Source organism: Rhipicephalus sanguineus, chromosome 10 (assembly GCF_013339695.2).
Source record: "Rhipicephalus sanguineus isolate Rsan-2018 chromosome 10, BIME_Rsan_1.4, whole genome shotgun sequence".
Lineage (NCBI taxonomy): Eukaryota > Metazoa > Arthropoda > Arachnida > Ixodida > Ixodidae > Rhipicephalus > Rhipicephalus sanguineus.
Genome location: NC_051185.1, coordinates 19721796 through 19859787, shown reverse-complemented (window position 1 = coordinate 19859787; position 137992 = coordinate 19721796). Strand labels below are relative to the sequence as shown.

The 137992-nt window shown below is 46.8% G+C and overlaps 5 protein-coding genes across 6 annotated transcripts in view; 4 read left to right on the top strand and 1 right to left on the bottom strand.

Moving 5' to 3' along the window:
- Window positions 1-16703: 16703 nt before the first annotated feature.
- Window positions 16704-38595, bottom strand: LOC119407197 (uncharacterized). Its single transcript, XM_037674072.2, has 8 exons — window positions 38499-38595; window positions 32559-34360; window positions 31897-32027; window positions 30904-30947; window positions 28761-29176; window positions 26720-26991; window positions 23205-23245; window positions 16704-18568 (listed from the first exon to the last, which is right to left on the bottom strand). The coding sequence occupies exons 2-8, from the start codon at window positions 34307-34309 to the stop codon at window positions 17066-17068; spliced, it is 4158 nt and encodes a 1385-aa protein (XP_037530000.1). The 5' UTR covers window positions 34310-34360; window positions 38499-38595; the 3' UTR covers window positions 16704-17065.
- A 1349-nt stretch (window positions 38596-39944) lies between these two features.
- LOC119407196 (uncharacterized) lies at window positions 39945-46723 on the top strand. Its single transcript, XM_037674071.2, has 3 exons — window positions 39945-40141; window positions 40914-41160; window positions 43265-46723. The coding sequence occupies exons 1-3, from the start codon at window positions 40032-40034 to the stop codon at window positions 43550-43552; spliced, it is 645 nt and encodes a 214-aa protein (XP_037529999.1). The 5' UTR covers window positions 39945-40031; the 3' UTR covers window positions 43553-46723.
- A 1878-nt stretch (window positions 46724-48601) lies between these two features.
- LOC119407195 (transmembrane protein 121B) lies at window positions 48602-63949 on the top strand. 2 transcript variants are annotated; one of them, XM_037674069.2, is made up of 6 exons: window positions 48602-49006; window positions 52769-53044; window positions 56184-56337; window positions 57502-57771; window positions 59926-60221; window positions 60384-63949. In XM_037674069.2, exons 1-6 carry the CDS (start codon window positions 49004-49006, stop codon window positions 60456-60458), a joined length of 1074 nt encoding a protein of 357 aa, XP_037529997.1. In that variant the 5' UTR covers window positions 48602-49003; the 3' UTR covers window positions 60459-63949. The 2 variants fall into 2 exon arrangements, with proteins under 2 accessions (XP_037529997.1, XP_037529996.1); XM_037674068.2 differs by having other exon boundaries at window positions 48603-49006; window positions 59926-63949.
- A 1998-nt stretch (window positions 63950-65947) lies between these two features.
- On the top strand, window positions 65948-86862 carry LOC119407194 (TATA box-binding protein-like 1). The gene is made up of 5 exons (XM_037674067.2): window positions 65948-66638; window positions 71692-71774; window positions 75014-75181; window positions 83128-83222; window positions 85161-86862. Exons 1-5 carry the CDS (start codon window positions 66294-66296, stop codon window positions 85430-85432), a joined length of 963 nt encoding a protein of 320 aa, XP_037529995.1. The 5' UTR covers window positions 65948-66293; the 3' UTR covers window positions 85433-86862.
- An 8432-nt stretch (window positions 86863-95294) lies between these two features.
- Window positions 95295-137992, top strand: part of LOC119407193 (glutamate receptor-interacting protein 2-like) — a 169118-nt gene continuing 126420 nt past the window's right edge. The window contains 1 exon segment of the mRNA XM_037674065.2: window positions 95295-95932. Coding sequence (XP_037529993.1) covers window positions 95884-95932 — 49 coding nt within the window. The 5' untranslated portion in view covers window positions 95295-95883.

Here is a 137992-nt window from a genome sequence, read left to right as displayed (position 1 = left end):
CTCCGAGGTCGAGCAATGCTTAAATATAGCTTGCTGAATCATAGGAATACAAACGTAATGTTTATTAGACTGCTATAAAATCGGAGCCAACACTGGAACTACAGACGTCAATCTGATATGACGCCTGTATCGTAGGAGTACACATCGTAGGAGTATCATGTAGTGTTTATTGCTTTCTGGTAAAATTAGATAGCCAGCACCACAACCACAAGTGACGTTGCACCGATATTACGACTGCGTAGGCTGTTTTTCCAAACCAATTTATAGACCTGGCGTGGCTCAGTGGTAGAAAACCTGATTGCCACGCAGAATGCTTGGGTTCAATTCCTACTGGGATCCTAATTTTCATTATTTCCATTCGTTGAGTCAACGCTGCCGATGTGTGTTTTACACAACTCTCTAGCATTTAAGTTACCAATGTCTGTTCTCGCCGTTCCTGGGTAGACAAACTGTCAATCACCTGTGGCACAACCCGTACACCGCGGCCCGTGGTAAACGGGTATGTGCCACACGTGTCTAGTGGAAAGGGTTTGACGACGTACGCAACAGGATTTTAACGTTACTTATGTCATGACCCGGCAGTCATATTCGCCAAATCCTCTTACCCTCTCATGCAAATTTTGGTCTGCACCAAGTTAAGGAGGTGATCATGAGAGCACCCAGACGTAGGCGGCTAGATAGATACGTAGATAGAAACGCTCAAAGTGCGAGAGGTTCACTAAGAAATGCTTCGCATTTAATATGAATGTACAGAATGATCATGTAGGCCTGGTTGAAAAATGGATGCACTACAATTAATATATGTGCTCATGATCAACTCTGCTACAAAATCAACTGAGGGCTCATTAAAGCTGTGAAGCTCAAGTTCCAGTATTAGAAGCTGAAACGATACTAACACCGCTTTTTTTTTTAAGGACACATAAGTGTCAATTAGAAGACCGGACCAATCCGTCTTTCAGCCAATTCATCAATCAATCTGCCCCACTATTAGCACATGTCAAAGCTTTTTAATTCATTATTTTATTTTTATTTATGTGCAGCTCGTACGTACTAATTACACAAATTCCATAGCAGCTGTGCTTCTAGGTCTGACCACGGTGTAAGATATATACCGTGGATCTGACTGAACATTGGACGGCGTTCGGCCGAGGAGCCACAACTGGGCAATCCTAGAACGCGCGCTGGTTAGCAGGGTTAATCGCCATGATTTCGAACGTGTTCCAATTACTCCCATCAATATATAACGCTTTTAATACCGAGGCCAAACTAATTAAATGACAAATTATTGCATAAGACGACTTCGAGCGCTCTCCGAAACCCCTTCAAGGATCGGTTAATAGCGAATAATGAAAGTACATCGGCGTCTCGTTTTGGGGTCACATACATTTAAACCTACGTCAAAGAGCATTATATCAGGCCGAGCACCAGCAATCGCGAATGTAACAGTCACGCAAAACGTCTAGATGTTTGGGTAAAATCCAAAGTTTCGCATTGATGAGCGATACGTTCGTTCCTTGCCCGTATTAAAACAAGATAGAGCGCGTATCTGACCGCCGATAGGGCAACAAACGCGACCGCCCGAGTCTTGCGATATCGAGGAAGAGAGATTACCGGGACATGACTGCTTCTAAGCGCTGCTCACGACGGTTTTTCGAACACCGAGTTGACCGAGTCACGGAACGCATGGCACACGGCTCGAACCAAGCTCGAACCACGGCACGTGCACACGTGCATGCGTGCGCGCGAAACCAAACGCTTACCAAACGCGGGAGCGCAGCGCCGATGCTGATTGGTCGATTCTTTTGCGAGAGGCATTGCTGAGTTTCGGTTTCGAAAGCTAAGCGTCTGAGCTGCTGAGCCTTTCTGGTGGCGTGGATTTTTCCGGAATCTTCAGACGCAACCCGAAGTGGGGTTGGATCGTAGGCGTGTTAAGGTCGATATCTGCCCCTACGTACGAAGCATTCGGACAACGGACAGCTCGGTGAGCAATGTCGAGGACTTGACACTCTTTTGATGAGTGTGCCTGCGAGTCTGCTGTAAATGTTTGGAAACAAAAAAGGCTTTCGCCCTTTACGCTCTATCTATCTTCTTTCGCTCAAATCACGCAGACAGATCACATCTTACGGTGCTGATCATTGCCAAGCCGCGGTGGGAGGGCGAGAGGGAGGGATAGAATCCAGCCCCCCACAATTCTTTTTCTAATTTTGCATGTGTATGTATCTATACGCACACACATATATATACAAACGCACGCATATGAATAACGTACATAACGTACGTTATGTACAAACCAAGATTACACGTACGTGCGGCGTGGGACGCAATAACTTGTATGCGATAGAGAACGAGTAGAGAGAGAAAATGAGAAAGAGAGAACAAAAGGGAAGAGAAAAAAGACAGAATGACAGAGAAAGATAAAAAAGAAACACACAATAAAGAAATAGAAAAAATAGACAGGAAGAGAGAAAAACAAAGAGAGAAAGAAAGATAGAAATAGAGAGGAAGCGACAAGAGAGAGAAATTTGGGAAAGAGAAAAAGGTAAAAAGAGCGAGAAAGAGAAAGGAGTAGATAAAGAAAAAAATAGAAAGAAACACACAAGAATTAAGAGATATATACACAAGAACAGGGAGAAAAAAAAAGAAAGAGAAAAATAAAGGGAAGCAAGGAAGCTCAGCTGTTCCAGGCGTGGCACCACTAGTGCCGTACGCCTTAATTTTTTGCCTGTGAGCTGCCTTAATTTTTTTATGTAAATGAAAATTTTATTTCGTTCGCAGGAAGAGTTGCAGCCGATGCACTGAACTATGACGCTAGTAGATATCAATTCGATTCAGAAACTTTGCAAGCCAGCGATCCAAGTGTTACATTAAACGATCTACACGTGCCATAAAATTCAGTTTTTCTGCAAAACCTCCGCAAGAAAAAAAAAGGCTATGCATCTGCTACAAATGATCGAGCCTTGAACGGCAAACAGCAGCTATAGAAAACTAAGCTTTCATATAAGCACAGCTAGCAAACCATGGCTACATTTAAGAAGGAGCAAACAAGGAACTATTTAAATAACGCTTACTTTGTCCCAGGTGAATATATTGATGTAATTAATTGGAGCTGTGGATTAATCTCGATTTCTAAGTCAATCACATATGTACACGCGTTCGGGTGTCCCTTTCTTCCCATGAAATATATGCATTCAATTAAATGAAGTCCAAAATGAAAACATTTTTTCGCCCTAAAAGATGTAGGGGCCGGAGTAAAAATTAATGGAAAGCGTTTAATCAGCTTTGAGGAAGACTGCCTTGCGCGTACGTTTTTACAGCACCAACAATCAACGAAATTTATAATAAAATTCACATTTCAAATATTTCGAATGAGTTACCTTTAACGTAAGTGGCGAACTGTGCAAAGTAAAAACGCCATTCAACATTTTGAACACGTTTCGATTGTAATACGTACATGAAAAGGTAACATATCGTGTTTATAGTTTTAACTGAGCCGGTTACAATTATAGCGCCAGATGTGTCCTCGAATACTCCCTGAATATCTTCCAAGGATAATGTGTGAGAATTAAGCAGTCTGGAACGCGTTTCACAGATCTATACAGCGTGCAAGAATCGAACGATAGACTACGCGTCACAGCTTCACAGTTTTAATTCAGTGAACGCGGTAATTATCAGCCGATCATATAATTAAGCGATTGTAGATAACAAAGACCACCCGTCATACTTCCAAGTCCATGGATAAAATCGAGTTCGGGGATATCGCTGTGAGCATCGTTACGTGAAAGGATTTTGAGCTTACCGATACATGAATCCGCGTCGCTGCCGAACAAAGCACACTGATCGGTGTTCCAGACTTAATCACGGCACAATATGGGACGCGTGGTACTTGCTCGAACGATAGCGCGTGCAGTTGATCGTACGCGCGTAAGTCAAAACTACGGAGCCTTAAAAAAAAGAAAAAGAAAAGACAGTTACGACGACGCTGATTGGTTCTTTGCGCGGAGTGGTTTCGTTTTCGTTTTCACGTGAGTTTCTTCTTGAATGATCCGACCAGCCGCGGTGGTCTGGACTGCTGAACGAAAGGTCGCGGGATCGAATCCCGGCAGCGGCGGCCGCATTTCGATGGAGGCGAAATGCTAGAAGCCCGGGTACAACTGTTGTTATAATAACACACGCAGCTGGAACATACATAAAGAATGATTGAACTCCACCCCCCCCCCCCCTGCCGAAAAAAAATTTCTTAGTTGAGCCCCTGCCGTTGACATTAACTTAAGTACTTCAGTGGCTGATTTGTTTACAATGGCGTAATGCATGCACACAGCCATATAGGTGCTTGAGGGTACATCAGCATGCTATGCCCCTAATTCGTGCAATCCAATCGATTTTCTGATTTATCAGGCAGAACCACAATACTTTAGCCATATGTAATCTTGGTTTGTCAACTTTGTCAATGAAAGTGCTTTATACATGCACCATGCAAGCACATTATTTTAGCTTCGAGCTGGAATCAACCGGGCGGGGCAATTGCCAGCATACCTTGCAAGGCTAGATCCTCCTGGAACTAACAACACCCTACTTCTCATCCATACCATTTTCATAATCATAATCGTACACCGCCTTGTCTTGTGTGCCAGGACATATGACCCACATCCTACAGGTCAAAAGTTCACCATGAACAGAGTCCTTTTGATATGAGGTCATAGGACATGAGCCACAATCTACAGGTCAAAAAAGTACACCCTATTGGATGACCAACTTCCAGGGCATGCCATAGAAGGTAACTCAGGTTCTTCAATGCAGGCACAGGAATGATTTAAAAAAAAAAAATGAACCAGGTCTTTTACCCAAAAGCATGACTTCTTCTTAGCAACCTGTCAGCGCAAAGTGCATGTTTCATATGGTCTCGTTGCAACTCTGACCACTGCAATTATCTACAGCAATTGCACTTCCCTCGCCCACAGTAGGGCAGCAAACAAGGGGCAAACTAATGTTCGTTGGACAAGGAACAATTTGCTAAGCATCTTCGCTGCTAAAACCCAACGACACACTCAGAGTGCGAACTATCAACAGTTTATTGACGAGAGTAAAGCCCACACCATCACAAGTCTAAATGGCCGCGGTGTATTAGCATTTAGCACAGCTTCCATCATTTTATCTGAGGAACCGGCATATCTGAGTGACACGGCACGTGCACGGTGATGTTTTCTTGTAATTATTTTGCACCACTGTCACATGAAATGTTGCTGGTAAATGACGTGTAGGGTGATGTTTTTGTGATTTGAATTTGCACTGCTGTCATGCGCATTTTGTAAAATTGCACTTCTGCAATGCGCAATGTTGTGAAAATGTATAAAAGGGTCCCTTCACTTCCGTCAATAAACTGCTGATAGTTTGCGCTCTGTGTGTGTCATCGTGTTCTTTTCTTCGCCCCATTCTATGCGCAACATTACTCATCTCGAAGGAATAACTTGAGACCGATTTCACTTTTGAGCTCGATGTAACGTGGACACAAATCTGAGGGCAAAATTGAGCGATAAAAAAATAGCCTGTTAGAATCGTGCAAATAAGGTAAGTAGGCAGAAACTTTATTCTGAGCAGGCTTCATTGTTTCACCCTTCTTGGGCAGCTGTGAACTTGACAGCAATCTCCCAGGCCCATTCAGTCAGACTGTGATGGTCACCCAGGCTAGCTGTGGCTTGATAAACCAAGGCTCCCAACCAGTGTCCAGGATAGGTTAGGCTATTAGCAGACAATATTTTCCTTCATAACATGATATGGAAGGTCACTGCAGGCTAATGCGTTAAAACCGAAGGGTAAGAAAGGCATATCTGGAGATCAAAAACTAGGAGGACGCTTGAGGTTTGCTTTCAAGAGTAGAATGTGACATTCGCTAGCTAAACTTCGCTTCTAGGTAGGCGCACCTCAACCGTGCCATAAGGAAAGTAACATGTGTACATGTAACTTTGGCCGTTTTAAACTTTCTTAGAATGTCTAGTGCAGGTAATGTTGCCCAGTGCTCACCACATCATAATTCATCATTCATCGCCAGGGCCCGGGAGGCGATCGCGGTCAGAGGATTCCTGGACTGAGGGACCCTCCCACCTAGGGTGACCCCGAGAATATGAGCTCGGGAACACTGTTTCGGCAAATTAAATGTTTGTTTCATCATTATCATTCTGCGAATCAGAAAAGTACCCACTGTGTCTTTGTAATACTCGCATTTATGCAGCTCCACGCTTTGATGATGCTGTTGCTGATAATGATTATGCCGGAGCGCTTTGTAATGGGTTAGCCTTTAAATCACCCACTCGTTGCAGCACAACTCTCACGTTTTCATGCCTGGTGCACTTCTATGCTTCAGCCATGCAATATTACATGCGTCAAGACTTCTCGCAATGCAAGACATTCGTATAGTTTTTTTGCTAAGTAGTTATAAGCACTGGCATGGCTCTGGGGTAGAACATCTGCTTGCCATGCAGACAGCCAGAGTTTAAATGCCACTCGAACCAAATTTTAGATCACGGACAATGCCAATTTTTCGATCACAACAAACACCACAGACATCAGAATTTCTGCAAAACAAGATCTTTAATGCTATCGTATCAAAGATATTGCTCTCATGACCAATTCAGTCTCATTGCAGCCCTCGAGTATCGATATTCTAGCTTGTCAAATAACTGTACAAAACTGCTGCATAACTGAATAAAGAACAGCGTATTGTCCATCAGACATAGTGGAACTAAACAGAGGTAGGGAAGTAAGAGAGACATAAAAACAATTAATACACTGGTACCAACAGCTTTTATTTTCTGGAAGCTCAATTCCTCAAAAGCACACTGAGCAATTCTTAACATTGTCTTTCAATGAAACTTTAGACATGGCAGTCTTGTGGTATGCGACTTGATTCTCGCACTAACACTGCATCGACACCGTGATCATTTAGTCCATTCAGCACACGATCAGCCACTTGAATGTCAAAGAAATGCATGCAAGTGGAAGGAACAACAGTTAAAATTCGAGGACAGTCACTACATACACAGCGCAAGAGTCTTTTCTGATAACACACGATCGCCACTTCAATTCGGGTCTGCAAGTTGAGCAACTGAGCAAAATTGTGCTTCACGTCTAAATCTGTTGTGAAAAATAAGTTGCAACTTTTCATCATTCTTAGGGAAACGAGGCTTTGCACTAACTACGGTGTGTAAAGCTAAACATTAAATGAAAAGCTTCAAGAAAACAAGACAGAAAACCATTATTTAAAATTGAATGCAATGCACCTGAGCATTGCAAATGTAAGTACAAAAAAATTTTCCAAAAGAACAAGATTGATCATTTGAGTTTCGGTTTCGAAAGCTTTAGTGTTCAGGTGAACACTAAAGAAACTTCACTGCGAATGCAAAACACCCAGGAAATGAATTAGCATTTTCTCCAACCGAAACCACTGTCCCGAAACAATGTGACCGTATTTTGCACTGTATCAATATTGTATGGAAAGAGAAAAGTGAGTCAGAACGTCGCAGGCGTGCTTTGCAGGTCCTTGATGAAAGCGTTTCCTGACCAACGGCCACCGAGCTCTTGACTAAACTCGTCGTCGCTCAGGCACGGCACACCCCTGAAGCTTCAGGCCAAACACCATAAGACTTGTCAGCAACACACCTCGGCCTTCCACCAATGGTGCTCAAACATGACATCACAGCTTACAAAGAAAACACTGCCTTATTTGCATTTCAACTATTACAACAAAATAGACAGAAATAAAGTAGTGCTTATACATCCTTGGTATCACCACACACAAATGACAAACATTATACATGATAAAAAGAGTGAAATGGACTTTCAGCCGGCACGATAAGGTGGGGAGGTTGCTCACTGTTTCACATAAGCGTGGCCACCTACATTTCCTGCATGTCCACTAGGGCCTTGGCACTGCCGCGAACACTTAGTTCATGATGTTCTTGGTTGAACTGTAGACAAGTATACAATACTTTAAAAAAAGTGTACTGACAAATTTGGTGCCTGATGTCAATGAAGGGGATGCCTAATCTTTACTCAACACTCGTTTCAGAGGATTTTTTTTTACACTTTTTGAACACCACAAGCAGCAGTTCTTTTTGCAGTTCTTCATTTCCTTCAATGTCTTGGAAAGGGTATATGCCATTGGTATCGGCACCATGTGGTATCCACCTCTTGAGGTAGAGGTTTAAAACATATATCAACTGCTCGTTGCTTGCGACGGCGTTATGGTGTCATTGGACGTTACAAATGCCACTAGGCATTTGTAACATCCAAGTGCGTAACCTGGTCAGCACTTTCCCGATACTTGACTATCAAATATTTACTCAACCCGATTTCTGTAGCCCTTGACGATCTCACAAGTCTGAGCAACAGAAAAAGAGGCATATGGGTCACCGACTTCCCATACTCTAAAGGCCCTGGGCAGAATGCATTGCATTTTTCATCTGCCTGGATAAGCATGGTCGAAACAATCCTGAACTGTTCGTCCGTTCAGCCAATCAGAAGCAGGCAGGTCCAGTGTGTATGAGAGCTGGGAAAGTGGTGCTGCATGAGTGCAACACCTGCACTTTATTAGGATAGTGTCACAGTTCTCGACTAGTTCAGTGGCAAATGATCTGTTACCACTCTCGTAAGAGGCTCATTCTCTTGTCCCTTCAGCAGCTGCAAATGAACGCACGAATCTTGGCCTGGCCGATAAGGGGTACAGACAAGTTGTCACAGTCCTTTTGCAAATATGCACAGAGGTTCTCCTTCCCACTTTTGAGCCACAGTGAATCAGGCGAAGGATTCCGTTTAGTACAGTGACAACGTCTCTCTGTTGCTGCTCCTCAATTCTAGCAGAGGCCATTTGAGGCACATATTTTGCAAGTACACCTGCAAGGTAATATATTCAGAAACAGCTGCTGCACTGCTTCTGTATCAATTTCAGTGTCACAGATGCAGTTGATTAGATCTTTAAAGGAGGAACTCTCCAGAACTGTGCCATTTGCTCCTAGCCAATCCTGCAACCGTTCACGAAAATGTGCGAGTCTGGCTAGCAGACAACCCACTGTACAGAGGAACGGTGATGGTCCTTTGCCCTAAATGAGCTCCTCCATTTTAAGTCAAAACCAAAGATCATCAAAAACTTCAACACCTTGCTGGTGACATAGTGAGGTTCTTATCTGACACTACTAAAGCCTTGGAAATGATATGCGAGGCCAGTTCTATATAGTCAGCACGCATAACTGAGCCCTCGATTGGCTGCGAAGCAGTGCTACCGATATCGGCAGTTTCATCTGAAGTCGTGACTGTATCTGCCATTCTTCCACTTAAAACTTAGGTAGATAGCTATGGTTTGCTGTGGGGGATGTCAATGATGGGGATGCCTACTGTTTACCCCACTCTTGTTTCAAAGGGGTTTTCTTACACCTTTTGAAAACCAGAAGCAGCAGTTCACTCGGTAAATTTTCATTTTCTTCAAGTTCTTGGAAGGTGTATAGGCCATTCGTCTCGGCACCATAAGGTATCCACCTATTGAGATACAGGTTCAAGACATAGCAACTGCTTGTGGCTTGCAATGGTGTTACGGTGTCCTTGCAGTTTACAAAGCCCACAAGGTAATACTGCAAGACTTGGTCTCCACTCTCCTGATATTTGACGATCAGATATTCATTCAATCTGATTTTCGTAGCCCTCGACGATCTCAAAAGTTTCAGGAAGAGAAAAAGAGGCGTGTGGGTCACCGACTTCGCATACTCGAAAGGGCCTGGACAGAACGCGTTGCCATGAGCGGCTGGGAGAAGGGGGAGAGGGCTGGTGTAGCTTGGGTGGGGGCAAGTGCTGGTGTGGCTTGAGGGGGGCAAGTGCCCCTTTTGCACCCCCCTGCCGACGCCCATGCGCGTTGCACTCGTCATCTGCGTGGAGGTCATTGATGACTGCAACTTCAAGATAAGCATGGCCAAAACAGTCCTGAACTGTTCGTCCAGTGAATCAGAAACAGGTCCAGTATGTAGCCGAGCCGGGAAAATGCTGCTGCATGAGTGCAGCACCTGCACTTTATTACCACAGTCTCACAGCTTTCGACTACTTCAGTGGCAAAGGATTTGCGTAAGTGGACCATTCTCTTGAGCCTTCCGCAGATGCGAATGAACGCATGAATCGTGGCTTGGCTGATAGGGGGTACAGACACATCACGGTCCTTTTACACATATGCACAGAAGTGCTCCTTCCCACTTTAGTGCTACGGTGAATCAGGTGAAGGATTTCCCTTAGCACAGTTGTAACGTCTCTGAGTTGCTGTTCCTCAATTCTGGCAGAGACAAATTCAGGTAGATATCTTGCAAGTACACCTGCAAGGTTATCAAGATACAGTTGCTGCGCTGCTTCTGTGTCAATTTCAGCTTCAGATGCACTTGACTAGATTTTTAAAGGGGGACATCTTCAGACTTCTGCTGTTTTCTTCTAGCCAATCCTGCAGGTGTTCACGAAAATGTGTGAGTCTGGCTAGGAGGCAACCCACCGTACAGAGAAATGCTGACCGATCGCGATAGCTGCGAAAGGACGCCCTGCAGCCTGCCGAGATGCACTCGATCCCTCTTCGGCTTTCACGGCGTTGGCGAGATGGGCCAATATGCGGCTCAGCGCAGCAAGGTCATCCTGCTCGAACACCGACGTAGCCGTTGGCAGAAGGCTTGTGTGAGCACTGCGAGAACATTTTTTTGACACTCACCAGTGGTGCCACTCACAAAGTGAGGCACGCAGCAATTTTTGAAGCAGCAAGATGTTAACTTTGGAGCAGTTTGGAGCACCTAAACATGCATTTCGGAGCACTTTGAAACAACTACGTACATGCACGCCACTAAATACTTTTAAGAGATTTTGAACACTTAAATTGACAAGCATCATTCCAAATAGTACCAGCATGCTCTAAAGCAATACTGCTGTACCTCTCAATACAAAAAGCGGTAACTAAATTTGTATCCTCTCAGTTGAAATGAGAACAAACCTGTCCACAGAGCCTACACTTCTATTTGAAATTGAGGAAGCTGCTAAGACCTTGGCTTCCACATGATCGGATCATGTAACCTCGGAGGTTCATAAAGACATCCAAACGTTTCAATTAGCAGTATCTCTTTCAAAGCTGTCATTTCCTTCGGCCCCACTTGCCCCAGTGAAGATGTAGCGTTATGATAATGGCAGAATTTGCCTAGTACACCCTTCCTTTATTAGATAGCGGAGTGCAAAATTTTTTCTTAATGCGCAACAAACTACGCAATCATTACGTGATGAATTCGAAATTCTTTGCCAAACAGAAGTGCAGCTTCTTGGCATAAAGCATGTTTACCAGGGTTCTTGAGTGACTACATAAACTGCAGTTTATGATAACAAAATACAGGCGGATCTAAAGTTTTATCCTCCGCAAAGCATATCGCCACAACCCGTCAATCCTAGACGCGCGCTGGTTAGCACTGTTAAAAATCGCACGCCGCCATGATTTGGAACGCGTTCCAATTAACGGCAAATAGCCAAGACATAACGGTTATAATTACCAGGGCAAATTAATTGATTAAGCGACGAATTGTACAATGACTACTAATGCCTTCCGATCTACTCCTACAGGGATTGATTAAAAGAGCACGAAAAACGCGTTTAACAAAAAACATCGAATGCACATCATGCAAGACATCGGCGTCTCGTTTTGTGACCACAAAACCACAAAAAAATCATTAAAATCATCCGCATATGTTTAAACCCGCGTCAAAGAGTCATTGCCCAAGCTGAGCACAGCACTCGCGGATGGTACAATCACACAAAGCATATCGACATCATCTTTCGGTAAAATCCGAAGTTTCGCGCTGATGAGCGGGACAAAAGGAGCGCCGCGATTCAGGTTAAAAAACGCGACTGCCCGACAGGGGCGTAGCCAAGGGGGGGGGGGGGGGGGGGGGGGCTTGGGGGGGTTCAGCACGATCATACATGTATGGTTGAACCGAACCCTCCCCCCCCCCCCCCCCCCGAAAAAAATTTCTGGCTACGCCCCTGCTGCCCGAGTCTCGCGATATCAAGGAAGAGGGCTTACCGGGACATGACTGCATAGCGGTGATTTTCCGAACACCAGTCATACAACGCATGGCACACGGATCGAACCACGGCACGTGCAAGCGTGCGCGTGAAACGCGGGAGCGGAGCGACAATGCTGATTGGTCGATTCTTTTGCGAGCGGCGTTGCTCAGTTTCGGTTTCGAAATCTAAGCGGCTGAGCCTTTGCGTTGGAGTGGCATGTTCCTGAATTTTCAGACTCGGCTAGAAGAGGGGTTAAGTCGATATCTGCCGCTACGTACGAAATATTCAGGCAACGGACAGCTGAGTGTGCAATGCCGAGAACTTGACGCTCTTATATGTGTGCGCACGCGTCTGCTCTTAGGAAAAAAGGTTTTCGCCCTTTCCGGTGATCTGTTCTTGCTCAAATTACGCAAGACAGATCACATCTTACGGTGCTAATCATTGGCAAGCTGGGAAAATGGGGGGGGGGGGGGGGGGAGACCTTTCCCCCTACGAAAATTTTCAATTTTGCATGTGTATATATATATATATAAACGCACACATACAACTGAAAAAAATTTCTCGCTACGCCCCTGGCACTGCTGATCGTTCATGTGACGCTTGACGCTATTAGCGGAGCTGTTGAACGGCCTTATATGGCACCTCGCGTCGCCTAGCACCTATAGCACGCGTGCAGCTGCGCCTAGCGCGTGCAACACAATAACTCGGCCGGCGCGCGATCTCTTCGTCCTCTTCTTCATCTGCTTCGTTGCCCGAACACGCGTGCACACGGCGCGCGCTCTCCCGCTGCGCCGACTTGACCGTCGTGGGATGCAATAATTCAGATGCGAAGGAGAACGAGTACAGAGAGAGTGAGAGATACAAAGAAAGGAAGAGAAATAGAAAGGTAAGATATAAAAGATAGAAAGGCAGAGAGCGAAAGAGATCAGTAACAGACACAACAATTAGATAGAAAACGCAGCAAGACAGAAAGAGAAACAAAGGAAGAGAGAGAAAGGGAAGATTAAAAAGAAAGAGCGAGAAAGAGAAAGGAATAGATAGGAGAGAAAGAAATAAACAGAAAGCAGACAAAAAAATGGCGAAGTATGCGCCGCGCAGCGCAAGGCTTGAAACAGCGAAACTGGACTCTTAAAGTCTAATCTGGTTGCTTCTAGGTTGTTGCTAGGCTTTGGCTAGGTTAATCACGACACGTATGTCTATAAACTCCAGAACCGAGCGTTCGCACCTCTCACAGATCTACGCGGGCATGTCGTCGTTGGCGTAGGGCTTCCCTCCGGGCCAGCGCTGTCCGGGCTCTTCTCGCGATTGCCATTGCCTTTCCCATTCCGTGGCAACTTCGCACTAGCCGTGCCAGCCTTAATTAGGGAGCCTACATGAGCGGCCGTTAAAAACGGCCACACAAGTAACGGTCAGCTTAAAAAGAGCTTCGCGGTTAAAAGAGATATACAAAAACAGAGAGGAATAAAGAAAGAGAAAAATAGAGAAAAATAGAAGGCTGCCCAGCTCAGCTGCTCTTTCACGCTTGGTAGTGCGGAGCTGCCTAATTATTTTATTTTTTTTATGTAAATGAAAATTTTATTTCGTTCGCAGGAAGGGTTGCCGCTGATGCGCTGAACTATGACGTTAGTATATATCAATTTGAATCGGAAACTTTGCAAGCCAGTCAGCCAAGTGTTACATTAAACGATCTGCACAATAAAATGCAGTTTTCCTGCAAATCCTGAGCAAGGAAAAAAAAAAAGCTGCTACGAATGATCGAGTTTCGGTCCACATTTCAAGTTTTTACCATGGCTACATTTAAAAAGGAGCAAACAAAAATTATTTAAAGAACGCTTACTTAATTGCCCCAGGTGAATATACTGATGTAATTAAAGCCGTGAATTTAATTCGATTTTCAGTCAATTACATGTACACGCGTTCGGGTGTTCCTTTCCTTTTTCCCATGAATTACGCATTCAATTAAATTAAGTGAAATATGAAAACATTAAATTTTTTCACCCGGAGTACAAATTAATGGAAAGCGTTTAATCGGCTTTGAGGAATTAGACTGCTTTTGCGTGCATTTTTACAGCACCAACAATTAACGAAATAAAGTTCATATTTCAAATATCCTTGAATGATTTTTCTTTATTAACTGCGTCACCCTGTGCTAAGAACATAAGTGCATGGCGAGCTGTGGAAAGTATAAACGCCATTCAACATTTTTTGTGAACACGTCCCGATTCTAATGCATGCAAAGGACATATTATCGTGCTTATACTTTTAAGAGGCGGCTACGGTTAGCGCCACATGCGTCCTCGAATACTGCCTGAACATATTTCCAAGAATACGTGAGACGCGATTTCAAACGCGTTTCACATATATATGACAAAGTAGCGCGTGCAAGAATCGAACGAAAGACTACGCGGCGTCTGAAATTAATTAAGACACCGCCAAACCACTAGTTAGCGAGTAGCGGACATGGTACACGATCGTGGACAGCTCCTCCGATTAACATCACGGCTACACAATTTTAATTCGGTGAACGCGATTATCAGGCATCTCGCGTCGTAGATAAGCTCCATGGATAAAATCGAGTTCGGTGATATCGCTGTGAGCATCGTTACGCGAAAGGATTTTGAGCTTACCGATACAGGACTCCTTGTCGCTACCGAACAAAGCACAGGTCGATGTTCCAAACCTATCACGGCGCAGAATGGGACGCGTAACCATAGCGCGTGCAGCGTCTGCAGCGCGTGCAGGCGCGTGAATCAAAACCACGAACCCTAAGAGACAAAAGGAACGCAGTTACGACGGCGCTGATTGGGTCCTTGCGGCGAGTGGCTTCGGTTTCGTTTTCACGTGGGTTTCTTCTCGAATGTTACCTGGTTCTTTCTTCTCGAAAGAGAGAACCAGGTCTTTTACCCAAACGCACGACTTGCCTCTGCCTCTTAGCAAAACAGGGCACAGGACTAATTCTAAAAAAAAAAGAGAGAATCAGGTCTTTTGCCCAAACGCTTGACTTCCCTCTGCCTCTTAGCAAAATGAGGGCACAGGACTAATTCTAAAAAAAAAAAAAATAGAGAACCAGGTCTTTTACCCAAGCGCATTACTCTCCTCTGCCTCTTAGCAACCTATCAGTGCAGAGGTCATGTTCCATGGTCTCGTTGCAACTCTGTCCACCACAATTATCTACAGCAATTGCACTTCCCCGATAACCAAGGACAGAGTTATTTAAGTGGAAGATTACGCTGCTCCCAGAACAAGAAAATGGGAGTCATTGCTCAAGATCCATTCTCGAGCAATAAAAGGTCAAGAGGACTGCATGAACACGTTTCGAGATCACCGCTGTGTGCTTGTATAACCTATTATTCTTTTCACCTCGTCCACTGTAGGGCAGCAGACAAGGGGCAAACTAATGACCCCCCCCCCCCAGACACACACACACTGCCTTTCTTTTTAATGTAATGAGGTGATGATAACTGCAATCAGCAGGAAACTCCAGAGAAACAATTTTATTGAAGAATTCATAGACATAAACATCGGCTGAAGAAGCACATAAAGAAACACTAATAAAGGTACCTGCTCCTGCTGTCTTAGAAAGATGTTCAGGTTTGTACCATCGTTTTTCACAAGAAAATTGGACAATAAGAAAGGCTTTGGTCAAAACAAATAAAATTAAAAGGCTGTGCTTTCACACATCTCAAAATTCTTAGCATTGATAGTGACACATCAATATAGTCTCCAACTTGTAGGAACAAAACAAGTGCTGTAAAGAAACTGAGCGCTACAACGAAAAGACTGTTAGCTGACTGTCCAAGTAGAGTGCCATACTTCTACTCGGCCCTCTCTAGATCTGCTTGATAAACACCACTGACACGAAAATACTTAATTAAACTAAAGCAGCATCACTGGATTGCATAGTTGAGCTTTGGCTTTAGATTCATTTCTGCACCAAGAGACTAACGTAGTCCAGTTGGTTACTGGCACTCTGGAACACATATTTAGTGGCACCCAATCGAATGGGACACAGCAAGAACGGGTTCCATGCTCATTTCCAACGTTAGTAGCCTGTGCTTCTTGCCGTGTCCTATACTATCACGCGACGCAAAAACTACATTCGATAATGTCATTTCTGCATGGTCGACTGGGCAAGAAAAAAAAAAGAACCTTCCCCGCATTGTGTTTTGGGCCCACAAGCGAGCTCGCGAGCGAGACAGACTTCAACAAAACGAACTGGTGGTCTAGTTGGTCCTGCATTTATAGAGGTTTAGTGCAAAGAGACGACGCAGGACAACAGAAGACAAGGACACAATGTAAGGTGCAACAACAGGTGCTGCGTCCCCATATTTCCTGCTGTCCTGCATAGTTTCTTTGTGCTTTAACATCAAGAACACTTGAGATCATTTTTGGAAAGAAATGGAACAGCGGGACCTTATAGTGTGTTCTTGTGATTTCCACGAAACCTACATGAACTGTTCGTTGCTAACAAACATTAACTGAAGAATATAAGTCCAGGATCATCGTTTCATGTCAATGGGTGTCGCTGTGGCTGCCTATGGCAAAGGCTATGGGTAAAATTTTGGGCGTTACACAGCATTAGGAGAAAAGCGGCATTTCATGCCTGCTTGATGTTACTAATCACAAAACAGCACACAATCTAAATGAATCACAGCATTTATATGAAGAAAAAAAACGCAAAAATAAACGATACATAAATATGACACAGCTAGCAACAGCAAAGGCTTTTTTTCTGACTGCACAGTGTCGGGAGTCTTTTCATTATATCAATGCACTTCTATATGCTAGTCGGTCTGACAATTTTATCCACTGGACGTCGTGGCATATGCGAGCTTGTCATTAGCAGCACGCGAGAGCTGCACTTGTTCAGTTTTTAAGAAGATTCACTTCAACGTGTCGTTGTTGGTCTGCATATGCACGAATCCTAATGGCTGCAGCAACGCACTTTACGCGTGCATTTATCCAAGTGACTGATGCATAGGGAATCGTTGCTTAGAGCACGCACTTATCACAGATCCGATGCCTTCGAATCACATCCGTCTAGTCGTGCTTCAGACTTCTGCGTTGAATCGGCACCCTGAAATTCCGTCGTATCGGGCAGTACCGACGGTGAGGCGCTGTCATTCTCTATTGGTGCGGGGAAGCTAGATGCTGGCTGAACATCCGAGTTGCTGGCAGCCAATGGAATTGCTTCACCTGTAGGCGGCGGAATGACGACACTTGCAGCTGAACCGTCGGTCTTTTTCGACATGTCTGATGCTCCTTCGGCAGTCTGCTGAGGACTAGTAACATCTACGACGGCTTCACGCAGCATTTCGAATGTGCCCGGTACATCAGTCTCGGCTGTTGGCTGTAAGGCTTCCACGAGGGCTTTGTGCGCCATTTCTGAAGAGTCTGGCAGCTCATTTTTGGCAGTTTCCTGCAGAACCACGCCGCCTACTGGGCCTGGCGCTTCAACCGATATATCATTTTCGGTTGCCTGCGAAACAACCATGTCAGTGTGAAGGTTGTCACCCTCACCGTCAGTCACTCCCTGAAGCACAATACTATCTGCGGAGTCATTTAGCCTCTTTGATGAAGTTTCCTCAATCTCGTTCACCGGCTTTGAAACGTCAACAGCAGCTTCCTCCGGATTGTCTTCGGTCTGCAACCTGTCTAAACTGCCACTCTGAGGCAGTGAACTGTGGCATTCAGCAGCACTCGAAATGCCCTCGGCTGCTGCTTCTGACAGGTGCGGCCGCTCGCTTGTTGCACACGGCTTATCTGACGCTGCTAAAGCCTTGGAAATTATATGTGCGGCCAGTTCTTCTATATAGTTAGCACGCATGACTAAGCCCTCGATTGGGTGCGAAGCAGTGCTACCGATATCAGCAGTTTCATCTGAACTCGCGACTGCATCTGCAATTCTTCCGCTTAGAACTTGAGCAGATAGCTGTAGTTTGCTTTGGGGATCTTGTTCGCACGAAGTGCCGGAAGCAGTGTTAATAGTGTGCATAACTTTATCTTGCGCCAACGGCTTGAAAGGAACAGAGTCGCTAGGCTGAGCTTCAGACAGCTTGACATCGGAAGTCTTGACTGTATCTGGTCCACTCTGGCTACGAACTCGCGCTAGTCTCTGTGATCCGCCATTGTCGTCCGGTTCACACGAAGCACTAACGACAGTTTTATAGGTGGGCAACGCTTTTTGCAACTCCGGTGGCTGTGTGGCAACAGCGTCTTCAGGCGCAGTGGCTGAGAAATTCGGCTGGCGGGGAACTGACTCTGCCCTAGACGGCAGCGAGTCGGTCGCGTCCAATTCCCGTGTCGGAGTGCTACACGGGCTGAAGAATGGAGGAGTGCTCTCTCCCGCGGAGTCCGTGCGCGGACGGTCCGCGTTCGTCTGAGACTCGGCGTCGCGAACCAGGATCCTCGAACGCTGCATAGACGCCTCCACGTACTTCCGTACTTCGTCCAAGAACTCGGCCTTGAGCTCTAGAACCACCATCCTTGCGAGCCGAAGCAAGGTCTCCTCCTAAAACGGGAGGCAAATTTACCAATATTAGGTAAATGACACTAGAAAATGACACTAACACCAGTATCCAGAAATGCAGCTAACTTGGTCAAGTCCAGCTTAACTAATGCCCTGCGTGAATATGACCACGGCACTCGCGCTTCCTTGGTGTCGCCCGCACCATGAATTCAAGTCGTGCTTCTACATTGAGGCTTGTCAAAGGCAATGGTGTAGTTAGTTCAGTCTGCCCAAGCAATCATTAAAAATCTATTCAAATTTGGTGGAATAAGGCTTGCTGATGGAAGACGATTTGAAGAGAGAATTTTCCGTTCCCGACTTCTCAGCCTGAACCACAACATCAGCACATTAGCATGACACCACAGATTTCAAGCTATTTCGGCATGTTCTCAGTGTTATCACTAAAGGGTTGACGAGTCCGACTGCTCTAACCTGGAACAATATCTTTTTATACAAATCGGCGATCATTTATGCTTTCGAGCAGGCAAAGTCTGCGCCTCATGGCACTTCTTACTCAGTCTTTTCCAGACTTATCAATGTGCTTTGCAGCAAGACTACCCTGCCATGGCGGCTTAGCAGACACAGCGTTACACTGCTAAGCACGATGGTGTGGGTATAATTCCTGTCCACGGCGACCTCATTTCATAAGGGGAGTGAAATGCAAAATGTGCCCATGTACTCAGATTTAGGTGCACCTGAAGGAACCCCAGGTGGTCAAGACTGAAATGCCCAGGTGGTTGGATCAGAGTCTCAACCGCCTTGGTTGAAACCCCAGGTGGTCAAGGCTGATCCGCAGTTTCCACGCATGATAGCCCACACACATCAGTTACGCCAAATTATTCGGCAAGAGTGATACGCTCATATTTCAATGTAACAGTGCACAGCAGAACGAGCAGACTGATAGGAGAAGAAATGACGCATGCAACAGAATACAACCGAAGCAACATTACAATGAAATATGAACCGATACCAACTCACCCAAGTTGCCGTCTTACTGCAGTAATATGCCTTGTACTGTAAAACCTCGTTAATTCGAACTCTGTTATTTCGAAATCCCACTTAATTCGAAGGATTTCTGCGGTCCCATATTTTGCAACGTAAATATGAGTGGATAATCTGAAGTGGCGGTCAGCACTAGCCCGGTTAATTCGAGAATTTTGGGTGCCATGTGCCAATTCCCGATCCCAATTTTGCAGCAAATGTGTGGAAACGACAGCCCTTAGGAGCCACAAGGCGATGCAATGTAGCGATACCAATGAGTGACAGCTCAAGCACCCCAGTCTCGCTGCTGCCAGCAGGAAAAACAAAGCGGTCTCGTGGCAAACTGAAATGTTTGCCTGCAGAAAAGAAGACGTGCCTCACTGCAACACAGCAGTGACACGTGGGCAGCATGTTGCATGCTTCTCGCAATGGCAGTGCGTCATGATTTACCTGTACTTTCTCGGAAAATAAAGAAATTAATAAAGGAAGGTCTGACGGAATTCGCGATGTATGTGAACCTTCGACTGGTGGTTGCTCCGGCAATTTGTGCAATTGCACTGCAGGCGGAGTCCTTGCCTGCAATGCCTACTTCGAAAACTCAATTAGAAAATTTCAACGATAATGTTTTCCAGCCTGAACACATCGCGAAGTCCGTCATACTGGCCTCTTTCTGGTAAATAAATTCTTTATTTTACCAGAAAGAATGGGCGAATGGCACGCTGACGCAGCGAGAAGCAGGTGACATGCTGCTCGCATGTCACCACTGTGTTGCAGTGAAGCACATCTTTTCCACAGGCGCATATTTCAGCTCACCACTAGACTGAGTTTTTTTGCACTTGCAGCAGCGAAGCCTGCCGTTTCCCTGTGTTTGCGACAAAATTGGGACCGGGCATTGCCGGATAACATAACCCTTGGAGCCGCAAACCAGCAGGCACAGCAAACGACCACCTCCGATTACTTTTGGTAATTCAAAGTTCCTTGCAGCCCACTTTTTGTATGTTTCGTTAATTCGAAAACCTGCTTAATTCGAAGATTTTTCACAGTCCCGGTGACTTTGAATTAACGAGGTTTTACTGCACTTGAGAAGTGAGAGTTGTCCGTATAGCCAAACATTTATTTCTAGCATCCTTTTATTGCGCTACTTCACACTCAACTTTTATCACTTGTGTTTAGCCGTTCCAGCAAGGAACAGCTAACCACAACTGTGAACGCTGTTGTCTGAAGTTTGTCTTGACTGTGTTAACCCCTTAAGTGCTTTATTTTTTTGAAAATTTCCCAACCAAAAGTGCCTATTTTTTTTATTGCTGATTTCGAATCTGATTGTACTAAAACGCAGCTTGTCGATGTTGAAAAAATATTTGTACCACATACTTAGTCAAATCAAAACACGGAATAACGCAAGGCGGCCTGTTGCAGCTCCTGCACCAAAATCGAGTTTCCTTTTTCATTTTTTTTTTTTCCGTTTTCTCCTCGCTTCCGAGAGCAAACGAAGCACATTTGAAGAAACTGCTGAATATATTCCATAAGGTCATCTGGCAATGACAAGTTGAAAGTCTTGCCTGGAATGGCCAAGAATGGAAGGCGAGGAGGTTTCACAGGAAGATTGTCCGCATCAAGCAGGATCCACTGGCGAGCACTCGCAATGTTCGCTTCCGAGCTGTTTTCATCATCACCGGAGGAGATGCTCAATTCACCGCCTTCGCTGTCTTCACTTCGGACACAAGATAAACATCTGTATCCGAATGACCATCACTCGAAGAAGATGACGAAAATGAAAAGCCTCTTTTTCGTGTTGACGAGCCAGTTATGCATGGGTGACCGCCACCGCAAGCCATCTTTTCATACAAAAACCCGCGCTCTTTCCGCAGGAGAAAAATAAATTGCCAAGTAAATGCTGCCATCTGGTGGATTACACGCAATCTAAGCTGTAGAAGAGCGCCTCTTGTCCTGAACGCTAGAGGGGAGTACCTATTCCGCTAGGACGAGCTCTGCTCGTCCAAAGCAGTTTGGGGACAGTTTGGGCAGGACGAGCTCTGCTCGTCCAAAGCAGTTAAGGGGTTAAAGGGACACTAAAGGCAAATAACAATTTATGTCAAAGTGAAAGCCCAATGTATGACAACTTCTAAAACGGCAATATTATCAACAGCAGTGCCCTACTTACCGAGAAATTAAGCTAAATGTATCACATGATGAGCGCCACGAGTGGGACATTTTCGAAGTCATCCCGATGACGTAGGGAAGTCGGCCTACAATAAATCACTAGTAATCAAACTAGCAGCAGTAAAAAAAGAACATTCCGAGCATCAAAAGACGTAATAAAATGCTGTTTGTTCGTTTCCGCTTGATTCATGGAAAACAAAACCTCCGTGGCGTTGCCATGGGGAACGGCGCGCGTGGTTCAAAGGTTCCGTTTTCGCCGAACTGTGCCTCGCCCGTCTCAGTGGTAGTTTCGGGATCGCGTACTGCCGTGCGTGTTTTGCGCGCCCGTGAAAGTCGCTCTGACAGAAAGTTCGACAAAATGCCGCATGCGTGTGATACTGCCGGATGCCCGAATGGTGCACAACGCCAGTGCTGCAGCAAGGAAACCGGTGTGTCTTTTCACTGGGTGCCGCGGAATGAACCCTTACGCTCGAAGTGGCTTAGTGTCATGCCATTGCGCCAGTGTGCTAAACAGTCAAAACCTCTGCGTGTGTGCTCGCTGCACTTTCGTAGTGAGGATTACGAGACCAACCGCAACTTGGTGACGGCTTTGAATGTGCCCATCCGAGCAAGTCTTTGCCGCAGCGCCCCCGTTGTTGCTACTGTGGGTCCCGCTACTTCCGCTCGGCTGCTACTAGTGTCGGCGGCCGCGCAGTAAAAGCGGGCAACGTTGGGCACGGCAGCAGTGACGTATTAAAGTCGTATTTTCAGGCGGGAGATTTGAAGCGCGCTAACGCGATGCGGACCACTAAAAACGTGATTTTATTTCAAAATAAGCACTTCCTTGGCACCAAAGCAGCGCTACGAGGTTTCTGGACCGCTATTTCAACAATCAACGTCGACTTAATATTTGCCTTTAGTGTCCCTTTAAAGCCATCTCTGGCATAAACACAAAATGCTCCGAGTGACCGCAGAAACTGTACGGTCAAGTTACAATAGTACCGTTTTCCTGATCTGCACCCCGTGTTTGCCAAAGCTGAACTGTTGGCTTTGTATGACGGGGCTTTCCCTCTGTGAATGGTGTCATGAAGACAGCCACGCCTGCATTTTTTTCACATCCTATTACAAGCAAACTATGCTTGTACATAGTGCTTGCAAAAGTTGCTACGCGGATGTTAGCTTGCAAAGATGCCTTGCAGGGAAGCATGCCACCAAATTGTTCCACAAAACAGCCCATCGTCATCAGCAGCCTGTCTTACGTTCATTGCAGGACGAAGACCTTCTGCAATGATCCCCAACCCACCCTGCCCTGCGCAAGCTGATTCCATATTATACCTGAATTTCTTAATTTCGCCCCCCCCCCCCCTCCCCTTCCACCTTCGCCATCCCCGCCTGGCAAATGACACTAATGGGGAAGTGTGCTCAATGTGACAATAACATTCCCCGCCAGACACAGGTATAACTTTCTGACCAAAAAGCAGTGTTATATAAACGAAGTCGCCGTGAAGGCAATACTCACGCTAGGCGCAGGCGGAATGCAATCCGCAGTGTTGTCCGGTCCTGCAGTAGAAAGACAATACACGAACCTTGGCATACATTGTCCTAAGGAAGAGTACACAATTATTTCACTTCATCCACCACTAATCTAAGTACTGCTACGCAAAGACCAAATGTGGTAAAGTAGAACCCCGCTGTTACGTTCCTCACTGCTGCGTTTTCCCGGCTGTTACGTCGTTTTCCGCCGGTCCCGGCATAGCTCCCATAGGATACGATGTATTGGGAACCCCGCTGTTACGTCGTAACTGTCGGACCGTTCCCGTATGATACGTCGCGAAGTGCGCCCGGAGCCGACCGAGTGACTACCAAAGAGGGCGGCCATGGTGCATTTTCACGCAGCTTGGCCTCGTTTGACCGTAATATTAGCCGCATGAGAGGCGCAAGCAACAGAATCTTTCAATTGATGCAAACAAAAGCATGGCCTTCGAGATTCAAATTGCAAAGATGGCGTCTATGACGTAACTGCTCGCGAAAGCAAGGCCTTCGAGATTGGCATTTACTATTGACAAAAGCATAGCCTCTGAGATTTGCATTGCACAAACATGGCGTGTATGACGTAATTGCTTGCGAAAGCAAGGCCTTCGAGATTGGCATTCACTTCTGCCATCGCATTGGCGTAGACTCATCATCATCGTTATTTGTCGGAGAACGGGAGGAGTTCGAGCTGGTTGGAGCTCGCATGGTCGTGCGTGCGGTTCGCGGTCGGACTCGCCGCGCCGGTCGTGATTGCATGTGCTTAGTTCTTTCATGCCTACAGCTATTGGTGTTAAAAAAATCACATACGTTGATTACATTTCTGTGGATAAGGCCGTCCTAAGCTCCGCGTTTCTATCCATCGACGAGATCGCGGCTGAGCGCGCCAATTTTCGTGCTGCTCGTAAGAATTGAAATAAAATTCCGTACCACTAAATATTTTGCCGTTTTTCCTGTTTTTCGGCTCTTACGTTTCCCGTCTCTTACGTTTATTTCCTACGGTCCCTTCAAAAACGTATCAGTGGGGTTCTACTGTATATAACCTGATGCATGGTACACCGCAGAAAACAAAGCCCTGACAGTCAATGGATGCAGCAACAACACTAGGTAAGGCTACCAGCTACTTCAAAATGAATTATCGCACTCGGCATTACACAAATGGCAATAAGCTGTTAGTGGTAACTGATAAGTAACAACAGAAAGTCATTCTTATAAAAGTATTAGTAATAATCAATGCTGCTCATTTTCCCGTGCCCATTTTTAAAGGGACCGACAACCAATTTTTATGGTTCCCATTTTCTTTAGCGCAACGGAAAGCTTACCGGTGAGGGTGTCTAATCACGGAACGGTAACGTGGAAAACGCTGTGAAACATTCGTAATAAGAATTTTTCAATCTGCGGCGAATATGAAGTCGTAAACACAAGTGACAACCCATGCTGCAAACAGTGAGAGCGAGAGCGGTTTGTGTTCGAGCGTGGCGGTTTGCCGCGCATGCGCCACGGCTCAACATGTTCCACTGGTTATTGCGAAGGCAGCGCCGCTTCTCACTGTGCAACTCCTTTTACCTCGTAAGCAGCACAAGATAGAGCGGGGATAGATAATAATACACATACTCTAATTTTCAGAACTAATTATGGCACACATGACAGCATCAGACTACGTACAGCAATAAGTGATCGACTCCATACCAGCTTCAAGGCTCTTCCGCTAGGCTGCACCACGTACCGGTTTTTGTTACTTTTAAACACGATTTAAACATATAAATCCTACTCACAAGGTGAAAAGGATACTGGAATCTGTCACTATATTTTAGTGTCGTATCATTTTTGCCAGGATCTAATCACACGTTGTGACCAGTTGTCGGTCCCTTTAAAGAATACATAGGCAGGGGTGTGTAAAACTTTGAACATGATTAGAATAGTCCTTGCCATTTGATTTCGTTAGCAAATTCAGTAAACATTTGAAATTGTCAAAAACTAGTATCAGTCAGAAAACTCAAGATCAGTAACACCACATCAGAGTCTTGAAAAAGAGACCAATCCAAGTGGTGACTGTTTCACCAGAGTCATTAGTTCCTGACTAAGGAGATGTGGAAAATAACTTTCGACAAATGATTTGTAGTCATTCAGATGAGTCCGTTTCATACTAAGAAAGCCTACATGCTAATCAGTCAACATTACTTAATCGAAGCATTATTATTATTTATGCTGTATTTGCAAACCTTTCTTCATCCCCTTGTTAAAACTGGGGCTTAAGCATTGCTACCAGCACAACTAATTATACTGACTATAGCAATAGTTTTTTCTACATGTGCACATTACTTCGCTACCTCTGTACTTTAACATAGGGTTTGCACTAAATTTTTCCTGTTGCTACTTTTTTTTTATTTTTTTTACTTCCTCAGACAGTTCTTTGCTATAAAGGGACTGACAACCAATTTTTAGGGCACCCATTTTCTTTAGGACAACTGAAAGCTAACTGGTCAGAGTGTCTAGCCACGGAATGGTAACGTGGAAAACGCCGTCAAGGATTTTTAACCAGAATTTTTCCAACTGCGGCGAATATGAAGTCTTACACACACTTGACAACACATGCTGCAAACAGTGAGCGCGAGAGTGGTTCGTGTTTGAGCGCGGCGGTTTACTGCGCATGCGTGCACTCCGCGCGCATGTCCCGCGGCTGGACATGGGCCACTGGCAGCCGCGAAGGCAGTGCCACTTCTCACCGTGCAACTCCTTTTACCTCGTAGGCAATGCAGAACAGAGCGAGAATAGATAATAATATACATAGTACTCTCACTTCGAGGACCAATTATGGCGCGCACGACAGCATCAGACTATGTGACTACGTACAGCAAAGTGACCGACTTCATAATCCAGCTTCAAGGCTCTTCCGCTAGGCTGTGCGACATACTGGTTTTTGCTACTTTTAAGCACAATTTAAAAATTTAAATCCTACTCACAACGCGAGAAGGATTTTGGAATGTGTCACTATATTTCATGGTCTTTTCATTTCTACCAGGATCTAATCACACATTCTGCCCAGTTGTCAGCCCCTTTAACTGCTAACCTAGGGTCCCACTGCAACCCTCAACACTGTAACCGTTGTCTGCATATTCCTCACAATGTGCCGATTTTTCATTGAGAGAACAATAAACTGAAAATGAACACTTAGATGTAAAGAGCTTGCAGGCCTCACACGAGGCACACCTTCGTAACTACTCAACGAGTCTTCGAACTGCGTATGGAATGCTGCGTATAATAATGCAACCACTAGCAGCTGGTTATGAATGAAGAACCAAGACTGCTTCATTTTCAAAACTTTTGCTCTGCGAAGCGGGGTTGCTTGTCTTCTTCAAGGTTGCTGCCTTGAAGAAGACAAGACCACTTGTCGAAACATTGGCTTCAGCGACATCCTCTGTTCCAAAGATTTTTCATCGCTTCAAGAGTACATACAGTATTTTGGAGAGTGCTACCGAGGTAAAAAAACTGTGCCCCACGAACCCTCGCACGATTCGTTCGAGCCTGGTCTCGTGGAGTTTGCTTGAGGTTCCTCCGCGAGCTGCTCGACGTGTTGCTCTGACAAAGGAACGGCAGTGGTTTGGGTTGGACTGGCCACGTCGATTCCTCGTTGCATAGCAGAGTTCATCGCGGCGGGGCGTGGTTCTGCGGGTGCAATTTGGGGTGCCGCGGAGGTACCAACGTGGTTCATGGACGTGGAAGAACCGATGTGGTTCACTGACACACTCTCCGGCAGAATGCTTTGCTGCTGGCTCCTGGGTGAACGAGAGGAAGGACAAAAATACATTAGCACGAATCGAAATGAAGCCACAAACAAGGAAAAAAGAAAAACAATGTCATTTCAGATTTCTGAGCACCGTTAAGTTAGCACATGCATTCTGCCTCAATTACTCGTACTTTCGTTGCTATCACAACTTGTGGGGGGTTCCAGTACAGATCGAACAGAGAGAAATCCAACAAAGGCATGAATATAGCAAATGGACAACCAACAACACTATATCTTTAACGGAAGAAATAAGGTGCAAAAGAGATGAACACAAGAAGTGACATGGACGAAGGCGTTTGTTCATGTCACTTCTTGTGTTCGTCTCGTTTGCACCTTATTCCTTCTGTTAAACATGCACCAACTAGCCCAACAAAAAGTTCTACTTGGACAGTATATCTGTAAAGTTGCTTTAGGCAACCAAAAAATTTAGTCTTCATGCAGCTCAAGAAACATACATCGCTTTGCAATCCTCAGGGACAAACACAGAGAAGCGGCAAATTCGGAATCGGGCTACTGCATTTATTCAGTCGTAGGTGGACTTCCTTCTTAGCGGAGCTGTTTTAAGTAGATCCTGCGCCGTCTGTATGTCTGTCCGATGTCACGCAGGTCACGTGACCAGTGGGAGGGGGGGGGGGTGAACGAAGAAATTAAACAAAATGATCACGATGTTCGAGATGATGCTAAATGACAAATGAAACTCTGCTACCTTAGTCTACCCTCACATACACTCACACATTTACAGCTTCGCTGTACGACAGTTTTCACAGCATGGAACTAAATGTTTTTTAAAGGGACACTAAAGGTAAACATTAAGTCGACAGTTGATTGCTGAAATAGCGGTCCAGAAACCTCGTAGTGCCACTTTTATGCCAAGGAAGTGCTTATTTTGAAATAAAATCACGTTTTAGTGGCCCGCATCGCGTTAGCGCACTTCAAATCATCCCGCCTGAAAGCGGTCTTTCTGACATCACTGTTGCCGTGCCCAAAGTTGCCCACCTTTACTGCGCGGCGGCGTGCACCATTCGGGCATCGGGCAACACCACATGCATGCAGCATTTTGTCGAACTTTCTGTGAGAGCGACTTTCACGAGCGTGCAAAACACTTGCGTCAGTACGCATTACCAAAACTACCACTGAGACGCAACCGCGTGAGCGAAGCCGGGTGCCGGGCAAAGCGCAGTTTGGCGAAAATGGGAACTTTACAACCACGCGCGCCGTTCCCCATGGCAACGCCAAAGAGGTTCTTTTTTCCATGAATCAAACAGAAACGAACAAGCAGCATTTTATTACGTCTCTTGATGCACGGAAGGTTCTTTTTTTATTGCAGCTATTTGAATATGAGTGATTAACTTGTAGTCGGACGCTCTCACTGTCATCGGGATCATTTTCAAAATGTCCCGCTCGTGGCGCACGTCGTGTGATACATTTAGCTTAATTTCTCGGTAAGTAGGGCACTGCTGTTGATAATATTGCCGTTTTAGACGTCATACACTGAGCTTTCACTCTGACATAAACTGTTATTAGCCTTTAGTGTCCCTTTAAATGGTACCCGAAAACAAGCTATCAAAAAAAAAAAAATTGGGGGACAAAGCTAGCGAAAGTATTGACGTAACGCAGTTGCACCATCACTCCTTACCGTTCATGAAGCAGCCCCAGCTGTGTTGGCACATTATTTACCCTCATCGCTAAGTAGGCATATCAAAATTCAATGCAAAATTCGTGTTCCGCCCATTTTCCGAAAAATGCAGTACCAATTACCTGCACAGGTTGTTGACGGAGGCCCTGACACCCCCGGAAGCCGCCTTGATGCCCAGACTCTTCGCGAACACCTCGGGGCTCAGGCAGTCCGCATTTCCCGGCATTCGTCCCTGCCAGACAAGGTCGCAGTGGACGACGTCCTTGTGAGGCATCCTTGCAACCATGTAGTTGAGGTTCACCTCGTCTCCCTCGTGCAGGACCTCGTTGAGATCTTCGAGGACAACCTTCCCGTCCTTGTAGAAGTAGCCGCTTGTGAAGACTATCTCGCGCACACCTTCAGCCTCTTGGACCTTGATCGTGGCAATGCAGTCTAGGAGTCCAACGACTGTTCCCCTCACGCTGGGATAGATGGAGATGGAAGGCTCCTCCGCGGTGCGAGCCGTTGGTGCGGAAACCCGTTGCATGTCCGTGTTGGCCTGCAAAAGCGCACGCAATCTCCGTATCTGCCACAAAGCCTCCTTCCAAAGTGTTTAATTAAACCTAAAGGCTGTTTCACATAAAATGACTGCAGCATGGAAGGGGAAAGGAAGAAAAAAAGACGCTGCTGCTTATTTCATAGGTATAACAGCACAAACATAAGACACAAAGAATACACAGGACAGAACTCTGTCTTGTGTCTTCTTTGTCTCTTGTCATGTTTGTGCTGTTGTTCCTATGAACTATGCATCACCAATTAGCCTGCCAGCAAATGCTACTGCTTATGTCGTACAGTGATACCTGTTGGTAGCATGAGCGTGCGATAATGACTGTGCAATTTCTGTTGCAGTGACATTAAAGGTTGCTCTCTAATATCTTAAGCTACCTCTGCTACCTGAAGCTATCTCTGCCATCTGAGGCTATCTCTGCTACCAGAATCTACCTGTTATGTGAAGCCATCTCTGCTACCAGAATCTACCTGTTATCTGAAGCTATCTCTGTTATCTGAAGCTACCTGCAGATATTCACACCCGTATTGCTGACGTAACTCTATGCCATCTACGTAGCATGCCTTGGTGGCTTTAAAAGTAGTCCACTTTTAGAAGACTGCTTAAATCGTAACTGTGAACAAGCCGACCCCACGTGTTTTAAAATGGATGGCAGAAAAATTTATACTTCAATGGCATTTGTCACTGCACAGCCCGAAATCACACCAACTGAAACAACTCTTCGATCAACTCGGCTGAATGCAGTCGCAGAGGGGCACAACGGATGCAGCAGTTGCACTGCAACAGAAAAAAAACTGCACTTCCATATGAAACAGCCTTGACAGTTAGCTACAGTATTTTATACCATTCAAGGCCATGCACAGAGTGTGGAAAGATACTGCTCAGGAAAGAAAAGAAAGGAGAGAGGGACAGAAACAACGAAATAATGAAACAAGCGCTAGTTACATGCTTGCTAACTAATGTCATGGCAGGCCCCGGCACGAGATGTACAACCTAGACTATTTCGTGCGGTTCTTGCATCAAACTGGAACCAACCCTACACCAATATATTTCACAAAAACTTACATATAGCATCTACCCGAAGACTAATGGCGTGTTTGAAGTTCACACAAAAAAATCTATCATTGGCTTGAAAAATTTGTAAGCAGGGTGCGTGTGCTGGAGCTTACGTTTCGAAGGGTGGACTTGTCTTATTCAAGGCTGCAATTTGAAGAAGAGTTGCAGCCTTGAAGAAGACAAGTCCTCTTGTTGAAACGTCGGCTCCAGCACACACACCCTGTTTACGAATTTTTCATTGCAAGCTTCCATCTTTGCCTTCCTGAACGGCAAAATTACTGGTGCTGACACTAGAACAATAACGAATAATAATAACAAATAAGTATTGAAAATCGGGAATTTCAAGACAGAATCGTAAAAATTTTATGGGTATGCTGTTATTCTAGACAAACGGTTTTCGCACGAGTGCCAAGCAATGCTGTGACAGATTGACTGATTGATTAAGTGACTGATTGGTTAGGTGCTGGACCTGTGACACTTATGCACAAAGCTCGTGACGGCAGAAGCACAGCAGGTGGGGACCAGTGAATGAGAGAAAGTCAAAGCAGAGGCATTTCTCGGCTCCTGAAGCGCATGCGATGAGCATGGACAGAGAAGGCTCGAGTGAAAGGCCATGCCAGGGAGGTCCGGAGGGTTCGAACGCAACACACACGTGCTCTTACATTTAAAACGGTGTGCGCGCCAGTCTGCTTCGCCGTGGAGGCTCCTGGAACATTGGCAGTAGTCAAGGCTGTAGACATGGCTTGCGCGCTCTCGATAAGCAAAACACTCGGCAAAGCATAACACATCCTGAAGCTTGTCAATGCTGCACGCACACACGTACACACACTTGTGTATTTTACAGATGGGTTTCGGTGCCTCCACACTGGGCTGTTGCCTTGCCGTTTAGCATCTTTAACTAGATGAACAGTACTACGGTAGACGCATTGGTTGGTTTGGTGCGCTCGACTTTTCACGACCTTGCTAATTCACGCTTGCAATATACAAAAATAGGAAACATTCGCTTAACACCTTCAAGGTGGCAGCGCCCATCCACCTTATGTAAAATCATCTATACAAAGCACTTCGAAGGAGTATAGTAACACGACACTAAGAGTCTCTTTTGGCTTACATATCTAGATGCTGTGTCAAGTTTCCCACGCAGTCTTCTACTGACACAGACGGGGTTTCTTTTCCTCTTGAAGAAGACACGCCCAGTCAATGAAGGAACTAGCCAACGTTGTCCTTACTTAATTGCACGTTGCACAAAAATAAAGTTTACTACTACTACTACTACTTAAATGGGGGTTGACATGGCAAACACGGAGAGCTAGTTCTGCACCATTACCATAGATGCAAGCATGCTTGAGACTTCCAAGACAACTCACATCTCAGGTAAATGACTGTCGACATAACGCAACTCGGCTAAAGGATCATTTCGAGTGTCATGTTTGAGACAAGCCATAAGCGTTCCAGCTTTTCCATTGTAGCATGGGCTGGGCTTTTTACAATCTCGCATAGACAATGGCGCCAGGTATCCCTCTAAGTGACAATGCTGCAGGCAACTACAGGGTCACACCGTTCTAAAGCACGAGCTACACCGTCATTTTCTTTCACTACTTCGAGTGCGTGCCGCGGCAAAAGACATGAAACTGAGAACAAAACAAAAAACTTACTCCGCGGTTGCTGGACAGCGACGGCTTGTTTACAGACCGGTATGTCCAACATCTGTTCTGCGAAGGCATTTGCCAAAAGCGAGCGGCTACCGTTGTGCTGGCTCACATCCAACACGACATCGGGGTCAGACCTGCACAGATGATCAGGCAGCAAGCACTGCAGGTGAGCTTCCATAGAATTAGCAAACTGAAATGAGCAGGCAAGTACAGCGCGCATGAAAAATTCCAGAGTTCAATTTACAAACTGGTTTTACCTTAGCAGCCACAGTTACTGGCTGTATTTAGTCCTGACACATGGCATACTGGTGGAGTGAACCTTCCACAAATAAAATTTCCATATTCTGTAAGCGACGACACATTTTTGTGTGCTTCCTTCAATGCAGAGTTCGTTCTGCTTCCAACTATTAATGCCTTCGACACACATGCCCCCGACCATCCAGCAATGGAGAAATGGTGTATCTGCGCCTCTGGACTTTCGTGGGAACGGGAAGTAAATAAAATGAATAAACATACTTACAAATCGAATGTGACTGCAGCGCACGTGAAGACAACAGGCTGATGATGTCTTCATCGATCTGTCTGTTGTCTTCACATACGCTGCAGTAACATTTGAAATGGAATATCAACTAGCCCGTACCAAAACTTTGCTTCACGATACTTACAAAGGCTGCTGAGGGCTACTGCTTGAGCTACCACGTTCAGCTGCTCTCGCACAGAGAAGCTTGACGAAGTCTTCGGGGCTCAAGGAAGCGGCATCCAGGGGCCTCTTCCCCTGCCACACGAGTGAACAGCGTGCCTCTTCTTTGTCGTGGCTTGTGCCAACCATGTAGTCGACCGAGACCACGTCGTCTGCTTCGCAGAATCTCGTCCAGACGGTCCACTTGTGGACAGCACCGTCTCGGTAGAGAGAAGTGAACTTAAGCCTCCTGGAGCCAGAGTCTTCCTTCACTTCGCACCACGCCACACGTGGGGCTACCGAAACGACAACTCCCCGTCTGTCCGGGAAGATCTCAATCGACGGCTCCGCGACGGACTGTGCCGCCTCCCGACGCGGCACACCAAGCTCATCCTCCGCGCGCCTCTCGTCCTTTGCCGCGGCACGCACAGCGTTGAACGTGAATTCGCTACACTTCACAGGGAGCTTGGGCGGCCGGTTGCCGGACCACACGAGCGTGGCAAGCCACTTGTCGCCGTCTTCGACGGCGTCGAAGAACACCTCCACCCCTTCTTTGACGTCCGAGCTCCAAGGCAGCTCGTCGAACGACTTGATCTGCCTGCCCGCGTGGTACACGGTGGAGATTACTGCGCGTGCGGTAGCCATCCCGTCCACGGAGCAGATGCATCCAACGTTGTCGGACTGCTTGAAGAAGATTCCCTTGATCCCCGAGAGCGTCCGACGCGAGGACCACGATACAGACTTCTCTGCGGAGGACTCATCACCTGGATGTAGTGGATTCCTTGGAGTGTTGCATTCCCAGTCTGGAAATCCCACGGGGTAATCCCCTACATCGACGTTAGACGATTCTGAATCACTGTCATCGTTGAGAATACTCTCCATGTCAGCTTCATCTTCGGACATGAAGACTTCGTCTCCGCTGTCATTTTCCGAGCGGGCGGCGCCGTCCGTTTCCGGGGGGGCACACCAAACCCTGGTGGCTTTCCACTTGACCCACTTGCTGCCTTTGCTATCTGGTTTCGCGTCGAAACAGACCCGGTCGTTTGTCGTGAGTATGTCGGCTAAGTTCCGGCTACCTGTGGTGAGCGCCTTGTCCACGACGCTGCTGTGAAAGAACGCGCAGCTCTTCTTCTTCGGGCCGAACGTAATAAAGCCGAAGTCCGGCTTTACCGTGTGTATAATGCCGGATTGGTTGTAGAGCCGGTCGTCCCCTTCTGCAGAGGGCTCTTTTGTCAGCTTCGACGCGGAAGCGACGGCCTTTTCTATGCGTTCCATGCGGGTCGCCTTGAAGGAGGCCTTGTGCCCGACCGACTTGGTTGCGTCGAGGATCACACAGTCACCTTCGCTCAAGCCGGCAGATGTCAGAGTGGTGTGCCGATTGTCTTCAAAACATTTGACGTCAAAATACACGGTTGTCTTGAAGGGTTGTTCGACTGTTACAAACCCAAAGTTCGGAAATATGCGCAGAACTTTTCCCGACACGCCGCACAGGGTTGTGACGTCATCTGTTGCAACCTCCAGAGGTGCAGTTGTTTTTGGCGAGGGCCGCAAGAAGACTCGACCAGAATTGTCAATCAGAAACACTCCCGGATGTTTTTCTATGAATTTCCGAATGGCCTGCTCATTCCAGCCATGCTTGACCTGTATGTCAGGAGGCAGTGATGACATGTGGCCTGGCAGCTTGCTAATACTGATTCCTTGATTAGCTTCGATGCGCTTCTTCAAAAACGACAACATTTTGGCTTTGAGCGATTGCAACCTGGTGACTAGCAGATGTTGCTGTCGTACCTGCAAGTAATGAAGCAGGCGCCAATGATTTGGTAACACAAGCAAGCTGCCAAGAATGCTGCACATGCTGAACATGATGCGATATTCTCACAAACAGGCACACGAGACAATGGCAATGCAAGGCCCGACCCAACAATTTAAAGGAATAGACACCAAAATCAGATGGCAAGCTGACTGCAGTATGAGCTTAGCGTGCTTGCAAGAAGTACTGTGACAAATTTTGATAGAGAACAGATGCCTAATTTATTTGAATTTCGAAATATAGAAACGAGGTGTGGCTCTTTTTACAGACTTGTCGAGATAACCGTCAGTAAAAGATAAAGAGGGAGCTGCAAAAGGTGTGTTGTTGGAGATGTGTACGGCAAACATGTCGTTTTTGAATAGCAGCTTTTGCAACAAGTGCATCTTGGGTGCTGCCATAATCCCTTCTAAGCTGTTCTAAATACGAGATACCCCACAAAAGCACACTGCCGAGGCAGCGATGTCAGCCTTTGTACCCCCGTGCAACAGTGCAGAAAAAAAGAGGCACTCTCTTTCTCTGATGGAAAGGTCCCTTCTGCCAAACCATTGCAACCCACCAAGTATGCAAACATTTCAGCGTCCAATGCCAAGGGATCAAGACGAAATGGTTTTCCACCTCCACGTGCTTACGTTCAGGCAAACGCTCATAGTCGGATTCATCTGATAACAACCTAGTCTCGTTGCCAGAAGACACACATGTGAAATGAAGCAGATGATATCTCGGTTTGCCAATGTCACTGCTTTGCTACCCCACGTGATGTTGCTGCCACGTGACACTTATTCCTGTCATCACTCTAAGGTTTTCCACCAAATGGCAGGAATTTTCAAATTTGTCAAATATGCCATGTAAATTGTGTAATGTCATATTACTGAGCACGCTGCCGTGCACTTGCTAGTCGTTATTGGGGTCCCCAATAAATGACCTTCTACATAAAACAATAAAATTGTCACAGGACATTCTGGTGTCTAAACTCCTTTTAAGATTTATTCCGACACATTATTCATTAAATATTGACAATAATATCAAAATGGAGCAGGAAGTTACAACAAAGAAAAAAGTGGAAGACATTTGATACAGATGCCGGAGTGGGTTTTTAAGGCATTGCACATGATCAACTTCACTTTTCTTTTCGTCCACTTTACTTTCTTCACATTTGCATCATAACTACTGCAAAAAACATCCCCTATACTTTCGTTTTTCTTGTCCACTAGTTCTACCTGCAGTAAGGCATCACACACCTACTTTAATAGCAGCATCACAGCATGCCATCAGAGCACCACAACAGAGCAACAGCAATCAAGGCATGCTTGAGTGTTGTGCTGTTGGGTAGATATCAGTTTGTGTGAAGAGCTGCGACTGATAACAGTTATATTAAATGCTGATCTCAACAAAGAAGCACACATCCGTGGTTGCCAAAGAGCGCATCACACTAAAAAGAGAAAGTAATAAATTGTTGGTGTTTTACGTCTCAAAGCCAATAATATATGATTATGAGGGATGCCGTAGTGTAGGACGCCAGGTATTTCGACCACCTGTGGTTCTTTAACGAGCACCGAAATTTAAGCACTTGGGCCTCTGACATTTTGCCTCCATCAGAATGCGGCCAGGATTCAATCCCGCAACCTTTGAGTCAGCAGCTAAGCACCATAATCACTAGACCACTGTGGCAGGTCAAAGAGAGAAAGGTGAAAAATATTTGAGCCCAGTGAGAAAATAGAGAGAATGTTGATGAAGGGAAGAATGCGTCTTGGGCTGCTGTCCATTGCTACTGACATAGCAGAAGTGTGGCGAAGAGGCTGTTGGCCACGCGTTCCGCAGACTTTTGGGGTTGACTGTACGTTAACTAGACTTTGTCCACCTGACTTAGTCGTGAAGTGTATGCACCAAATATACTAAAAACATAACAAATACACACAGAAAAAAAAGGTTAACGTTTGGCCTTATTGGGTTGATCTAAATGTCACAGTGAAGACTGGACTCGTTGATAAGCGCCAGCTCTTGTGTAAAGCCTATGAGCATCCATGGACATCAACATTAACCAGGTACTGAATGTTTGCAATGGATTGTGTTGCCATGCCTTAAGGCTTATTCACAAATGCAACTTGCGCCGGTTGCACGACCATTTGCGACCGATGTTCACTCCTGCGTGCGACTTATACCCGTCGCCACACAGAATTCACGTCTGCTCGCATCGCCATTGCCCCATAAATTAAGCTGAAGTCCTGTTCATGCACATATGATTGGTTCAGAGATTTGCAACTGCAGCCGCTTGGCAACTAACTTAGTTGCACAACTGGTGCTAGTTGCAGCTATGAACGAGCCTTTAGGACCCAATACCAAGGCCTCAATCACTGGATACCAACCTCACCATTTTCTCCGTGAAAGTTTTAAAATTGAATTCTGGAGTTTCTACATGCAAAAACTAAGATACGACTATGCAGCGCATCGTATAGTGTGGTACTCCAGATTAGATTTGACCACCTGGGGTTCATTAACATGTTCCAAGCTACACGAGCATCTTTAATTTCATCCCAATCGAAATGTGCCCCCCGTAGCTAGGAGTGAAATGTGCACCCTCATACTTGAAGCAGTGTAGCTGTTAAGCTAGCATGGTGAGTATAGCTCCCTGGGCCATGTAAGACATCGGAGCAGAGAAACTCGAGTTGAATCGAGTAGACCTGTTTAGCCTGACACTAGGTGAGAGTTTTATTGAAGCCGACACCCTGTTACGTCATTTGGCATTCATGTCAACGTGGTGACTACTCACTTTGCACAGTTTTCCAATACCACCCAATGTTGACAAGTTAGTGCATTGAGCTGGGCTAGTTCGTTCTGATTGAATGCTTCCACAATACTAGCGAACACACACAAAGACACAGGACAACACAGCGGCTGTCCTGCATCCTTTTGTGTAGTCTTTGTGCTTGTTTGCTAGTATTATGGAAGCATTCGTTGACAAGTTATTCGATTGTGGTTGTTTATAGGCCCTAAAGACTCGCATTGTGCTACGAGGGAAGACACACCGAAGACAAGATGAACGGGTTTTGACCTCCCGTAACGGCTTTACGGGCATGCACCCGCAAATCACGGCCCCACACGAGCGCACTTTACGTTGCAGTCACCTTCGGCATGCGCGGGCGGGAATCGAACCCGAAACCTCGCGTTGAGCAGCTTCAAGTGTTGTTAGTGCAGCCGCGCGTTCGGCGTGGAAATCGTCGAAACGGCGGAGGCTTACCACGTTCGCAGCGGCTCTGTTAGAGTGTCGATATTTTATTTATTCATTTTTTCGGCTCGCAACGAGGCTCCGGAGATGTGCAAAGCATTTCCCGAAGGGCGATGCAGGAAGCCGTCCATCTGCCTATCACGTGTGGCCGTCCCAACGACACAAAAGAAAGTTGCTAACGTCGACACACACACAACAGAGCACTGTATTGTGTGTGTATTTTGTGTCCCGTTTATTAGTCGCGCTATACAATCTAGAGTGACAAAAGAAAGAGGTTAAAAAGTACCTGTCTTTTCAGTCGCATACCAATATTATTCACTACCACTTCCATTGCGCTGCCTGACATGTACTACCTACTGCAGACAAAAGACAGATAGAATAGAACATTAAGCACCCTTCACAATAATGTCAATCGAAAACCAACTAACAAGGCGGATTTCCGGAAAAAACGTTCACGTCGCCATGCCGCACTTTCATCGGTGGGCGAGTCCGAACGGCCAATACGTTGCATTGTCATAAGTAATTGGGATGGGGTTATGACCCTTCTTAACGCAAAACAAACATGACACGTTCAAGACACGAGCCCCGAACAGTACACGTGAGGAAAGCATTCGCGCACGATGGCAAAATCGCACGGATCACGTACGGTAAAGTCAGCGTGCAATTTGACTTGACGAAAGCCATATAATGGAACCGAATTACGCAGAGAGCACTAAGGATGGTCAGAAAGAAACTCTAACCAACCTTCAACAGATAACCACAAAGCGGCCGGCGTACCCGCCGAGTAATACGAGAATCGCAGGCATAAAATCGCAACTCTTGCCAAACTGAATTAATCGGATGCTCGGGTTAAAATATGCACAGGAAAGCTACGCGCTGATGGTTTTACTTACAGAATAACCTTACCTCAACTCTTCAGCTGTGCACGCCTCGTATGCCTTCATATAGTTTCGAGATACGTCAAGCGACTGCCGAGATCATAACAAAATCGAGCTCGCCGCGCTCGCCCATTTGGCGCGGCCGCCCTCTCTCTCACGGCTTCCGAGCTGCCAGTTCTTAGTTGATAATCTCAAAGGCCAGGCTGTCACGTATTACAAATAGGTAGAGAAACCGAAACTTGTTTTTGTATGTAATTCAAGTCAGTACTCGAAATGCGATTGTTACAGTTACAGTAGCCAGTGCCCAAAGAAACTGCGTGCGATCCTTCGCTATGCGAAAAGAAGGCTGTTGCAAGCAGGTGCGGGCATTTTATTTGATATGTCGGTCCTTTCATTTCCAAGACTTGGAACCCGTTTTTCTGCAGCTGAGCGATTGTTCCAGCGCTGAGCAAACTACCGCGTGAATTTATTGCATCATTGTGTCTTCTTTTCAAACGAAGAAGGCCCCGTACACAACATTGTTGCCGTTTTTCATGTGGTTACTTCGTATTTGCGTCTAACTTCGTTTTTCAGTCCGAGCGTGAATGCATTCATCCCTGCAGCTCTCAAACAGCCATATTTTACACAAGTTCACTTCTCATGGCGACTTAATGACCTCTTGCAACATCCTCAGATGTTCCGCGCTTCTCTTTTCTTTATCTGTATTAAGCAGGCAATGTTTCTCGAAGCGCACACGCAACATTTCAAGTTTAATTCTTTTCTGAGGTGTGCGCAGTTTGAGAAGAAATCGAAAGAAACTTCTCTTAATTTGTGTAGTTTTGGTTTCTAAAACCAAAGGAGAAGGCTGTACCTAAAACCATAGAGTTTCCTGCAATATTATGAAAAAACTCTATTCCAGCGCGCAAGAGGTGTTACCTCTTGCGCGCTGGAATATCAGTTTTTTTCTTGTTCTTGTTCTTGTTCACCTGCAACTTTGGCTCACACCCACTGTGGGGGATTGGCCAAGACTTGAGTGGTTTTGCTTGTTCAGCGCCTCCTCTTTTTTTTTGTTAAAAAACAAAAACAGAGAAGACATCGACTTGTTTTACCTGGGTTTTACGGCTTCTACGACACAGGGACGCCAGCTTTTGATCATATGCGGTGGACAGAACAGTTGCCTATTAAGTTCATCAATCATATTAATTATTTTAATCGACTGCGGTGCTTCATTTGAATTCTTGCGATTGCACGAAACTATTGCGTTGTTTCTGCGGGCAGCCCAGATACATTTCGTATGTCTATTCTAGCTTAATAAGCACTTTGTTTGCCCTGCAGTAAATGTCGGTTCTGATAAAGTTGTTACCAACCAAAATCGCGTATACATGGTCCGATTAAAGCCTCCTACTACACACACAGCGGCTGTGTGGTCGTGGTAATAGGCACGTGACATGGATATCATCATCATTCCGTCGCGTGCCAGTTCGTGTGCTCGTCTCGTGCGCTCGTTCAAGTTACCGGCGTTTTCTGGCGCGTTCGTCGCAAGCTCGGGTTTTTTTTCCCCAACGCACCATGTCTTCGTATTTCGCCTCCACAATGTCTTTCCTATTGGATATGGCCATTCAGTACTGCGTCTTCCTGCCGCTAGACTTATGGACCAAGCACGCGATCAGAACTCACGGGTGAGTGAACTTGCTGGGCGCGCTATTCGTGGTTTCGTTGCTGTGCTGTTTCCGTTCTCGGTAAACTCGTTTGCTAGGTGTGAAAGAGACTCTGTTTCTTTTTTTTTCAATGCCTCTGTATTTGCGGTGCAAACGTTCGAAGGGTTGACTGAGAGCCGGGACGGGATTTGCCGCCGATTGCCTTGTTCTGTACGGAACGCACCCGTACCGTGCTTTCGTGGCGTCTTATATGCGGTTGAAATTCTGAGCCAACCGTCTTCACAACCTTCATCTGGTTGTGCTCTTCAAGATTATGAATAGCGGAGCCGTTTAAGCTTTCCGTTTGTTCGTAGAGTGTAGACCAGAAACGCGCGTCCCCTAGCAACCACTTGGCACAGCTGTGCCTCGGCTCGCATACAAAGAGAACCATATGATTGCGTTGCTATCGGAGAGAGAACGAGACAAAGATAGTGAGAAAGGAAGATGAGGGGGGAGGGAAAGGAGAAGGGGAAAGAGTAAGGCATTACATACCCATGCGTAGTATGGTATAGCAAGGGGGTGGGAAAGGAAAGTGAGGAGGAGGGAGAGGGTAAAACGTAGCATAGACTTGTAGGGAAGTGAGGGAAAGGAGGAAGGTAAGGTCACCAGCCCCGCTGTTTCCTCAATCTTCGTACCACTAGTGCACAGCCACCCCAATTTTTTTCGTCATGTCTTAACAACTCGTCTGTACAGCCACATTAGTGAGCTACAAGGCTACAACAGATCACCACTCGTTCTATCTTCTTTTTGTCAGGTCCCTGGCCGAACGGCTGCACATCTGGCGCTCGGAGGCGCAGATCATGGCGGTCCTGTCGTTGCTGCTGGGGCTGTGGTGGATGCGTGTGCCGTGGCTCCTGTTGGTTCTGGCGGCCTGCGCTTACTCTTCGGGTCGTGGTTGGAGCCCGAGCCTTGCCTTGGAGGCGGCCGCTTCCAGAGTGTTCGCCCTCTGGTTCCAGTGCATGGAGTGCATCGGAGTGGCCGTCGACGGAGGCCTGCGCAAAGTAGGTACTGCACACCCACAAACTCTCGTGACTTACCTACAGTACTGCTAAGCCTATACAGTACAGCCAATACAGTAGGGGCTTTTGCAGGGTGTTACAGGCGAAAACACACATCGCATCAGTCAACACAAATACACACATAGCTGCTGACCCGAATTATGCGGGTGCGATCCCGGCCGTGGCGGTCACATTTCGATGGAAGCGAAACAATATAGTACAGCCCAAGAATAAATACAAGCTCCGCCCGCGAAAACTGCAGTGCCCTTGTCAATCACCTACGTGAGAGAGTTGTGCAAGCTGGTTTCCTTTTAAACTGCAAGTGCTTTCTCCGTACTAAATGTAAATACCATGCACATCGAAAACTAAAGGTTCGTTGTTCCTCTCTAAAATATGACCTTTGGCTTAGCATTGACTTCAAAATCTCCGATGAAAGTTGCCAGGACGTCCAAGTTTTCAACTTATAACCAGTGACATGGACATGTGCCTGTATGGCAACACCATCTGAAACACTTGAAAAGGGCTTGACGTTAAAAAATTAGCAGTTGTGATTGGATCTCTGCAAATTCTCTCAGGGTGGGACAGGGATGACTGTTGGTGGAGCTTGCATTTATTAGGTTGTTACCGACTGTAGACTCCCAAGCACTGTGCAATATCAGTGAACGTTAGCGAACTCCAGGTGGTCAGAACTATCCAGAGCTCACCACTGCACTCTCTCATCGCCTGAGTTGCTTCGGCACGTTAAGCTGTATTAGCTAACCATCCGACTAATTTACACGTGGATTTTACGTTAATATCACTATCTTACATTTTACGCCCACACAAGATGTGACCTTTGATTGTGCAGAAAAACGATATCAACAATGTGACAAATGTTATCAACAAATGATAATTAGACTAAAGAAAAGTGAAAAATTGTTTGCTTCTTAACAGTGACTGTATTTGGATGGGGGCTAAATTGTAAAAACATCCAGGCACTTAGATATAGGTGCATAGTCAAGCACCCCAGCTGGCCAGCATGTAAAACCCTAAAATGTAATTTTGAAAATTTAAGCACTAGATGTGATCAGTAGAATACCTATTTCCATTCATTGGGTATCTGTCATTTGATAATAATAATTGTTGAGGTTTTGCATTCCAAAATCACAATATGATTATGAGGGATGCTGTAGCAGAGGACTCTGGAAATTTTTGACCGCCTGGGGTTCTTTATCTTGCACCTAAACCTAAGTACACGGGCCTCTATCATTTCGCCTCCATCGAAATGAAGCCGCCGTAGCAGGGATTCCATCTAGTGACCTTCGGGTCAGCAGTCAAGCACCATAACCACTAGACCACCGCGGTATCTGTCAGTTGACTTTGACAAATGGCCTCCAAGGGTTTCGGCTAATCTTTAATTGGGTACTGACACAAAATTTTGCGGCCGAGACGGCCTGTGGGATCGATTCTTGCGAACATGCAAATAACATCTACTAAATCAGAACAGCGAATATAGCTTGGAAGGTATTTTATATGGACATTGAAGTTCGTGTGGGCGATGCAGCACTACTATATGCCGCATCTTGCGACATTGACATCATCTAATGTGACTCCCAACTTCCGAGGCGTCACCACTGCGGCCGAGCTCCGAGCTGGCACAGCTAATATGATGACGCCATAGTCTCCATTGCCCTTTTGCCGTGCCTTTGCCAGCAGGCTACTCTTCGGCAGGTGCTTCCTAGTCCATGCGTGAGGCGAACGTGTAGGAAGCCTCAAGAAAGTCATTGCCACCAGATGACGATGATGATAATAACAATATTGCACAGCACATATGGCAGGTGAAAGAATGTCGGCACATACTGCAGACAACGCAGAAGTGCATCACAGTTCTGCGTGTCGTTTCACACGCTAGATGGTGTTGTTTGCACCGGGCGGCTTGTTGTTCTCGGAGCTCTCTTGAAACGTAACTTGGACAGGTTGGTAACAGACTGTAATTAAATATCTGTCACGTGCTGCAGCAAGCGATGTGCCGTGTTATGACTAATAGGCCCCCAGCAACATATTGCAGCAAAAAAAACGCCAAACCAAAATTTTTGCGTCGATGCCTCTTCAAATATCTTTTTTGCAGGTGCTCCCCCAGCAGTGGAAAATGGAGCAGGCGGCCACAGTGGTGCTGACGACGACGCGTCGAGTTGCGATCACAAGTCTGCTGCTGACCGTCGGGTTCCTGCAGCGCCTGTGGCGCGCCCTGGTCCACTGGCGGCGTGAGCTCTGGGAGGCCTACCTCCACCACTCGGACACCATCAGCGTGCCGGCCGAGGCGAGGGGTTCGCCCCCGCGGATCGCCCGGAGGGCGACCTTTTCCGGTGTGGTGGACCGCGTGGAGGTCACCGACCGCACTCCGCCGGAGCGGTGACAGCTGGTGGCGTTGCCTCTCGCGGCCCGCTCGGCCGTTTCGAGAGCGACTGCGCTCCGAGTGATGTAGAAAAAAAGAGAACTAACTGCCTTGACAAACGGCAGTGGTCTTTCTGCCGTGATGGTAAATGACCTTTATGGTGCGCTCCGAGTCTCGCTAACGCAGGTGTTGCGCCGTGCCATTGGGTCTTCCGATCGAAGTGGACTTGAGGTTGCAGATTGGTTGTGACGCGTAGCAGCAGATGTCTAGAAAACCTCATGATGTAGCAGCAGCATCTCGTCGCTCGCATTCAGTTAGATCCTGTACTCCATTTTATGCTTAAGGTCTCTCGCTGCAGAAGCTATGCAAGAAGGGCAGTCGTCTAGACCTATCGATCAATCCGCACTTTTTGTAGCAGTGCGGTTTAGAAGTGTAAATCTGGGTCATAACGCTGTGGCCCCAACACTTTGCCTGGATAAATTTTTGTTTTGATTGGCAATTGTATGAAAGCAAACCCCCACGGAAACACTTCTGCGGTGTCTCTCAAACATCACGATAGAGAGTTGTGAGATTGTAGTGCGTCGCACTACAAAGTTAGCGCAGGTGATGGGTATTTCATAAGTAGGCCTTGCTGTCATTCCCCATCCTTAGGCAGTCCTCAAACGTCGTGAAACTTGCGTCATCTCAAAGCCGTGTCCTAAACAGACCGGCGTTCTTTGCCACTCCTGGTGCACTAAGGTCTTGTTGCTGCCAGAAGCGGCACGACATTTCCGGCCCTCGAGCCAAGTGCATCTGCACTACGACACCTCGTGACTCTCGTTGGTACCTTAAACATACTGTGTATACGAATCTCGTAAAACAGGTTGAGTGGAATACAAATGCGGTTTGTACTGTTCCTCTATGAAGCAAAGTCTATCACTTGCTGACGCATCGCTACCATACCTGGAAGTAGTCTTTCCGACACCAAAAGAAAGCATCACCATCAGTAGGTGTGATTAGTAATTTGTTACTGCTCAGCACTTTTTATGCCTCTCATTAATGTCGGCTCTAATACAGTATTTTAGTACGTGTCCGTGTAATATGAAGCACACCGCTTTTGCTTGCAAATGTGAGCAATATTGCCGTATCTTCCGTAACGGTGCACCATAAGTACGGACACGTAGTACGAGGAAGATTCTGCAACAGTGTACCGGAAGTATGAAAATGGAGTACTAAGTCTGATGATCGTGTAAAGCCTGACAGCCTGCACTCGTTCGAAGCACTGTATGTTATGAAAAAAATGGCGGCGTTTCTGTCTAATTGTAGCTTTCGATGCCCTGTCGTGCAACAGAGGGCAACAAGAAGCCTTGATTTGTCTGGTCCTTCAATTTTAAAGTACAAGATTGAGCGCAACTGTTTTTATGTGGCCAATGGTTGCTTCAGGGGTATTGGTTGTCAGCATTGATTGGGCGAATGTGATCTCGGCAGCGCAACCTCGGTACACCGGAAAACGAGTGATGGAAAGTCTACGTCTTAGTCGCTGTAGTGCTGAAGTTAGTTTTAGAAGTGTACAGAAAGCAATTTAAAGTTGGGCTTGTGATATACAAGGCAGTGCTGTGAGAAACGGACAAGCAGCATGTGCTTGCAGCCTAGAATGATTGGTTTTTGTGAAGCTCTTCTTAGCTGTGACAATGTCCGGTGCGTTGGTTCATGGCAGCGATTATTTGGCGCTGATGTTTGCAGTTGTGTAGCAGATCTGTCGAAAGTGCTCGACTACTGCACGGTACGACGAAGAGCAGTACTTGTTAGAATCACGCATGCGCATAAATTTTACTGTATTTTAATTTTTTGTTCTTGCACACGGAATCTGGTCATCGTAGGAATGGTGCTGTAATTTGGCCTATAATCATTGATATGTCGAGTTACCTACCTCTCATCTTCATTCACACCTCGTAGCACTGTCTTCCTTTTCAACATGGTATAATGCCGCAAGTTGTGAATTGTGGAACAGTGTCCTGAACAATGTGTGCTTCTGTGTGATTGTTGAGTTTGTGTGTCTATTGTAGTGTTTGCATCGTGCTGGATGGCGTGGATTAGGATGGAGACAAACATGATGAGGCGTGTTTACTTAAACGCCATTACAGTGTTCTAGAAGTTTATAGTGCGCTCACTGAGCGGCGGAGCGTGACGCACTTCATGTCGCCGCCGACAGGCGGCGCGGGTCACAGCGTCACCTGAAACTTTCAGCGGGTTGCAGGGCGCGGATAGCGCGCGTTGTTGTTTTGCGCGCAAGAAAAGTCAATCATACGGTGCGCAACTCACGGAAGTTCTTTTGATGCAAGTTTTCTGTGTGTTGTGGAATGAGTTACTGTCGTTGTGACTGGTTTACGGAGGGCGAGCGATGTTTTAAGCGGCTATTGCATAAATGAATGCTCCTCTACGCAGCCGCTGCAATAACAGGGTGTGTAGTTGGGGGCGTTCGTTTTTTTTTGCTTTTTTTTTTGTCCTGCTGATCGATACGATTTTCAATGCACTTTCGCCACTGTACCTATCATAGCGACTTCACTCCCGCCTTTCGAGCCCCACTATGCCGAATATAAACAACGCCTCATTTTTTAAATTTTTTCGCGTATATATGATCTAGCTGGTCTTTGTAACCAACCCACTTAATGTTCTTTTTTTTTCTCGAATCAATAATGGGCGGAATCGCTCGGCTTCGTAATAAATGTATCCGCACCGTACGCTTAAAAAAAAATTATTTACAGACGTAGATCGTACAATTAATGCTACCAAAACTGCAGTTGGACTCGTATACCCAATAAAAAAATATTTATACATAGTTAATATGAGTACATAACAAGTAACATGTATAACGTGCGTACACATTTTTATTGCACCTTGGAATTGCACCAGCGCGGATAAAACAGGACACGAAGAAACACTCGACAGTGTCACGCACTGACATACTGATTTTATGTACACAAAACCATGCCTATGTATGCGCAAATGTTTGCCATATATGAATTATCAATGCCGAAAATGTCACTCATGGTCGAGCAATAAACAGATGCAACAAACGTGTATGAACATCTGCTAGTCGACTACGAAAATGAAAAATAAAGGACAGCAAGAAACGCCGGCGATGTTTGCAGTCGACAGCCGACGTACCAGGAACTGGGGCATCCCAAAGAGAGCCCAATCCCTGTGGACCTCCCCTGCTTCCTAATGAGAGCTACTTCAGCCCCCCCCCCCCCTGTACATCTCCTTTTTCTGTACGTCACTATTCAGCCCGTTTCATCCGTCAGTAGTTCTGTGCTTAGGACTTCGATAGCGAAACAAGCAGCCACATACCAGCGTTCTTTATTATTTTTTTAGAAGTACCCCTACCCCCCCCCCCCCCCCCCCCCTTTTTTTTTACTAAAGCACGAGTATGGTTTTGTTGTCACCACCCTCGCGCGTTTTCTTGCTTTTATTGCTGTCACACTTGACTCTGCGGTCACTCCTAGCTTCGTTGGGTCCAGCTGTTTTTTGTTGGCAAACGCTGCCCCAGAAATTTCTCTGCACGCACGCTGCATGCTCTATGTGCACGACCGCCGGAGGCTGTAAAAAAGCGCGTCCCTCCCTTCCAGATGCAGCGGCGGGCCGTCTTTGAGACAGTTGCGATTTGCGGATAGACACAGATGTCGATCCTTCAGAAAAACAAGCATATATAAGTGCACTAAAGCGGCGCGCGTGGTGCCGACAAAGGTCCTTCAAATGAATGAATGGCGTGAACATGCGCTGCAGGGCACACACTAATGGAAGCAGCAGGTTCAGCTACTTGGGTCAGTATAAAAAAAAAAAAGAATAAAACGCTCGAACCCCTCCCCTTCTCTTTTTTTTTGTGATCTCTTCTTGTGTCATTGTGGTGGCCCTCACCCCGCCATCAACCTCGCGTTTGTTGATACCCCCGCAACTACAGCCTAACCAGCGTATCCCCCACCGACCAAGGGGACGCGCTTCACAGCCCGCGAGAGTTTTCAGGAGAAACTGGCGGCAGCGCCCCTGGCGGGCGCTCAAGCTGTCGACGCGGAGAGGACCGCGGCGGCGCGGCGCAGGGATACGGCAGTGAGCCCACTGCCCCATTCTAGTACACTGTAACGCCATGTTTATTGACTCTCATAGTTGCCTACCGAATGAGCGGGCTTGGCTATATTCGGATACTACATTATCCCCCTTGAGGAAGAGTGTTCATGAGGAGCAAACAGAAAAATAATAAAATAGATACAATAGCGAACACAACTGAGTTCGGTAGGCAACTATGAGAGTCAATAAACATGGCGTTTAAGTAAACACGCCTCATCATGTTTGTCTCCATCCTAATCCACGCCATCCGGCACGATGCAAACACTACATCTATTTCTTAAGGTAAACGTTTCGAGTGCGTATTCATCGTAAATCTGCATTGTTCTGTATTTGCCCCTGCGTGTCCGTTGTTGAGCTTTTTTTTTTTTTTCAAGCAAGTGTGTGCGTTTTTTGACCACAATGTATGTGTGCTAAATTTATGTGAAGGAGCAGTGAAGTGAACTATGGATTTGAATGCCGTTTCTGTGTAGACGGAACAGTGGTATTGTAATAAAGTGCTGAATAAACGCATCAAAAACAATCTTGGGTCTTATCCATTTGTCCGATTCTCCCGTGAGGTCACGTAGCAATGCATTACATATTATGTAAACACATCGGGACTATCTTTGACTGTCGTTGGCGTCAGTTCATCACAGCATCGAGAATGCACATCATGCATGTCAGTCGAAAACATCGATAAGCCGGCGAATTCCAGTGATAACGAAACTGTTGATCAAACGCGTTGCCGAATGCGCTGATTTTATGTCAGTCTTATCATTCTACATCCCTGCCTCTGCTTATCTGTGTTCGGTGCGTAGCACCCATAGAGTTTCTTACGTAGCACCCACCCGGCAACTACGGCTTCATTTTCCTGCGTAGCAACAGACAGATCTCTGAGGCCACGCTTTTACCAGCTGCAGCTTCATGGGCAAAGTCTCAAAATAGCCGCAAATTTATTCTCACGGCCACCGTAGACGGAACGGGGTGACCGTGAAAATAACGCAGTCGCCGAAGAGAAGCGGAGGATAAGTTTTTGCTTTGTATTCTACTTTCGTTTGGCAGCAGCGCGCAGAGCTCTTTTCTTTCGCCCGTTGAACGGTTGAACTTTCGGGCTCGCTTCCTTCGCTTCAAAGGCACGACGGATGATTCACGCAGTCGCTTTGTGCGCGACAGTCACCGGCGAGCGACGCTGAAGCTTCCGATTTTCGAACCCCAAGAGAGGACGACGCGAACTCGGGAGGGAGGAAGAAAGCTCTTGATGGATGTTGTGGAGTGCTCCCTGAGCTCCTCTTCACAACTGCGGCGGCTGCACAGCTCGCTTCATCACTACGGCAACCAGGGGCCGTGCTTTTGACCGTCGCCGAAGCCCGCTGCATCGAGGAAATCGCAATGGTAAGCTACTACCACATATGCTGGCCTGTGCGTTTGCCTCTTGTATGCGCTCCAGCGCTCGCGCACTACATGCTGCTCAAGTTTCGTTCGCTTTGGGGCGCACAGCACAGCGCTCGCAAAAAGCACGAGGGCTAGCGCCGTTTCGTTCTCTCTTTCGCTTTCTTTAGTTTGTAGCGGGGACATCGGTTTGAGTCCATGTCCATCACCACGCTGGGATGATTCAGTGCCTTGGCTACAATTCATGGGCGTCACCGTTGCGTCATCGAACGTTTGTTAGCACCCGTGTAGTGCGCGGCTAGCATTTATCAGCTGACAGTTTGCGAAGGCGCGCAGCCGCGCTTTTGAACGATCTTTCTGTCGTCACGGTGTCATCGCAAAACACTGCCAGAGAAACAGCAGGACTCGGAGTTGCGTCGCGTTTGTTTCGCGCTTACATGCACATTCGTTACAAAGCATGAAACACGGAAAAACTCGCTAAACTCCCCGCAAGCCGACGGTGACGCAGGCGCGCTAAGATTTGCATCTAGTCTATTGTGCTTTTGTGCTGTGTTCGGGGAAAGCGCGCTACATCGAAACTCGACGTGGCTATATATTGTGCTCATTTTGTCGGTTGTTTGTTAGCGCTGGCTCTTTATTTTTTTACGGGCTAGCACGTGCGTTTTCGCGGAAGTACAGCGCCTTGCGCCGCAATTATGCACTCCGATTCCAAGAAGAGAGACAAAAAAAGTACTTGTCCGTATTTGTCCTGACACGTAATCGCCAATGAGGGTATTACATGTATCCGCGTGCGCGTTTCTGAAAATTCATATATGTGGGTGATGTGCCGAAAATAAAGTAGTTGAATGTCTGGCGCCCTATCCTGACTACTCTCGTTTCTTTCCTTCCTCGGTTTGCGCCACAAGTCTTTCGTTAAGCTATGCACGAACGTTACTCTGCGAAAGAGTATTAGTCAGTGGCTAGTATGTTTGTAGTGAAATTTCGACTATGAAACTGAAACCTTTCTGATTATGTTTTCTCTTTCATGTTTCTTTCATGAGCGTCTTATTCCAACATGGAGTTGCAGACAGGCACTTGATTTGCCTGCGAACATAATTTAGTTTCTGTATGCATTGCCTTAGCCGTATCGTCATGTCAACCAGGTAGTTAAAATCTTTGCAGCATAGCTTGTCCATGAAAAAGCAGCTAATTTTGAAAGAACACGCTGGTGTAGGCTTTTTGAGAGATAACCGAAGTCTTCTCTTTTGTCTGTTTCTGCCAGATAGGCACTCTGCCTTATCAACTTTTTTCTGTCTCTCTTCTCAACTGCTAAGTTGTTGACTGAAACCATTATCAATTGCTTTGTTTTGCAAGGTTCCAGAGCAAAAATGGGAACAGAGCGTCTTGTCGAGCACATTAGTGAAACGTTCCTGCAGTCATTTCAGTAATTCCTTTAGACTTCCAATAATGGATTCAGACTTGGGAAGCCATTTAGAGATTAGAGATACGATCAGACTGAGTTCCTAGTTATGAACGGTGCACCATAAGATGATGGTGCAGAGAAAAGTTGGGAGGGGCACGTTGATCGTGACTGACAGCCACTGCCAACCATAGCCAGCTCTGTCTTCCCGGGTGAAATGAGACTGCACTGGAACTGGATGCTTATTTGTAGCTTGTCTAAAGTGGCTATGGCCCTTTATCTGAGAACGTCAAACGTGTCTCTTCCTACAAGTACAGCTGAAGCTTGTTACAAGGAAGTAGCATCAGGACAATAAGTTAGTTCATTTTATCCGACATTTGTTGTAACAGTATGGATAAATATCAGCTCCACCAAACTGGCAATCTGGCTCTCGCAAAAATTTTAGATAAATAAAAAATGCAGTGGCAATACCCTTCGTCGTCACATGAGCTTCCAAAACTTTCCCGTTGTATTCATATGATGGCACAACCAGTCAGATGCGCTTTTTTTTTTTGTGCTGGATGACCAAAATTTCCGCAACTTTCTCAAACATTAAAAAAAATGTGGTTGAGAATTTTTGTTTGCTATAATTTTTTGCTAAGATTGCCGACTACAGTGCCAGCGATAGAACACAGGCGACCTTGCATTAATTTTCTATGCGCATTATAGATGCCAGAAATATGCAACCAGAAATAAACTGTGGACGTGTGTTGAAAACGAGAAATTTGAGCACTTGAAAATTCTTAAAGGAGCCCTGCGACACTTTTCCAAGTAGCCATGGAATGGCATCGCTAAAGGACTTTATTGCCTCACGAATCGACCACCGCAAAAATGTTTAGAATCCGTCAAGTATGAGCGGAGTTCCAGAGATTTGTCGCACGCTGTAATTGCTTTCTCACTTCTCTCGTCCCGACGAGCGTCGTGGAAGCTTAGCAGGGAAGGATGGCACGGGGGAAAGAAGTTACGTCACACACACGTCATGACCTTCAGCACTTCTTTTTCTTCGAACTCGTGGCTTACTTAGTGTGATCGTGCGAGTGGGCACATGGCGGTCTCGGTAACTACACAGCTCATGATGCTCGAATCAGCCAATGGCTGTGAGTTTGGGTATATGGCATGGTCATTTGGGTATATGCATCATTTGTTGAAAGAAGAGGGAACGGTTTCTAGCTGACTTCGAAAATTGATTGTAAATTCTAGGCCGAGTGCTTTGCTATAATGTTTGGCTCGCGTGTCCTCAGAAGCCTCCACTACCGATCAGCAGCGTTTTCTGACCATGCTGAAAAAGTGTTGTGGGGCCCGCCCACTTAAGGGGGCAGGGTAAGTGAAAATTCGAAAAAAAAATTTTTTTTTCTAAATATAAAAGTAGGTTGCTTTCTACAACTTTTTCATGTATCACACTACGTCTGTGAAATTTTTATCAACCTAAAAAAGCGAAACTGAAAGCAATGCGACCAGGCACATGCCCCCTTTCATGGACGCTGTTTTCGTAGCTTTCTATCATCATGGAATTGACAAAGAGAATGAAGCTTTTTTTTTTTAAGGTGAAAGGAAAGGCCGTCGGGCAACAGTGTTTAAGTTATTAGCCACGAGTGGATAAATAATCGGAAAATGTTGACAGAGTGAAAAACGCGAAATTCAATTTATCTACTTCTCAAAACAACATTTCTTGTCATGTTGGGGCAATTATTTTCAAGACGACAAAAGATAGCATGCTGATTTTTTTTCAGCGCATACTGAATGTTTATATGGCTGTATACTGAACTAAAGTTGAGGCTGTAAAATGAATCGGTTTTGAATTGATGGTAAGAAAATTTACAAAAGTTTGTCTCAAGTCATCTGGAAGAAAAAGAAAATTGGTAATAATATTGTTTTTTGGGGCAATGAAACAACTTTAGTTCAGTGGATAGAACACAAGGCACTGAACAAAATGATACAAATATCTGGCCACTATCTTTATTAGTTGCTGAAAAAAGTGCACCACAATATACCCAAAAATACGTGGGAAGTACAGGGCTTATTCTATCCCCTTAAACCTAAAGCCCCTTTCTCCCCCTCCTCCCTTGTGTAATCGAAATATCCACACCTGAGAAATTTCTGGGGAGAACCCTGGATTCACCACTACTTCAATAGATCCCTTCTAGAGCTCAGAAGGGATCTTCTAAGATCCCATCTAAACAATTCATAGGAGCTGTTAACAAGGTGATAGATATTTTTTTTCCCCTTTCATGAACGCTGCTCTGCACTGCGGGCTTTTGCAAAGCCGATTTTCTGGAAATCAGCTGGAATTTTTCACGACCCACGCTTGTCCTTCTCATGTGGCGCAGCCGCTGAACTCAGACTCTGGTGGCATGAGGAAGCTGCTCCGGTCAGTGGTGGCCCGGTGCTGCTCCCTGACGCACCTGGTGGCCGTCTTCGACGTGCTGGTCCTTCTGGTGGCAGTCATCTTCCAGGGCTCGACGCTCGACTTCTACCTGATCCAGCACAACCAGGGCTCGGTTGCCTGGTACTTCTGGTTCCTGGCCGACTTCCTCGTCCTCATCGGCATCATGTCGGCCGTCTTCCTGGCGCGGCGCCACTTCCGACGGCTGGCACCCTCTCCCGTAAGTGTTGAACCCATAAGAGTTTCCTACTAGTATTACCTAGAGGGGAAACTGGCGCTGCGACGCCATTGTATGCATCGAGATGCTGGTACTATATGTCGTATTTGGATTGGCATCATTCACGAAGAGACCGGACATCTCGGAGAGGCGTCCGGCTAGAACCGTTCTTTGCGATAGGTTTGCATTAAAGGAGCCCGAAATGAGCTATCATTTCTTAGCATTGCACAGAAACAAGTTTTATTTAACTTTGAGAACTTCTGCTTCGATGTGCAGTTTTATGAAACGCAAAATGTAGCGAACGACCTCTGAAGTTTCGGAAGACAGACGACAAGGTCAGCGTTCACTCTGCGACAGTTTGTCATCTGTTTCTTCCTTTTGCTGTTTGCTCGTAGCCTGCAGGTGAGTGAAATTTTGTTTTTAAATGTAAAATGGATTAATGGGATCCGTTTCTGAAGCTTTTGATTTAGAGAATCTTTATTTGCACAGCCGTATTCACGTTTCAGGCCAAGCCTCACTCAATGCCAGCCAACACAAGCCTCGTAGACACATATGCTGTCATTCCTGTCGCAGCACAGCACCCCTTGAAAAATTTCCATAGACAGTGGCGCCAGATTTCCCTCTAGGTACCAAGTAGGTACTTTAGGTACCTCCCCCTCTGCGATGCAACGAAGGGTTTGCACCCCCTGAGACAAAATTCTGTCAACGCCTATACTGTGCAGTAATGTGTGCATGTAAATGATAGACTTTACGGAAGTATGAAAGAAAAAATCGCTATTTTTTATTACAGTTGTGGTGTGTGCGCAGAGTTTTGACACTTATGTGGATTGCAAAACAAACAAATCTCTTGGGCATAGGGGAGATTAATCCATAGTAACATATATGTAGGAAACAACAAAATTGATATTGATGGATTCATCCTCTTATTCCTCTTATTCGTTCTGGTGCTTTCACAGAGTTTTGAGATTGCCATGGATTGCAAAACGAGCGAATCTCTTGAACATAAGGGAGATTAATCCTGAATAACATAATATGTATCATAAACAAAAAAAATTCATTCATTCGTTGATCTTTTGAAGCTCAGTTCCTTAAGCTAAAACTTTCTTATTTTTATCGTGCCGTGGGGTATGTCAAGTTTGATGAGGGTTATAGGGGTTCCTTTTTGCAACAAGCATGAACACAACAAGCCGCGCGTGCGAACCTGTCCCTCGTTTGGATCACACCGTGCACTAGAGGAGTGTAGTTACTCGCTACTAGTGCTACGCAGCAGCCCTAACAGTCAGAGCTGTGACCCCCTATCCCGCGGTTCGCGTTGAGTTGCGACCGCGGCGGGTTTCAGGACAGTGGGGACAGAGACAAGTCTTTCGACTGAAGGTGTTTATTCACCTCAGATGCCAATTGCAACAATAGAGTAGCACATGAAGTTAACACCTCAGCGGCGGAGTGTTCCGCACTACTGGGGGAAACAACTGTTAAAAATAGCAAGCACACGTCGAGGGAATGATAAAGGCTCATCTCACTTCGCGTGGCTGCTTTTGCACTCCGGTCCGGGCCGGTGGTTCGCACTCCATGGCCGGAGCGCTGCAGGGGTTGATGGCGGCGGTGGTGCTCACGGCTTGGGTCCGATGTGGTCAATCACACCGCCCAAGACCGAAGACACGGGGGGTCCCCAAGGAAGCGACGCGCTTCCTGGGGTCTGGAGAGGAGTCTCTCCAGAAAAGGGCAAGGAGGGAAAACGGGGCATCTCGACTTCGGCCATGGAGAGCAGGGCGCGAAGGGCAGCGGGAGCGGCACAGTGCCCTCTCCCACGCAACCCCCCTCGCCACTGCGCGTACAAACGTAGCGCGAAGCCGAGGTGCCGCCACGTTGAAGACAACGGGTTGCGTGTGCAACTCCACAGGGTGTAAGTTAATGTGAGAATATGAAGGCAACAGAAAACGAGATGTCTAGGTGGTATCCTTAAAGCCACAGAGAAACTCCTCTGTGAGCTTAACAAACATTCGTTAAAGAAATCTCGGTGGTGCCGCCAGGAATCATGAATGACTCGATGGCACTTAACAACTACGCTGTTAGGCATATAAATATTTCTTTTCAGTTTCATATGTGTGTGAAGTGTGTGTTTATGAATTATGTTCATTAGCTGAAGTGTAGCTACCGCTTTTTGCTAACTATTGCATAATTTTCACCTTTAATTAACTCTTTCAGTATTCCGATGCATGAATAACTTATGACTGTCCATGGCGCTGCCATGTAACAGGGAGTCGGGATCCTTGTCAAGCTCCTGGTACATCTTTTAGTCTCGTGCCCTCCTTTTTTGACAAAGAAAAATAAAGATGAATGACTGAACTGCTGCTACTGCTACTGCTACTACTACTACTACTACTACTACTACTACTACTACTACTACTACTACTACTACTACTACTACTACTACCCTACTACTGCTACCCTACTACTACTACTACTACTACTACGACTACTACTACGACCACGACTGCAACTACTACTACTACTACTGAACGAAATAGGGAAATTGAAAGTCTCGTTTTTCTTTGTTAGACACAACGTTGTCTTAATGAGAACCAACAGACTTGGATCAAGCCAAGGAAAGAGCAGGGGACGTTATTTGTAGTAATTATGATATAAATGTGAAGAAATTAAAGTGGACAAAAAGAAAACTTGCCGCCAGCAGGGACCGAACCTACAACCTGCCTTCAGGTAGTATGTGAGGGATTTTTGGTTAGCTGCCAGCTCGTCAAAAGCTCACGTGCTACGTGACGCCGGCAGGCAAACAGAAAAGTTTCACGCTTGTCGTCATGACTACGAGTGGTGCTAACACTCCCAGGTTCAAATGCACAGATATACCCGATAAAGTGGACGGGAGGACAACTGCCACCGTAGCTCAATTGGTAGAGCATCGGATGCGTTATTCGAAGGTTGCAGGTTCGGTCCCTGCTGGCGGCAAGTTGTCTTTTCGTCCACTTTAATTTCTTCACACTTATATCATAATTATTGCAAATAACATCCCCTCTACTTTCCTTGGCTGATTGTTTGTTGGTTCTCATTAAAGTTGTGTCTACTACTACTAGAACAACAACAAACCTAGTGAGAGGCCTTTTAAAATGAGTGGCATTGTGTGCAGGATCAACCAGACGATGCCACGCCCGAGCCGGAGCCCCCGCATCCGTTCCTGGGCCGCTTCCCGCTGTGCTACCTGTCGTGGCTGCTGTATGCCCTGCTGCTGGTGGCCAAAGTGGTCCTGCTATTTCGCATGGACGTGGCACAGAAATTGCAGGGTGGGTGTCAGCAGCGCTCTCTTACGGGAGTGTCGGGCAACTTTAACCTAAAGCCCCTCTATTTACGGAAAAGTACTACCATCTCCTCTCCTAAAACACTAGGTATTTTTTCTGTATTTTTTGCTGCCACGAAGAAGTCGACAATTGCGTGCTCTCGGAAGTCCCAGGTGAAGCTTTCAAATAGGGCCGCTGAAACGCTGGATAGAACACTAGCGTTCCATGTAGCAGGGCTGTTGACAGGCGCGTTTCACACATATGGAGAGTAGAGAGGAACTTTCAGCATGGTGCTTAGGCAGAAAAAACAAAATACAAAGAAGTGAAAGTGCGAGTATCTCATGTGGATGCAGTTGCCCGATCGGAGATGCAGGAGTGAAAGGAGTGGCATTGATCAAAGGTTGACGGTACTTTTCCGAAGGTAGAGGCGCTTTACTTTAACCTTGTGCAGTCTTGCTGAGTAATTATAGTCAGATAAAACTTAAAGGAGTACTGACACAAAAATTTTCAGTCGGCGCGTTCTTTTTTTCTTTTGCTTCAAATCAAAAGCCAAGCCCCCAAGAGGCTAGAAAAATGTACTGGTAAGCGTGAGTGGGCACTGAAAAAGCAATGACAGTATATTTTAAAAAGCTAGTTTAAGTTTCTACTGTACCCCGACGTCACAAAACGGTATGAGCTTCTCGTCATGTGCTCGCGTAAAATATCGTGACGTTTCCACGACCGCTCCGCACCGTGGCACAGTTGGCGACTTAAAAGTGGCCATTTTGAATGTTTTGGTGAATGACTAGCGGCCATTTTGGAAGTTTTGGTACCTGATGTCATCACAACCAGCCAGACTGCTACGTGAAGTCACCAGAATTAGTACTGTAGCCCGACGTCAATCTAGTGTCGATGTCAGTAGGTGCACAATGGGAAAATTGACTTTAATATCAAAATAAAATATCCTATCAGCATTTCCTGAGCTTCACACTTGCTCAGACCACCGTCTCTGTATACAGGAGGTTTGTATGACAGAGTAAACTCACCTTCGAAAAATGGTGTCAGTACCCCTTTAAGGCATTAAAGTGATGTGATGTGGTGTGATGTGTTGCCCGATGTTGTGAAATGAATGCTGTTGCGTTTGAAGGCATTCACGTTAATGGCAAACCTCATTGCTAATGTTTTGCACAGATGACAACGTGTACGGATCCCAGTTTCTCAAGGCAGTGGTGGCGGTGGCGGCGGTGATCTTTCTGCTGCTCGTCGAGAGTCACAACGAGGCCGGCGCCAGCTCGGAGCAGCGCACCTACCTGCACTCGCTGTGCACGGGCACCACCTTCGAGGTGCTGGACAGCGTCACCTTTCTCGGGTTGCTGTTCCCCAACGAGACCCACCTGGCACTGACGTACCCGCTTGAGAATGCCGTGCTTGCGCTCACCTGCGTCAACTTCGTGCTGCCGAGTGAGTGCTCCTTGTCCTATTGGGTCTTAAAGTGGTCATGAACCACTTTTCCACGTAATCATGGAATGACCCCAGCATCAGAGTTTATTGCCTCCCAAATCAATTGCCGCGAAAATAGTCTTTTAGCAAATTACGGAAATACAGTATGCAAATACGGTAAGGCAGTACAGTAACACTCCTCCTTTCCTGTTCGTTTTGCTTAACCCACTCCCAGTTTCATTGACAGTGCGCCCACCGAACGACAGGTGTCCCGTTAGGCACTGACTACGGTGACGGGGCCCGTCAGCGCAGTACCATCGTAAAAGTGATGGGGCCCGTCACCGTAGTGTAAATTGTAATAGTGACGGGGCCCGTCATAATAGCCCCGTCATCGTAAATCAGCGACTGCGCTGATGGGCCCTGTCATCGTAGTCAGTGCCGTCCCGTTAACAATGCATAGACTGACAGGCAACAATAAGGCGTGATAACCCCACAGTAATTTTTGAAAAACTTTTGTGGTGTTGGGGTGTCTTCACCGGCAGAAGCATGAGCGGGAAAGGAGAAGCACTACCGTACAGCAGTAACTTGCTAAGAGACTCTACTGTCTCAAACCCGGCAAGAACAAGTGGAGTTACAGGGCTTTGTAGCGAGCTTTAAGCGCTTTCTCTCTTCTCTCGTCTCGACGAGTGCGCTGGGAGGAGATTGCACAGGGAAAAGAAGTTACATCAGCGCGTGTCATGTCCTCCAGCGCACTGGATGAAACGCGATTGCTCTTTCCCATTGCGATTCCTGTTGTGAGTGTGGCTCACTGTGTAACGTTAGCATACTATGGAGTGCTACGCTAGTTCATGGTGGCACCTCGTGGCAAGAAGTGCTATTGATTTAAACACCACTCTTGATTTATGTCGGCTTTTAGCCAATAGCATGCTATCTGCTGTTTGACGTCAAACAGCAGGTGCTGGCAGCTCCGAAGAGAGTGCGCACAGGCCTCTGTATGAAAAAAAGGGCGCCCGAGAAAATGGCAAATTCGCACTCCACTTTTAAAGACTCCTTGCCACGCACGACTGCGAGATTTGGCTGAAATGTTCATAACAGTGTCTGCTTTCCGCAGGATGTATTTTCTCACCAAGCCTGCTGGGTAGTTCACGACACCTTGAAACTTGTCGTGAAATTGATAACTGATACACAGGATTAAAATGCATCCCCTTCAGCTCGTTCGTTGTGTTTGTGCTAGGAAGTATGACTGTCTGGTAACAATTGGCCAACTCTCCAACTTGGCTAACAGAAGTGAAACTCCACAACCAGTTTAGACTACATTAGTATTTCAAAACACTATTTTTGTTAAATAGATGGATATTCTTGAACATGGGGTGTCGCTGGAGTCAACATTTTGATGGGTGGTCCTGTCTTCTTCAGCTGCTGCCTTGAAGAAGACAGGATTACTTGTTGAGACGGTGGCTCCAGCGACAGCCCCTCTTCAAGGATTATATATTTCCAAGCCTCCATCTTCTCCTGAACTTCTGCCTTGTGGTTTGGATTTATTCTTGTCAGAGGCATACTAGTTATAATTGAGCTGTAGAAAATGCCATTCGTACCATGAACAGAGGCTTAGTAATCCAGAAAAGGTGCAAAAGCAGAATCCAGGACAAATTACCTGAAAGTCTGAGAGGTTCCCTACAACTGTGATAGAGTTGAAGCGCAGTACTGTAACATATTATCTCGTATGTACAGTTGAACCCGGATATATAAAATGTGAAGGGGATCACAGAGAAGTTGTATAATGGATAGTAATTCAATGTATAAAATATTCACAATAATTCATTATACGTGGGTTCGATATATGCTTGTTCGACTGTATAACGATGGGAAACTTGTTTATTATGAGATGTTCCTTATCACTATCGAGAAATGAAGTATCCTGTGTTTATAACGATCATAAGGCGTAGCAAAGATAGTTTCAGTGAGATCCAACTTTACTATAACGAGTTTCGACTGAGCGCTTGTTTACCAAACCACTTTTTATTTGGATGTAATAAAATGGATGCACGAATGCATTGCAGTGCACTCGTTTGCTGTACTGTTCTAATGTTGAATCGGTAACGTTTTCACGTTAGTTCCAGCCCGTGAATTTTCTTTCCTTGTTGTTCATGTTGCACGAAATTTTCGTCTGCGCAGCCCTCGCCCTGTTCAAGTTGAGCCAGTGCGAGTTTGGCCAGCTGCCACGACCCCTTGGGCTCAAGCTACTCTACAAAGTCCTGCACATGTGTCTCATCAACGTACCTTACCTGAGCATCCGCATCTACCTCTGGAGCTTCTTCGGCCACGACGTCTCACTCTTCCTCATCAAGAACCTGCTCGGCATCTACTCCGCGTTGCGCACGCTCATCCCCGAGCTGCGTCTCTACATCTTCCTGCTCTCCAACCGGCGTCGGAGCCACACCTGCATCGCCGCCGACCCCATTGAGCTGAAGGTCATCTGCGAGAAGGACGATAGGCACGGGGACGACGACGGCGTGCCCGGCCGGTCGGTTGGCAACGTGCTCTAGCCCGTACGTGACCGTCGTGACTTTCTCGGACACGACTGACGTCGTGCGCTTCTGGTGCGCCAACTGGTTGACCCCATTGAGCTGAAGCTCATCTGCGAAAAGTACGATCGGCACGGGGACGACAACGGGGTACCCGGCCGATCGGTCGGGAACCTGCTCTAGCCCGGACGTGACAGTCTTGACTTTCTTGGACATGACTGATGTTGTCACGCTCTTCTGGTGTGCCGACCGGAGCGGACTCGTATGGGCGTTGCGTCTCGTGCCTCTGTTGGGGACACCGCAGACGCCACACCTTATTTTCTGCAAGTGTGTTGACCCGAAGTGTGTTTTTATCTGTTTACTTAATATGCGTTTGCGAACGACGCCGTAGGCTCGGATGTATGTATATTGCCGGCTCTCGGAACCGATAATTGCTCGATGTACAAAAAGAGGAAAGAAAGAAAAAGACATTGCCCTGACCAGTCATCGGCACCGCGCTTTCAAGATCTAGGGATCGCAGAGGCGAGAGAACATTGCCGCTCGCGTCACTGGAGATTCGAAATTGCGGGAACAGTGAAACCCGAGCTAGTGGGGCCTAGCTTCAAGACCGTGCTGTCGTTCTTAAACTTGAGACATGTTCCGATGCTTGGCACGTTGATGCAGCTGTGCTTACTGGTTGCCTAATGTACAATCCCTACTTGAAGTCCAGTTCGAATGTTGTGTGACCCCTCCGCTTTTCGAAAACGCAGTTTTGTGCTCGCTCTTGCGCCGAGAAAAGTATGAGTACACAGTTCCGGTCACACGCGCAGGGACCCGGAGGTCTCTTCGAGAACTGCTAACCGATCAAAGCTATCCGGCGGTGGCGCAGCGTTATCTCTCGGCAGCTCGTGGAAGTGTGGTTTGTGCATTTGTTAAGCTTCGGCTTTTTGCAGCTTTGTTCCGGACGCTGCAGTACCTTCTCGTAGGTGTGCGGCATGTATTTTATCGTCTCTTTCTTCATTGTTGAGGAATGCTTAGTAAGCCTGTTGTGTGCGTGTTTGCATCTTGTGTACAGGACAACAGCACTCGTGAATCTCCCACCCCAATGCACTGAAGCTCAAAGTTACTTGTGGCAGATGATCACCGTCGTATTGGCATGTCGGGGACCACTGATGTAAGTCTTGGTAGCTAGGCATTGTTTGGTAAAACTTCAGCGACCATTCATGAACTGCAGGGCTCCCGCCATGGCACATTGCAGAACAACGGCTTGTATTGCTTAGAACAACTCTGAATGTGTTTCCCTTAATGATGCGCACTTTGGAATTGTGTCTATCCAAAGTTGCGTGCAGCCATTTCATGCCAGCATGGAGGAGCTGTACTGATGATGTCTTGCTTGGCATGGACGCTGTGCTTGTAATCTTCGTCACATTCATGGTAGCGCGGCATAATGTCTTTGGCAACACCTCCTTGATTTATGTTTTTTATGCACCTGCTACGAATGGTCACTGCTATAGTAAATTGATGCTGCTCAGAGAGCCTTCGAGCTATATTGGAGATAGAAGTGCTCAAGTATCGGACAAGTGAGAAGGGAATCATTGGAGCAGCTTTTTAAGGTCACCTTCACGCAGAAACTGGCTGATTGGAAGTCATCGGGGAACCGTATGCACTTCTTTGATGTGATCATCCAACGACCTTTGCCAAACGTACAAGAGCTTTTAATGATGTGCTCAACTCGCACCAGCTTCGCGTGACGTGATGTTTCCGAGCACCTCCTCATCCGTTTTTTAATGCGCGGAATTTCCACTTTCACATTCCAGGGATTGCCGCAAAACAGCTCTGCATTTTCAAACTAGTTAATGTTTGGCTAGGTATTACCACGCCTGCCTCGAGCTGGAGCAGTTGCACGCAGTTGATGCCAACCTAGGGCTCTATTTTTTCCCAGAGGTTGTCGCGTACTCCTAGTTCGATCGATAACATCTTGGAAGCCCAACACGAGAGGATAAGGTTGATGCGACAACATTAAGCCGCTGAACAATCGCGTTGACGCGTGCGACCGGTACAAGCCCCAACGTTTGCCAAAGTACCATCATGAAACAGTAGTATTTAGCCTTTCGGAAGCAAGCTGTTAATGCTGCATTTCGGAGGACAGTGGCACGCATTTTTTTGCAGTGTTGAAGCATCACTAATGGTGGTTACTTGACGGCACAAGTTGTTTATTCGTATAGTTATGCGATTGCCGTCTTTGTATGTGTTTTGAAACCGAGTCGTAGTCATTTTTTTTCAAAAGAGTGCTGGGGTGAAGCTTGTACATTAGGTCACTAAAGTTTACGGTGTACATGCTCAAGGGCAGAACTTTCTTGATGCCTGAGCTTGTAACTTATTTGTCAGCAAAAGTACAGGATGGTGAGCAACGACACAGACACGGCATTATGTCCATATCCTTCTTTTCTGTACTGTTCTTATGTACTCTAAAATAGTTGCTAAGAGTCATTAACATGCTCAAGCATATGGTCTTTCGACCTCATAGTCTCAAGCTCATTGCTCTCGTCACATTCTCTCTGACCCACACAATAGTCCATTCAAACCATGACCCGTAAAATCTTGTGGTTTCCCGTATGCCTGAGAACTCATCGCCCAAATAGCGCCGTTGCCTTTGCGTGAGAGCTCACAAAAAGAGACTTTCGTGAGTGCTTGCCACTGAGCGGCTACAAGTCCCAAAACTGCACGTATTGCGGCATGATTGAGATTACGTGTCTTCGCACAAATGTGACTTTTTCTGCGGCGTGACGTCTGGCACCTGGATCTGCTTCTCGGACGTGTTGCCTCTTGCACAGGTGTGATGTATACCATAGGATTTGCCAGTGTTTCGAAATGAGTGTGATAGCATGCATACTTTTGGGGGAGGTTCTTGGTGGGGGGGGAGGGGGGTAGTGAGTAGGAATGTCCTGTGTTGTGACATTACGCGTTCGCTGCCTGGAGAGAGATCTTGTACGCCTTCTGTTATGGAACGTCCATCCTCACCAGACACATTTGGTTGAGGCTCACATTAACATCGTCAGTGTTACGTTTACGACATTACAACAGTCCTCAGCGCACGTGATTGGTCCAGGCTCATGGGTGCCGTCATATTCGTGACGTAAACATTTGGCGTAAACATCGCCCATGTGACGTCGCGAATGTGATGTTTCCACCAAATGTCTACGTCGCAAATGTGACAGGACCTGTGAGCCCCGACCATTTGCGGGCTCTGATGACTAAACGTTTCGTCACGGAATGCGTGCAAGATCGTCCTGCAGGCGTTCATTAACAGCAGATGCATTCCACTTTCACACCTGTGACTGATTTCCAGCGATTAACCTAACGAAACCGAAAGGCCAACTCTGTCACTGCTGCTTGCAGTAGGATACTCAAGCATAGACTAGCACTGACGAGCGTTGTTGGCCCTGTAATGCTTACGGCACGCGCTAAATGTCGTAGTTGTTTCGTCCGTCATCCCGTCACGGTCACTACATGTTGCACACTCGCCAAGAGCCAGTAGGTTAGTGTTGAAATGATCAAAAATCTTGCCGAATGTTTGTCCACATTTTATGTACCTGCACAGACCGACAGTTTGTGTTGCACCGTTTGTCACAATGTTTATAGACACTTAATTTTTACGCACTTAAAAGAGCCTCTGAAACAAAGTGTATTTATACATAGTCTTGAGGTTGTACAGTGTTTCACGGATTCTCTTGGCGGCATTCTGGTAGCGTTATTTTATGCCGAATTCGGGAGTCTCGACATGACGAGACGTAATCTGCTTTAACTGGCCAAGTCTACGTATATTGTCACGTGGTTGGGATGCGGCCGTGACAGTGAAGAAGTCGCAACCATGTGACAGCATGTACTCGTTTCTTTTGAGGGTGGTGCATGGGCTGACTGGCGAAGAATGAAATTTGTTCAAAACTCAGTGCTTTTTCAAAAAAATGTTGTGCCATTCTTGAAGGCTGCAGGTCATGTTCCATGGCCGCTTGCGAGAAAAGTAATGTTTTGTTACTATCTGTACAGAACTATTAAAAGTTCGGCGTGTTCTGTATGTACAGTGTTCACGGAATCACACGCGACTTCGGAAATTCAAGTTTAGCAACTGGTATGCATAATTGCTGAAGATAACGACGTCCCATTGCTATGAATCGGCCAATACTAAAGGTGATTTTGGCTTTTGTGTAAGTGTGCAAGCTAGTGTTACGCCGATGTAACGCGTACCGAAGGCAACTGAAGCAAAAGTTACATGCATTAGCCATAAATTGTCACGTTTCCTTTCGTGAGCGCTGTACTCATTAGAAGAGTTGTACCTAATCGTACATTTGCTTAATTACATGAACTTATAAGGACAGGACTTAAGAAGGATTGTTGTTAAACATTCAGTTACCTTTGCTCTGTAGGCAGTGTACAGTAAGCTTCTGTGGCTCTGATTTTGTCTTTGTGTACGAGTTGTGTTCGTGTTATTGTACATTTAGCTTCATTGTGTTCATTGCTCATTTAAACATATCGCTAACCCTTTATGAGTGCTCAGGAATTCTATGCTTTCGTAGTGTTCTTTTTTCTTATTATGGACGGTGATTTCAAACATATACTCTAGCAAGATTTGAGCAGAAAATTCAAGCACTGGGGTGAAAGGATTCAGAACATCTACATGGTTTAATTGTTTGCCTTACCTATCTGCCAGAACTTTTGTGGTACCACTCTCTCAAAATGGACTTGCAGTGAAGCGAAAGCTGCAGGGCAAGCCAAGGTTACTGCATAGTATGCAGTAGTAATCGTGTTCCTTGCTTCACTTATATTAAAGGTAGAAATTTCAAACGATGCATGAACATTTGTAGATTCTGTGACACCCTAAAGAACTATCTGTAACGCATTCCTTGAGGCTTTATTGTGTAAGTATTGGCAGCATAAAAAGCGCATTAATATGTTCTTGGTCATATGCCATCAGCACTTAATTGGGCCTTGTGCACACCATAGCATTCGCTGCACTGCAAAGAGTTTCAACGTATCTAATATAAGTATTTGTCACCCAAATACAAAGTGGTAAACAAGTGGCCGTTCTATTTTGTCTTAATTACCCAAGGATTTACCGTGACGGACAAGAAAGTTGTACATAGAGGAGAAATGCCAAACTCAGATGCCAAAGACAAAAGCAAAGAACATTTGAAATATTGTGTGTATGCGTATATGCAGCATTTATTGCTCATTTTACGGCGTTGTTTCACGTTTAATAAAGGTTGCGCTTAACCATGCTTTCGCGCCTGTGCTTTATTTAGCGTGCCCCCACCCCTGAAGAAAACACTTGCGCGTTTTTTACAACTGGGTCTTATTTGCGCCGTAAAAGAATATGACTCAGCGCCCGTTCACGCGGTATCGTTATATTCTAGGCACTACAGTATCGTCGTATCGTGATCCTTTCGAGTAAAAGGAACTCCCGCTAAACTGCAATTTGGTTATCAACGATAAACCGGCCGGAAATAAGTACCGTGAGAACTGTTGACTTGGAATTAGCACTGGGCGCTACCCTGATGCGTGCGCAACGACAATTGGGCGTGCCAAGTTACATCGGAGGCATGAGAGACAAATTGCCATTGGTATTTTCCGATCTAGATAGTTCGCGTTCGAGACGCCAGGGGGACAAGCGATCACCTCTTAAATACCCAATCAGAACGCGTCCCGAGCACACCGCTAGCAGACGCGTAGTGCGAATCGCCGACAGTTGCGCGCGTTTGTGATTGATTTCACGCCTTGTCGAAGAGTGTCGGCACGCCGAAAAGGCGTCGCGACGCTTTGGGAAGCTCGAAAATTTGTTCCTTTTCGGGTGGCCACGTTTCAATCGGCGCGAAACAGTGAGGGGGCACGTATTGTTGCGAGTTTGGGCTAGGCCTACGCATAGGCCTAGCGCCCAAACGACAGCTCTCCTACGGTCGCCGGGGGTCCCGCTAAGTAAAAGAGAGAAAAGAAAAGAAAAAGGGTGCAGTGTGGTTTTTTTTCGGTGTGCGGTGGTGGTGGGCGATGGCCACGCTTAGCCAAGGGAACAACAACTTCGCCTTTCACCAGTTCTCGGCGTCAACGAAAGACGTGGTCAACAAGTCCAGCGAGCCGACGGATTGTGCCAAGGATCCATCGACGCCTTCGCAGCAACAACAGCTCGAGTCGGCGGGACAGCAGGATGTGGTGGTCGCTAGCTCGGAGGTGATGGATCAACCTGCCGCCGCCGGCGGCACCGAGGCTGACCCGAGCCCTGTGATCGACATTGTGATAAACAACGTGGTTTGCAGCTTCAGCGTGCGCTGCCATCTCAACCTGCGTCAGATCGCTCTGACTGCCTCCAACGTGGAGTATCGACGCGAGAACGGCGTAAGTCTCTCATCTGTCCCTATTTGCGTTGTCTTTCGTTCCGTTTAGAACGTCTTTGTCTCTGATACGCGTGTAGTTGTATGCAGTAGGCGCATGCATGTTTCTACTGCGGTGCTGCAGTAACGCGATTCACTTCCTGTGCCTGCTCGACCCGGCCGACGCAGGCCCTTTGTCTAGATACCGCGCCGCTAAAAAAAAAACACAAAAAGCAGAAGCGCAACAGAAAGAATCCGATCTGCTACAGGCCACGGCACGTCTGTCAGTGATGACGATTGGGCATTGTTTAAACGATCAGCGCGATCCTGTATCTTTATTTTTTCTCACGCGAGTGCCCGCCTCGCATCAGCCACCTCCCCCCCCTTCAGAACTTCCCTTTGCGCCTTCCTTTTTAGTATGTGTTGCTTAATTTACTACGACCTCGAGCACCTCACGTCCATCCCACGTTATTTATCGTAGTTGCTACCGTAACGCGAACGCTTTTATTTTTTTTTCTTTCATCCTGCCTGCCCGCCACCCATGGATCATCCCGGCGTTTCTAAAAATACGGTCTTTCGTCCCAACTTATTTCTTTCACCGCGGTTTTTTATTTACCACAGATGCGGTGTGGAGTTGAAAAAAAAAAAAAAAAGGCGCGATCCAAACGCGAGGTAAACAGTGATCGCTTTTTTTTTTTTTTTTAGGGCTCTGCGTTCCATTGTGCGCACCTGCATCATCGCATTTTATCTGTAGTTGCCTCAAACCCGCATCTCGCGGTTAACGCTACAAACATTGTTACCAAAATGTGTTTTGTTCGAGAAGCTTTCAGAAAACTACGCCAAGCGTTGCGATCGGCTACTTTGGCCGAAATCGAAGCCATCCCGTTACAATAAAAAAAAAAAAGTCACCCCGTTAACCGTGTAACAGAGATGCGACCAGTTGTGTAACAGGCTTCGATAAGCTAATTAGGACGGTAGCAACCATTCTTCCAGACGAAACGTTGCTTAATCGAACTCGATTAGTCGTCATCGGGGGTGGGGACTGATTGAATAAAGGTATGCTACGTCGCTGAGTTGTTTTTTGATGGCGTTGCCCCTGATTTCATGTCGTTATCGAATCTGTACTGATTGAAAGCCCACTACGTTGTGATGTCGATCTGTTACAACGAACGGGCATTGCTGTGCCCACGAAGCGATAGGTTAAAAAAGAAAAGCAAAACAAAAAACAGCAAGGTGTGTCGACTTCTGTCGCAATGCCGCACTGATACGTTCTTTTTGGGTGTTTGTTTCAAAAACCGATTCCGGAAGTCTCGTCTGCGTCCTCCTCAGATCCGTTCGCAGCCGCTACCTCGTTGAAAAATTCCGGTGATAGCTCTCAGGTGCGAGCTTTCGGGGAGTTTTGCTTGTTCGAATTGACGCACGAGTGTCGCTTCTTTGTCCGCCCCAGTCTTGTATGTAAAGTTTATTATTATTATTATTATTTTCATTCGCGGGCACCCACGGGTTTTCATTTACATCGACGAATGTTCTCGAAACTGCGTATCTCTCACCCCCTGCCTCTGATACATTCGGAACTTTTTGTTTGTTTGTTGTTGAAATCGCGTGTATATGATTGTCGTTGCCCATCCGATTCTCTGTGTGTAATGAACGAAAAGGTCGGTGTCGGGAAAAAATTCGAACCCGCTCGCTAACCACGCTAGAAGACGAAACGACGCCAGGCTTTTGTTTCGACCTCACCGGAGAAGCTGCGGAAAATTCTCGGGAAGACGAGATCAAGATTCCGTGCGAACCACCGTGGTGCGAACGCAGCATAGATCGTTTTCCGATGGTGGAAAATGCGTCATCGCGTGAATTTTGCAAGCAAGGTGTTTGTACTCCGCCCCGATTTCTTCGTTTGTTGGTTTATCGTCCCCCTTTTTTTTATTCATCTGTTTTCGACGGTTTGGCTTAATTGTACTGAGAAAGGCTGCACGCCCCCTCATAGTATAGCCACAGCGAAGGCTTCAGCTTTGCTCATGGGCCCTGGGTTCGATTCCAAACCTGCCACGGTAGTTGTGGTGCTCGACTGTTGACCCGAAGGTCGCGGAATCGAATCCCGGCCGCATTTAGATTGAGTCGAAAATCCTAGAGGCCCGTGCACTTTGATTTAGGTGCACGTTAAAGAACCCCAGGTGGTCGCAATTTCCGGAGCCCTCCACTACGGCGTCCCTCGTAATCGTATCGTGGATCTGGGATGTTATACCCCAATAATTGTTACGGTTATCACCCGACAACGTAACTTATAAGGTGCCGCCCTCGGTTTGTCCGCGTCCTTTTTTTTTTTTTTTTTTTTTGCACGCGTTTTGTTGTACCGCAATCTCGTGGATGACCGCCGGCGCCGCATTTCGCCTCCTCCTTGCCTTGCATTCTCTGCTCTATTGTTCGCGACCGGAAGGTGGTTTGGGTGGTGTCTAAAGAAGTGGAGGGCGCTCAGGTGAACGAGTTGCGTAAGAACTTTTTGTTGGGCGATTCAAGGCGCAAGAGAACGCACGGCGCTCTGTCCCGTGTCCTTTCTCGTGACTGCGGTTGTAGCGGCGGCGTTTGCAGACTCAGCGAAGTGACACCGAGCTGCTAAAATGTTCAAAAAGCTGGGTGAATTCGTGATCGCAAAACCTTTACTCCGACTTAACACGGCAGTTATGAACGAAATAACACAGACGTTTCGCCACCTTGTGCAGGTAGCATCCTCAGTTATACGCTGTGTTATTTTGTTAATAATTGCTCTGTTAAGTCGGAGCAAACCTTTAACAATTGTGATATCGAGGTTGAGAACAACTGTGCGTAGAAGGGGGGGGGGGGCTCGGTGTGTGTTTGTGAATGTTGCGCGGGGGCTGTTCTCGAAATGGGTGTATGTGTGTGGGGGTCGTGGCTTCGCTTCGCTGGCGTAGTAGCATCCTTCGTTCTTCGGTGCGATGACCTCTCTCTCGGCAAGGTTGGAGTCGAGGTGTGGGGGTGGGGGGTCAAAATCATTCCGCGCCCCTTCCGGCTTTCCGTTTTTTCTTTCGACAGGCGTGCCTCCGGTATCCTTCCCTCGTATTTAACAACTCTGTAGTTAGGTCACGTTAACGGGTTTCTTTTCCGCGTTTAGGATGTATACATTGTTTCAGGTGTGAAAAGTTCAGCGCAGCCTCTGTAAATAATGCCCGATGGTTTTGTAGATAAGGCTGACATCTTGACGTTATGTGCACTGCGCATTAACCAGGTCACGTTTGGAAGGTTGGTATCCATAATTTTTTTATAGGATACAGGTTGTAAAACATTCGGTGGTACGTCGTTGTTTTGTTGCAGATGTTTGATAATGATCCGGGCGATTGTGTAGGTTTTGGTGTCAGGGCTTTGGTGTCACACCGCTAAGCTCGAGGTTGCCGGTTCGATTCCCGGCCACGACTGATAATAATGCAGAACAACGTTTAGAAAGGAAATTAACCGCAAGATGTTAAGAAATTCGTCAGCGTCGCCCCATTTGCCTGTACTACATGATAGTTAGTTAGCAAGTAGGATGTCGTCTCGAAGGTGCGAGTTCGATTCCCTGCCACGGCGGCCGCATTTCGATGGAGGAGAGTTGGATTTAGGTGCACGTTTAAAAACTCCAGCCGCAGTCCCTCCCACTACTGCTTGCATGATAGTCGTATTGCGGTTTTGGCACTTACAACCTGAGAACTGCATATTTAATTGATCGCGTACCAAGGATTCATGGGAAACCAGGACACTGTATTACATGTGGAATGGAAGGGCAAACTTGGTCTAAACACTGCAGTCATTCTGTGACGTGCAGTCATCGTATCGGTGGCGGGCATGACACTTAGCAAAAGGTTTTGACAAATTGCCTTAGAGTTTTCCATCATAACGCATTCAGTCACGATGTCAGTACAAATGTACCGTTGACCTATATTGTAAAGGTCGCAGACATACCGAAGCAATGGGCAGTTGTCTTTCTATTGTTCCCTGAAGGAAGTTTTAAATAAGAATTGCTATTTGACATCGACGGTGGTGTTTTGATACGCACGGACGGACTTTGGTCAAGAGTTGATTACCAGTGGTGAGTGCATGTGTGTGCAAACACGTTTGTACGAACTGATTGCCCATACACAAAAAAAAAAATGTGCAGTTTGATGAACGCTCGATAGACAAACCGCTTGGTGGTTGACTGCCTGTCGCTTCAGGAGAGTTTTGTGCAGCTTTTATACTGAAAGACATGCATCTTCAGGGACGCCTTTTTGTCCCACTTAATGGGGTAGTGACACCAATTTTTGAAGCTGAGTTTGCTCTGTAATACAAGTCTCCTGTATACAGAGGTGGCTCTGAGCAAGTTTTCTTGCCCCTGTAAATACATCTGATGCATGTATTCACTTGTAGCTTGTATGTATAGACGGTGCTAGTGTAAGTCGCTGATGCCTCCAAAATGACATCATTTGGGGAAATGGCTACACAGGTCAATTTCTCGTAGCCAGACAGTTGTACAATAATGGTTATTGTACTATGAGTCACGTCCACCATGTATGGGAAGCTTTAAGAGATCATCAATGACCTGGCACGACCTTTCTTTCTGTTGAAAAATACTGAGGGCTTCAATATGATGCTGTGACAGTGGGAAGGGGCTGCCTTAACAAACCAATTTGTGGCCACTGTGATAGTCATACCTTGCTTTATGATCCCAGGTATATTGATTTACGCCTAGCATTACTCAATATCAACAATGCTACGTTGGACACCCTTAGGGTAGCCTGCTGACAATCTGCCTTTTTCATGGTGCCTCAATGCATGCGCCCGTCCCCGGAAAATGCACAGAATGTTTTGGTGTGGTCTCCGCACGCCTCTCGGATCACGGAGGCTTTCGTTCTGAAAGTCCCAGTTGTCTTGGATTACCCATGCAAAACCCCCTCACCAGAACATTAAAAAAAAGGCAGAGGGCAGCTCAGGAAACTAAAAGTGGTGGATTGTTGAATGATTGTGCATTTCGACATGGAATTCGAATCTTTGACGATAAATGTCCTCACTACCCAATTGAATGTGACACACTTTCTTTGCGTCTTTGACAGATGCTCACAATGAAGATTAGGACACCTTACACAACAGCCAGCATGTGGTCCTCTGGGAAGGTCACCTGCACGGGTGCCACCAGGTAAGTTGCTGCCGACCGCTGTCACCCAGGTCAATCAATCAATCAATCAATCTACTGCGTATCAGCAGCTCCAAGTGCATCCTGAGTCACAGTCACTTGCATTCATGAACACACATCTAGGGTTCAAGCACACGTCACTGTCATATGGTCTCTTATGAGTGCTCTCGCATTGTTCCAGGCAATCGTGGATGATGTACTTATTGATGGAGCATCATGTAATGAGCCTTTGCAGAAAGTTGGAGAGTGTGTTATCGCGATTTCAGAAAAAGGGAAGTACGAGCGAAGAAAAATGCAGTCAATCAATCGATTACGAAATACGGGGTGTGTGTAAAAAGTATCGGGAACAATTTTTTTCCAGGCGTGGAGGTACATCGCACCGCGCTCGCACCATGTATGTACTGTGGGTGGACGTGGCAAGTACCTGTTGCCTGTGAACGTTCGCTCAGGCTAGATCGTGTTTCTAGTGGACCCCTGTTGAGTGACTCGGTGCAAGTGCAAAATGCAGTGATTGAACGGTGGTATGACATCGCATTTTGCGTTGGCCTGACGATACCCGACGATAAACGATGTCGCTACGATTCTCGAACCTCCTTACAGCCCTGACTTGACACTAGCAGACTAAAATCTACTCTGAAACTCTTCCAGATACTTTTTATACAAACCCTGTGTATGATGTTGCTTTGATAACCACATGTTGGATATCCTTGCATTAATCTTATGCCTTTGTAAGGTTGCATTTGAAATTCTAATCTGTGTTGTCTGGTGTCTGAAAACACTGACGGCAACACAGCCCAAGATACGCAGAGCCAGTACCTTTTTTGCAACTGCGAATGTGGTGTGTATGTCTTCAAAATGGTTTAGTAATTCATAGATGTCATGTTGATGGATTGTCAGGGAGGTAAAAAGGTTTGCCTTTACATGACACTTGCTGCCATGCCAGCAATGTTGCAGAAGTTCCGAGTGATGATCCACTATGCACTTGAACTATATATGGCATAATTGAGGGCTTTTAGAACAAAATCATTATGTGCAATGAAGGAAGGATTTTGCATGTCCTTGACAAATTTCTATCATTCTTAGCATGTTTGAGTGCCTCTTTAGGCAAGAACCACTACAGAGAATATGCGTGTAGAGAATTGAAAAATTTCGGCGTTCTGTGTGGCTGATCGGTCACGTAACAGTGAGTGCACGTAGTGCCACCATTGAGCTGTGGTGAGGGTTGGAAGGGCGTAGTCACTGCAACAGAGACTTCAGACAGAGTCTGATATCTGCAGTAGGCCACGGTTCCCAAACAGTCAGTTTTCCATTGACGAAAACTTGCAGACCCTCACTGCTGTTGTGATTAGCCACATTCGGGTATCAAGTCTATCGTCAGTTCCGAAGTTGATAACGCACACAATAGATGGCATCAGCATTATCGCCTCTTGCAGTGCTGAGAATCAGTAGCCTTCAACTGGAAATTTTTTTTCGTTCGGGCCTTCCTCCATTTTTATGGAATCGAAAATTGAAACTGACACGTTGATGAGCACGAAATCCTTATCACGTGTGACCGTTTTGATGCTTGTCTCATACAGATGTGGTCACTCGGAATAATGTACTAGTGGGTAGCAGTAGCAGTAACATTTCCATTTTTGTTAACAATACTTCACACATCATGATAAAGTCGAACGATACAGATAAGCGGCGCCGTCGTAGATAACTTGTAAAAGGGGCTGTGTTTAATCAGATCCCCCTTTTTTTATAAGATCGCTGATGCACTTTGGAGCATCACGTTTGTGAACATTAATTAAGGGGATACTTGCAGCAACTTATCTTAAAAATTGAGACCGGACTGGTGTCATTGCAATGTTTTGATTGAGTGTTTAGTGGGACCTCAGGAACAGCAGTGATAAAAGGAGTGCTATCTCTATCCGTTCGTTCCCAGCACCCCATTTCCGCTCAGCTGAAGCAGTGCTCCGATATTAGTGTATCAGTGCTTTTATCTTGCTTATCTGCTTTCTGTTAGTAACGGATAGAGGCCTTATCACAAGGATTGACAAGACACCTTGACTTCCCTGTTTAGATTGGAGGGGAGGGCACTCCGGTGTTTTGCTTGGAATGAAAGCTCAGCATTGCAAACAGTTGCCCCGTGGCTGCTCTCTATGAGCTGTTGTGTTGAAATGGATGCTTGGGCGAGGTGGTACATAGCTAGAAATGACAAACAGCACTCAAAGGACACAGCACAAGGATGAAAAAGCACAGATGCACCACAGTATCTGTGTGTTTTCTTTTTGGGTGTCCTTCGTGTGCTGTTTATTATTTTACCTGCTGTGTTGGTCCGACATCATGGGTAGACCGCAGCAATAGGGGACCTCGAAAACCAAAGCTATATGCAAGGACGTTCGTGTAAATAATTTAGGTGTGTGCTGAAGAATCCCAGGAGGTTACATTTTATTCCGGAGCCACCCCACTTCGGCGTGCCTTATAATCGTATTGTGGTCTTTGCACGTAAAGCCACTGCTTTTTTTTTTTTTAACCCTAGGAGAGGGAGAGACGGTTGTCCGTGTACCATGCGATGTCAGTGCACGTTAAAGGTCACCAGATGGTCGAAATTTACAGAGCCCTCCACTGTGGTGCGCCTCATAATCATATCGTGGTTTTGGCATATAAAACCCCAGATTTAATTATTATTATTAACTTGGAACAAGCTGTCATCGCCTTATAAAGAAAGGTTAGCCAGCCAACGTTCTTCCTTCGTGGCAATGAAATTAAATTACTGTTGAACCCCTTCATAAGAGACACTGAGGTAACAGAAAATAGGGTATAAGAGACACCAGTTTGCCTACATTGAAATAGAGGTTGATAAGAAAATGCAAACATGGTACCCTGCTTGTGACAGACATCTCATATAAGAGGCAAGAACTGCTCTCCAATGCATGTCTCTTGTAAGGGGTTCAACTGTATTATTATTATCTATTATAATTATTACTATTATTATTATTGTTATTAACCTGCAACAAACTGTCATGACCTTCTAAATAAAAGTTCGCAAGTGAACAGCCTTCATTCATGGCCATGAAAACAAGATGCGTTACGTTCAAGGGTGCATTGTAATTGACTATACATGGTGATAAACGCCACCAGCAATCATTTTTGCTCCTGCTAATTGGCAGGAAGCTTTCTTATGTACGCACGTTTACTGCTATATTTCTTCGTGAGTGTTCACACATGTCGTCGCCCCCTTTGTGTGTGTGCTTCAGCGAGGAAACTGCCAAGCTGGCGGCGCGCCGTTACGCGCGCATCCTCCAGAAGCTGGGCTTCCGGGTCAAGTTCATGAACTACCGGGTGGTGAATGTGTTGGGCACCTGCACCATGCCATTCGCCATCAAACTCATTCCATTTTCCCAAAGCAACAGGCCCATCGCCAGGTGAGCGATCTCGTGATCTTTTTTACGATGTGCCAATACCACAAAGTGATATGGCTGCACTCCAGACTTAACCCTTTCAATCACCACCTATGAAGAACTGTCTGTAAATGCATCAAATCGATATATAGTTACTTCAAAGCACTCGATATTCTATTGCAACAAAAATAATGTCATAAAGTGTTAATTCTAATTCAGTTGTAATTAAATACCTATTTATTGTGTAGTCATTCATGCTCCGTTTTTGCATTGATAGAATGAAATATTACACCAGAAATATAGTGCAAATTTGTTTTCGGGTATGCCCATTTGGAGCAAAGAAAAATTGTTTTTGCCTGGCTTGCGGGAAGGGGCACATCGAACGACTCGTTGAACACTGTAGTGCCTTCAGCAAACTTATCATATACAACAGTACACTGAAAAATGAAGTTAAATGAAGACAAATTTATTATGCAGGAGGTTCATTTCATCCAAAGCTCAAGATATCTTACTCTATCTTAGCCCCTATTTGTTACAAATGACAAAAACAAGCGGCTTACACAATTGTGTACATATCGTGTCAAAGGGTTAAGCTTGAACTGCTGGGTCACATGATGTTATCTCCTGCAGTACTGCTTTGAAGTGCGCCCAGACCACCTCAGATAATTTCTTGACATTTAAAGGGAACAAACACGCTGTAGGGGCGCTATCACCCCCTGTAAAGTCGTTTGTGCCTCATAGCGCACGCACGTCTCATGGATTAGCCGCAGTTAGGTTTACAGCCGCCGACATAAAAGTGTTTAATAAATGTACACGTGGTTGTTGCCTCACTATGTGAACTGTCTCCGTGTGTTCTGAGAGCGGCGCTGTCATCTTCAGACCACACAGCGTGCATCGAGCTCAGAATGCTGTCACAATGAACAATGCCAATCGCGGCAGCGCTACGAGCCGTGGGAGCGCCCAGCAATTCCAAGAAACAATCCGGTCTCCTCTCCGGGCCTTTGGTAATCCCCACTGTTGGCCGTGACGTCACTATCTGCGTCTGCTCATGTCATTCACGAAAAGAACCTGTTTGTCTGCTTGCAGGTACGTGCACTTGCCTGTTTACCTCCCCGCACGGTGAGGAGGAGAGACAAGCTGACGAACAGAGAATAGCAAAGAAAAGAGCGAAGCGAGCAGGGGCCGCTTTTGGATCATTATACACATGCAGCTCCGCTATAAAGGCACAGTTACGAAAAATTCTCACAACTGTGTGTTTGTTGAATACTAGTGCACAACTGCAACACCACAACTAAATTTCGACCCCTGGGTGGTTGAGGGGTCCTTTAAGGGGAGATGCGGGTCGAAAAATCAAGATTTTTTTCGAAAAAGTTGAAATTGTGTTTTGTTGTGTTTTGTATTCGCCCAAGCCTCCTCTTTCATATATTAAAGAATCAAAGCTAAGAATCAACTAGAAGTTATCGAAAAATGCAATAAAAGCCCTCGTGGTGGCTCGTGAAAGCGTGAATTTACACCAATTTCATGCACGCGGCATTTCGCTACGCGGCGTTGCCGGCTCTTGAATTTTCGCAGGCATGTAGGCCTAACCCTCTTCTCCCAGAGCCCACTTCGAAAGCGCGCCTTTCTTGCTGAAAATACAGAAAAAAAAATCATTTCCCCACCGTGGTCTAGCGTAGCATCCACCGTAGTCTAGCTTCCAAACATGTTTTTCTCAGTTCTTCGTTTTGCTGCATTTTTAGAGTTTGTGCAATAAAATTTGTGCACTTTATGTAGTCAGATCGTAATGAAATTTGGCATGCTTATAGTTGAACATGTCCTGAATTCAAAGAAACAACTTTCACAGTTTTCCACAAGCATATTCAGCAAGATGATTTCATGAGTTTCTTCCTTGAAAATGGTAAAACTGAAACTCAACATTGGAAATTTTTTCTAGGCTAACACACATATGTTACCCTAGGTTTTCTTGCTTTATTGAATTCCTCAATTCATTAGGAGCAATATGAGCTATTTTCTTGGTGTTTTTGGTGCTCACTATTGTTGCCTAAGCTTGTACAAAAATGCACTGTTTTCACAAATGCATGGTCTGCAAAAAACTAACTAAATGAGCTATCAAAAAAATAAAAGCATATTTGAAAAGAGGAGCTCAAAGTCTATGCATGGTGAAAGTTTCATTGAGCTGTGACAAATACTTAAAGAAAATATTTCCCGAGGAGCATCTCCCCTTAAAGGAGTACCGACACAAACATTTTACATCTTGTTATTCCTGTGTCGATAAGTAGCTAACAACCCACTTGTCACGGCTGGAAACCTCGATTGCGCGAGCACGCGATGGTTAGTTATTTGGAGACGATTTTATGGCACCTAGCTGTAGATTCAGTTTCCAACAGTGCTGAGTGAAACGTTTTCATGTAAACATAGCTGGCTACGTGAGCACACAAAGCTGCTTTCACATGAGCACTGCGTTGACAACCCTTTTCAACGAAGGCTCCCTGGGTGCTGCTAAAATCTCCTCTGGGATGTTGTAAATACGTGTGAGCCCTCAAAAATACTCTGCTGAGGCAAAGACGTCAGCCTTTGTACTCCCGTGCAAGTCCATAAAGGAGGTGCCCTCTCTTTCCGTTGAAAAGGTCGGCCAGTAGAGTGTGCTCACAAGGATCATGACAGCCAACACTGAATGTGATGCAGGTGGCTGTCTGTTGTTTACATCAGGGGTGGGCAACCTTTTGAGGCTGAGGGTGAGTTGCATGATGCTGACACGGCAAATCGATTGGGGGGGGAGGGGGGGGGGAGGCTTTGCGGGCAAAGCGAAAAAATTCGGTGAATCGACAATAATGATGCACAAAACTGGAATAGAGATCGTGTTTATTTTCAGCACTCATGTCACAAGTTAGCAATTTATAAACATAGGTTACAAGCAAATGAAAAACTCTTTCAATGCGACTTTCGGTCATGAACATTCTTAGCCAACTCTCAAATACCTACATCAAGTTTGCTCACTGACTGATGCAGAAAGTCTTGGAGGTCTTCATCGGTTAGATTAGGGAGGGTTCCGACGTCGTGTCAGGGGCTGCAAGTTCCTGATTTATGTTTAAACGAAGTTGGTGTGAACCTCTTGAGGTGCGGCGTGTGGGGTTTGAAAAGTGAGCCGCTGCTCTCAGAACACACGGAGACAGTTCACGCCATCGGGCAACAAACACGTGTACATTTATTAAGGGGGTACTGACACAAAATTTCGCGGCCGAGATAGCCTGCTGGATCGATTCCCGTGTTCGTGCGTGTACCATCTGCAAAATATCGACAGCGAATAAAGCTTGGAAGGTATTTTATATGAATTTTGAAGTTCGCGAGCGCGATCCAGCATTATAGGCCGCACCTGTTGCATTGACACCCTCGGAGGTGACCCAAGGTGACCCCCCTACTTCCCCTACGTAACCGTTGCAGCCGGTACAAGTTATGATGACGTCGTAGCCGCCATTTCTGTTTTGACGCGCTTCCCGATGAATCGCTCCTCGCCAGCGGGTCAAACCTGAAGTGATTCGCCACGTCGAAAATTCCTTCCATCTTCTCCGCAAGAAAATCGTCGCCATCAGACGACGATGAGCCCGACGACGACAGACCGCGCGGAAATGCGTCACTGTTCTGTGTGCTCACGTGACCGAGCGTTTCACTCACTAGGTGGTGATAGTTGCACCTGACGGCTTGTCGTTTTTGGAGCTCTGTCAAACCGAAACTGAGGCTGTGTCGGTAATGAGGAGCTTGTAATTAATTATCTGTCGCGCGCTGCAGCAAACAATGTGACGTATTATGACTAACAGGCCCCCAGCAACACACTGCAGCAAAATGCGGGGCGAAAATTTTCTTGTCAGGACTCCTTTAACCTGCTCTTGCATACGACAAGCTCGCCTGCCGAACCTAATACATAACTAGTAACACGCTAAGTAACCTTTACAATGCCAATTCAATACACAGAAAACGTCGCACACACAATGTACCGCGAATGCGGCGTTGCCGATGTTCGACTCGGCACGAGGGGTCCGCGGGAAATGAGCCGCGTTATCGTCTCCCACGGATCCACCGTGGGAGACGTCCATCCACGCACGCTACCTAACCCCAAAAAGCCTCGCTGCTGTTTCCTGCCCGCCGGTCCAACCTCCCAGACGGCACTGCCGGCGCCACCGCGCTAAGCCTACATCGTGCGAGCGCAGTGCCGCATCTCGCTCGACAGCTGTTAATGCTAACTGCGGCTAATCTGCAAGGTGCGCATGTGCCATGAGGTGCAAACGACCTTACAGGGGGTGATACAGTAAAAGCTTGTTAATTCGGATTTCACGGGACCGGAAAAAATGTCCGAATTAACCGAATGCCGAATTAACGAATGAACAGGAAAAACAACATTAAAATCAAGTTGGAGAAGCATACCTTTATTTGCTGAAGTATTTTGTAATGGTCGTCTGCATTTTCGCGCAGATTCCGGCTGACATTACAATTTTTCTTAACTCTTCCAAATGGCCAACAGCACGCAAACTGTCGGAAGTGCTCAGGCAAACGTCCTCTAATATCAAAAGAGCCTCCGAGACTTCCCGTGAGGTGCGATGAGTTCGCGACATCATTAATAATTTCTTGATCGGGCAGGAGACCAGTCGTGGCGACACAATCATCAATCGCGATGTAGTCCTGAAGGGTCATATCTGAGGGAAGGACAGCATCGAAGGTAGGGCAGCCATCGTCGTTGGACTCGGCTGACACCTCGCCGATGCCATCGTCAGCTACTGCCGCATGCTCGGGCCTCACATGTAAACACGGTCACAACGGGGAAAAAAAGAGAACTCCGCAAGAAGAGACGGTGCCGACGCAACACAAGGGAAAATGGCGTCGGAGGCGAGCGAAGAAAGAAGACGCCGACGTTCGGTGACGCTGCGATCGCCCCCACTAGTTGATGACGATAGCGATGGCACTGAGGTTTCGGTTTCGCTCCAGTGGTGCCAGCGCTGCCTTACCACACTTTTGTGTAGCGGCAGCCGTCAACATTTGTCCGAATTAAGCGGTGCGGTGTCCAATTCTGACGAATTAACGAAGGTTTGGCCCCATAGATTAACATGCACTTCGGCCGGGACCAATAGAGCCGTCCGAATTATCCGAATTTCCGAATTAACGGGTGTCGAATTAACGAGCTTTTACTGTATAACCCCTCTGGCATTTGACGTGTAGTTGTGCGACATGCATTTCCCAAGTTCATTTTAACCCTTTCAGACGCTTTGTACACAATTGTGTACATCATTTGTTTTTGCTAGTTCTGTCGACTAGGGGCTAAGAAAGAGCAAGATACACTGAGGTTTGGATGAACTGAACCTCCTACCTCGTAAATCTGTCTTCATTTAACTCCATTTCGCGGTGTACTGTTGCACATGATCACTTTTCTTGAGGCACTACCATGGTCGACGAGTCGTTCAACGTGGCGCTTCCCTCGAGCCACGTCAAAAGTGTAATTTTTCTTTTCTCAAAATGAACAAAATCGAAAATGAATTTGCACTATATTTCTAGCCTGAGATTTGATTCTATTTATGCAAGAACGCAACATGAATGGCTTCAGGATAAATAGGTATTTAATCAGAACTTAATTTGGATTAATTACTATGAACTCAGAAATCAATCTATTATCATATTATTTTTGTTGCAATAGAATATCGAGTGCCTTGAAATAATGTTGTGTCCATTTGACGCATTTACAGTGGCGTCTGAAAGGGTTAAATATGTTTAGGCTATGTTAGCCGGTCATATTTGCTAGACGATACATGTATGTCCACGCAAATCTAACCCACAAGTTATCTCGCCTTCAAAATTTTGTGTCGGTACTCTCTTTAAGTGCTCTCGAGTTCTAGTGGATAAAATACAACCAGATATATGACGTCCATTGGTTGGCAGCCGCCCGGTCAATCGTTTCTCACAGTTGAGGCGCTTTCAGTGACGAGCTTTATGCTGTCACAGGAAAGATGATGTTGAGGAGTCATTCAAACCTAATACTAGTGTTGCCAGGGGGCAGCAGCTAAAACATTCTTTTATCTCCTGTACGAGAGCATTGATAAAGATGATGGGGATTAGGCCTACCCTTTGCAGCTGTCAGACTGTGCTACAGAAAGTTGCTACCGCGTCGTTGACAGGGTTTTTGAATGCTTGTACGTTCATGTATGAATGTTCACACTGACAGTCCAAGCATATGAATGTCCAGTGCTGAAACAATGAAGGAAGGGAATTTTGAGGGCTTGTTTTTTTTTTTTACACAACCTTAATGAAAACCAGCAGATAATGAAGCCAGGGAAGGTATAAGGAGCGTTATTTGTACTGTTTTAAATGTATCGTAGAAATTGCGATATAGGCGTAAAGAAAGTATAGAGGATGAAAAGATAACTTGCTGCCGACAGGGACTGAACCTGCAACCTTCGAATTACGCGCCCAATGCTCTTACCGATTGAGCTACGACTGTGGTTGCCCCCTTGTTCACATTGTCTGGTATTTATGTGCATGCCAACCTGGGAGTGTTAGTCAGCGCCGTTTGTAGCCATGACGGCGAGTGTGGAACACTGTTTATTGATGCCAGATGGCGTCATGTAGTACATAAACCTTTAACGAGCAGATGGCTGACCTGTTTACTTTCTTCACATCTATATAGTGTATCACAATTAATACAGTACACTTCAAACAGTACAATTAATGGCCCCTATACCTTTGTTGGCTTCGTTATACGCTGGTTTTCATTAGTGCTGAAACAGTAACAGTAGCGCCATCTATTGCACTTTGTGGGCAACAGCGGCTTTCCGAAACCAAACACAGAGGGCAGCACTTGCTCATTGTTGTGCAGTACATCAGTCACCCTCTAATCCTGAGAATAGCTGTTGTGATGTACAGTGTTGCCACCCACTGGCCTGATTATACCCAGAAGAGTGAACAGGTGCAAGTGCCATATTCTCTCGTGTATAACCTGCATGAAAGTGCGTCCATGGTAAAAGTTAATTTCGGTGCACAAGGTGGCTTCGCGGCAATATGCGAGTACCTCCTTAACATTTTTCCACAGGTCATAGTTGTATGTGCAGGCTATATGCAGATGCTGGTTATACGCAGGAAAAACGGCATTGCACATCTGGGCACTAATTTATTTGACATTTTTATTTTCGTTCACGTCTCAACAGCTTTCAATCATTTCATGAGAAATGGGCATGTAGGGTGCCCATTGTTGCTTATCTGCAGCAGCTATTTTGCACCTTCCTAATGAAGATGACTTACTGAAAACTGATTTGTCATGTTCTGTGTGCCCTAAAGTAGTGCGAATGTTTCTGTTGCTCTGAAGTCTTTTGGTGATGCCTTGCTTTTAATAAATGTTCTTGAGTATTAATTCAGTAGCAATTACTAAAATAATTGTTATCGATATGAAGTCTAATGCATGTGTAGCTGAACGAAAGTGGTTGAAGCAAATTATTGCATGGGCTTTTGTGAAAATGGACATACATTTTCTTCAAACCCTTCCCTAATTTTAGATGATGAATAGCGCCGATAATGTGCTTTTTGAGAATCAAAAGCTGACACTCAAGTCTAGGATGCAGCTTCAACATACTATTAGCCTACTGTTTCTTCTTGAATCTTCGTTTCTGTGTTTCGATTGACAAGAACTGTTTTTACGACAAGGAATTGAGCAGACTGCTGCTTACCTACTCCACTTGCATGGAGTTGCTTGTCTTAAGTATCGGACTGCGGTATTTAAATGAAAAATTGTTTGCCTATGTTCCCAACATTCCGGTCGCTACTGTGAAACAAGTATAGGCAAAGTTGTGTAACCGAAAAGTCTTGGGGGTCTGAGTAGGTTTCATAAGGGTTTGGGCTTTTGACATGTTACCCTGAAACACTGCATCGGCTGACATCTTTGATTTCTTTCCAACTGTGTGGGGATTTCCTAACCGAAGTTTTTTCCTTGTTTGCAGTTATGAGCCGGAGTTGCATCCAGGAGTCACTTACAAGATCAAAGATCTGAAGGCCACCTTGAAAATATTCTCGACGGGTAGCATCACAGTCACAGGTAAGCTGTCATCTATGGGCACTTGTCTCGTTATACTGTCTCGGCAACCTTGTGTCGTGCAGCAAAATGACACGGCTTGCACTGGGCTACTTGCATAGGTCGGCAGAAAAAATGGGGAGCTCACTCAGACTCGCTCATGAAATATATTTTGCCCTTGGGGCTCACTTGGACTTGGACTTGCCAAAGTTTTCCTCAACTGAACTCGCTCAGACTCATACTCGCCAAAATATTACGCACTCAGACTCACAGCTCGAACTAAGTACATAGGGCCATTGGTCGGCAAAAAAACAGGTGGGGCTCACTCAGACTCTCCAAAATTTTTCCCGATAGGGCTCACTCAAACTCACAGGAACACTACTCGCGGGGACTCGCTCACACTCTGACTCTTGGCTCCATCCGAGTGAGCCCGAGTGAGTCGACCCGTGAGTGAATTTGCGGACCTCTGCCAACCTGCAGCGATAGCTGCGCGAGCATTGAAAAGGAAGCATCGGAAGGCTCTCCTGTTGTGCGCAACAAATCCTTGCGTGAATCTTCGGTTCTGTCGGCATACTGTGTGGGCACTTGTTGGTGGACAACGGAGGAGATCCTTCTTTTGGTCCTCCTGTTCTGGTTGGTTGACACGCATAGGCATTAAAATTTTGAGTTGAATGTTCGGCAAGTTGGTGTTTGGACATTAATATCATCGTAAGTACTTAGCGCAATGAAACAGCAGAACAGAAAGAAATAGACTATGACCACTGCATGGTGGGCTCCGATTGTGAACCACGTTTCAGGCGTGCAAAAATCCTAGGACAGGCATTTTCAGCTCGGACAGGCATTTTCTGGGTCGGATCAAAAGCTTGCTCCGCATTGTTGCAATCTTAGCAGATCGTGGTGGCGCCCAGCCAAATGTACCATTTGTCTTGGTATTCCTTCAATGAGGTTCCTTACGTAAAATGAAAGGCCAAGCCCTCAAGAGCCTGGAATATGTACTGGTAAGTGTGAGTGCGCTCTGGAAAATTATTTATAACGTGTTTTTCAAAGCTGGTATCTGTTCCTACTGTACTCTGATGTCATGACACAGTATGAGCTTCTTGTCACTTGCTCGCGCGAGATTTTGCGACGTTTCTACGGCTGTTATGCCTCGTTGCTCCATGGGCGGCCATTTTGTATGATTTAGTGCCTGACGTCATGCTAGTGTTTATGTTGGTAGGTTGGCCATGTGAAAGTTGACTGTAACGTCAAAATAAGATATCTTCTTGGTATTTACCGAGCTTCACACTTGGCGAGAGTCGTTTCTGTATATAGATTATGTTGCGGAGTACGGTTAGCTTTGAAAATTGGTGTCGGTACCCCTTTAAGGAGTACTTAAAGGGTCCCTAAACCACCATGAGGTTGAAATTTAGTTGTGGTGTTGCAGTTGTGCACGAGCCTTCAACAACAAGCAGCCGCAAGAATTTTTTGAAATGGTGCCGTAATAGCGTATTCATACGTGTTTGACGATCCAAAAGCAGCCCCCTCTTGCTTCGCTGTGTCCTTCACTAAGCTCATTTGATCAGCTCGTCTCTCCTCCTGGCTGAGTGCTCTTCCTCACCATGAGAGAAGGAGAAAGTGGAGAGGAGGAAGAGCGAGACAAAGAGGAGGAAAAGAAAAGACCTGTTTGTGGATGACGTGAGTGCACGCGAACGTTGATGTCACATCCTCAACACTGGGGATAATTGAAAGGCCTAGAGAGGGGAAGGGATATTTTCTTGGAATTTGTGGCATGTCCGCGGCTCGTAGCGCTGCCGCATTTGGCATTGTTCATCGTGACAGCATTCTGAACAATGCACGTGTTTAGTTGAAATGTTAAAAAATTATCGCAGGTGGTTTAGGGGCCCTTGAAGTCGGGCAAACGTTGCAGATGCAATCTAGGTTCACTTGGAAACTTCTCGTGACAGACTCTTGCGCTCTCTGCAGCACCCAGTGTGGCCAACGTCCAGAGCGCCATCGAACAGATTTTCCCGCTCGTCTACGAGTACCGGAAAGAGCGGGGACCAGAAGATGTGGCGCGCATGGCGTTACGCGCCCAGCGCAATGCCAACAATCGCCCGCAGCCGCGGAACCACCATCACCACGGGAACGCCGCCGTAGTGGCTGTCGAGGACGAGTACGACTCCTTCGAAGACGAGGAAGACCTGGACGAGGAGGAACTGATGGACTATCCCGACTCTGATGAGAGCTGGGACTAGGAACGGCCCGCGAGGCTTGGGTGTTTTGTTGTTTTTGTTTTTCTCCCCCCCTGTAGTAGCTTTCCTCTACGGCGCTGCCACCCCGTCGACATCTGACGGACGTTTCTCGCCCCGGAACTGCCGATGTCGTTGCGGAGCAGGCCAGCCCTCCGCAGCTCTCTGCGCGTCGACGACCTCCTCCGGCGTGCGCGGCTTGTCTCGTGCGTGGCAGCTCTCTAGTCGTCACAAAACATGCGTGGGATGTGGCGGTGCGCCGCAATACGTTTCTCCGAACTTCGGGGGGGTAGGAGCTTAAAAATGAAAAAAAAAAGTTAAGAGCTGGCAGGAGTGTGTCTCGGGTGGTGGAGGGCGCTCCGTTGCCCCTCTGTTTCAGTGCAGGGAGTGTGTCCTCCAGTTGCCTTTTTTTTTTTTTCTTTTTCCTGCGGAGCACTGGTGGCTCTATTGCCCGTCCTCGTCCAGCACTACCTACCTTGATGTTACGGAAACAGCGTCCGACGAGCGTGCTTCCTTCCGCATTTTGAAGATGGGCTCGTTTCCGTCACGTACAACACATCCGCCGTCCCCGTTTCCCCGACCCAAACTGTTCGTGTGTGTTACCTAGCTGTCGTGACTCCTCGTATTCGAGACTGTGTTCTTCCGCTATGTTCCCGCGTTCTGACAACCCCACGTTTTCTTGTTTTTTTTTCTCTCACTTTCTCGCTCTTCTCTCTAGTGGTCAAGGTGTTAGGAAGATTACTGGAGTGTTTGTCTAGGGGTTGTTCGGAAATGGACAAAGCCCCATTTTTCAAATCGTAGAATCGAGGGCTCACGTTTGTCGCTAGCGTTGGAACAAACTCGCCGGGAACACGTGCTCGTACTGCGCAGCTGTCTCTTCCCCGCCCCCTTCCTGCTCCACCCCATTGCCTTCCCTGAGGAGCTAGCAGTTCGCCGAAACACCCGAACCAAAGTCTTCGTTTGCGCCTACACAAGTTTACTGGCCGTACACACGACATCGGGTCTAAAAAACCCCATGACGATCGGTTCATTTTATCGTCGGGTTGCAGGTAGAGCAATAACTCGTTGCTACAGCTGAGGGCCTCGTTTTGCTACCAACTGGGGGGAAAGTACGCCTCGGATGTGGACTTTTTTTCCTTTTTTGTTCCCCCCGAAGAGGACATTGTGTTCAAGTGGCCCACTCGGGCGTACTGTTGATTGAGCAAAGTGGAACTGCTTTTCTGCATTTTTAAAGTGCGGGTGTTTCTGCCATGACAGGCATGGAAAGCTTAATTTTTTTTATATATGTATTAAGAGAGAAGTTGCCATCTTACGCTTGTGGGTGCATTAGTGCTGTGGATGCATGTGTCGGTTGCATGGATGTAGTACGAGTCTTTGTCTCTTTTTTTTTTTAATTCGAGTGTCGGACATTATGAAATAAACATGCCTTTTTTTTACCACGAATGTGCTCTTGTTTTCTGGAGCCTGTGGTGTTGCCTCCAAAAAAGGGGCCATCACGAGACCTCTCGTGTGCGGTGTGTCTCAAAGGACGTTGGCACGTTTGCCGCAGCACCTTAGTTTTGTGGCTGTGTTGCGCAGCAAAGCTCGAAAACGAGCGTTCGGTTCCTGGCCACTGCGGCTCCATTTCACTAAGGATGTAATGAAGAAAAAAGGGAGAAAACACCTCTGCGCTTAGATATAGGTGTAGATTAAAGTGTCCCGGGTGCTCAGAATTTTTCCCAAATTTGCACGCTTCATGATTGTGTAGTTGCACAAGCGTGCAAATTTCCAGAACATTTGAGTATCAAATGTGGACTTCAACCGATTTTATGGTAGCCTATTGATAAGTAGGATGTTTGTATGCAGGCAGATCATTGACGAATAATTCTGCTCCGGTTATATGCAACTTTGAACTTGCGAGTCTCAAAGTGTGAACATTTAGCTTTCATGGGTGGTGGCTCGCATTTGCTAACACTTCGTTTGCCATTGAAAAGAAAGTCCAAGGCCGCAATTTTTCATAAGTTACAGCAATGCCTTTTGCGATAATGTTCTCACAATTTGACAGCTGTTGGAGCAATGCTCTGCTCGTGCTATAAATGGGATAGAACTGTGGTAATCGTAATTGTCAGCCAATTCCTTGACCACTGCAGGATGAAAGCCTCTCGCAATGATTTCCAGTTTACCATGTGGTAAAACTGTGGTAATTGTGGTAATAGCGGCATGGAATTGATAAGGAACTGCTACGTAATCTCTGCACAAGTAGTCTCTGCACTGTATCTTGCTCTACCTTGTGTAGCCATGAACATACAGTCGAAGCCTCATATATCGAACCCACATGTAACTGATTATTGCGTGCATCAAACAGTTGTAAAATCCCCTTGAATATATTTTCTATATCGAGCTATGTCTATACAGAACTTTTTTTTGTAATTTCATTCAGTTCGACTGAATCCACTTTCACTCGGCTAGAACCTGCCTGCTTGAACTTGATGGTCATGTTACTCGGGGAGACGTTTACAATGTTCAAGTCAACGTGGTTTATCGAAGTGTGGTACAAGATGTGAAAGTTTGGTATTTTTGTGTGTTTGTGAGGATTTAGTCGGTCACCGAGTGTGTACGTGTGGAAAGGTATTTCCTTTTATACTTCTTGCAGCGGCCTTTTTCCTCTCCGGTCTCATTGCATGTGAGCTATTCATCTCGCTGACCTTGCGAAAAAAAATTCTGGCAGCTTTGCGCTAGTGCTGCAAAGCCTGAAGGAACTATGTTTTTCTCTATCTCTTTATTCTCTTTATTTCTCTCTATTTTTCTCTTCTCCTTTCTTTCTCTTTTTCACGTGTTCGTTTGACACTCGCACCTACTATACCCGGGAGTGGGGCTTGCCCAATTCCTGTGGCACATACCCACTTGAGTTTTCTTGTGACATCACACAAACTTAGGCGAGCTTCAACAACTTCGATGTTAAAATCTGTACTTTTTTAGAGTGCTAATGCCGAAATACGAATCGGAAGCCTCATTGTGAGCATAAAGTGACATTTTCCTGGTCGCGCATCTCGCCAGCAGAGGGCTAGTACAGATGTATAGATAGTATTAAAGGAGTCCTGACACAAAAATTTTCGCCCCGAGTTTTTTTGCTGCAGTGTGTTGCTGGGGGCCTGTTATTCATAACACGGCACATCGTTTGCTGCAGCGCGCGACAGATAATTAATTACAAGCTCCTCATTACCGACACAGTCTCAGTTTCGGTTTCACAGAGCTCCAAAAACGACAAGCCGCCGGGTGCAACTATCACCACCTAGCGAGTGAAACGCTCGGTCACGTGAGCACACAGAACAGTGACGCATATCCGCGCGGTCTGTCGTCGTCGGGCTCATCGTCGTCTGATGGCGTCGATTTTCTCGCGGCGGGGATGGAAGGAACTTTCGACGTGGCGAATCACTTCAGGTTTGACCCGCTGGCGAGGAGCGATTCGTCGGGAAGCGCGTCAAAACAGAAATGGCGGCTATGACGTCATAACTTGTACCGGCTGCAACGGTTACGTAGGGGAAGTAGAGGGGTCACCTCGGGTCACCTCCGAGGGTGTCAATGCACTAGGTACGGCCTATAATGCTGGATCGCGCTCGCGAACTTCAAAATTCATATAAAATACCTTCCAAGCTTTATTCGCTGTCGATATTTTGCAGATGGTACACGCACGTACACGGGAATCGATCCAGCAGGCTATCTCGGCCGCGAAATTTTGTGTCAGTACCCCTTTAAAGTAAGCAGTGACAGTTAACCGGCATTTGAGGGTAACAAGGAAAGGTCGAGCTTCGTAGTGAAACATCATTTGCTATATTTACAAGAGAGATGGTAAAAGTATTAATTAGCAAGTGGGGCTAGCAATTGGAGTGGGTTGCATTCTTTTTGCGCTCTTAATAAAGTGCCAAAGTATGACACTTGTGAAAAACTTGATTTAACGGAGCGTGATGAACAAGTAAAAACAGCGTTTCACAAGTTCCCATGTTTGAAGCTTTCAGGAGGTAAGTACCTTGCCTGAATCATTTGCAGAAAATGTAAATGCGTGAAATTTGACGCTTTTTACTTTAATTCAATGTTATGGCAACGTTTTCTCTACGAGCTCAGGGTTGTTCAATAATGCAAGTTGTGAAACTCGGATCCGAAAACAAAACTGAACAAATGTGCAAAGTTTAGCGAATTTAGCGCCACCTGGGAACGATGACGTAAAACGGCACTTGGGGTAAATTGATTGCGAATACAAAATTATGGTTTGTTTCTCCGTAAACAGATGGCGCCACAAAATTATAGTTTTTTGAGCACTTCTTTTTTGGATTTTGTGATACACGCACCCGATGTGGAGTTTCGCAACTAGTGTCATTTGAATACATGTTTGAAGACCTCTTCTACAATGGCTAGAATAGGTACAGTGGCTATTCTAGCCACTGTACCTCTTCAATGCGATGATAATGCGCCTGATTAGTGCCGCCATCTCGACGTAGCCGATGAAGAGCAAGGTACGTGTTTGGCGCGCAAACAAAACTTCTGCGGTAGTGGAACCTTTCTCGGACTTCTCCGTAATGAAACAACAAGTATGTGCCGATTACTTTCTGTTTATCCTTTGGTCTTATATGATGTACTGCGTACAGTCATCGCGGACTGAAATGCGACATCAATATCTTTAGTATTAACTACTGTTATGAGAAATTGTTCGAAATAACCGCGTCACGTCTCTACGAATCCGGCCGCTAAATGTAAATGGTCGAGTCAAAATTACGCCAATATGAGACGACCTATCGCGTGTCAATCCGCGAACACTTTACGTAATGTCCTGCGTGTAGCAGTAACTTTAAAACAAACCCTGTGTTGAGTCACAAGGATGCATTTTGGCGCCCGTTTCTTAGGCTCGCAAAAAAGAAAAAGAAAAAAACTAACATGATAAATGCCCGAAAAAGTTCCGCCAGAGCACTGACAACTACTTCCTGGCGTCTAGCGACAAAGAAGCGGAGAAAACTGACGCGGGTTCCGCAAGTAAAAGTACTTGGGCTTTCGAGAAAACGAATCAATATGTTTACGTAGAATTCCGTCTGTTCTTTGTTTATTGTTCTAAATTTTGATTTTTAGCCTCATTCTGTGATTGTGATGATATAGAGACAGGCTGCAGCGGCCCGAGTCATAGAGTTTCCTGTGAGAAACTCTATGGTCCAAGTCCTTGGTCCGAGTGAACGAGTTACCCAAGGCGCCATGCCGGTTGAAGTTCACAGAATGGCGATAAAAAAAAAAATAGTAAGCAACCAACATGAAGGACGGTTGTCACGACAGCACTAGCTGGTACAGAGGGCAGCCGGCTCCGAACAAGTGTTACAAATGTACCCTTCACAGTTGTTGAGTCGCTCGTCCGCCCATTCTGATACCTTTGAAGTTTTTCGACGAAATGTCGCTTACGCTGTTGAAGCCATAAACATGCACAAATCATGGAGGGGGGGGGGGGGCTAACCCTAATACCTCGCCTTTGCACTAGGTTCTGATCGTAAGGGCCTCAGTGCAGTGGCGTAGCCAGGGGCCGGCACACCGCGCCCCCCGCCCCCCAAATTTTTTTCCCCCGTGCGATACAGAGAACAAAATGACACTCGACTACGCTCATCTGCCCGGACCCCATGTCGGATCAAGGTGGTGCCCACCCCGAAAAAAATTTCTGCCTACGCCGCTGCCTCAGTGGCAGGAGTTCGGGAAGAGCCGGGGGGGGGGGGGGGGGGTTGCGGTGAAACTTCGTCCACTTCGGCTCCCCTAATGGAGAACACTGTGCACGCCTATGGTTGAAGCTGTCTTTGCTTCGCGACGCTCACATTTGGCATTGTCTACGATTTGAGGTTTTATAACCGAACGATCCTGGCGCAACCGGTATCGCCTGACGTGGATGCTGGTGACGTTGTGCGTAGTGAAAGAAAGGACCGAATTATGAATTCTCATGATTACTTTGCCAGCTGAAGCCTTGAAACTGAGCCCAATGAGAGTGGGGATTAGCTCGATCGGTACAGCCTTAGGGTTGCCACCTGTCCGGTTTTAAACCGGCCCGACCGGTTTTTTCGGATAGCGGCCTGGTTGCCGGTCCCCAATGGCTCCCATTTGCCGTTTCTTTTTTTGTCATAATATCGCAAATATTTATTATCTGGGGTGTTGTATACGCGTCAGTGCAACAACTACGACGGTAAATATTTATCGTCATCCAAAACCTTTGCACATTTAGTCGTCAACCACTTTTTAAGATCCCTTCAAGTGTAGCGATCAATGGAATAGAGCATATTATTGCGCGTGTATGTATAGATGAATATCCGACATTCCTGCGGCATATGGACTGCATAGATTTTTAACGTTCGTTTGTGTCTATAATGCCACTTTCCTGTTGGACCCAGATGCAAAGAAGAGCGTTTTATGGACGAAGTATCGCGGTCCCTTTTCAGCGCAGCACATTAAGAGCAATAGGCGAAGCGTCATTCCAATCACGGGTATTTTTATGCCAGCAATTAGACTAGTTGGTTAGCTCAGTGTGCTGTCTTTGTACATAAGGTTTATTTGGCTCAAGGAAAGCAATGTTGCATTAAATGGCACTGCACGCCGAAGACTTGGCATAGCGTCTATTGATCAACATTAATATGATCTCCTGTTTGCCTCCTCCCCCTCTCCCCCCCCCCCCCCCGGTCGAAGGGCCGTTTTTTTTTTTTTTTTCGGGGAAGGATGGCAATGCTACCCACACATCGCTGCAGAAATAGCGTTGCAGTGTCGCAGCTTCGAGGAGACACCGTTATGTGGTCTCACGCTCAAACGTTAGGCGTGCGCATAAGGCGACAATTTATGACATGTCCATTTTTTTTAATCGCAAAAGACGCACGTAATTAATATAATATGAAGTGAGGGGAGGTGTTAGACCCTAGGAGAATGTGGGTGCATCGGCGCGCGCAAGTAAAAAATGGGGGTGGGTGGGGGGGAGGCGGCAGGGGGGCCGTCTCTCTTTAAATATTTACGCGGGCGCGCACCACCAAGTCAGCGCTATACCTGTACTCAGCCGAGATCCTTCCCGTCATTAATGTGCAGGATTATACACGTTGCGGTTTTTCACGATAATGGCTGCAGGACTCCTGAGGTTGCCTTTTAACCATATGAGACGCTTTGTACACAATTGTGTACACCGCTTGTTTTGGCTGATTGTGTCGACTAGTGGCTGAGAAAGCGCAAGACAGATTGACCTTTTGATCAGTTGAACCCCCTGCGTCATAGATGTGCGTTCATTTAACTTCATTTTGCAGTTCACTGTTGAATATAGTCACATTGCTGAAGGCATCTGCCATGTTCAGCAAACAGTTCAACGTGCTGCTTCCCGCGAGCCAAGACAAAAGTATACTTTTTCTTTGCTCAAAATGATCATAACCGAAAACGTATTTACCCCGTGTTTCTAGCCCGAGATTTTATTCTACTTATGCAAAAACAGAGCATGAATGACTTCAGGATAAATAAAAGAAAGAAGTGGAAATTTTAAGGGCTCGTTTTTCTTTCTTATACACAATATTAATGAACACTAACAGACAGACAATAATGCGAAGGAAAGTATAGGGGACGTTATTAGTAGTAAATGTAATGTAAATGTGAAGGAAGAGCATCGGTAGAGCATGGTAGAGCATCGGACGCGTTATTCGAAGGTCGCAGGTTCGGTCCCTGCCTGCGGCAAGCTATCTTTTCGTCCACTTTTCTTTCTTCACATTTACATTACATTTACTACTAATAACTTCCCTTATACTTTACTTCGCATTATTGTCTGTTAGTGTTCATTAATATTCAGGATAAATAGATATTTAGACAATATTTAATTAGAATAGTTACTATAACACAACTAAATCAACGTATTATGACATTATTTTCATTAAAATAGAATATTGAGTGCCTTAAAATAATATTATGCAAAATTGACGCATTTACAAACCGTTCTTCATTGGTGGCGTCCACCTTTACCCCCGGAAAGCGGGGGACCCTTGTTGCATCGCAGGTGGGGGGGGGGGGGGGGGGGGGGGGGGGGGGGGGTGGGGAGTGCTGGCTGGCGTTGCTTGTGTGGGGGGCAAGTACTGGTGTGGCTACGGGGGTAGGGGGGTGTAAGAACCTCTTTCGCAACCCCCTTCCCCCCCTGCCAACGTCCTGTCGCGCGCGGAACTGAACGAGTCGTTGAAGCAGGTTTCTCCTCACGCTGCCACGAAATGTGGGGAAGCCAGCTTTGTCGGAGACAACCACAACTTGGCAAAAAAAAATAAAAAAAGTCGCAGTGCTGCTTTGCAACAGCACTTAGAAATGTCTATTCACTTGAACTGAAAAAGTGTAAGTTGTAATCGTAGTTAGGCGCAAATACTGTATGTCAAACATTGCAGCTACGAGTGTTATATTTCACAGCACCTTTATATCTGAGAGCTTATCTTATCACACTCTTCTCCCCGGCCCTCTTAGCGTACAGTGGTTACGGTGCTCGGCTGCTGACCCGAAGGTCGTAGGTTCGATCCCGGTCGCGGCGGTCGCATTTCGATGTAGGTTCAAACGCTAGACGCCCGTGTACTTAGATGTAGATGCACGTTAATGAACACCAGGTGGTCGAAATTTCCGGAGCCCTCCGCTAGTGCGTGCCTCATAACCACGTCGTAGTTTTGGTGCGTGAAACCCCATATATTATTGTTATTAGTTTTGAGCGGCAAGCGAACGTGTTCCGGTATACCGTATTTACTCGTATACGTATAACCAGTACTGGTTAATGTAAATAAACGATGCCTAATATCGGCTAGTGTTGGCTGATGTCTTCATTCAACCCGGATACAATGATGCATATTCGCGTATACATAAGTATCTCAGAATTTCCATTCTTTACTTACCAATACGACGAGATTACAGCATTACAACATTAGGTAAACAGAACCATAGGTGTGCGCAGGTTTCTCCTTTAAGGGGGGGGGGGGGGCGTTGTTTTACTGCACCCCCGCCTGCCCATCCTTCCTGACCCCGTCCCATTGAGGCCCTCGCGTTCAGAACTCAGTGTATAGACGATGTATTAGAGGGGGGCGGGGGTGCGCACGCCTACGAACAAAATAGATCCTCAGGGCTACGAACCAGCGAACCTTACGTTTTTTTTTTTTTTCAAGTCTACATGTGTCTACAGCAGGAGCTATAAGGTTTGTCGAACCTAGAACTTGGCGTGCCCGCACGGCAGCTGTTTCCTAGTTGACGCATGCCAGCTTTTCACGAGCCACTAACGACCTTACTACACCTAAAGCGTGTTTATACGGCGCCTTTTCTCCCAGAAATGCGTCTATAATAAGCAAGAACACGAAGGAACCACCACAACGCGCCTGTTTTTTCTTCCTTTTCCTACGAGGGGTCGGGTGTCAGGCAAGACCCCGAACAAGCGAAGAAATAAAAAAAAAATATATGGGACGAAAGACGTAGTGGGGGCGCTGCTGGCATTTAATCTTTGTCGAGCGCTTCATTCCTGAGCGCGGGGACAATTTTATTTTTAAACGCTGCCACCTAGGAAACCCGCCGGCGTTTCGGCAACTTTGGCCTCATGCCCGCTACGCCGCCGTGCTCCCAACGCGAGGCCTGCCTGCCCCCATCCCGTGCAACGCTTGGAGAACACAGCGGCGTTGCTTCTTATTTACGGAACGCGGTGGCACCACCGTCACCCCCACTCGACGCTCTCTCTCAAACGCTCCCGACCAATCAAAACCCAAGCGTCGTCTCCGTTTCCATGGCGACTGCTTTTATTTTGGACGCGCCTCTCCTCCCCCTCCTCTCCGCCGCAACGCAACGCGTCTCACCTCCTCCTCTCCGTCTAGCAGACGACCTCGTCCGAACCGATCCGTAGCAGACGACGCGGCGAATGGAAACGCTGAGGGTCGTTCGCTTGAGCGTCGCTCCTCCCAATTAAGAATTATCGCTGATTGGGTCTTCGTAATTTGTGACGTCATCGTGCGTGCGTGGAACGTGACGTTTCGGTTTGTTTTGTTTTCACGTCGATTTTCGTTGTTGCTCGTGGTGATCAAACCGGAGTGTATGCTCCCACGGCGGAACGGATAACCGCTACGCAGTTTTGTTACAACTTGGTACGTCGAGCAAACTTAGGGAAGTGAAACGATCAAGCTTTGTCGACGTTGGTGTGACATCGGGGATTTTCGTCAACACGAAAAAGAACAACTTCAAAATGGCCTGCTACAACTTTAACGGGGTCGTGAATTTCAACGAAGGCGGCACGTTCGGTGTTCGTGAAGTGCCGTTGGTTGTGGTGTTTCGTGTGCTCCGTTTCTTACGGCTTTGAAGACGACTAAAACCACAGCGTCTCTTCGAGTTTGGCAACGCAGCTGCAATCCTCGGTGCTCTTCGAGACGCTTCTAAGAGAAAAGAAAAGAAAAAAACGTGGCCACGCCTTTGGGTTGGTTTTGCGCAAGACTTGAAACAGGATGCCATCCTGGGGATCGGGTTGCCTAAGGAGCTCCCAGAAGCACCAACGTGAGTTCGTGATGTTTCACGTACTTACCTACATATACGTTCTGTTCTTTCTTTATCAAGGGACTACATAATATCGCCTTGTAACATCAATGTGCGGGACACAAAACAGAAATCTTAAAGGGTCCCTAAACAACCTCTGAAGATACAAATAACGACCGCGTATTGTCTCTTGGAGTTTCCCGTCTGTGCGGCACAATTCATGACGCCAGCGGTCTGTTCACGTGACGTCATGAGGAAAGAAGCCCTCGATTGGTCCACATACAAGGGATATCGGTTGTGAATTGTCTCCTACCCTGCTTTGCCATGCAGTCGCACGCCCGCTGTACCTTGTACATAATAAAAAAGAACTTATATATGCATCAGTCAGTGGTTACGGTAACTATACAGACAACTTGTAAAAGTAAAATAGCAGTGCTGCGAAAAAACAAGAAAATATAAAGCTGTTTAGGAAGACGAAATTGGCAAAGAAGACCTGCAGTGAACAAACGACGTCAGGTAACAATGATAAGCATAGAAGCAATGCAAAGTGTAGTAGTGTCGCGGCATCAATTATTAATATTACAATCATCATGGTCAGTTGTTAGGATGAAGAGAGTTATTGCGTAAAATATTTCTTAGCATGGTTTTCAAATACATGTTCTGTTGGTGATGATTTAATTGGCAGCGATTTCCTCGGACTTTGAAACCATTAGCGCAACTCAGGTTCGCACGTTCGGCTGACAAATGTGATTTTCTAAAGAGCAAACAGTACGTCGGTCTTGCTCGGCTACGGTCGCGGTCTCCGAGATAGATGAAGACAGACGCCACCGATCTCGGAGCTTTCGCAAGGGTGGAGGGACACGGGAAAGGTGTGGGTGAATGGGTGGGTGGGTGGGGTGTTATGCTTGCTCAAGGCTCTTCACATAAATTATTAGCCGTGAAAGCCGGGTGACATTTACGAGTTTGGGGGGAGAGGGGGTTGGGGGAGGGCACCGCTTAGACGAAGCACTAAGAAGGGAGCGACGAACACATTGCGTCGGCGGCAAACGTTCGAGTCTATTCTTTCTTGCCTTGAACTTCGCACATTCTCAAACATAAAAAAAAAGAAATCCACCGAAAAAGAGGGAAGGAAGAGAGCTAGATGACTTCAGAAGACATACTAGACACATTTGTGCATTTGTGTAGAAACAATGATGTCATATTTATTTCAAGAGTACTGTCAGTATATGAACAGCGTGTCATTTGCGTCCTCCTCTAGCATGTGTGTGTGTGTGTGGTGTGTGTGTGTGTGTGTGTGTGTGTGTGTGTGTGTGTGTGCGTGCGTGCGTGTGTGTGTGTGTGTGCGTGTGTGTGTGTCGAAACACGATCATTGATTTAAATTCTACGGCATGCTTCGTGCCGTGGTCAATGGATTCTCTGCCCACGTGCCCACACCAACATTTCACTTGCTTTATAGAATGCAAAGTTCCTGTTTTATATTTCACTTGGGAGGGGGGAGCAACCATCAACAAGTCGTAGGTATCGCGTCGTGCAAAAAATACGTGCTCTTTCATTAAAAAAAAAAAAAAAACGACCTTCCTTCATATGACGTGTTCATACGTATATTCATGATCTGTGAAGACGGTGAACGTGATACGGATGGGATGAAAGTCCGCTGTCTGCTATAGACCGTTTTCACGGAGAGGAGGAGCGTAGCCTCGAACCGGTGTATTTTCAACGCTTTCTCTCTCTCCACCTCGGCCGACCGCTGCCGCTGGTGTGTGCGGAATCCCGAGTTTTGCACTGCGTGGTGCGTGAGAGGTCCGCGTGTTTCCATTTTTCGACGCGCTGAAGCAATTGTGCTGCCGCAAATCGAAATGTCGGACGAGAACAAGTCGACAACCTACCACTGTGCTGTGTTTGGCTGCGGCAACAGCTACGGAACCCTGAAAGACTGGCAGCCAAGGCATGCGAAGTGCACAATGCTTTTAAATTACTTCGCTTCTCACAGGTCGCACGCCTTCTTCTGCCGCAAACAGTATATTATATGTGCTGTCTTCAATTATGGCCACATTTCCAGTCATCACACCAGCTTGTGATTGTGCTTGGGGTGCTGGTACACTTTATCATCTGCACCAAAGAGAACCAATATCAAGGCTGACGATTAATACACAAAATGTTTGGCCAAGAGTTGTTCTCTCATAACATCAACCTCTCTGATTTCTATGCTACAGCATATGATTTACAATGCCTCCGCTAGAAAATGTTCCATCTTTGTGCGTCCAATTTCGAGGTTATCGAATTAGCACTTTCCAACCTACATGACAGAATGGCCTGCCGGACATGTGTGCTTTGGCGCAGGTACGCGTCTCTAACGTTTTGTCGAGAGCACGTTCTTTCTCGACTTGACAATTTTGTGACGATAACTAAGGTAGCGTTATGACAACCGAACCTTTTTTTTTTCTTTTTTGCGCGGCAACCTGGGTGTCGCGAATAATCGACCCACGTTCGTTAAAGCCAGGTCGTTACCTGGACACGTGCGCTCGTCGTAATGCTTCTCAAATACTCGCCAGAAAACAGACTGACAATATTGTTACCAAGAGCGGGCGCCCTTTCGGCGTATCGCTAGTGGCGGCGGCTCGCGCCGAAGCGAACTTACGCCATGTCATGCTTCCAGATGTGCAACAGGCTTATGTTCATTTTATCATCGTGTTGTTTCTACGCCGAATTTTGAGCTCACCCGTCGTACATCTGTTTCTTATCCTGTGCGACGATCAGAGGCCACAAACTTTTAACTACGACGGTGACACGAATGAACACAGGCATCGTTGTTTGGGCTCCTGTCGTTCCATGAACATTGTATTGCGACGTGCTAAGCGAAACCAAATGGTCTGTTAGGGATTAGAGTAACGTTTAACTGGCATAATCACGGCACGGAAACCCGAGAGTCATCTTAAACACTAATGCGCGCAGCTGGACAATGGCCTACGTGTTCGCTCGTCTCCATTTACGTTTCTCCGATTACTTCGAGAGTTGTCCTAAATGTTAACCCTCTCTTATAGCGCATATTCCAAGAACCACACCGAGGTTAGCTATAACAAAACATACAAAGCAATTGCCAATTTACACACGCTACTTAAGAACAGCATTCGCATTCTACTCATCGTCGGCGCTGCTGCGGGAACGTCTCGTCGGCCGCCGCTGCTTGCTGTTTCAGCCATTTTGAAGCTGACAGCTAAGCGATTATTTACCAGCGCCTTTACACTCGCGAAGCGTTCCTCTGTTTTGCCCGTGTACCGCGAAGAATAGCAATACCTTGTGAACTGAGCGTATACGCTGCATACACCGCCACGGAACCCCACACACCGGAAGTGCGGCAAAACATCGAAGACGCTAGACGGCGCTGCGGCGGTGGCGAGCTTTAAAAATGGCAGCCTCCTTGTGAAATTGGTGTATAGATTCATTATTTTTTTTTAATTGCATCGGATAACATGCTAATTAAGTGCGCGTGCTGCGCTAGGAATGCCGACTTGACAAGAAGCACTTGTTGGACGCCTATATGTTCTATTGCCCACCAGTTTTGTATTGGACAAACCACAAAAATAAAATTCGTACAGTCTTGGTAGAAAGTAAACTTCACCTACTGAGCACACATACGTCTGTTAGTCGTCTACAAAAGGTCTTGGCGAGACCAATAAAGTGTCTTGATGATCACCATATAACGCATACAAGACGCTCTCACAGATATGCTTACATAGTATCGTGGTCATCTTCTTGCAACTTCTTACTTGCCAATGTGTGCGCTTCACGTTGTTTGGATGATAGACGAAAGGAATGGACAGGATGGGCGCAAAATCACAATTGATATTTGTTGAAAAACGGTGTAAAACGTAATAGACACGAATCAGATAATTTTTTTTATTTGGGGGGGGGGGGGGGGGGGGGGGGGGCTTGCACATGGATACGCGCCATGTGGTTTTATCTTTCCGTTTTTCAATAAACTTCAAATAATAATAGTATCTGGGGTTTAACGTCCCAAAACCGCGATATGACTACGAGGGACGCCGTAGTGGAGGGTTCCGGAAATTTCGACCACCTGGGGTTCTTTAACGTGCACCTAAATCTATACTCTGTTCCAGAAGTTCCGTGCAGCACTGTGGAAGCTACAGGCCTTCTCAACCAATCAGGAGGGCGAGCACATCTAAGTGTATCCTTCCGCGCCCTGTTGTCTGCTAGCGGCGAGCGCTGCAGCGAAAGCGGCAAGAGCGTCTCGGGACACCGTGCAACTGCGCAGTGAGATGAGCTGTAATTGTGAAAGCGGTTAAATATTCTCCTCGGCACCGTAAAAGCGCGAGTCTTCGAGATACTTGCACGATATCGCACAGGTGAACCAGGCGCCGCCATTTTGACTAAGGAGTGACCAAATCTGCCACCGCGGACTAATCACAACCCAAGACTGGGTCCTCCGCGGCGCCGTGGACGCTCGGGCTGTGCGGACTACTCATAAATGTTTAGACAGTGTCGTACCATTCCTTCGTACTTTATGAGTAAAAACACAACACATACGAGCCACAACAGCGTTATTTCTTTCGTCATTTGCATGTTATAACACGTACAAGCAAGAACTCTTTCTTCAGTGTCATGGAGCCACAAAAATTGTTTTATATAGAAAATGCGACAAAATCGTCATACAAATCACAGCTACAACACGCAGAGAAGCCTTCAAGTAAAAATCCTCCGACGGGACCGCTTGCAAAAGTCATGAGGACAAACAACGGGCTACGTATATGGGGCACTACATCTCGCTTCGCAACAACCTGCGCTCCAGGGTCATGTAGCCTTGGCTCTGCTGCACGGAACTTCTGGAACAGAGTTTAAGTGCACGGGCCTCAAACATTTCAGTAAACTTCAGTTGGGAATTTGCGGCCGTCCTGTCTACTCCTTTCGTCTATCGTCCAAACATCCCTGCCAACTCTCTCAAGGTTCTTTGCTTGCATCTTTGTCAGTTCTACGAAGATGTCTTGAAGATGATGTGTATCGCGGATTATATGCACGTCCACATAAGGCGGCTTGCAAGGTGTCTAGAAATAGTATAAGTAGTGCCTCTAGGAAAACACTTCATCAACGCGCCTTCAGACTTTCGCACTTCTTCGTCTATAGGTGTGAACGGAGATGTGTTTTGTAGCCGCCTTGAACAGTTGTAGCTGTATCTAGCCGATTTTAACGGTCCTGAGACGCCTGCCAAAAGTCTTATGTTCAGTGAATTAGATGCCGAAAAATTCTTCCTGATCCCCGAACCAGAACAATTTTGTTTATGTCCTATTGCGAGGTCGGTATGGATTTCCTTTCTAAGCTAATTCAGGATACAGTACACGTAAATGACAGGTTATCCCTCTCATGTACGTTTGTTCACCTTGCGTAAATTCGCAAGGTGAACTTGCAGATTATTGGTGACATTTGCTGAATAAAAACAATTGCTGATTTGCTATATAATCTCTTATATGCTCAGTTTTTCTTTTATAGTTGTAACAAGATGAGCATAAGAACACCGTGTGTCGAAAGAAATGTACAAACGTTAAAACAAGAATATCAAAAATCTATCGACGAAGATTGTAAATGCAAGCGTATAGCCGTGCATTTCTAGAAAGCTGTTCGGTTTAATTGGAGCAATGATTCGCTTAAAAAGGCCGTTGTCTGTCGAAGGGTGGACATTCAGCGTTTGCTGTTTCATTGCGTGATTTCGTAGTTAACAACGCCGTTAACCAACTCACGTTTTATGCTAGTTGACGGTTTTTTTTTTTCGCTGATTATCGGCAAAGTATTTTAAAAAATAGCAGCTTAAAAAATCTTGCACAGTGTTTACAAATTAATAACTCGGTACCAGAAACAGGTATCACGGTTATATATATATATATATATATATATATTGTAACGGGCTAAAAAGGACAACGAAGAAGACAAGAAAGACGACGTTGACAGACCCTGCAAGCTGGGCGCCATCTTGCCAGCCGCTGAGTTTATTCCCTGTATATATATTGTAAATATATTCTCCCCGTAACATCTTTGGTGGAAGGTGCTGGGTATTAACTTCACGCAAGACGAAGCTTCGCAGCGGGCGCCTAGTTGCCTCTTCAATGGCGACGGAAGTCAACAATGCCGACCCTTCAGCGGCTACTGTGCGTTCTCCAACCGGGCCGTCAACCCTCATCTTGGAGCCCCCGAGAGACCCAGGTACCTTTTCGGGCACCGATAGTGTTGACGTAGAAGACTGGCTAAAGACATACGAGCGTGTGGGCGTACGTATGCGATGGGACCCAACGCTCATGCTGGCCAATGTGATCTTTTACCTAACCGACACCGCGAAGGTCTGGTATGAAACGCACGAGGAAGAGCTGACCAGCTGGGAGTTATGCAAGCAAAAGCTTCGGGAGCTATTTGGCAGACCTCTGGGACGTCAGCGCTCCGCCCAAAAAGAGCTCGCGTCTCGCGTTCAGACATGCACCGAATCCTACCTTACGTACATTCAGGACGTGCTTGCTTTGTGCCGCAGGGTGGATTCGCAGATGTCGGAAGCCGATAAGGTTGCCCATGTCATCAAGGGTATAGCAGATGATGCCTTTCACCTGCTTGTATTCAAGAACTCGTCTACCGTACAAGACATCATTTCCGAATGCCGGCGCTTTGAGGAAGCTAAGAGCCGCCGTGTTCTCCACCAGTTTACACGCCTACCTAACACGGCTGCTACATCCACCTGTGAAGACCCCCGCCTGCCTTCTACGGAAAGTTCCAGTGATGTTGTCCGTATTGTCCGCCGAGAAATCGAAGCCGCTGCTCCGCTCACGTCACCAACCCTCAACTCCGACAACCATCACGCCACCGTCTCCCATACTGAGCGACAAATCATCCAAAAAGAAGTCGACAAAATGCTTTCTCGGAATATCATCGAGCCTTCCAGCAGTCCATGGGCGTCCCCTGTTGTACTTGTTAAGAAGAAGGACAACAGTTGGCGATTTTGCGTTGATTATCGGCATTTGAACAAGATCACAAAGAAGGACGTCTATCCTCTGCCACGCATTGACGACGCCCTGGATTGCCTTCACGGTGCACAATATTTTTCTTCAATCGACCTTCGCTCCGGGTACTGGCAAATTGCCGTTGACGAGATGGACCGTGAGAAGACGGCCTTTATCACTCCCGACGGCCTTTACCAGTTTAAAGTGATGCCGTTCGGTTTGTGCAATGCGCCCGCCACGTTTGAACGTATGATGGATGCCCTGTTGCATGGCTTTAAGTGGTCCATCTGCCTCTGCTACCTGGATGACGTAATCGTTTTTTCTCCATCCTTTGTGACGCACCTTGAAAGGCTATCGAAGATCTTATCTGTCTTCCGTAAGGCGGGCCTGCAGCTAAATTCGGCCAAGTGCCACTTCGGCCGTCGTGAAATTTCTGTGCTCGGGCATCTCGTTGATTCCTTCGGTGTTCGCCCTGATCAAGATAAAATACGGGCTGTGAAAGATTTTCCTGTGCCAACTTGTTCCAAAGACGTTCGCAGTTTCTTCGGCCTCTGTTCTTACTTCCGTCGTTTTGTCAAAAACTATGCCGACGTCGCGCGCCCTCTCACTCAGCTCCTCAAGAAAGACGCTGCCTTCGTCTGGGGTCCTGAGCAAGCGGATGCGTTCTCCAATCTGGTACAACTGCTTACCTCTCCACCTATTCTCGCCCACTTTGACGTATCAGCTCCAACAGAAGTCCGTACCGATGCAAGTGGTCATGGCATCGGTGCAGTCCTGGCCCAGACACAACAAGGTCGGGAACGCGTTGTTGCCTATGCCAGCCGCCTTCTTTCTGCTGCTGAGCGCAAGTACTCCATTACTGAACGCGAATGTCTGGCGCTCGTTTGGGCAGTCGGAAAATTTCGCCCCTATTTGTACGGCCGGCCATTCACAGTCATCACTGATCACCATGCCTTGTGTTGGCTTTCGTCCCTGAAAGACCCTTCAGGCCGCCTTGGTCGTTGGGCTCTGCGCCTCCAAGAATTCGACTACTCAGTTGTCTACAAAACCGGCCGCTTGCACCAAGATGCCGACTGTTTGTCCCGATATCCTGTTGACCCCCCAGACAGTTCTACGGCCAACCTTTCTACCAACGTTTTCTCTCTGTCCGCTTTTCACGACATTGGAACCGAGCAACGGCGGGACACCTTCTTGCACGATATCATCCAAAGGCTAACATCCGCGACGCCCGACCCTTCCCTTAGAATGTTTGAGCTTCATGATGGTGTATTGTACCGTTGCAACATGCGTCCTGACGGCCCCGACAGACTACTCGTCGTTCCTCCTCACCTGCGTCAGACTGTTCTCGCCCAGCTTCACGATATGCCGACAGCCGGTCACCTCGGCGTTTCACGGACCTATGACAGAGTTCGCCGGCGCTTCTTCTGGCCTGGGCTGTACCGCGACGTCTCCCGTTATATTGCTGCCTGTGATCTTTGTCAAAGACGGAAAACACCTACTACCCATCCTGCCGGACGCCTTCAGCCGCTCGACATACCATCAGAGCCATTTTACCGTGTGGGTGTTGATCTCCTTGGCCCTTTTCCTACGTCCACTGCGGGCAATAGGTGGATTGCAGTAGCAACTGATTATGCAACCCGATACGCGATCACACGGGCTCTTCCAACTAGCTGTGCAACTGACGTTGCCGACTTTCTCCTCGAGGACGTCATCCTACACCACGGCGCCCCTCGGCAGCTCCTCACCGACCGAGGCAGCTACTTCCTTTCGAAAGTGGTTGATGACCTCCTACGCTCATGCGCCACCAAACACAAGCTTTCAACTGCTTATCATCCGCAAACCAACGGCCTAACCGAGCGCCTCAATCGAACTCTTACTGACATGCTATCCATGTATGTCTCCGCTGATCATCGCGACTGGGACACTACGTTACCGTTTGTCACCTTTGCCTATAATTCTTCTCGACACGATACCGCTGGGTTCTCTCCATTTTTCCTTTTGTTCGGCCGCGACCCTACGCTACCTTTCGACACACTCCTGCCGTCCAAACTGAGTTATACGTCGGAGTACGCTCGGGAGGCAATAACGAAGGCCCAAGAGGCGCGCGAAGTTGCTCGACGCCGACTAGCGGACTCGCAGGAAAACCAGAGGCGTGTATATGACGCCCATCATCGTGACGTCCACTACGCGCCCGGCAATCTGGTTCTGCTTTGGTCCCCCACGCGCCGCCTGGGACTTTCTGAGAAGTTACTCCCACGCTATTCAGGCCCTTACCGCATCTTACGCCAGGTGACCGACGTCACCTACGAAATCGCCCCTAGTGACCCACCGTCGTTCACCCTCGCACTGACGTAGTTCATGTTACGCGGCTCAAGCCCTACCACTCGACTGCCTCCTGATGAGCACCGGGTCGGTGCTTCAGCCGCCGGGAAATAATGTAACGGGCTAAAAAGGACAACGAAGAAGACAAGAAAGACGACGTTGACAGACCCTGCAAGCTGGGCGCCATCTTGCCAGCCGCTGAGTTTATTCCCTGTATATATATTGTAAATATATTCTCCCCGTAACAATATATATATATATATATATATATATATATATATATATATATATATATATATATATATATATATATATATATATAGAAGGTGCACCTCTAGGCATATAAGCTGGTCTCAAACACGCGGCACGCGGATGTTTCACATGGCGGCCCGCGGCTTCCAGAGGAATAAAATGTTTGCGACTTCGCCAAATGGTACTCGCATTATTTACTCGCCTATTGCGATTATTATAACGTTTCGTTTGGGTGAGCTGTAGGGACTGGGGTGGTCTCAAGCATTTTTATTTTTTCTCATGACGCATCCCATGGGGTCACCATGTGTTCGAGCATAACCGTGGAACAAAAATCTCTATATCTCAGAATCGGCGTCCAGATTTGAATCATTCTGGATACCAGTATTGATATGTCTTGTCCAAACCTGGCACCAAAGTGCCTTCAGAAGTTATCCATATATGAGATATATGGGAAACGCATTCTTTCAATAGGCAGCGTAAAGTTACATTTTGTAACACCCCACCCTCCTCCTCCATGCTTCAAAATTCTTCGCTCTCCCGGCCCCTGCGGGAATAAATTTCGTTAACTGCGGCCCGATACGTGAGTTGAATTTGAGACCCCTGTCTTTGAGTATCAAAAATGGATAGATATATTATGATAAATTCATAGTTTACGTGGATTCGCTGCAGTCTTTATTTTTTTTTCTTTCGAGTGTTTCGAAAAAGCCTACGTACTTATATACCCATCAGTTTATCGAAAGTGGTGTGTATATAATACATCGATTTTGTTTTGTCTGTACGGTGCGGTAGGTGCTGCTCAAATCGTTTCGATATCGTTTAGTTATTTATTGCTAAATGTCAAAGTTGTGAACGAAATAGATGGAATGGATCGAGGGGTGTGTTTATTATTTATAGTTTTTTTTTTTGTCATACACAACCATATGAACCTGCAAGAGACAATGCAGCCAAGGAAAGATTAGAGGGAGTTGTGACTAGTTATTAAGTGCGGTGCACCTGGCTACCACGAAAGAAAGCGTATATGAATTAACGTGGACGAAAAATACAACTCGGTAGCGGTGGGAACCGAACCCACGACATTTCGCATTACGCGTGCGGCGCTCTATACCAACCGAGCTACATCGGCGGTCGTTCCCCCGTCTTGATGCTGAAGTTTATTGAAATTCAGCGGCGTTCAATAGTCTAAAAAAAGAAGAAACATCGCTTATATGATATGTCTGCGTCGTACACTCGATGCATGTTAACTTTTTCTTTGTTTTTAGTTTAAATAACTTAATCGAATTCGGTGCAGTGCATAGCTGCGGGGAAAAAATAAAGTGTCCCCAGCTATTTAGAATAGGAGCTTCCCGAGCTAAACGTTCCTCTTAAGCAGCTTCGGCGCGCTTACCAATAACTTGCTTTCGTTGAAATCATTAAGAAACTTTTTTACAGTCCACGTAATTTAGAGCTTGTCTGGCGCAGCCGCGTTGTATAGTTGGAGGTTTGGGTCGATACAGGCCGCTAGCTCGCGCGTCGATTTAAAACCGGAAAAATGTTTATGAAGCGTGCGCTGCTTCTGAACATCTTATATACGCATGGACATACTGAAATAACAGAGCTTACATTACCGGTGTACGCTATAGCCGTTATGCCTGAATGAACTTTATAGCCACATTTCTTTTTTTTTCTCTCTCTCTCTTCGGTAGCATTCTGTGGAAACCAAGCTCTTCGCAAGAAATTTTCTTGTAAGCGTACAACAAATATTGCGAGATAAAATTGGGAAATATATGTCTATAGTAGCGCATGGTAGTTGGGACATACATGCTAACTTATAAAACTGTAAACCAAGACGAAATATATAGTAAGCGTTTTATTAATTTTGAAAAGAACAGTGTGTAGTTTGTGCGAAGCTTATCGTATTTACTCGCTTAATATGAGCGCTAGTTAATGTTGGCTAACTCTTGGCCAATGTTGGCTACGTGTTGGCTATTCGTTCTTGCGACAACGTAATAGATGGAAGTAAACTACATTTGAAGTACTACGCCTCTTCCACACTACATTAAGTGCTTCACGTTACGGCAGTTTCTCTTTAGGAATTCTGCCGCAAGTACTTTTGTATTAGCTCTTAGCTCTGTTTATTTAGATCCCCTAACCGTCCTCCGCTGACAATTGACTGACTGATCGATTTGTGCTCGCTGTTAGAGCTCCATGAACCTAATTTGCGATATAACCTACCACAAACTTAGAAGAACAGACTGTTGGGCGAGTTGGTAATGCATTCTGTAAAAACTGCGCGAAAAACGTGGACAAAGGGAGAAACGCTTGTGTCGTCCGCTTGTGTCGTCCGTTTCTCCCTTTGTCCACGTTTTTCGCGCAGTTTTTACAGAATGCACTACCACAAACGTGTAGTCGCGCCTAATACGCGATAACGAGTCCAGGGGTGGCTCGCTGGGTTCTGGCCGCGCAGCATGATGCGATGTACGTTCATTCTAGCGCCCGCCGGCTAATTCGAACTCCGTTTAATTCGAACATTTTTATAGTCCCATTCGAGTTAGAATTAACCGGTTTTTGTAGTAGTATTAGTATTAGTAGTAGTAGTAGTAGTAGTGGTCGTGGTGGTAGTAGTAGTAGTAGTAGTGGTAGTAGTAGTAATAGTAGTAGTAGTAGTAGTAGTAGTAGTAGTAGTAGTAGTAGTAGTAGTAGTAGTAGTAGTAGTGGTAGAAGTAGTAGTAGTAGTTGTAATAGTAGTAGTAGTAGTAGTAGTAGTAGTAGTAGTAGTAGTAGTAGTAGTAGTAGTAGTAGTCACGCAGGTCACGTGACCAGAGGGGTAGTGAATAATGAAGTAAAACGAGATGATTATGTTTGATCACATACACTCGCACGATTGCGGCTTCGTTGTCCAACGGTTCTCACGGCGTGGAACCATTCCATTAGCTGAAAGCAGAAACGACATACTAGAATTTAAAACAACGTAGAAAGGCCGAGGACCAGTAACAGAAGGGTACAGACAACTTATTTTACTGGCCCTTTCGTCTTTTGTGATGTTTTTAAATTCCAGTACGCCTTACAAATTCGCCCAAAAAACGACAAACAAAATTGTAGTTGTCGGCGGGCAACAAACACGGCCGAGACAACTAGATCATGAAAGAAAGACGCTTGACATTTGGGAACAAGAATGAGAGAGAGAAAGAGAGAGAAAGAGAGATGTCTTCGGAAGGAATCGCCGGCGAATCACTGATGAGCGGCGGAGCATTTCCGGTGAATGTATTAAGCAACGCTGCCTTGAAGGAAAGCAAGCAAGCAAGCAAGAAAGCAAGAAAGAAAGAAAGAAAGAAAGAAAGAAAGAAAGAAAGAAAGAAAGAAAGAAGGAAAGAAAGAAAGAAAGAAAGAAAGAAAGAAAGAAAGAAAGAAAGAAAGAAAGAAAGAAAGAAAGAAAGAAAGAAAGAAAGAAAGAAAGAAAGAAAGAAAGAAAGAAAGAAGCTGAATTGGGGCATCAGACGATGCCCGCACTCTTCAACGAAGAGCAGCTTTCAAGGATATCTTTATTCAGGAGACGACGAGGGAAAAACTTTGTTGGTCCATTCTAAAAGGGAAGAACACACTCCTATGCGTAGATGCGTGTCCCGAAAGACAAAAAAGAAAAAAAAAAGAGGAGGGAGGGGACTTGTTTTCAGCTCTCTGTTCTGGCCTATTCATTTCGTCCTTTGGGAAGCGGGACACAGTGCTTTAGACGAAGACATCGGGTCGCTTTTGGCGTGGTCGGGTCAACGACCCCTTTTGGCCACAGCCGTATGGCTGCGCTGCCCCTTCATAAGCATTTCATGCACTTTCCGCGGCTGCTGGCCCGCATTCCATTGTCGCGATGTCGGTCATTCGCAGCTTTTGGCACCAAGCCCGATGGCTATCCGCTTTGTGAGTAGTGTGTATGTATTCTGTAGCACACAGCGCGCATTTTGCGGTTAATGCCGAAAGTTGGGTTTTGACTCGAACACATCTCACCAGCGAGAACATCACGCGGACGATGAAACATGCACACGGGACGCTCGCTATCCACTAGCCAGCATCTTGTGTACTCAGCAGTCAACTGTTGAAGGAAACATCGGAATGTACACAGCGGTCCACATATCGATGTGTACACAGCGGTCCACTGTTAAAGGGGTATTCAGACGGGGGAGGAATGCTCGGGGGAGACGGGGGGGTTGCGGATCACGTGACCGCGACGTCACGGATTAGCGAGTGGGCGTGACCCCCCCGCGGCTCCTCGGAGGAGACGGGGACGTTTTCCCCGAAAGGACAAACAATCCCCCGGCGGTGGGGGATGTGGCGGAATTTCTGGCTCTTGTTTGGCCACATTGTTGCACTTGCTCCTGCAGAGAGCGGCAGTGGGTGTCCAGTCTGCAGTTGGGGTCATCTGTAGCTGGGGTCATCGTCGTCAGCAGCTGGTGAAACGGGCGGTACAAGCCACAGGAGTAGTCTGGTAACACTGGTCTCCCCCTCCGTTCGCCCCGTCCGTGTGAGTGGGGGGCATTTGTGGCGACTTCTCCTCGCGAGTTGACGTCACTAGGCTCCGCCTTTACCCCCCGAGCATTTCTCCCCCGTCTGAATACCCCTTAAAGGGACCATCGGAGTGTACAAAGCGGTCCACTGTTGAAGTGAACATTGGAGAGCGTGGAGGCTGCTCGGCGCCACCGCCGGCAGTAGCACGCGCTCCGCCGGCAGCCGCTACACGGAATATGTTGCGCGCAGGCGCAGTGCCCGCTGTGAGTGGTGCTTCTTCGTCGCGTGAGCGGTTCGCATGGACGGTGCGCTTCGCGACGCTCCGGACATGGTAGCGGACGACGAGAGAGCACCATCACAGGGCGCACTGCGCCTGCGCGAAACATATTCCAGCCACCGGCCGGCGGTGGCGCCGAGCAGCCGTCACGCGCTCCGATGTTCCCTTCAACAGTGGACCGCCGTGTACACTCCGATGTTCTCTTTAATAGTGTACCTCTGTGTACATGTTTATTCGTCCGTGTCATTATGTAGAGATAGAGGGATAAGCTTGGTGATAAGGAAGGGAGGCAGAGAGGGCAGCTAAATGTACTCCTTGAAGCTGTGTGAAAAGGAACACGCGAATTACTTTCAAAGTGAGCTTGTTCCACGTATTAAACGTAAGAGGGCCCAATAAGACTAAAATGTTCTATGTAAGGCCTTTTTTTTACGTGTTAATCCAGATGAGGATCCGCAGATCACGATGGGAATTTCGCGCGCGCGCTTGCGCGCTTGCGCGCGCGTGTGTAAAGGTAGTTGGTGTTCGCTCTCAGATTCTTGACGTATACACGGTCATGTCTGGTGAGCCAGTTCATATTAATTTATTGATCGATCGGTTCAGGTCAGCCAGTCGGATCAATCAATCAATCAATCAATCAATCAATCAATCAATCAATCAATCAATCAATCAATCAATCAATAGACTCAGTCAGTCAAGCAAGTCAGCGCCCTTGGCGACTGAAATTCGCTCGATACGTTGCAGTAATTCATCCCTCATACTTATCAGCGGAGTTACAGGTTGACGGAAGACGGCGGTAATCCGAGATCACCGGGCGTGCAGTGTACGTCGTTTCTTTATTCGCGCGACACCGTGCACGTTTACAAAGTGAATATCCAGGCCGCTCAAGCGTAAGTGGTTTAGCGCGGGACTGCATAATAAATTAGGCTGCGCCCGCTGCTGCTGGTGATTATGAATGCGGTGTTGTTTATGGTGAATTTATTAATAATCGCTCACGTGAGGTGCTCCACGTATTCGCGTCCTGTCTTAGAATCGCCCGCGTTCGCGCATCGTATTACCAGGGCAGCGCAGAAACAACAACAACAACAACAAAAAAACAACAAAGTCCTGAAGGCTGGAGGATTCTTGTTGTTGTTGTTGTTGTTGTTGTTGTTTTTGTGGTTGTTGTGCAGTGCTCTGCAGTGCATTGCCTGGCTGCGCCCGATCGTGCCCAGAGAGTCGTGGGGCGGCGTCCTAAGAAAGTGCGTACTCCCGAGAAGGACGCCGCGCATCTCGCAGCTGCACGTGTCGCTCGACGGGGAGTACGAGCGGCAACGGGCCCGTGCTTCGCTGTGCCGTGCTTTGCGCGACTTAGTGCAAACATTTTTGCAGCGAAGCAGTCTGCCCTGTGTCTACCCTGTGTCAGTGGTTGTTAGCGAGAAATCGGTATTCCGTGAGCGAAAATTCGAGATAAATGCAAATAAATAAATAATAAAATTTTTTTTTCGTCCCAGTGAGAATTGAATCCAGTACTTCTGCGTGGCAAAGCAGGCGTGATAACTTCAGCCCGACTGCGCAACGAGAAAAGACACGGACAACAGAGACGAAGACACGCCCGGCGTAAACTTTCAGCGTAATTTATCGTGCCAGGGAGTCACGCCATTGCTTGAAACTGCTTCGTGGGAAAAACGCTACGAATCTCATGTAGTGCAGTAAAGCTCTTGTTTGGGTGGTGCATTCATGAACACATGTAGCAGGGCTGCGCGAAAAAAAAAAAAAAAAGAAAAACACGGACGAAAGGAAGTTATTGCGCCCGTCCTGTGTACTTCCCTTCGTCCGTGCTTTTTTCGCGCAGCTGTGCGATATGGGCTGAGGTAGTGGGAGGAGTCTCCTTAACGCATGTAATATTGCGCGGCAGAATCGCGGAATCTCACTAGGCGTCGAAACGTGTGAACTGCGTCAACGAGTGGATGGTTTAAAAGCCCCCCCCCCCCACCCCCCCCCCCCCCCCCCCATTACAAATTGCGGAGCTGCGTAGGTGCGCGTGGCACCTTACGGGCGCGCATAGTGTACTTCGCCATCTTGCAAAAAGGAAGAATTGTGGCGTAGTGGGCACTTCGCGACTGTAAGTACTTGCAGTAGGCATTCTAGGATAGTTTGAAACGTCCAATGTTACGGGCACAATCTTTACTTTTCCTTACGGCACGGTTGAATGCGATGCGCACGGGCCCGATTACGCTATCGCGTTCTACTCTTGAAGACGAAGCTCAAGCGTACTCCAAGTTTTTGTTTTCTTTTTTTTTTCGCTTTGTCTTATAGCGTTGTCGTCTCAATCTCGGGATTCCTTACGTACAAGACCCCGCGGCACGAGCATTTCCTTATTGAGGGCGGGGCTCGAAAAAAGAGGGAAAGGGCGCGCGCATTCTGGCCTGTCAACTCGAGTCGTCGTCGTCGCTTTTATATCGGTTTAATTCGCGAGCGTCGCGGCTGACGCGTACGCGCTGGTATTAGGGGCACCCAGCCAGCCCGCCACCGCAGCATATTTTTGGCACGGTTCCGCGCTCGTAGTTGTGGTTTTTGAGAAAAGAAAGGACGTTCATTCCTGCAACACATGAGGGACCACTGCGCAGCGTCGTTTTGGGGGAAGGGTATTATTACCTCGTAACGAGGGCATTTGGGGGTATTTGTGTATAATAATAATAATAATAATAATAATAATAATAATAATAATAATAATAATAATAATAATAATAATAATAATAATAATAATAATAATAATAATAATAATAATAATAATAATAGTCATATTCTACACTTTTGTAGTCAGCATCGTTACCACCATTTTTGTAATCGTTCATTTCATAATCACCGTGTTATGCTTGTACATTTATCTATTTATTTATTTATTTACAACATACTGCAGACCCAGTAAGGGTCCAAGCAGGAGGGACAGAAGTCTACAATGTAAACAGTTATAAAAAGGAAATGGAAACGAACACTAATATTGAGTAATAACACAAGTCATCAAAAGATGTAAAACATAGTGCATAATCAACAGTTTGAAGCCGAAAATGACAAAGAATATTCTAAATGCACAACAACATTGTAGGTCCAAATAATATATTATCATTATAATAATCGTCACGTTCGTCTTCTTCGTGTCCAGCATTATCATCACAATCGTTATCACAATCTCCGTGTACTTCTTCGTGTTTGTCATCATCACCACCTTGATAATCAGTACCGTTATCGTCATTACCAACGTGTTGGTAATCGTTTTTATCATCATTCTATATTCGTGTGCATCGTCGGCGTGATCAGCAACAAAATCCACAATAATAATAACATGCTGGAGAGACGCAGAAGCACAATAATGGATAGAAGCGCTCAGAAAATGAACAGTGGTTGTTTGGAGAGGGAAAGGATGAAACAAACAAAAAAGAAAAAAACTCCGAGAAAATTATGTGTGCCGAAGTGGAATGGTTAATGCTCTTTCACGGAGCTGCAAGGCTTGCATTTGCGCTAGACCGGTCTGAGTGACAGATCATACGTCGTGTTTATGAGCCCCCCCCTGCTACGTGTTGTTGGTTCTGCTAGAATAATTTACTGCTTTCTGAGCGAACCAAGACGCCGCATACATTTGAACAGAGTCGCGAGCGTGCGATCCTTCTCAGACGGTCGATGCAGTTGTTGTCCCGAATGTCTAGATCCTGTTTGGTGGTTCTGTTAGCAGTGATGGCACTGCGCTTGCGTGTTCGGTGCCACCACCGTTTATTGCATAGCGTTTGCTATGCAATGCGTCACTTGCCATTTGACGTTGCCGCATTTCGTTGTTGCCGGGGTATTAACGCATTACAGTCGTTGTTGCCTGTAGCAACTGAAGTGTTGCGCTGTGCTAAGCACGTGGTTGAAGGTCCAATGCCCGACATGAAGGAGGGAAATAGGAGGGACCATTGTGCTATGAGAAAGAAAGAAAGAAAGAAAGAAAGAAAGAAAGAAAGAAAGAAAGAAAGAAAGAAAGAAAGAAAGAAAGAAAGAAAGAAAGAAAGAAAGAAAGGAAGAAAGAAAACAGGTTAGGCACGCAGGCAAGCCTCGTTCGCCCCCATTTTCCCGATAGAAGAGGGGCTCTTGAATTTTAGATGCGAAGCATCTTATGGCGGAGTTCAATCCGGTGGTGGTGGTGGTGTGCGGCGTGACCACTCTTACTGCGCATGCGCAAACCATCTCCACACACATCCTCTCCACACATCTCTCCACTCCCCATCACCTTCTCGCGCGCCTCATTCTCTCCTGCGCAACGCCGCGATGAGCGCCAGCGCATGCGCGTCTCCTCCCCCTCTCTCTCTCCTCTCCTACGCTCCCCCCTCTCTCGCGCCTGTCGACCGCGTTCCCCGCTCGCCCTGTGAGAATTTACGGCCGGGCTAGAGGGAAGGCACGACGCGCGTAGCGTTCCTCTTCGCGTTCCACGACGCGAGGTCGGCAGCATGCCCGACGATCGCCAACGGAACGCGATCCTGCTAGTGCTCCGGCTTCGCATCGCCTCGTGGTCCCCTTTAGCGGGAGATGGTGTAATTTTTTTTCTCTTTTTCTCTGCTGAGAAGCGTGCTTGAAAACGTTGGCGTGACACGCTCCAAGAAGGCCCAACTGTCAATATTTTTTTTGTTTACTAAAAGAAAATGTTTAGCTACCACACGAAAGACGATGTATGATTCGAAGCGCTGCTTCGAAGAGTATACAATCACGAGACGCCGTGTGGAGCGATTTACCCGCGCTGTTCAGTTACTCAGAATGCGTTGTCTCCAACATGCGAAGGTGAAGAGAGAGAGAATGCCGACAAATAAATCAGGATGGAGGCTGCAGTTTGTATTTTCGGTTTGTGGCTATTCGCTTTCCGTTGTCTGCTTAGGCGCGCGCTCTGAATGACAAGATGAGCCTCTGTCCAACGCGCGCGCGCGCGCGCGCCTTCATATATCCCGGCTCTCGCGTCTTCCGCCAACAAATCCCCTCGAAGCTAGGCAGACAGGCTACGTATAGAAGAACAATAACAATAAATATGACGACGATGACGAGGACAGCGACTACGCAGATGACAAGAGCAGGGACAGCAACAACAACAACAACAACAACAATATATATATATATATATATATATATATATATATATATATATATATATATATATATATATATATATATATTGTTACGGGGAGAATATATTTACAATATATATACAGGGAATAAACTCAGCGGCTGGCAAGATGGCGCCCAGCTTGCAGGGTCTGTCAACGTCGTCTTTCTTGTCTTCTTCGTTGTCCTTTTTAGCCCGTTACATTATTTCCCGGCGGCTGAAGCACCGACCCGGTGCTCATCAGGAGGCAGTCGAGTGGTAGGGCTTGAGCCGCGTAACATGAACTACGTCAGTGCGAGGGTGAACGACGGTGGGGTCACTAGGGGCGATTTCGTAGGTGACGTCGGTCACCTGGCGTAAGATGCGGTAAGGGCCTGAATAGCGTGGGAGTAACTTCTCGGAAAGTCCCAGGCGGCGCGTGGGGGACCAAAGCAGAACCAGATTGCCGGGCGCGTAGTGGACGTCACGATGATGGGCGTCATATACACGCCTCTGGTTTTCCTGCGAGTCCGCTAGTCGGCGTCGAGCAACTTCGCGCGCCTCTTGGGCCTTCGTTATTGCCTCCCGAGCGTACTCCGACGTATAACTCACTTTGGACGGCAGGAGTGTGTCGAAAGGTAGCGTAGGGTCGCGGCCGAACAAAAGAAAAAAATGGAGAGAACCCAGCGGTATCGTGTCGAGAAGAATTATAGGCAAAGGTGACAAACGGTAACGTAGTGTCCCAGTCGCGATGATCAGCGGAGACATACATGGATAGCATGTCAGTAAGAGTTCGATTGAGGCGCTCGGTTAGGCCGTTGGTTTGCGGATGATAAGCAGTTGAAAGCTTGTGTTTGGTGGCGCATGAGCGTAGGAGGTCATCAACCACTTTCGAAAGGAAGTAGCTGCCTCGGTCGGTGAGGAGCTGCCGAGGGGCGCCGTGGTGTAGGATGACGTCCTCGAGGAGAAAGTCGGCAACGTCAGTTGCACAGCTAGTTGGAAGAGCCCGTGTGATCGCGTATCGGGTTGCATAATCAGTTGCTACTGCAATCCACCTATTGCCCGCAGTGGACGTAGGAAAAGGGCCAAGGAGATCAACACCCACACGGTAGAATGGCTCTGATGGTATGTCGAGCGGCTGAAGGCGTCCGGCAGGATGGGTAGTAGGTGTTTTCCGTCTTTGACAAAGATCACAGGCAGCAATATAACGGGAGACGTCGCGGTACAGCCCAGGCCAGAAGAAGCGCCGGCGAACTCTGTCATAGGTCCGTGAAACGCCGAGGTGACCGGCTGTCGGCATATCGTGAAGCTGGGCGAGAACAGTCTGACGCAGGTGAGGAGGAACGACGAGTAGTCTGTCGGGGCCGTCAGGACGCATGTTGCAACGGTACAATACACCATCATGAAGCTCAAACATTCTAAGGGAAGGGTCGGGCGTCGCGGATGTTAGCCTTTGGATGATATCGTGCAAGAAGGTGTCCCGCCGTTGCTCGATTCCAATGTCGTGAAAAGCGGACAGAGAGAAAACGTTGGTAGAAAGGTTGGCCGTAGAACTGTCTGGGGGGTCAACAGGATATCGGGACAAACAGTCGGCATCTTGGTGCAAGCGGCCGGTTTTGTAGACAACTGAGTAGTCGAATTCTTGGAGGCGCAGAGCCCAACGACCAAGGCGGCCTGAAGGGTCTTTCAGGGACGAAAGCCAACACAAGGCATGGTGATCAGTGATGACTGTGAATGGCCGGCCGTACAAATAGGGGCGAAATTTTCCGACTGCCCAAACGAGCGCCAGACATTCGCGTTCAGTAATGGAGTACTTGCGCTCAGCAGCAGAAAGAAGGCGGCTGGCATAGGCAACAACGCGTTCCCGACCTTGTTGTGTCTGGGCCAGGACTGCACCGATGCCATGACCACTTGCATCGGTACGGACTTCTGTTGGAGCTGATACGTCAAAGTGGGCGAGAATAGGTGGAGAGGTAAGCAGTTGTACCAGATTGGAGAACGCATCCGCTTGCTCAGGACCCCAGACGAAGGCAGCGTCTTTCTTGAGGAGCTGAGTGAGAGGGCGCGCGACGTCGGCAAAGTTTTTGACAAAACGACGGAAGTAAGAACAGAGGCCGAAGAAACTGCGAACGTCTTTGGAACAAGTTGGCACAGGAAAATCTTTCACAGCCCGTATTTTATCTTGATCAGGGCGAACACCGAAGGAATCAACGAGATGCCCGAGCACAGAAATTTCACGACGGCCGAAATGGCACTTGGCCGAATTTAGCTGCAGGCCCGCCTTACGGAAGACAGATAAGATCTTCGATAGCCTTTCAAGGTGCGTCACAAAGGATGGAGAAAAAACGATTACGTCATCCAGGTAGCAGAGGCAGATGGACCACTTGAAGCCATGCAACAGGGCATCCATCATACGTTCAAACGTGGCGGGCGCATTGCACAAACCGAACGGCATCACTTTAAACTGGTAAAGGCCGTCGGGAGTGATAAAGGCCGTCTTCTCACGGTCCATCTCGTCAACGGCAATTTGCCAGTACCCGGAGCGAAGGTCGATTGAAGAAAAATATTGTGCACCATGAAGGCAATCCAGGGCGTCGTCAATGCGTGGCAGAGGATAGACGTCCTTCTTTGTGATCTTGTTCAAATGCCGATAATCAACGCAAAATCGCCAACTGTTGTCCTTCTTCTTAACAAGTACAACAGGGGACGCCCATGGACTGCTGGAAGGCTCGATGATATTCCGAGAAAGCATTTTGTCGACTTCTTTTTGGATGATTTGTCGCTCAGTATGGGAGACGCGGTAGGGTCGCCGATGAATTGGTCTCGCATCGCCTGTGTCAATCCGATGTTTAACAACTGACGTTTGTCCGAGAGGGCGGTCGCCATGGTCGAAGATGTCCCAAAAGGACGCAAGGAGAGCGCGCAGTTCATCAGCATGTTGGGTAGGTAAATCGGGTGCAATCATCTGAGTTAAGGCACCTTGGTCTGATGGAGTAGTAGGGGAAGGTTTCTCTGCACACGAATCTCTGTCGTAACTTAGAGTTGAAATGTGGCAGTCGGCCGCCGGCATGATTTCCGCAAGTGAAATGCCACGAGGGAGAACTTGTGGACATAGGCCAAAATTCACGAGCGGTAGACAGGAGGCGTTGTCCGTTATAGTAACGAGAGTGTGCGGAAACGCAACGTTTTGCGAAAGCAGGACTTCAAGATTTGGAGACACTATATAGTCACCGTCGGGTACAGGTGGTACAGGTGAGACGCCGACGTAAGTAACTGTCCGTGGAGGAAGGCGAAGGTGGTCTGCGGAACAGAGCCGGCTTGGAGGGCAACCGGGAGGGTCAACAGCAGTAGGTAGAGCGAGTTGCACAACGCCGGCAGAACAGTCTATCAAGGCCGAGTGTTCCGACAAGAAATCAAGTCCCAAAATTAGGTCGTGAGGGCAATGTTCTAGGACGTAAAACATAACCGATGTGTGGTGTCCGGCGACGGTCACACGAGCTGAACACACGCCAATCACGGCAGCTGTTCCACCATCGGCAGTTCGGACCGCAGGGCTTGGGGCAGGAGTAACGACTTTTTTTAGGCGTGTTCTGAGGTCAGCGTTCATAACAGACACGTGCGCGCCAGTGTCAATAAGGGCCGTAACTGGTACACCGTCCACGTCTACACTGATAAGGTTCCGATGTGCGGGCAGGGTCAGTAGAGGATTTTGGCATCGGGTCGTGATTGCAGCATCACCTCTAGGAGCTGCTCCCGTCAGTTTTCCGGAGGTGAGCGCCGGAAGGAGCTTGGGGACGGCGATCGACGAGATGGGGGCGAGCGGGAAAAACGGCGTTGCGGCGAAGGTGAGCGGCTGAGTCGAGTGGGCAAAGAAGTGTCAGGCATGAGCGGCTGTGTTTGCGGCGATGAGCGTGGATTACCGGGAGGAAGGCGATGGGACGGAAAGTAAGGCCATGGTGTCGAGTTAGACCATGAACGGCAGTGACGAGAAATATGGCCTACACGACCGCAGTTGAAACATATTGGCCGGTCGTCTGGTGTGCGCCATTCCGCCGGGTTACGATAACGTGGGGGAGCGGAAAAACGTCGGTTCGGTGTGACAGCAACAGGTGGAGTTGGTGGAGCATATTCAGGTCGATGAATTGAGCAGATGTTGTTCAGGCCGACGTTGGCCAGTTCCTGACGTACGACGGACTGGATGAGGGAGACGGTGGCGTGATGGTTGTCGGAGTTGAGGGTTGGTGACGTGAGCGGAGCAGCGGCTTCGATTTCTCGGCGGACAATACGGACAACATCACTGGAACTTTCCGTAGAAGGCAGGCGGGGGTCTTCACAGGTGGATGTAGCAGCCGTGTTAGGTAGGCGTGTAAACTGGTGGAGAACACGGCGGCTCTTAGCTTCCTCAAAGCGCCGGCATTCGGAAATGATGTCTTGTACGGTAGACGAGTTCTTGAATACAAGCAGGTGAAAGGCATCATCTGCTATACCCTTGATGACATGGGCAACCTTATCGGCTTCCGACATCTGCGAATCCACCCTGCGGCACAAAGCAAGCACGTCCTGAATGTACGTAAGGTAGGATTCGGTGCATGTCTGAACGCGAGACGCGAGCTCTTTTTGGGCGGAGCGCTGACGTCCCAGAGGTCTGCCAAATAGCTCCCGAAGCTTTTGCTTGCATAACTCCCAGCTGGTCAGCTCTTCCTCGTGCGTTTCATACCAGACCTTCGCGGTGTCGGTTAGGTAAAAGATCACATTGGCCAGCATGAGCGTTGGGTCCCATCGCATACGTACGCCCACACGCTCGTATGTCTTTAGCCAGTCTTCTACGTCAACACTATCGGTGCCCGAAAAGGTACCTGGGTCTCTCGGGGGCTCCAAGATGAGGGTTGACGGCCCGGTTGGAGAACGCACAGTAGCCGCTGAAGGGTCGGCATTGTTGACTTCCGTCGCCATTGAAGAGGCAACTAGGCGCCCGCTGCGAAGCTTCGTCTTGCGTGAAGTTAATACCCCGCACCTTCCACCAAAGATGTTACGGGGAGAATATATTTACAATATATATACAGGGAATAAACTCAGCGGCTGGCAAGATGGCGCCCAGCTTGCAGGGTCTGTCAACGTCGTCTTTCTTGTCTTCTTCGTTGTCCTTTTTAGCCCGTTACAATATATATATATATATATATATATATATATATATATATATATATATATATATACATATATGTATATATATATATATATATATATGGTAGTAGCTCTTGTTTTGAACATTCTTTGTAATTATTTGTTGCCATTTTATCACATTTTGTGCTATTTTGTATTCAACTACTGTATATGCCCTCCTGCCATGATCGGTTTGGGATCGGCAGCATTTACAAATAAATAAATAAATGCATAAATAAATAAATAAATAAATAAATAAATAAATAAATAAATAAATAAATAAATAAATAAATATGCATACGTACGCATACATACATACATACATACATACATACATACATACATACATACATACATACATACATACATACATACATACATACATACATACATACATACATGCATGCATACATACATACATACATACATACATACATACATACATACATACATACATACATACATACATACATACATACATACATACATACATACATACATACATACATACATACATACATACATACATACATACATACATACATACATACGTACATACATACATACATACATGAACATACGGTGTGGGTCGCGTGACCAGTTATTCTCTAAATCAAGCTTTTCGGCAACAAGTGTCACCGTGCGGAGAAGCCACCTCTACGAGTCCCTATGGTATTCATTTCCAGAAACCATATATAACCTGCACTACCGGTTCATTGTGGGCGATATGCAAATTGGCCATCTCTGAAGAGTATACTGCAATCTTATTTCGCTGCAGAAGCTGCCGCTTTCATCCTAGTCTTGTGTGACAAACTCCGGGTATTCACATAGAACGTCAACAGCTTGACGACCTTGGCATACATGTATAGATTAGACGAACGTATTGTGTGTTGTTGTTTTTTTATTTTGTGTGTGTGTATGTGCGTTTTTTCTCCTTTTATTTCTCTCTCTCTCTCTACGCCTTCTTTTCGACCCATATTTCCACCCACCCTAGTGCTGGGTAGCAAACCAGATGCTAATATCTGGTTAACCTCCCGGCCTTCTTTTTTTATCTCTCTCTCTCCCTCTCTCTAGACGAACGTATCTTATTAGTAAAAAAAAAAAGCGCGCCTTGTGGCACACGTGGTACTTTAATTCAAACTGCCTTCCCGTTTAGGGAACCCAAGCTCAAGCTTGGGCGCGGCTGAGCTATGAGTTACTGGGGGCAGACGCTGCCCGCGAAGGCGGTTTGTTGCCGGATTTGCCAGCGGCGGCGGCAAGGACACGTGCGCGCATGCGCTCCTCATTCGGCCCGAATCACTGCTAGTCAGCAATAGTTACACTGTGACGCACCACAGGTGCAATCCGAGAGCTCTGCGCGTGCGCGGAAGCGGGGGCGGCAGTGTTGTGGCCGCGGATGCCCCCAGTTGCGATAAGAGCAGTGGCGCCGCTCGACGTTGCTTTGGAAGCCTATAAATATTTCCAGGCGTCTTCCATGGAGACATCCTCGATCGCGGGAAATCGCGCGTTCTGTCGCTGTTGTTGCCTTGTTCTATAAACAGCCTGGCTGCCAAGCTTCGAGAGGATTTGTTGAAGGCTGACGGGGGTATTTCGTAGCGCGTGTCCGGACAGAGCTTCATGTCGTCGTGCACAGCTCGTGTATGCGAAGAAACATAAAAGAAAGTTGCAAAAAATAAACGTAAACTACCGCAGCCTCCATATCGAATTTTTTTTGCTGTCACGCTTGAAGGAAACAACGAAGTAATAGTTTAATAAGAACTTGTTTTTGGGCGAGTTGGTAAATGCTTGACGACATCTTGATTTCAGCGCTAACACAAAGACGAACACGTCAGAGACTTCGGGACGTCCTGTCGTCTCTTACGTGTTCGTCTTTTAAAAACTCACAGGGTCCCTTGTGCACTCGCCTATAAGACGACTCGAAGGCGGAAGCCATCTTCTTTTTCTTCTCACTCGATGTATTGTTTCTGTCCTGCCACCCTCCGAAAGCTTTCTGCACCTAACGTGGTTTTGCACTGCCTCCAAGATCAGAGGCACCTCACCTGGTTTTACACTGCCTCCGTGAACGGCCCTCCTTTGACCAAGCTCCATTGACCAAGCTTTGACATGACGTCATCATGTGACGCAGGCCCGTAACCAGGAATTTTTAGATGTGAAACATCTTATAGCGGAGTTCAATCCGGTGGTGGTGGTGTGCGGCGTGACCACCCTTACTGCGCATGCACAAGCCCTCTCCACACACCTCCTCTCCCCTCCCCCTCCACTTCCCTCTCTCCCCTCCCCCTCCACTTACCTCTCTCCCCTTTCCCTCTCTCCCCACCCCCTCATCCCTCCCCTTCTCCACATCCCCTCTCCTCTTTGCCTCTCCCACCTCCCCTCTCCACTCCCCCTCTGAAACGCGGGCTCTACATGCCGAAACGCTGCTTCGCATCGCCTCATGGTCCCCTTTAGCGGGAGATGGTGTGATTTTTTCGGGGACGGGAGTGGGGGGGGGGGGGGGAACTTGCTGAAGGCCTCGACAATTTAGGACCTCACGTGCTACGTGATGCCAGCAGGCAGAAAGAAAGAGTGTTCCACACTCGCCGTCATGACTATGAGCGGTGCTGACTAACACTCCCAGGTTTAAATGCACAGATGTACCCGATAAAGTGGACGGGACGATGACCGCTGCCGTAGCTCACTTGATAGACCAGTGGTTCTCAGCCATGGATGTTTCGGAGACCCCTTCTGGACTGGTGTAAGTGAGAAGGGACCTCTTGCAGTGAGAGAAAAGGGGGTGGGGGTCATAAATTAACACAACATGCAGCCTGAAATAGGTGCCTCTTGTTTCTCCTTGGCAAAGTATGGCCAAAATAAAGGGCCACACTTATTCGATCTCAAGAGCTTGTCAATAAGTTGTGCAGTCTGCAGCCACGTTCAACCTGTTTCTATGTTTGCTCTTCAAATATGCAGGCCTAGAAGAAGCATTCTCGCGTGCATATGTCTTAGAAAACTGTAACAAAAGCTTTACAGCCGTCTCATGAAGACAGGGAAACACAAGTCAGCTGCGCAGCAATGCAAATTTGTTATGCGGTGAAGCATACCGGAATTCAGAAGGGGCCGCTGTCACGGTACGTAGTGTGCCTCCAAACAAAGCGTTTTTTTTTTCGAGGTTTTGGCTTCGCGGATCCCCAAAAATGGCTTCACGGACCCCCATTTGAGAACCACTGTGGTAGAGCATCGGACGCGTTACTTGAAGGTTGCAGGTTCGGCCCCTGCCCGCGGCAAGTTATCATCCACTTTACTTTCTTAACGTTTATATCCTAATAACTACAAATTGCATCCCCTATACTTTCCTTGGTATTGGTGTCTGTTAGTTCTCATTAAAGTATAGGTCACCAATACTGGATTTGATTAGAGACCGCGCTAGACCAGACTAGAAAAAAAAAGTGAAGACTAGGTCTTGACTTGTTTACCGTACCAAACACAGGCTTCCTTGAACTGCATTGCAAAAGAGGGGGCAGCCGGTCGCGGAACAAGAGAGAAATGGGAGCGCAGGCAGACAGCGAAGGTCATCGATATGGCCCTGCAGTCCGAGATTCAATTTGCGCCCCGACCAAGTCTGGCGAGTCTTGCGAAGCGTGCACTGACACCGACGTCAGCGCCCCGCGGCGTCAGCGAGCGTTATTGCCCGCCCGAGTATATAGTGGTGACAGGGACGGCGACGGACCATCTCCGAGAAGTGGCGGCATACGTACGTTGAGGGCAGCCTTGATCGAAGTCGAAGGGGGGGGGGGGGGTAGGGGGGTTGGATGTCGTGCTCAAACAACGCATGGCCACGCATGGACAGCCGTTCACTTCGCAATACCACGCTTGCGCGTTGAGATGAAAACGAAGAAGAAGCAGAGACAGTTTAGTAGAAACAAGTTTCGTCATGACCATCAGCCTGACTACGCCCACTGCAGGGCCAAATGCCTTTACAACGTTAATAATTATAGTTATTCTGGCATGTGTACGTAGCAATTTTGCATGTCACCAAGATAAGGCAAACGGAAACAGACATAACTGTTTCCTGTCTAGGCCTACACCACGGTTCGTGAAGAAACGGGACAGCAGTGAGGTCAGCAACAAGCATTCAAACACAGCGCAAATATATCGCTATAAATAAATCATGAAAGACACATGCCAATTTCATGCAAGCTTTCGTAGTAGAAGTAATAAAATTTAGACAATTTCATACTGACACTTACGGTAATAACATGATGAATATATTTAGCATATGAAGAGGTAAACACTTCAAGCAAAAATTCAATTGAAACTAACATTGGGCATAACGTTAAATATGAAATGTAGTGAAATACAGTTAAGCGAACAGAAGTAGACATCGCAAATGGTGGGATTCAAATACATGTACATAAACACTGAAAAAAAAAGAAAAAGCTTCATCCTGTGTCGTAGTCTTACTTTCTTTTAAAAATAATACACAGATCTGCTCAACTGTGTTATTTTGCACTACAAAAGGAAAACTATTACATGTGTCTACTATTTGATAGTCAAGTGATGGTTAAGTTTTTCCGATCAACCCGGTCCTGTGGTTACTGCGGTCACGTCATCCGCGCAAACTTTTATCTAATCATGCCCGCCTAACTTCCCGCCTCGCCCTGGTGCGTTTGCTTTAATTCTCTTGCAATCCAGCCTGTTATTCTTAATGACCAGCGGTCATCTCGCCTACGCGCTACGTGCCCTGCCCATGTCCATTTCTTCCTCTTGAATTCGACTAAGATGTCCTTAACACCTCTTTGTTCCCTGACCCATTCTGCTGCTCTATTCTTGTCCCTTAGGGTTACACCTATCATTTTCCTTTCCATTGCTCGCTGCGTCGTCCTCAGTTTAAGTTGGATCTTTCTCGCAATCCTCCAGGTTTCTGCCCCGTATGTATGATGCAGCTGCTACGTACCTCTCTCTTGGGGGATAGAGGTTAACTACCATTCGTGATTTGCGAATGCCTGCCAAATGCGCTCCACCCCATTCTTGTTATTCTAGTTACTTCAGTCTCATGGTTTGGATCTGAGGTCACTACCTGCACTAAGTGGAACAAGTGTCCGACTCTGCTACATGCAGCGCAGTGACGTAGTTAGGGGGGGGGGGGGGTACGTTTCGTGCCTGAAACGTTTACGTTTTGTGTGCGTGCAGCCCTCCCAAGTCTCTAACTAGCGTTCGCTGCGGCGACTTTTTTTTTTGTGTGTGTCAGCGCCGTATGACGGAACGAAGTTGCAGAAAAAAAAAATGTTTTGTGGGTACGTGCATTGCGGGCATGCACTTGCCCTCACCCTTTTTGAAACTTAATTCAGTCGTATGGCGAAGATTGGTGTATTCATGTGGGAGGTAGTGGCCAAGTACTACACCAGGGTGGCCAATCCTGCTCTGGTGAGGGAGTGCATTGCTGGCTGTGGTCGCCAGTGAGGCTGCACCCCAGGCCTTTTTACACAATTCCATCATCACGCGGATTTTTTTTTTAATCCGGTTGGGAATTGCTCGGCACCGGGATTCGAACCACGGACCTCTTGCATGCGAAGCTGATGTTCTACCCACTACGCCATCGCTGCATGTTTAATCAACCAAGGGACCAGGCAGGATTTCGTACAGGCTTCTCAACAATAGACCATATTCATACTATCAATCAGGTTATAGAGAAATGCGCGGAATACAACCAACCCCTATACATAGCCTTCATAGATTACGAGAAGGCATTTGATTCGGTGGAGACATCAGCAGTCATGCAAGCACTGCGGAATCAGGGCATCGACGAAGCCTATATAAACATAATGGAAGAAATCTACAGCGCATCCACAGCCACTATAGTCCTTCATAAAGAAAGCGACACAATCCCAATAAAGAAGGGCGTACGACAGGGAGACACGATCTCTCCAATGCTATTCACCGCGTGTTTACAGGAGGTTTTCAGGGCCCTAGATTGGGAAGAATTAGGGATAAGAGTTAATGGAGAGTATCTCAGTAACCTGCGCTTCGCTGATGACATTGCATTGATGAGTAACGCGGGAGACGAATTACAGCTCATGATTACTGAACTGGATACGGAAAGTAGAAGAGTAGGTCTGAAAATTAATATGCATAAAACTAAAGTAATGTGGAACAATCTTGGCAGAGAACAGCACTTCGCGATAGGTGGCGAGACGCTGGAAGTTGTAAAGGAGTACGTCTACTTAGGACAGGTAGTAACCGCGGAGCCGAACCATGAGAGTGAAATAACTAGAAGAATAAGGATGGGATGGGGCTCATTCGGCAAGCATTATCAAATCATGAATGGTAGTCTACCACTATCTCTCAAGAGGAAGGTATATAACAGCTGCATCTTACCGGTACTTACCTACGGAGCAGAAACCTGGAGACTTACAAAGAGGGTTCAACTTAAATTGAGGACGACGCAGCGAGCGATGGAAAGGAAAATGATAGGTGTAACCTTAAGAGACAGGAAGAGAGCAGAGTGGGTCAGGGAACAAACGGGGTTTAAGGATATCATAGTTGAAATTAAGAAGAAGAAATGGATATGGGCCGGCCACGTAGCACGTCGGCAGGATAACCGGTGGTCATTAAGGGTAACTGACTGGATTCCAAGAGATTGCAAACGCGTGAGGGGAAGACAGAAAATTAGGTGGGTAGATGAGATTAAGAAGTTTGTAGGTATAACGTGGCAACAGAAAGCACAGGACCGGGTTGATTGGCGGAACATGGGAGAGGCCTTTGCCCTGCAGTGGGCGTAGACAGGCTGATGATGATGATGATGATGATGATGATGATGGCGAAGATACGCAGAAAAAAAAAATTGCCGCTCGCGCACGCTATAGTTAAAGATTTGGGCGACTGTACGTGCACGCGCACGCATACGAACATGCGCATTGCAGAAAAAAACTGAGCACTCGCCAAAATCAGGAGCAAAAAGAAAACTGTTTGTTCGAAGTTTCGAAACCCGCGCGAGTCTGTTGCACGATGGAGTAAATGTACGTACAAAATGCCGTACTCACGTAGTGGAGAAGTATTGAGGGACTACGGTAGTGGTTAGATTGCGCAAGAATCTTGCATACTTTTATGGCATGTTGCCACGTGTCCGGTTTAGTGTATGGATTGAATTTATAGCGATTCCAGCAGTAGGCGAGAAGATAACGATTTTTTTGTGTGGTGACGATTTGTGCTGACGTCCAGTCAATTGTGTGACCCGTGTTGACGGCGTGTTCAGCCAATGCATTTGAGGGTATATATGTCCTATGGCAACTGTCGTTCCGGTGCTGTCTAAGGCGTTCATCAAGATTCCCGGATTCACCAATGTGCGAAGCTTCACAGTGTCCGCGGCCAATCTTGTAAACAAGCCCCAGGAAGCGCTTGCTATCCAAAACATCTTTTGCGCGAAGAAGACAGCCCTTCAACTTGTCTGAAGGTACATGCGCAACTTGAACGTCGACAATTTTGAAATTTTGAATTTTGTTTCAGGTGCGTACGGAATGGGCACCCGTTTTACCCTTTCTTTTTTCGGGGATTCTTCATTACAGAGCTGTGCTGAACGGCGTACTTGTTTTTGCAGGAGTAAAGTCCAGGGAAATATTTAGGGACTTTATTGCAGGAGCCGACGGGGGTACCCGTTGGCCTCGGCATCATCCCTTGTTCTTTTCAATTCTTTTCTTCGCGCTTCTTCTCATGAGCACGAACGAATGGCCCGATTGAATAAAGATGCTGCCACGGAGCGTTTCTACACGCACATACATACGTAATAAGGGGGTTCCTCCTTAGCTCTCTTGCCACATTTTAGATGGAGACGAAAATGCTTGAGGACCGTGTACTTAGATTTAGGCGCGCGTTAAAGAACGCTAGGTGGTCGAAATTTCCGGAGCCCTCCTCTACGGCGTTCCTCGTAATCATATCGGGGTCTTGGGACGTAGAACACCAGCAATTATTATATCATCCTTAGCTCTGACGTCACACTGCGATGACCATAGACTTGCGCACAGGGGGGGGGGGGGGGGGAGGGGAGGGTTACCCCCCCCGCCCGGTCACCTAAAAAGAGAGAGGCGCAAAGTCTGCCCCATACATTGACTCAATAGGGAGGGGAGGGGGGCGCCGCGATGAACTCCCCCCCCCCCCCTCCTCTTCCTGAAGGGGAACCCTGCGCACGCCTATGTCGATGACACGTCACTGAGAAGTGGCGCCCTCGATATCGAAACCGAAAGTGCTTTTTAAGGTAGCGGTATTAAACATATATTCGAATCATTCCCAGGCACCGTCATACTCATTTTAGTGTTCTCGACACCAGCGTTTTTATTTAGAGCAACAGTCCGAAAATACTTAAAATTCGTGTCAGTGCTCCTTTAATGGAGGCATCGTGCATTTCCGCCGCCAGCACTGCACGAACTTAACGATGTACACGTTATAAATAGTCACGCGCATTCTCGGCATTCTCGAGATTTAAAGGAGACGGGCTCGCACGCTTCGACGGAGACCGCGCATGCGAAGAGGGGAAAGGCAAGGAAGAGGTTAACAGGCTCGAGTTAACGGGGAGTCGTATTAAGCGGGAAGGAGTCAGACAGTCGCGACGAGACTCGCGCTGAGGTTCTGGCGAAGAATATAGTCTTAGTTGTGGGGGTTGGGGGATTAGTTATGTCGAGAACCGCGACTGCAGTCTTTCGAAGGAAGGAAGGTATGCAAATACCGGGAGCGCGTTGTTTCCGTGTTTCATCTTCTAGCAAACCGCGCAGCAGACGGGACGCAAAGAAGGAACGAAAGGGACAGGCGAGCGCAGACCCGCGACTGATTTTATTGTAAACGTAATCGACCTAAATAAGCTGCGCAGTTTGCTAGAAGATAAAACCTGACGAACTCGCCCAGCTTTCAACGCTTGTTACACATATTTCTGTGTTTCAGTTTTGCGGCTGTTGCGTACGTTATGCCGGTGTGACACGGTGCACTGCTAATCGCGATCAAGCCCGATCGGGATCGAATTTCTCAACAGCGATTGGCTCCCCTCTTGGCAGACCGCGTAAAGGAGCCAATCACGATAAAGAAATTCGATCCGGATCAGTCTCGATCCCTATCAAAACTGCCCGTATGGCACCGCGGTGTAAGGCTTATAACCATCGTGCAGCAATACCTTCGCGACAAGCGGGGGCATGTCTCAATAAACAATGCATAAAGGAAATGAGCGAACGAATCAATGACTGTAGTGGTTGCAGATAATGAAAAAACGAGCGAGAGCGTTTATAGATAGTTGAAGTAATTAATCAAGTAACTACTTTGCTTTTCAGGTGATTAATGTGTCAAATTGTTAACGCTCGAATTAACGGTGAGGGCAGTCGTATCGTTAATTGATCAGAGTCAGACGGTGGGGACCATATTGAGACCGTTGACCTGACAAAGGGGAGAGTATACATTTGTGTTGGTCAAGGATTAGTTATTGACGAGAGGCTCGGGTGCAGCTTTTGCGATGGAGTTAAAGAAGGAACGCATGCGGGAACCGGGAGCGGGTTCTTTACGTGTTTTAATTGTTGCGGTTGCATCAGATAGGAAAGGCCTCTGTCGACCAAATAATGTACGTGAAGTCCAAGAAGCGTTGCTCGAAAAACGAATGATACTGTCCGGTAATGCGAACAAACGGCAAAAGAAAATTCCAGCAGAAGACATCTAACGATATAACGCGTTAATCAACTATCGCATCTAGAAATTATACACTACATAAAACATTGGAAAAATTCATTCACCCACTACTAGACCAATCTCCTGCATTGGGCATGGGCCAGGCCCAGAGGACAACAGCTACAATAACGTGGTGCTCGGCTGCTGACCCGAAGGTCGCGGGTTCGATCCCGGCCGTGGCGGTCGCACTACGATGGAGGTGAAATGCTAGAGGCCCGTGTACAGTGCGATGTCAGTACACGTTAAAAAACACCAGATGGTCGAAATTTCCGCAGCATTCCACTACGGCGTCTCGCATAATCATATCGTGGTTTTGGGACGCTAAACCCCAGATATTATTATTATTAGCTACAATAACGCGTTTGTGTTGAAGTTTTTTTTTTTCGCTTTTCTATTGCGTACGTGACAACATTATTGGTATTTATTACAGTAAAGTAGCGAAGTGGGTATGTTGGAATCTATGCATACCTTATATTCATTACATTCGGACGTCACATAGTTGTGAGCATACGTGTGCGCAATAGGGGGGGGGGGTGTCGCCAAGTCGGCCCTGTATCTTTACTCGATCGTATCTGTCCCATCACTGTTTAATGTTAAGGGTTGTAGCAATGCAGGTTTTTGACGATAATGGCGGCGAAAGACCTATACGATATCGCATTCCAAGAGCGTTTTACTGCCCATTTTCACCCCCCGGAAAGCCGAGGACCGAGGGCAGGCCGTTGTGAGCATCACGCCATTGCTTAATCTTCATTTTTGCAACCACTGCGAAGCTCATTTTATTCCGGACTCGACCAACAAATGGAGGGCGGGGTAGGGAGAGGAGGGGGGGGGGGGCTGCGGCGAAACATTACCCCCCCCCCCCCCTGCCTTAATGAAGAACATGGAGAACCCTCCGCACACCCATGGATATGAGACTGTCTAGGAGACCTCATTATACCAAACACATCATCTGGTTCTCTTCCGTTGCGTCTATGTTTTGCGAGCCTTATTTTATTTCACGATAAACCCCTATATCCCACCTATAGCTCGACTTCCTGCCGGTATAAAGCCAGTTGCCCGGAATTTTACGGCTACAGCTGGCGGCGCAGTTCGCGCGTTAGGCAAATCGGAGCTTATATACTTAATCCCCGAAGTGTGAATTGGGGGGTAAAACCCCGGTTTACTCGCACCGACGCGCCGTGCAGCGGCGTCGACCCGAAATTTTCCGCGTCGGCTGCGTCTGGCATTAAGCCGTGCAGTCGTGCTCATGGACGCTCGAAATTCGCGCAGCCTAGCGATGGTGGTGGTGATGATTCTGATAATGACGATCTTTACTAGCATCCCATTTGAAGCGGGAAGGCGACCACTAGTCACCTCACCTGTCGGTTACAATAATGCATTACTCCATATAGTCTTTCATACTAGATCTATCTATCATTGAAAAAGTTACACCAACCAACGAATTCTAAAGGTAAAAAACTTCTTTTACTTTAAAGGACCCCTGACACCAAAACTGAAACCTCGAGATGTTTGTGTTGTTTGACTTTCCTGTATACGGGGGCACATCTGACCGATTATTAGTGACGAACGTTGCCTTTAAGATATCTTAATTTGGTTTTAAAGTAAGCGTGGAGTGCTCACTTGAGTTGGCTGCACCTCGCGACATCCTGGTATGACGTAGATAGAGGGCGCACGTGCACAATACGCTTATAAAGCGAGATTCAGTAAAGAAGAAGAACAATGCACGTGCTGCGGGGAAGATCAGGAAACGGCGGAGCATGTTCTGATTGAATGTGGAGACATCCACCCAGGTGTACGTTTGGGCACGAGCCTACATGACGCCTTGGGTTTTAGAGACAATGGAAAGCTGAACACACCCGCGATTGAAATAAGTAAGAGACGGTTAGAGTATTGGTGGCAGAAAACTAGAGAGAAAGGACAAAAATAAATAATGGGGAAAAAAAATAAGGACATTCTGCCGTAAAGGGCACAGAACGAAGCTGAAAACTTAAGGTTTTTTTTTTGTCTTCTGGAGTAAAATAGTTTTAATTGAAGTAAAGACACTAGGCCAACGCTAAAAAAAAAGAAAAAGAGAGTAAAGGTTTTCTTTTTTTTTTTTTTCGAGCCTGGTGGCACACTTGTCACCGCCCCGTTATAAAGGGGACGCTCATAGCATCCATCCATCCATCCATCCATCCTTTGTTGTCGGCCTGCTCTCGAGGTAGTTTTCGTGAGGGGAGACGCGCTTAACAGGTTTAACCCATACCGAGGCATCCACATACTTTCAATCTCTGCCGCGCGCTGGGCCCCGATTTGAAAACCGCGCTTTCAACGTCACCACAGCTTGTGTGCACGTGGTCTTTGAAGCTCCCCCGCATGGGGCGCCAGCTTCTTGTGGTTTTTAGGCGGGCGTTTTGAAGTGACGCTATAATGGTCGCAATTGACTACGCTAGAATGAGTTATGCGATACGCTAGAGCATTTACGATTTAACTTAGGGATTGCCAGACACAAAGCTACAAATCACAGTAAAAAAGTCATCAACAAAAATTTTGCTGTCAGGGGTCCTTTAAAAAACCCGACGTTTTGGGTCCAACTCGGACCCTTCCTCAGGGGTGACTGTGGGGCGCCAGAGAGCAACAGCGTTTAAAAAGGAAGACAAAAGCCTTCCTCTCTTTAGGTCGGGGGTCACGCTTGGTTTCATTGACGTGCCGTAGTCCATTGAAATACACACTCGGCAGCGCACCTGCAGACCGGTTCACGTTGCCGGGTGTCGCCTGAATGTGCCAGGATTCCACAAAAAGTCGTTTGAGGTAATTTGCCTCGAAGTCGACGACGCGGGAGTTGTCAAAGGCGATGCGGTGGTCGTTCACCTCGCTATGCTCAGCTAGTGCACTCCTTTGTCTGTCGAACTTGCGGACGTCGTTTCTGTGTTGTCGCAGCCTCTCTGGGAAGTTCTTCGTTTCCCCCACGTATGAAGCGCCACAATCCGCTCAAGGAATAGAATAAATCACTCCTTGCGCTTTTTCCTTGGGCGGTCTGTCTTTTGGGCGCGGGAAGAAGCGGCCGAGTGTGGAAGTTGGCTTGTGAACAACTTTTATGCCCTGCTCCGACAGAACGCGTGTGAGCGCTTCGCTGGTGCCCTTAATAACGTAGGGAATGCAGACGCGGACAGGCCTAGGTGGGAAGCGACGAGTCAGTGTCCTCTTAAAGGGGTCTGCGGGGGCGGGCGTGGCGGCGTGCAACCCTCTCAATGAAAGCTTTGGAGTAGCCGTTGTAGTAGAACGCTGTCAAATGTTCACCTTTAGATCTATCTATCTGTCTGTCTGTCTGTCCGTCACTCAATCAATCAATTAATGAGGCTCGTCTAATAAAGACAATAGTCTTTCTTGGGATACTTAAACGGAGAAATTTCGGTCTGTCTGTCTTTCTGTTTGTCGGCACGTCTCTCGATTCAGCCACTCGGCCAAAGTTGAACCACTTGCCCAAGGGCCAGCCATATTGAACTGGTATGGCTGTTCATACTTGTGAACGTTGTCGATCAAAAAAGTAAACATCACGCATATCTGAGGCGCAACATCACCAGGTAAGTATTAGGAGGTGTGTTCCTTTAATAGAAAATGCATACATACGTAATTCTAAAGACCCTAGTTTCTTAAGCTGCGCTGAAAATGCGACTGCGCTGAAACTTGCCTTCCTCCGTGCCCTCTGCACGAGCTCATTGTTGTGTTTCGGTTTCGGTTCTGTATGGCACTGTACGAATGCCGTGGGGCGCCGCTCTGGCATTCCTGTTTTACCCAGGCGACGTGTAAATAAAAGAGTGTGTGGAGAGTACTGGTTGAGTGCGGACGTTTCTTCTGCTTCAGCGCTTCGCGCCAAACCGCGTGTTCGGGCTGGCTGGCGTCCCCGCCGGCCGCGTTGGTTACCGCCGGTCTTCGCCTGCTGCTGCGCCGGGACCGCCGGGACTACCAGCCCGCAACACAGCACTCATGTTTCCCGACGTATTGCCAGATGGCGTCCATATCTCACGCAGCGCCTATTTTATCGTCTTTAGACGACATTTGCAGCGAAGCACGCAGATACGCGGCCAATTTTTTTTTATAACGTTTTTATACACGTGCAACTCTTTTCGAGCTCTTGCAGCTCCTCTAGCGGCGTACTTTTGAAGTGAAGCCTTGAAAGCGTGCGCCTGTCGAGAGCCTCTCGGACGGCGACGTTTTTCGACGCGGCAGCAGAAAAATAAATAAAAATCAAACAAAGAAAAACTTTAATTCGAAAGTGTAAACAAAGGCAGGGGCTTTCAGCGAAGGAGTAACACGCTGGACTAAAAGCAAACAAACAAGTGAACCAACAATCAAGGCCCTTGGATTCGAAGAGTTAAGCTTCTACTGCAGAAGGATGTAAGGAAAGAGCGAATTAAATAAATAAATAAATAAATAAATAAATAAATAAATAAATAAATCGTGAGGAGAAAATGCTGGCGGTCTTTACAAAGTCGCCGCGCAAGTGTTGACGGCGGTGCGGCTTCTCGGAAGGTGCAGCAAACAAAACTTGGCACTTAGATTCCCGGCTTAACAGTGTAGTTCCGTGCAGCATTACGGAAGCCTCGTTATTGAAGTAGATTTGCGTGCGCAACGTAAGTGTCGTCGTAACGACTTCGTTCGTGCCTCTTTAACATTATTTTATTCTTTTTTTCGTTGCACAACCTAACCTCATCTGGCGCAACTCCAACGCTTCGCGGTGTTTCTAACCAAAATCCTCCTTGTTTCTAACTGGTCTCATAACCAGGGGGAGTGCGTGAAGTGGTTCTTGAGACCGAATAGAATAGAATCTGAAAAGTACCAGAAGTGAATTTCTATCGAGTAATTTTAGAATACTGAACAGCATTTACTATGATGGTTGTTGCATCGAGGCGTTGTGGGGGGGAGCAAGTGCCCCCTTTTCACCCCCCGGCCGACATCCATGCATCCACGCGAAATCGGCCATAAAGGGCTGAAAGCGGAAATGCGGGCACTAAAGTTCGCCCGAGGCTGATGCGGGAGCATAAACAAGATTCCGCGTCACTTCACGGGCAGCCAGTCGTTCGGTGCACATTTCGAGGAACGTTTGGAAGTTGGGAGTTGCGCTCGGGTCGTGCTAGTTCCGTGCACCGCGGAGAAGGTTGTGCACACCGGTGTTCCCATATTACTAGCGAACACGCACAAGGACTACAGAGCAGGAGAACACAGGACAACCGCTAGCGGTTGTCCTGTGTCTTTTAGAGGCGAAGCTTCTTATAGCGGCACCCGTTCGTCCCTCGTAGCGTAGTATGTAACCAGTCTTACGCTTTGACCTGCAAGGTGGTGCCGGTGGGAGATTTTTCCTGTGCGTTGTTGAACAATAAAAAATTCGCAGCGTTAGCTAAAAGCCGACTTCTTCTGTCTCTCATTCCCATTAGCAGCCATTCTTTACCTCCAAGGTAGTGGCTGGTGAGATTTCTCCTGTGCGTGATTAAACAATAAAAATTTTGTTCAAAACGCCGTTGATTGATGAAATAAACCAACAAAAGACGCCAGATGTTTTGTAAAAGCAAAACGAAAGAACGCCATATGTTTCTAAAGCAAAACGAAAAGACGCCAGCTGCTTAACGAAAGACGCCAGATGTTTTCTAAGCAATGGTTTTCTAAACAATGAAAATTCACAGCGTACATGTAAAATTAAAGTGCGCTGCAAGTCGTCATAACTCATCGAACCTTTAGTATAAACGCGCCCGATCTCACGTCGGTGATGATGTACTGGGCGGAATTCACGGAAGATTCACGGTTTACCGATGAACCTCCGCAGCTTCGCCCACTCATCATCATTCACTCCGTGGATATGCTGTGATTTTTTTTCTCAGTCCTTGCGCGTGTTCGCTATGGGAGCATTCAGTAAGTACCAACTAGCCCAGCTAAATTCATTAACACCGGAGTTCGTTTCAGCAAATCGACAACTGAGAGCCACGGCTACGCCTGTCACTAAGAAGCGTGTTTTCCATACTCTTTTGTATTTGTATTTATTTCTAGTTACCTGCCTATGGTATTCTTTGCCTTGTGGTTCAATACTAACCCCTTCCGTTTAAAAACGGACCCCTGCCGCAACCCTTGAAAGAGCTCTGGGTATCAAAGTTGCCAAGTGGGCTTCTTGGTGATATTGCTGATAACCATGGCAGCTCAAAGAAACAGGACACAAGAAAGGCAAGCGACGACACACACACAGCGCTACACTTCCAACAAATGTTTTATTATCGGGCAGCTGCATAATAATAACCGGTCATTAGGTATGTAATAAACAATAAAAACGGATTGATTGATTGATTGATTGATTGATTGATTGATTGATTGAATGATTGATTGATTGATTGATTGATTGATTGATTGATTGATTGATTGAAGATTGCAGTAGCGGAACTTCCGGTCTCCTTCACTTGAGCAGAAACGCCAGGCATTACGTCATACCACCGTCAAAATTTGAATGTAAATGAAAGGTTCTGCGTGGCGTTGCATAAGTGTCGCTGTGTCGCCAGTGTCAGTGGTTGACCCGTGTCACTAGAAGGAAGGAAGAAAAGAGAAAGGGAGAAGGCAGGGAGGGTAACCAGAAACACTTCCGGTTGGCTACCCTACACTGGGGGATCGGGGAAGGGGAATAGAAAGACGAGAAATAGCAGAAATAGAGAAGAGGAAGAAAAGAGAGAGATGCAGTGAATTCACTGCAAGTGGGCGGGCGTGTAACCTACGCCGTGCCGCTTTGCGATTCTCACTACTTTGCTGGCATCACTGAATACTGCCAGAACTAGGGTCAACAGCGACGCGTCGCTCAACCGATTACGTCACACGTGACGTTTCTGCGCAAGTCACGTGACTGTCCCGCGCGTGCTCTTTAGGATATTGAAACATGTTAAAGACAAAGGGGAGGACGAAGGAGCAGAGTGGAACACTAAATTTTGGTTCAGTCGGGAAACACACACGCACGCACACGTACGTACGTACACACACACACACGCACGCACACACAAAGAAAGGACACCCGTATGCTTAAATTCAGGTAACATAAAAAAAAAAACTATGGTACATTCGCACTGGTGGTGTCGAGCCTGAAGGAAGAGCGCAGCTGGGGTGGCCTTTCTTCGATTCCTCTTTATTTTTGCTTCCTATCTTGAGTCTTTTTTTGTCTGTTTGTTTCTATTTCTTCCTATATATATACGCAGTGAAACAGATGCGCGTACGAAGCGATTTATTGACGTTTCGGCTGCGGGTCCGGCCTTCATCAGAATACAGTGCATGGCATGAGTGCTGTGCATATCAGAAAGAAGAAGATGTGAAACTGACATGAAAGGCGATATATTGGCTTACAAAAACGCATGTCACTCGCTTTCAAGTGCACCTGATAGATGTGTAAAAAGATTGCATTTTGCGGGCACGCGGTTTATAAATACAAAACATGAAACGCATAGCATGGCATGGAGCACGACCAGTAATAGCGAGGTGCAAAAAGAAACAAATATTTAAAGATAACCAGAGAAAGAGCTATACGCAAGACGCTGTTGAATAGGTGCTGCGTAACAAACCGATACAAACGATATACTGAGTAACTCGCAGTAACTAGACAAGGTGATACAGATTACACAGATGGGCAACTCAGTCTTCCTACGTTTTCATTCAGACCAGACGCGACGGTATCAAACTTATAGATGAGGAATCATTATATGAGTATATCGTTAAAGTATATCGTTAAAGTGAGTATATCGTATATCGTAGGTATTACACACACACATGGTAATGGGTCCGGGTAAATATACGCAGTGAAACAGACGCGCGTACTAAGCGATTTATTGACGTTTCGGCTGCGGGTC

Excerpts from the sequence above, each read along its gene's own strand:
- LOC119407194 (XM_037674067.2), top strand. The coding sequence starts at position 66,294 with ATGGCCACGCTTAGCCAAGGGAACAACAACTTCGCCTTTCACCAGTTC. Across the intron at positions 66,639-71,691 it reads AGTATCGACGCGAGAACGGC|ATGCTCACAATGAAGATTAG; the intron begins GTAAGTCTCTCA and ends CGTCTTTGACAG. Across the intron at positions 75,182-83,127 it reads AGCAACAGGCCCATCGCCAG|TTATGAGCCGGAGTTGCATC; the intron begins GTGAGCGATCTC and ends CCTTGTTTGCAG.
- LOC119407196 (XM_037674071.2), top strand. The coding sequence starts at position 40,032 with ATGTCTTCGTATTTCGCCTCCACAATGTCTTTCCTATTGGATATGGCC. Across the intron at positions 40,142-40,913 it reads CACGCGATCAGAACTCACGG|GTCCCTGGCCGAACGGCTGC; the intron begins GTGAGTGAACTT and ends TCTTTTTGTCAG. Across the intron at positions 41,161-43,264 it reads TCGACGGAGGCCTGCGCAAA|GTGCTCCCCCAGCAGTGGAA; the intron begins GTAGGTACTGCA and ends TCTTTTTTGCAG.
- LOC119407197 (XM_037674072.2), bottom strand. The coding sequence starts at position 34,309 with ATGTTGTCGTTTTTGAAGAAGCGCATCGAAGCTAATCAAGGAATCAGT. Across the intron at positions 26,992-28,760 it reads TCCGTCAACAACCTGTGCAG|GAGCCAGCAGCAAAGCATTC; the intron begins GTAATTGGTACT and ends TCGTTCACCCAG. Across the intron at positions 18,569-23,204 it reads GCATTCCGCCTGCGCCTAGC|GAGGAGACCTTGCTTCGGCT; the intron begins GTGAGTATTGCC and ends CTCCCGTTTTAG.
- LOC119407195 (XM_037674069.2), top strand. Across the intron at positions 56,338-57,501 it reads CGTGGCACAGAAATTGCAGG|ATGACAACGTGTACGGATCC; the intron begins GTGGGTGTCAGC and ends TGTTTTGCACAG. Across the intron at positions 57,772-59,925 it reads CGTCAACTTCGTGCTGCCGA|CCCTCGCCCTGTTCAAGTTG; the intron begins GTGAGTGCTCCT and ends TCGTCTGCGCAG.